This window comes from Aythya marila (genome assembly GCF_965140915.1).
Source record: "Aythya marila genome assembly, chromosome: 2".
Taxonomy (NCBI): Eukaryota; Metazoa; Chordata; class Aves; order Anseriformes; family Anatidae; genus Aythya; species Aythya marila.
In genome coordinates this window covers 135,435,501-135,553,156 of record NC_139043.1, presented here as the reverse complement: position 1 = coordinate 135,553,156, position 117,656 = coordinate 135,435,501, and the positions used below count along the sequence as shown (strand labels likewise).

Below are 117,656 nucleotides of genomic sequence, written 5' to 3'. Positions count from 1 at the left end.
TGGAGCAGTTCTTTTTGTGATACAATTTTAAAGGTAGATGAAACAAAGCCCTGTTCTTAGGAAACCAATTTTGTCATGCGGAGCTTGAAATAGAGTCTTCCTGATATTCAGTCAAAACACGGGACAGTTGGTTGGAAGATTTGGAAATAAAATCCCCATTCTGGCCACTTTATCACGCTCCCAGTCTCCGTCCCCTTTGCCAAGGCAGGGAGAAGGGAAGGCGAGGAGCGTGCCAAGCAGCTCCCCCAGAAGCGCCTGGAAAAGACAGAGACGTGCGGGAAAGGCTGCGAGGCACAACACGGGAGGCGGCGAGCTCGCAGGAGAACCTGCTCATGCTGTTTTCTCCGGTCCCGTCCCAGCCTAGCCCTGACCAGTGACTTGCCAAGAGCACAAGCACACTCCCAACTTCCTCCTGCTTTCCGAGAAGCGAGTACCTCAGCCTTCCTATGCTCTTCCCACACGCTGCCCTACCAAGAGATTTTTACGGCTCTACCCACATAAATACCCCTCCGTCCCCTGCTTTGGCTATTTCTGCATGAGCTGTTTTGAAGGATTCGCCCAGCAAGCGTGCGTGAGGCGAGCAGGAGCAGCTCGGAGCACTGCTGTGGCTTGTTTTCCAGCCGCTGCTCCACCGCTGAGATACAGGAACCCGCCACGTGACCGCCGCGCGAGGTTTTTCTGTTGGATCCCACATGGAAAAAGGAATAGGGTGGAGTGCTGGCTGCAATCTCCATAAATACGAGCGCCTGGAGCGAGTCCACGAGAGGGAATCTCCCTCTCCCAGCGGAGGTGCTCCTGCTCCGTGACACCGCCAGCTTGCGGTACAAAGCCTGAGGAGAAAACCTCCCCGGCCCCTCTGCTGTCACCGGCCATGGGCAGGGGACACATTGGGGCGCTTTCTCCATCTTCCACCGACAGCAGACCCCAAGCCTCAGCATCCTGCAGCCGCTGCCTCACTCAGGCCGGCGAGGCACCACCTCAGCGGCTTCTCGTGGGATGCCCCAGCCAGGAGCGGGGTTTTATTTCCGATCCTGCTCATCCCAAAGCCCAGAAGCAAGCTCAGGACGCAGCGTGCTGAGGCAGAGAACGAGGCAGCCAAGTGGATGCAGGCTGGAACATCTTATTTTATTTTATTTCATTTCACACACAAAAAGCGTTCCCAGTATTTTGCATTCCCACATGCCTCCCACTCCTTCCCAGCACCTCCTCAGGACCCTCAGACCCTTTCCCCAGGCACCCCACCCACGGGGGTCTCTCCCGGGACCCCCTCAGCACTCCCGGGGCTCCCTGTGAGGGAACCGGGGGTGATCGGGGAGCCCCCACAGCAGCTCCCCACGGGGGAGCCATTTTGTGCACCCCCCCCACCCCACCACCACCATGAGGGAGCAGAAATGAGGGGTGCTGTGCTTCTTGTGACAAATTTGTGTTGTTTTTTTTTTTTTACATAAGGGGGGGAAAACACAAAAGGGCGGCGGAGATCGGGAGGTGGGCGGAGGGGGGGGGGGGAACGGCCGCGCGCCCCCGCCGCCGGGGCCTCCGCCCTGGGAAGGGCGCGGGGCTCGTGCCCGCGCCTTGCCCGTTGCCATGGCGACGCTTGACGTCACGGGCCGGGCGGCGGGGCGGCGCGCTGATTGGCCGAGCCGCCCGTGCGCGGCTGCCGAGCTTGGGGAGGGGAGGGGAGGAGAGGCTGCAGCGCCGCGAGCCCCGCACAGTCCGCGCCGGCCGCCCGCCCCGACACACCGCCGCCGCCTCCTGCAGGTAACGGGGCCCCGCCGCGCCCGGCCCGGCGCCCACCGCCCTCCTCGCAGCCTGCCGAGCCCCCTCCGGGGCTGAGCGGGGTGGGGGGGAGCCCGGCGGGCCCTTAGGGGGCGGGTGGGGCCGGCCCCGGGGGTCCCCCCCCCCCCCTCCGCATCCGTTAACGGCCGCTCCCCGCCTCACGCTGAGGCAGAGGGGGGGGTGAGGGATGTGTGTGAGGGGGGGGCGCCCCCTCTGCTTCTTCCTCCTCCTCCTCCTCCTCCTCCTTCTTCTCCTCGGGGCTGGAGGCGCCCCGCAGTGGGCAGGGCTGCGGCGCCGAGCCGCCATGACAAAGGCGAGGCGAGGCGAGGCGCTCGGTGCCCCCGCGGCCATCCTGAGGGGCCGCCCCCGGCCGCCATCTCGCGGAGCCCCCCCCCCATCCTCCTCCTCCTCCTCCCCTTCTCCTCCTTGTGCCCCCCCCCCCCCCCCCCCCCCCCATATAACAGCCTGAGGAGGGCGGCACCGCCTCCCCCCACACCCCCCCCCCCAGGCCGGAGCCGCCTGTAAAATGGCTCCCGCAGCCGCCGCCGGGCTCCCCGCTAGGGGTTGTGCCCCCCCCCAGCCCTCTATTGCCTGGGCTGAGCCCCGCAGGGTTTTTTATTTTTGTTGTTGGCACCCTGGGGAAGCGAAATGGGTCGGATGGAGCCGGCTTTGAGCGGGGTGTGCGCCGCAGCAGGGTGGATAAAGGGGTTTTGTAGAGCCCAGCGGGCCGCCAGGGCTTCGGGAAGGAGCCAGCCGAGGTGTGTGAAAGGTTGGGGGTGAGGAAGGATGGTTCTGAACTGTGGAGCTAAAAAATAAAGGTAGTGGTTATCCCCGTGCAGCAGAGCTGGGTTGGAGGAGCCCTCCCGGGGTGCAGGTCGTGAAGCATCGCCACCACCTCCTGCCATCTGAAATACGGATGCTGAAGCGATACCTTACTAAACCCTAAAATTTCCTTTTGTCTCCAAAAAACCTCTCAGGCTGAGGGGTCAGAAGGTCTGGCATCCCACCTTTCAGGAGAGGAGGTTAGCGTGGCTGAAATCAGCGTGGCTGCTCAATATCTAGGTGCTTTAGGTTCTGACTTTGCAGCATCCAGTGTGGGATTGGATTTGCAGATCCATCTGCCAGTTCTTTCTGCATGTAACCATAAGATTTTTGTTAAGGCACAGTGCTGCGTGGTGCTGTTCATCTTAACCTTTATTTTGTCTGTTTTTTGTGGGGGAAAAAAGCACTGCTGGCTGCTTCCTTTGTCAGTTCTGTTGTATTCATGACTAGATGCAGTTGATGCTGCAGGTTGGATGCGCTCTTATGAGAGAGTGGCAAAGAACTGGGATCGTGTATTTGCATAAGATAGGAAGGATTTGCTTCCAGTTCACCTTTGGATGCTTTTGTTTGCATTTTTTGGAGTAATCACTTCTCCAAGTTAACAGCTTTTTAGGAGGAATCAATGACTGTGAGTTTTCAATCCCTGTGTCTGAGCACTTGCACGCCTCGCAGTCTAGATTTCAGCCATACCTTGTACAATTCCAGGCTAATTAGAGGATGGCGGCTCTGCATGTGAAGCTAAAACATCTCTTTTCATGAAATCGGTGTCTGAATAATGCCTCACTATTTTTCCTCTTTAGAAACATATCAGCATGGATAAAAATGAGCTGGTGCAGAAGGCCAAACTGGCTGAGCAGGCTGAAAGATATGATGACATGGCAAGTTGCATGAAGTCTGTGACTGAGCAAGGAGCTGAGTTGTCCAACGAAGAGAGGAACCTTCTCTCCGTTGCCTATAAAAATGTTGTAGGAGCCCGTAGGTCATCTTGGAGAGTCGTCTCAAGTATTGAACAAAAGACGGAAGGCGCTGAGAAAAAACAGCAGATGGCTCGAGAATACAGAGAGAAAATTGAGACTGAGCTAAGAGACATCTGCAATGATGTGCTGGTGAGAAATAATGAAACTGTTGATCCATTTTTACTTACCGTTTGCAGGGTGAATGGTGCTGGGTCTTGTAAGGCTGCTTCTGTCTGTTCTTTCATTAAAGCTGTGGCATTTCTGAAGGATGGGATTTAATATTTGTCTTGCTCTTCTTTCCCTCTAATATATTGATTATTTATGTACAAATTAACATAGTTATCAATGCTAATGTGTTTGGAGATGTGTTGAAACCTTTACGGTAGCTTTTCATACCTGTTACTTTATATCTAATATTTCTCTGAGGCTGAAGTAGATGCAGGCTTGGTTTGGAGCCCTCTCCTCCAGCCCGCCCCCCTGCAGTACTCGTGTCCTGGATGGCTTTGATTCCTGTAACTTTAAGGCGCTGCACTAGTTGTAAGAGGTAGTTCTTACTCGACGGAAATTGTGCCCCTCCCTGGGTAAGATGATGTAATGTTAGTTATGACTCAGCCATGCAGAAAACTCACTGCAGGAAGAGGCAGTGGGGACGCTGTGATACCTCCTCAAACTTCAGATTTTTACAAGCAAACTGCAAAGGGGTTCAAGTTCGGCATTTTCTGGGACTCGCAGTTGTGTCACAGTGGGCACGTACCTACCAGGGAATGTTACATTTGCCATTAGGAGGCTGGTTTAGAAAACCTGAACCTCCTCCAAATGCTTATTCCACGTTGTCTTTTTTTTTTTTTTTTTTTTTTTAACTGCATACGCTGGTAATGCTTCAGCGAGCACACGCGCAGTGGCCATCCTGTCCTGCCTCCACTCGGGGCAGATGTTGCTGTCAGCTGTAGAATTTAACCCTGGACCGTGGGCCCTGCTGGTGTGTCACCCCGTGTACATCAGGGGATCACATCCCTGGCGGTGACAGCATGCCACACGAGCGGTCTGTAGCGAAGCGTGTGCTCCCAGACCTGCTGTCAAACTAAAATTAATGCCACTGGGTAGCACAAACCTGGCTCGCCGTGTCGGAGGGCGAAATGGCATGGGCGGTGATGGCTGCTAGCAGACTGGTTCTCCAAGGGTGTGTAAAAGTCGGCATGGAGAGCTCGGAGCCTTGGCTCCCAGCTCAGGCTGGCTTCCACGGTTATTGTAACACACCCAGTTCCATGCGCTTTGTTGCTCTGTGCGGGGATGGCTCTTCAGCTTCCACTGTGAAAATGGAAAAGCCAAGGTTGTGATCGGAAAAAGCTGCCTTGCTGTTCCGTGCGTTAAGTGGCAGCTCATCAGTTTAAGCCAGGAAAATAAGGATCCGAATCTGACGTTCTAATTTTGTGATTTCTTTTTTATTATTATTATTAACTTATTTCATTAACGGGGAAAGTCCTCGGGGGTGGATGCTTTCAGTTCAGAGCGATCTGAAGTTCTTTTTGTAAACTGCATGTGGGTTTAAGGATTAATTTTAATTAAGCCGTTGGGCTTAGAAACCCCTTTTTAGTAGAAGTTAACAAAGTGTTTGCAATTAAGTTTCATTCTGATAATGGAAACCAGATTGAGGCAAAACTAGCCTGCTTTTATTGTGCATGCTAAATACAAGAACTAAAACAAAAAAAAAAGTTTTTGAGGCTGCTGCAGCAACTAATTATCAGGGAGGGGGAAACATGGGTGGGGAATCTTGTTAAATCTTTTGATTCTCAAAATAGGCTTGAACTTCTCTTTGCTGTGCTTAATGAGAGATACGTAAATTATTCAAAAAATTATTATCCTCTGACATGTTACTACTTCTAGGCAGCTAATGTCTCGCTCGTTTTCAGTGTTGCCAGTCTGGTTTTTGTTAATAGATTGAGGAAAAAGTATTGTCCAGATGGAACAATGCCTTAGACAGTGATTAACAGCAATAAAACTACTTTTGAGATTTGGGATTAAAAAGGAAAATAAAATCTTGTATTGAAGAGACGAGATTTAAAAATGCTTTCAAGTGGCACACACCGAATTTGACATTGATAATTACAGTGAAGGATTAGATTTATGTCTTAAATGTATTCTTGATTCTTTGTTCACATACATTCTTCCTCACCTAGTGACATGACTGATTCCATTGCTTTACTTGAAATCCACTTTGCTTTACCAGAGGAAAAAGGTCTAATAACATAATTTTCTTTTTTTATGAACAGGAGTCTGCACAATGCCACGTGCAAAGGTAGAACTAGGATTTTTTTCTTAGATCCTCTGTAATTTTTGCACAGCCTGGAACTGCTCACAGAAATGAAAAATAATGCTTACCAAACCTTGATTGGTATGAAAAATGCCTTTAACAGGGCCCAAAGTGTTAAATTTTCAGAGTTCTCAGGCATGAAGCTTATCCATTTTGGCTTAAAAAACAAAAAAGGCAACTTGTTTGTATCTTTTATCAAGACTGTGAATCCATTTGAGCCGTTGTCTTCAGTTGCCTACTGGGCTCTTAAGTAACATTTAATGCCCCAGAGTGTTACGTCACTTCCACGCTCAGCTGTGACCGGAGCCTTAACTTCTGTGTTGAAGGGAGGAAATTAAGGGAGTGTTGAAGCGAAATGTAGCCAAAGCCGGCTCCTCTGAAGCTTCTCGCTCTCTTCCCTCACTTGTTGGAATCAAATTAGTAGCGGCTGGAAGGAACAGCCAGTAGGTGTGGAGTGTGCCAAACTGCGAGTGGGGTCTGTTCCCAGCTCCCCTGCTAATTTACGGGCTGAATAAGAGCAATGCTGGGCTTTGCTTGCTTCCTAACTGCTGGCAATCGAGAGATAACAACATGAGCAGTGACATGGGGCAGATCCAGATGTTTTTCTTCTTTGCACTGACCTCGCTAGAGAGAAGCCAGCATCTACATCCTCCCCATCTCTTTATCTTCCCTTCCTTCACCTTTCCACCGAGTACTTGTACAGCTCTAAGCAGGTGAACTCATCCTTTTGCTTGCTGCAGCCTCGGCGTGCTGCTGCGTGGAGAGAGACCCAAAATCTCTTGTTCCAGCACCAGTTCTCTCAGATACGCCCAGATACATTCAGACATATTATCATCAACCCTGATTTTTGGTTCCTTTGGTAGCTACCAGTAAACTGCAAGTAATTGTGACACGTGATGCATACTACAAGCTATGTGCACTGTAACAGTGAAGACTGATTTTCCAAACCCTTCAAGAATAATATAATTTGGGGGGAAGACGTGGATGGATAGTGTGTTGCCATATTCAAGCATCCTAAATGTACGTATTATAGAAAATTTCCAGCCTCAGAAATTTCATATTGATACAGGAAATTACGCTTTTAAGTACTTTTCCTCATGTTAGCTAAGTGTGTGCTTCACATCCCGTTTCACTTTCTGGGGCAGAAGGAGGGTCTGTCTGAAATAGCAGTATAATAACCTTTTATTTGTCGTTTCCATAATAAAAATGGATGTTACTTGAACAGGTGTGGATTTTCTTCAGAAAACCTTTTTCAGTTAAAGGGAAACAGAACTGTAGCTGAAGTAGGTCCCATTAAACACGTAGTAAGATGAATTTTCCAGCTAATACGGGTTCTGAAATACAGAGAAGAATATGTGGAGTGGTCTTTGCACAGCTAGCATCTGATATTTCTTACTGCTCATGTGTTCCCTGGAGCTCTAAACTACTGCTAGCTTTCAGGCAGTCTGATAATTTAATAATTTGACTAATAATTGGAAGCATGACAAGCTTTCTGCAGCTTACTAGGCAGAGTTACTGTCTGCTCTCCATGCTGGCACATATGGAAGCACAGTCCCTTGCATTTTTTCTAAAACACCTTGTGATTTTCTTACATCTGCCCCATGCCCAGTCTTCTGGGTGACCTGCCCTCTCTCCCCCAGATTCTCCCACAGCCATACCTTAAAAGAATCTTCCCCTGCAGTGCACAAGCACTCTGCTTCCCTCCTTCTGTTCCCTTTGGGTTGTTCCTCTTGAGGTGTAGAGTGCTTCCTGAAGCCCTGGCTCCCATTCAGCCCTCGAGAGCTGCTGTTGCACAGAGGTGCTGCGCCGCGTTCCCCTCCCTGCCAGAAAAGGTTAAGGATAAAGGTGCTGTTCAAGAACAAGATGAATTGCTTGCTGGCTTTTCCAGGTTTTATTTCTTCCTGACTTCATGCTCAAAAGCATAAAATGGTGCTCTTTGTGTACCTAGCTGGATTTCTTTGCATTCTATAAAAAGTAAAACATCCATAACAGTGGCTATTGTGAACAGGGAAGGTTTGAAAGGTTTAGTAACCTGTTGTGGGGCTGCAGTTCACTGGGGGCTGAGTGTAATTCCCTTCAGAATGCATCTAAATGGCTTCTTAGAGAACATAGCACAGAATTAATGCCTCTTGCTGTCCTACTCACAAATTCCTCTGCGACTGTTTTCTGGATGCCTGCAAACACCTAATAGGTTACTATTTCAACATCTATAAAACCTGTTTGTGCGCTAGCTCCTAAGCGATAGGATCAGGAAACTTAACCTGCCCCCTGTAAGAAGCTGTGTGTACATGTGGGGTGTTTGTAAAGCTCAGTGTGTCAGGACACAGCTGACCTATAGAGTGGTATAATTGAGCAGACAAGTAGATTGTTTGAGCCACAGTGGCTGATCATCCTGTACAGCCTTCAGATATTTTCATAGTGTAGATGCTAACAAAAAAAAATAGCATATTCTGGCTGAAAACTTCCATGTTTAGTTCTGATTCCTTCAGACTTCATCTTTTATTTCTGACTCCACTTTTTTCTGCCTTTAAGACCTGTGCCCTTTATCAGTTGTTTTTAGGAAGGAAAAAAAAAAAAAGGAAGAGGTCGTAGAAACTTCTGTCTGCAGAAAGCAGCTCTTTGAAGGAGGATGGTTAACTTTGAAATCTAGGAGTTGCGTGCACCAAGTCTTTGTCTTGAAAAACTTGTTCCATGTCATTTTAAGCTGCTTTGGTTGAGTAATTATTGAGGTTTGAAGGCAGGCCTTTTAGTTCAGCTTCACTCAAAACAGGTGCTGCTTGATCACATCAGTCAGGGTCTTGTCCAGTCAAATTTTGAACATCTCCAAGGATAGAGATTGCGCAGCCTCTCTGGACAGCCTCTTGTAATACTTGTTACACTGAAAGTGTAACCATAAAATATATATATTTTTTTTCTCTTTCTATGCAGTTAGAACTTCTTATGCTCCAGCTCTTTTGCTGTGTCTCTTTCTTTCCCTGTAGTCCTTCTGGAATAGTCTGGCTCCATCTTCTCTAGTCAGCTGTAACAAGCAGTAAGATCCCTTGGTTATCTCCAGGCTGAGCAAGCCCAGCTCTCAGCCTTGCCTCACATTTCATGTGCTCCTGCCCCATAATTATGCTGGTGGCCTCCCCAGGCTCGTTTTAGGATGTCCATATGTTGGGCTGCGGAGCCCAAACCTGGACAAAAAAACTCTGGTTATCATCTCCTGTGTGCCGAAAGATGGTAACTGGTAACGTGCTAGTGGATGTGTATGAAATATGTCAGTTCAAAAGTCATTCATTTGAATAAATTTTTGTTTGTTGCAGAGGAGAAAACAGCCAGGGTTTATGCCTTCCCAGGATGGTTATAATTAAACCTTTTAATTACTCTCCAAGTCTAACTTTTTCAGTGAAGTTTCAGCTGGGATAGTTGTTCAAATACCTTGAAGGGAGGAGGCTGAGACTACTTATATCAACCTTGTGATTTCACTTTGCTAATCCTTTAATCACTTCCCTAGTTGTAGCTACACCCCTTCAGGTGTTTGTTTTTGTCCTTGTTTTCCTGCAGTGGCGAAAGCACTGCCTAAACTAGAGCAATTTCCTTTTTAAAGAAAAATAAAATAAAATAATAATAATGTGGTGAAAAGCTTTTGAATCACCAAATTAAAACATGGACAAGTTCAAATATTATTACTTTGATAATTTCAATTATTAGTTATCAGGTGTGCAAAATTAATCCTTTTTTCTACATTGTTCGTGTAATTCTTTGCAAATGCATGAAATTTCAGCTCATTTTTGAGAGGACTTTTCTGATTCCAGCATCTGTAAGTAATTTACTGATGGTTGGGCTGCAAGAGTAAAGGTGAGACAGCATTTACAGATGGAATTCTTGCTAATATTAACAATGTTGATGTTTTCGGAGCACCCATTTATCATAAAGTTGGTCATGGTGCTCTGCACAAATGCAAACAAGTATTTAAATATGCAGTTACCTGTTATACACACACGGCTGCATGTACATACATGCAGGTATCTGTGCCCTCTCAAATTTGTACAGCAGATCTTTACTATAACCAGTGGTCTGCTGTACTAATTTAAGGTCACATTAATGCTTAATAATTGACTTCGATTAAAAAATGAATTAAGAACTGTACATAGAATTTGTGCTGCTCAGGAGCATCCAGGTAACTTTCTTATTTGAGAGCAACCTTGAGTGTTTGCCTGCCTTATGTCCTTGGAAGTGATGCACAGTTTCAAGCAGCAAAATAAAAACAAGTTGTTCAATTTTAGGCACTTCTAACAAATGTTCTCCCCCTTATTCCTTGCTGTTGAAGAAGCAAGAACTTGACGCAAGCACTTGGAACTCTTTAGCTGCTAGGTGTGCTCATTTCACTGATACTCAGGAGGCTGCCAGCAGAAACACTGCTATGGGAAGGTGCCTGCTGCTGCTGGGCCTGAGGAAGATGTGAGTGGTAGAAATACAACATCTAAAACATGCGCAGAGTTGGTACATTATCTCTGCTCATCTGTAATAAGCAGATGCCAAAGCTATCTCTGGTTTTATCTGGAAACTTCTGCCTTGTTACCATGCGTCTGACAGAAATACTTTTTTGAAACCAGTTCTCAAACTCTTGTCTTTTTTTAGTTAGTTAGTTTTTTTTTTGTTTTTTTTTCCTGTAGGTAGACAAAGCAGCTCCTGGCTGTTAACCTGAATGTGATCATCTCGTCAGGCAGTAGCTGGCTACCATTATGAAATAGTTTGGGAGAAAGCTTTGTGCTGTTAAATATGATAGAAAAACATTAAGACAATTACCTCTTGAACTTGTTTTTTACTGAACGCCAGCTCTTGCATAGCTGCTTATTTTTTCTTGAAATCGGACTAGATGGGACTTAGATGGGGCTGGGCCCCATCTAATGAAGAGTAATAATAAGTCAGGCTGCTGCTGAGACAAAGATAAAAAGTATATTTTTTGATGAGTTTTAATCCAAATCAAATAATTGAGCAGGTTTTTTCTTCCTGGTTGTTACTACCCTTTGTGGTTATGCAGGTAACAAAATATTTAACAACAGGAATCTAAGCTACTCAGTCTGTAATCAATCAGCTCCTCCTAGTGCAGAGTGGGTTTACATCTCTAAAATGCCATTTTTGCTAATATTAGCATCCCGTGCTGTAATGAACTGCTAATAGACACGTTGTGTAACGTGGTGCACTTCACATTGCAGATCTGCTCAGAGATTGCTAAATTGCTAGGGATAACTTGGTCTTTTGTTTCTTCTCAAGGATAAGAAGTGTTACATCATGTTTCTGGGGGGGCTTAATAGTATCTCTTCAGAAAGGAAAACTGGAAAAGCTCAAGACAGCTAGAACTGTGCTGTGGTTTGGAGTGCAGCCAGGACAGCTTGTCATGTAGCCCTACCTGTCCAGCAGAAATTCTCATCCAACCCAATTGGTTTCAATTTTGTATTATTACAAGCTTCTCAGAAGGTATTCTGTTTTTTTTTTTTCTTTGTTTGTTTGTTTTAGGGAATAATGATCTCTTGGCACCGTGCTATTTTGTTGCGAGTCCACAACAGTCCAGAAATAAACTTGAGGTGATGCCAAAAAAGCAGGGAAATGTTGCGTATTGGCTTTGGTTCCCAGCAAAGGCTGTTTTTGTGTATTAATGCCTATAGCAATGCCTCAACAAAAGAAAAACGAGGAAAATAATTAGGATTAAAGTGGCTTATTAGCTGCTGCCTTTTGTATGAATTTTCTCCAAGAGTATATCCTGATATTTAGCGTACCTGTTCCCTGTGCCACCAACACTCGCTGGAGAGCAGAGAGGTGGAAGGAACAGGTCTGCAAGGAGAGCTACAGATCCGCCTGTGGAAGCGTGATATGGAAGATCTCGCTCCCCACTGCCTTGTCCCCCTGCTTTTCTTCTCATACTGGGGGCTTTGTGGCTGTAAGAGCCAGATCTTCCCTCTGAACCACCACCCCCTGAACTACCTGTTGCTTAGTGCCACATCCCAGCATATGTGTGAGCACGAGGGTGATTTTTTTCTGGGTGTCCTACTTAGTTCTCTCGTGTCTTCCTCTGATTGCCCACATGTGACACTGCTTTTGTTCTCTTTCCTACAGAAATATATTTAGACCATCTTTAACAGCATCTTTTGCATAAGCTAAAAGTTCTTGCCATTCCTCGCCTGCTCTACAGGATTCCCTTTTCTCCAGCAGTCTTCTAGCCCTGTCAGTTACCCTCTTATTACTCAGGACTGTCTCCTTCATTTTCCCCCTTCCAGATCTTCACCAGATCAGCAGCTGCTTTGCTGTAACCATGTACATTTTTCCTGTCCTTACCAGTCCTAGGTAAGCTCCAGGAGTCCTGCTCTTCCCAATGTCCCAACTCCTGCGTTCCTCCCCTGCTCAGGCTCATTATTCTCACCTTGTCTTCCCTCGCCTCGCGTTTTTCAACCTGCTGCTGCCTGTGTGGGCAGCCACTTTGATGGGAGGAGGGGATAACTGGTACTGAGGGCAGGCAGCAGGCTTCTCTCCTTCTTCGGCAGCTGTTTTAGCAGCCAGTGGTATTTGACAGATCTTCTTGTATGCCTGTTCTGCTGGGGAAATGAGTAGGTAGGAATCTCAAGCTGAGTTTAAACAAGAGACTTTGCTGTTGGCCAGAGAAGGCTGGCAGCAGAACCATCCTCTTGTGGCGGTTTGTTGGTTTTCTGTTTCCCAAGAGAGCAGGAGGTCACCAATGAGGCAGCAGTTGTAAATCCCCTTAAAAATCAAAATTTGCCATTTTCCTCCAGCAATTCAGATAGATGTCTGGAAATAAAACTTGTGCTGGCCACAGATGGCTCGGTTGAACCCTTTGTAGTGGGCACACAGATCTGTGCGGGGTGGCTGCTTGCAGGTAGCATTTCGTAGCCTGTGTGACTTGCCTAGCTGGGGTGCTGACACAGAACACACACGCACAGAAAACCAAACATGATACCTACTGGTCCTCCAAAAAGCTAGTGAACTTACCCAACACATGTGACTGACTTTAATTTTGGCATCAAAATAGAGGTAGGGAGTAGTTCAACCAGGATGTTCTGCAGTTACTGCTCCGGTTAGTTGGCTCTGCTTGGGACTAAGTGTGTGTAGTTCTTCCTGCCATGTGTGTACCTGATCAGAATTGATGTGATAAATGTTGGCCTGGCTGCACCTGATGCTTTACATCTGTAAAGTATTTCCACACCTGTAGAAATGAGGTTGTTACCCTGGGAGCTCTGGAACATGAGAGGAGCTGGGTATTCTCTGGTTTGCACTTGGTAAGTGTATTAGTACATCCCAAATACACCCCAAAAGCTAATTCAGGAGATTCAGGGGTCTTCAGTTGACTGCAGTTTCGTTGCTTGTTCAACCACAGGGCTTCAGCTTGCTGCTGCCTTCCTGACATCCTCCACATCTCTCCTTCTTCCACTCCTCACCTTCCTTCATAGACCACAAATAAAGAGCTGCCTGGATGGTGTCAAAGTGCAGCGTGAGCTTTTGATTCTAATTTAGAAATGGTAAACTCTTCAAATGATCTGAAGCTATCTGGTGGCCTTCTGAAAGAAAGGCAGACTTGAGCACCGATGCTTTTAAAAGCTTTTTTTAAATTTAAGCAGTTTAAGGCAAAAGTAACAATTCCTTGTAGTCACATATCTGCAACTTCCTTGACACACAGCACTGTGGCTCTTAAGGTAATGTTGATTTAAAGGGAGCTTGGACGAGTGTGTAGAACGTGGCCAAGCAGCCTGCTGAAGGTTACCACACTTAGAAACCACATCTGGCTCAGGAAGTCCCTAGGCATCGATGGAGGCCAACGGAAGCATGGTATTTTCTTGGCTTTTTGTATGTTTTTCTAACGGAAGCCTCTTTGGGGCATTGTTGTGGGTGGGTTGGACAGAACAGCCCTGTCTTCCAGGGCAGTCACCCCTGTGTTCTTGTAGAAAACACAGCGCTCGTGTTGTGCTCCTGAAGAAAGGTGATGGCACGCTGCCTACATCATGAAATTAGGCCGCTGTCCCTTAATAAGAAATAGCAAAGAAATAGGTTTTCAGGCTGAGCTTAAAGAAGACACGCTGTTTCTTTCATGCCTTCTGGGCAGATTTATAAAAAGAGAAAGCCCTTCCATATGTTCTTCAGCCCTATGCCATGTTCACTCATCATCAATTTGTGGTATTAAAATTCAGCAAATTCTCCTGTGTAAGTTCTCCCCAAAAGCAGCAGTAATGGCACAGCTGTGTCAGATGGCTTTGACACTGCTTGAAAACAAAAGGCCTGCCACGTTAGCTCTGAGCAGAACTGATAGCGTTTAAATTAGCTACTATTTTTCAGCGTGTTCCTCTCAGGTTTTGCCTCTCTTAAGCTCGGTCCTTTTGTGCAGGAGATTTTTCTCCCCCTTTGATATTTCAAAAGGTTTTTACTCAACTATTTATCTTACTAGTAGCTAATTGCTGGTATTTAAACATTTTTATATATTACCTGCTCATTTACAATTATATTGCTGTGGAATCAGGTGACTTTATTCTTATGACCTGTTTGTCAGGACAGGAATATCTTGAATAGAAAACAGAGCTGTTGCTGCAGTCCTCAAGCGCTTTAGGAATTATCTAAAGATTCCAGACCACACGTACTGAAACTGAGCCCATATTAAAAGGAAATGCATGCAGGGCTACAAGCAATGGAGCAAAACTGAGGCATGGATTTTAACGCTCTTATGGTGGATTTGGGAATGGTCTTCTGGCCTGCACAAGTCATTTGCCAAAGATGTAAGCAAGTACTTTCAAAAGAAAGGCATTTTGAGGCTTCTTGTGAAAGGAAAAGACTATTCAAGTCGTCTTGGGTTGGCTTCCTGTCTTCAACTGAAGTTCTCACCACAACGTGACAAATTTAAGCCTGTATGCTTGTAGAAGAAGGCAGGCTTCTTGTAGAGGATTTGTTTTTGTTGGTTTTTTGACTGAATTACTGCTGTGATGCTTCCTTCATGCTCCTCCTGAGTCTAGTGCTCACCTTTAAGACTATCTTGCAAAACCACAGGAACATGTCCTTGGGGCCTTTCATCCAAAACGCCTTGTGCCTGTGGTTAGCATTGCCATCTGTTGAATGTGTCCTGCTCTGGCTAAAGAACATAATTAAAAAGGAACAGAATAAATCTTTCTCATTTAGTTTTTATTTTAATGCAAGCCAGAACCAAAGCTCGCTGGTCGAATAATAAATTTGTGCTGATGCAGCCTGTTACATCCTTCGAGACAAAGACTTTCTTTGCTGCATACTTGCTGGGGGTGGGGGAATGTACCAAATTTGTGAGATTGCTTATCTGTGGTATGCGTCAGCATAGCTGGCATCTCTCAGGGCTGAATGCACTTTCTCTACCAGACCAGAGGACGGACGTGTTGTCTGGACTGCGATTGCTGCCAGCTGTGACGTGTTGAACCCGAGCTTTTCATTGCTAGTGTATTTGTAAGAGCTGATATTCAAACTTAATCCATGCATGTTTAAAAACGGACCCCAAAAAAGTGAGTTTCAGTTGAAAATCTCTTTGGAAAGGCTGCTTGTGACTCTGCTATGAGAAGTATTTGAAGCACTTGCACAAGCTGTTACAGGTTTCTGCTGTACAGCACTCTGAGATGCTGCTGCATCCCTGTCTGCTTGACTACAATGCCGTGGTTTGTTTCACAGCAGCTAAAGGCTCTTGCTGTCAAATTAAAAGCTCCGACAATTACAGCTGGGGGAGTAGAAGAGGGGTGGTTTGGGGAGATACGTTGTTTCTACAGGATTCTCATTCCAGCACTGTAATTAACTGCCCATGGAGGTGTAGTTAGTGCATACTTCAATATATATTATATATAATACTTAAAAAAAAAAAAAAATCAAAAATGGGCAGAAATTTACATGATAGCTAGGATATCTTGAATAAGCAGGACAACTTAGCAAGGGTACATAGCATCTGTATGATACATTGCTATTTGGGACATCCTTCCATTGTCAGGACACTGCATGCATTGCAGTGCTGTGGCTTACCTAACGAACTTCCTAATTAGGGGTTAGCATGTTGGTCCTGTCCTGGACTAGTTTCTAGCACTTCAGTGCCCCATGTGGTGATGAGCACTACGCTGATAACCACCCACTGCCATCTACCTACCTTCTTTCTCCTTTAGCAGTTGATATACTAGAACAGAGCAGTTGAAGCATCGGTAGGACTGTTGATAGATTTCTGGAGAGGGGAGAGAGCTCCTCCTTTCAGTAATCTTACAGACTGGCTCTCAGGTCTTGCTGTTACCATTTATGAAGTATTCAGCATAAATAAAATTCTCCCAGAGATGCGTGGTGGTTGGAGAGAAGACTTTCACCCCAACAGGAGCGAGCTACCCACGTGGTTGGAGACTCGTTGTATAGGTTATGCTGTAGGAATAGCTATTCAGTGGGATTTTCTTGGTTCCTCTGTCTTCCCAAGTCAGCTTGGGTTCAGAACCCTTTTCATTTCACTGTTTATCCACTGTCCAAGCTGCTGTTGCCCTGTTAGGTTCTACCCAATTATGAAGACTTCATTAATTGGTAGTCTTCCCTCCTCCGTGTCTGCTGGTGCAATCGACCCCTTCAGTTAGATGTTGGCCAACAACTTGACCTCCTTTGGGACCAAAGTGAAGTTCAGGTCTGGGGGTTTAGCTGCTGCTGTGGGAGTGAGCGGAGCTGTATTGTTCAGTCAGCTTCCTATAGAGGTGACGAATAACTTCTCGTTCTGGAATCGCTGCAAATATTTTGGTCTGGCCGCTTAATGGAGGGCACAGAAGGAGGGCAGCTCCCCGTGGTGCCAGAGGGTGGGTGCAGACTGACACGCCTGGCTTAATTGCAGCCCTGCAGAGACAGCCTAACGAGCCTCCTTCTCAGCAGCAAGGAGGAACCTTCACTTGTCATTGGAGTCAGAGCTGCTTGGCACTGATGAAGAACGCCAGAGCTGCGAATCCTGGAGCTGTGCGATGCTGAGAGCAGAATGTATGAGTAGTGACAGAGCCAAAGTGTGTGACCCACAGACCTGACCGCCTTCTGCTTCGTGCCAGCCGTGCCGGGGCAGCATGGTCTTGCTCTCTCCTGCTCTTTCTGTCAATGACAAAGTTCTCTGTTGCTTCTGTCCACTGGTTTACTGCCCACAGGTGCCTGTGTGGGGTTGCAGCACACTGGTTCCAGCTTACCGTAGTCCAGTTAAGCCTGTCCCAAGAGCTCATCGCGTAAGACACTCAGTAAACCTGCAGGTCTAGAGGAAAGCACTGTAAGGCAGCCGTGGCTCTGGAAAGATGAGCTAAAAACAGTGAAGCAAAACTGAAATGTCATTCTTCTAATTTCAAGTGAAAAGCGACGCCCAAAAATTCATACTGAGACCTCTTTTAAAAAAAATTGTTTGCTATGTAGCCATAGCAAAGTTTATGTAACAGCTTCTGATTGCATTTTCAGTATTCAAGAGCACTTCTGCACTTTTTTTTTTTTTCCTGGCTTTTAAATAACTGGCTTTTCTTTCAAAGTCTGATTTTGAGCACTCACTATCAAGAAGTTTGACAGGCTTGTACCTTAATTTGACTAAATGTGTTGGAGCTAGTGACTTTTTTTCTTTCTTTTCATCATAATAGAATTCTTACTAAATTACATGACTGCCTCAGCTGGGAACTTGCTATGTTAATTTAATAAGCAGCTAGAATAATCTAGAAAAACCTGGTCTTAACTGGCAGCCTACGGGGAGGATTTGGTGGGGTGACTTCAGAGAGCTCCCCTTTGCTTGGGAAGGGATGGGAAGACCTGTTAGGGCAGCACACAAATAGCTGATCCTCCTCGGTGCTGCTCAGCTGTTGAGAAATTCAAGGATCCAGGTTCACCTTGCAGTTTCTTTTGGTGATTCCGGTGTTGAGTTCTAGTTAATCATAACTTTAAAAAAGCCTCATTAGCCTGGCCTAGTTCCTGGTGCCCGTTTATGTAAGATATTTGGGTCTCTGATTTGGCAGCTGATGTTTTGAATCCTTTTATCACTTATCACCTGTGGATCCAGACTTTCTTCCATTGTGTATGCTGTGGCTGTGCCCAGACTCTCTGGATTACCTTATTTTTGTCAAGGCCTACAGAAACCCTTCCTGTGGTTCTTAAAGATTCATCTGCGAACCTAACACAGCCTCTTTTTCTGTTCTCCCCATGGAGCATTCCTTTTTAGTGCCTAGAATTGTGATCCAGGACACGTTCACCTTAACTGACAACGCTATGTAAGACGTGAAGAAAACAGGCAAAAAAATCAAACTCTCTTGACTGTGAGATAGATGGTGGTGTAACTGAGCTGTTGCTTCAACGAGCTGTACGAGCACACATGTTCACAACACTGTGTTCTTTGTTTCTGTTTCAGTCTCTGTTGGAAAAGTTCTTGATCCCTAATGCTTCGCAAGCAGAAAGCAAAGTTTTCTATTTGAAAATGAAAGGCGACTACTACCGTTACTTGGCCGAGGTTGCTGCTGGAGATGACAAGAAAGGTATTGTATGGCAGCTTGTCACCGCCTGTTGTCACGTTGGGTTGCTTTTGGTGAACACTGACACCACTGTAGTCGTGGAATACTTCTGTTTGGGCTGTAAATTTCTTTAGTAATAAGCCTCCTATTTCCTAAAGAAAAGTCATAGGTCGCTGGCTTTCAAATGAGTTATTAAAATTTGAGGCAGGGAACGGATGTTCAGTCACTAAGTCTGGAAATCAACTCCACTTCGTGCACATGGGCACCTTATCACTGAAATATGAGTTTGTGCATCTCTTTCCTGGCTGAGTATTGTTTTTGCATTTTCACAGGGAGTCAGTCAATCTAGCTTTTTGAAGTCCTTTTCATGCTAGTTCTGCATTCTTACAGCATATCTGCATAGGTTCAGTGATCAAAGACTGCAGTACACCTGGAGAAGAATGGGATTAATGAACTAAATTGTGCTGTTAGGTGAGCTTGTTCGATAGCCATGATAGTTTAATCTCCAAATGGTTTTTAATTTCCTAAACTTGCTTATATCTTCACTTAAGCAGCTTGTCCTAATTGCAGGTAAGTTGCCTTCACCTAAGTGTGGCTAGTAAAGTTAAAATAAGGTACTTAACTACAGCAGTTAAGCCACCTAATATATTGTAGCATTACAACAAGTTAACTCTGTGCAGCCACCTTCAATTCAAGAGGATACGTTACGTTAGGTGGAGCTTGCGAGCAGTCCTAAATCATTTCCTGGAGCCAGTTTAGGGCTGCGACCAGTGCTCAGAAGAACAGAGCCCAGTCTACAAGTTCTGCCAGCCCTGAGCTGTTTCCTTGCAGACTCAGTTTAATCTGTTACTCAGTCTGTGGAAGTATCGGGTATTTGGGAGCGTGCGGACAATCCAGATGCGTGGACTGCTGTTGCTTTGCCTCATATCTGTTTTATCCACGTTACTTGTGGTAGCCCAGTTTTCCCCAGTATGCTGGATAATGGGGAATTGAATAAAATTACTGAAACTTAAATAGGGCTTGATTTGACTTCTGATGCTTACCGCATGCAAACTGACCCATCCTTAGTGACTGCAGAACTGTAACCAGTGGTCTGTACTGTCACAGCCCTGAAGGAACAGTGTTCCATTTAGTAATCTCTCATTTACAGACCTGGAAGGTATGATGTTCTGCTCACGGTGAGGATTAAGTTGCAGGCTATAAAATCAGACTGTTAAAATCTCTGCTTAATGTGGTTTTAAAGTTCATTTTTAATCAACCCGATCTCCTGCCTGAGCAGTTTTTTAGTGGGTTTTGACTTACCAAATAAAGAAAACGAATTGAAAGCACCCTGGCTCCTAGTTGCTATGGCTCCTAAACTGAAGATCTTTTTTGTAGGTGTTTCATCTTGCAGGCTTTTCCTGCATGCTGTGATGGGTAACATTGAAGAAGAGCAGCTGATAAGTGGTTTTTAGGAAATAATGGCTGTTCAGATGAACAGGATTCTTTCAGCCTTTTGCAGAATAATGCAATATCAGGATAAAGCTCCCAATTCTAGAAACTGGATTTCTGTTTTCATAAGTTATTGTATTGACAGGGGTTTCTTTGAGCTGTTCAGTGGACAGGAGTGTCAAGCAGGTAACCTTACCCTGCTGTTTTAGCCTTGAACTTTGGGGTTGTGCAATGCTATTTGTCTGAGCAGAACAAGGCTGAAAATCTTGCAGCCTTTTTATGCTGGATGACTGATTTTAAAACAAATAGAATATATATCTAATTCTGCTTGCAGTTCCATGAATCCGTGCTCAAAAGATAACTCTTGTCAAATAAGGAAAAAAAAAAGTACTTTTTTGAAGTTATTTATCTTAAAGAAAAAATGTTTAAAATGAAGCACCTTCATGTCTTGAAGGTGTTTATTTTTCAAGGTACTTGTTCTGGCTTTCATAAACAGCACCATTTTCTAGCTCTTTTCCATTATGGAAGGAGTAAAACACATCCCACTAGTTCTAAATTTAACTTCTTGTAAAACCAGTTCTTCTCAATCATAATGAGCTAACTTCTGGTGATTTTCAAGGTGGTGTGGTGGTTGTCTGACTTCTGAAGCACTCCATTATTGGTAGGAAGTGAAGAGGGGACAGAGCCCTGAATAATTGTGCAGTGAGTGTCCTTCCTCTTCCACGCTGAAGAGGACAACGTAATGCTTTAATTTGGGGAAATTCATTCAAAGCTGAACCAACTCAGATTACATAGGCATCCTGGATATTGGTGTTGAGTTATTCTCAGATTTTGAGTGCTCTGACATGAATACTGATATTTTTGAGTCCTTAACCTTAAGATTGCTTTCTTCCTGTTTGGCTATGTGACTGGCACTCCTGCAGAGATCACGCTGGATACATTTCTGGCGTGATCTAGAAACGTTAGGATGTGAATCCTTTTGCATCTGAATTGAATTCCTTCCTGCACACCTTTTTTCTCAGCTGCTATTAACAATCTTTGAGAGTAGGGGGTAACAATGGTGACATTGTTCTCAGTGTCTTACACTTTACCTCCTGCAGTCATCAAGGGCATAGTCCAGCTTGTAAATGGTGTTGGACCATGACCTCTGACTCGTGCAGGCACGGGCTGCTCATAAGCTCAAGTGTGCTCAGTGAGAATGGTGTCTGGAACGGTTCCATCTTAGTAAACACTGTAGAGTTCCATTTATTTCCTACTTTTTTCCTGTAACTGAGTGGGAATTCACAGATGACTGTAACAGAAAAGATCCAGCAAGATAGACAAAGGTAATCAGGGCTTTTTGGGACTAAAATGTGGATCTCTGTGCAGTACTTACAGGAATTGTGGTATTACATCAAACCTGCGTGTAGTTGAACCTTCAACTTTGTACCTTTTTCATTTAGGCAGTGAGTTTTATATTTATCAAGCACTGTAAAAGTGCTGTAAGCATTTGATTGTATTTGCAGATAGTCACGATGTGACAGGGAGATGCTCTAACCTATGATTTAGTGGCAACTTCCTGTTTTTTTACCCATTTAAAAATATGATTTAGTAATATCTTTATAAAACAACTTAAGTGCTTATTCACGAGCATTGGCTCTTAACATACTTTGTTCATGCAACCATGAACACAGTCCTCATTGTATTTCTGAATACGCTATTTGAATTATTTACTTGTTGTGTTTTTGTGTGTGTGTTTTTTTTTCCCTAAAGGGATAGTGGAGCAATCACAACAGGCGTATCAAGAGGCTTTTGAAATCAGTAAAAAGGAGATGCAGCCAACACATCCCATCAGATTAGGTCTGGCTCTAAACTTCTCCGTGTTTTATTATGAGATTCTCAATTCCCCGGAGAAAGCCTGTTCCCTTGCAAAAACGGTAGGTCTGTGGGGGTGGAAAATCCCACTTCTATTATTTATGTAACCTTTTGTCACGTGTCTAATGAAGTTTGTTTTTGAACTGTAGGCTTTTGATGAAGCAATTGCTGAACTTGATACATTAAGTGAAGAGTCATACAAAGACAGCACACTAATAATGCAGTTACTGAGAGACAACTTGACAGTGAGTATCGTTAAATCTTACGTATTTATTGGTAGTGGGGTTGGTCTTTACAACAATTAGAGTTGCCCTCTTCATTCTGAACTTCTATTTATTGTTATTCTTAGCTGTTATTTACTTACAGGCAAGCTTATGTGATATTTCTGAGCTACATCTTTTTCTCCTGCCTAATCTCTTGTGTCTCAAGGCGAATTAACATAACACACTTTTCTAGCAAAAGACAGATTGACCATGTTTTTGTTTTGTTTTGTTAATCCAAGTAATTTAGCATGTTTAAGTGATGTGGTATGGGGACTGTGACCACTGACAGTGCTCTCTTTTTTTGTAACAGCCTTAGAGAATACAGTCACATTTGCCACCTCAAAACTTCCATCAAATCTCACATAGCTTGCTCTGTGTATTTGCATGTGGAAGGAGCAGACCCTATATGCAAACCCAAAGCCAGCACATCCATTTAAGGACCTGCGGGGGGGGTGAGGGAGGAGGGCGTTGGTTTTAATTTTGGTAAAGCTGAAATTGGAATCAGTGCTAGCCAGGGTATTTCTGGGGAAGTCATAAAACAGCCATATTAATTCCTTTTGACTTGGACTCTGCTGTAATCATGATCTTCATTGTGTGTGTGTGTGGTTTTTAACCTATTTTGAACTTTAAAACTGGCAAAGATAAAAATAGTAAGTGTAAGCAAGCATGCATTACTGTAATTAATGACACAGTTCACGGTCATCTTGTGAGGGAAAGGGAGAACTGGAAGCAAGAGCAGGAAAATAAGAAGCACCTCTCTTGTTGCCAGACGTAACCCCTTGTTCATATGTTCATCTGGAATTGGAGACAGCAAAATAGCTGGACTTCTTTTAACATAACTACAACTAAAGTCGTACAGTTGCATAAAGTTGGAGCTGCCACACCTTCTATTTCTGTTTCTAACACGTTATTTGCCTATTTCGTGGGACCTTTTCCATGAGAATAACAATTTAATACTACTGGAAAATTACATGTGATGATTCCAGCTGTTGCTTACAAAACAAACGGCAGAGATTTCCCAACTTGTGTAACGGAGACAGATACAGGATTGGCCTCGCTTTCAGTGCGTGTGCGCGCGTGCTGTCCCTTGGGTGAGATTGCTCAAGAGCTGTCCTCTGAATGAGAGATCTATCGAAACAGAAAATAGAAGCTGACTTTAATTGCTGGCTTTCCAGTGAAAATAATGTAAAGCTTGTCACAGCAGTTGGAAAGCAGCTTGCTTCATGCAAGAGCAAAAGTTGGACTGAGATACCCTGCTGCTTCTATTATGATAGAAGGGCCCTGATAGTTGATGTAAGGTTTCCATTATAAGGGAGAAAATTGTAGATAGCTGCAAGATTCCATGTCCCTGGATGGATGGATGTGTCTTGCCTTAAATATTTAGTGTGACCCGTGTGAGTATTGCTCTCACAATGATTCTGTGTTTTTTCCACAACTTCTTGAGGTGGGAAGTAACTTCTGATATATGTGTGACTGATAAAGACTGCAATTAAAATCATAAATGTGAAAAGTTCTGCTAGTTATGCAAGTCTCTCACACTCTTTTGGATGTAGGCTTTTAACAGGTTTAACAGGGATTCAGCATGCTGATCAATTTTATGCAGTAGCAGTTTCCTCAGCTGATGATTCTTTGTCTCGTCTGGCTGAAGAAGAGACTGTGTTCATTCTCAGGGGGGATTTGAAGGTAGAGAAGTGTTCAGAGGACTGTTTAATGTAATATAGCAGGTCAAAACTTGTTTTACTGGGCTGGGAGGTGGGGGGCGTGGAATTTTTCCCCATTTCCTTTCCCATAAAGGTCCCCCAACAGATTATTTAAACTCTGCTTTCAATTGGTAATCCTTTTTATATCATCCAGGCTCTGTTTTATTGAGTGAATAAAGGTATGTACATTACCCTAGATATTCTAGGGGTGAGGATTTAGGGTAGAAGCACCCAATAAAGTTCTGATTAAAAGCTCTTCTTACTGACTGTTCCTTATAAATGCATGGAGTAGCACTGAAATTGAGAATAATGGATTTGAATGTAGTGCAGGGGCTGGAAACAGACTGGTATGTTGTCGTCTCCGGTATATTAACTTGTTGCTTAATGTCTTCAGCAAGGAATGTTTAGTGCAGATGTGTCTTGAGAGTAAGGACATGGTTGAAGCCTGTTTTGTACTTCTGGAAAGGGTGAAATGTTCTGGTGTTGAATTTATTTATTTATTTATTTTAGCATCATGTAGGACCTACAATTATTGGTAGATCCCAAAGCAATGCTAAAATGTGGGTGGACAAAGAATTAAGTTGTTCTCAGGTTTTACCACCTAATGCCATAGAGCATGAAGGATTCAGTTAAGGCTGCTCTAAGTCCATGGTGAGAGATAACAAATCATATTGGGCTGGGAGTAGTTTGAAAGCAGTCAGTGTAGCGAAAGGCTGGGTTCACAAAATAACTTCTTTGCCCTGGGTGTTGCCCTGGAACTGGTGCTTAGTTGCTTTAGTGGTACTTAATCTTGATACATGGCTCCTTAATGTGATTTTATGGAGCTGAAAATAGGATTTGGTGCATACAGCACGCTTAGCCTGACTTTTCTTCCCTCCTTCCACTGCCCTCTAAGTTTAGAAGGTCTGTGCCTACCCTTAAGCAAATTTTGGATCCATTAACCGAATAGAGCCAAGGGATAACAATTTTAGTGAAATATCTTGGTTTTAAAAAAAAAAATCTTTAGATGCCTATTCTGAAGAAAAGGCAGCATTCGCTCTGCCACTGGCTGTGGAAAGACACCTTTACTGAAGCTTTTCCTTCAGAAAGATGCATAAAGCTCGCTTGAGGAGAAAGTACCAATCCACATGAAGCCAAGTGTTGTTAGTTCCTTGTTCTCAAGCATCTGTTCTGTAGGTGTGAGTCTGGCCTGCTTGTAGTCGTGTTCTGGTGAGCCTTGTGAATACGAGGTCTTGGTTTTGACTGTTCACGAACTTCCTCATTAAAAGCAGCGTAGGGTTGGGTCACCTAGCACTAGCTTTATATTTTGTTTTGGGTGGAAGCAATAGCCGTTTACTTCTGCTTTCCTGCAAAGAGAAATATATTAAACGTGCTTTTTATCCCCCCGTGGTGCTTAGTATGGCCTCCCACAATATTATTAGAAACTGGGCTTCTCAAATAATCATCGATTGTTGGTTGTAAATACGACTATCTTACCTGTTTTACTCCATTTTTCCCCAAACAGTTGTGGACATCGGATACCCAAGGAGATGAAGCTGAAGCAGGAGAAGGAGGGGAGAATTAACCAGCCTTCCAACTTCCGTCTGCCTCATTCTGAAATTTACACAGTAGACCATTTGTCATCCATGCTGTCCCACGAATAGTTTTTGTTTACGATTTGACAGGTTTATGTTACTTCTATTTGGATTTCTATATTTCCCATGTGGTTTTGTTTAATATTAGGGGAATAGAGCCAGTTAACATTTGGGGAATTTATCTGTTTTCATCTGAGGTGGCCAATATAGGGTTGTGAAATTTTTATACAAGTTTTACATGTTTGGCATAGTACTTTTGGTACATTGTGGCTTCCCACAAGGCCAGTGTTAAAACAGCTTTCTATGTCAAGCAAAGACGACTGCTTGCATATTGGTCTGTCGCGGTGGAAAAAAGGGATAATTGGTTGCAGCCACAGGTGTAGTTAGCATGCGTACTCGAGCTGGAGCACACATGGCTGTGAACAAAGCGATGCCCCACAGGTCTTGCGTGTCAAGCAAACGTGAAACCTGTGGAATATACCAATCAAGTGTACATCTCTGATTGCAGCTGAAGTGTTCCTTAAGGCAGTTTGAAAACCCAGTCAGCTTTCTCTAGAGAAGGACAGAGAAACGGTTCACATTCCATTATTTGTAAAGTTACCTGCTGTTGCTTTCATTATTTTTGCTACACATTTTATTTGTATTTAAATGGTTTAAGCAACCTAAGAACAAATGTACAAGTAAAGATGCAGTAAAAATGAATTGCTTGATATCCATAATGACACTGTATATCGAGCACAGCAGTAAAACAAAAACCCATGTATTTAACTTTTTTAGGTTTTTTGCTTTTGTGATTTTTTTTGATACTTGCCTAACATGCATGTGCTGTAAAAATAGTTAACAGGGAAATAACTTGAGATGATGGCTAGCTTTGTTTAATGTCTTATGAAATTTTCATGAACAATCCAAGCATAACTGTTCAGAACATGTGTATTAAGTTGATGTAAGTGGAATAAAAGTTTTATGAATGGACTTTTCAACTACCTTTGTAGATTTCATGTGATCTCTTTCCACACCTAGAATAACAGCAGTGTTAGACGTGAAGTCAATTTGGGAGCCTTTTTATTAAGGGGAGTCTTAATAATACACATTCAAGCATGTAGCTAATTTCATGGAAGCCAAGATTGGGTGCTTCATATCAGATTTTTAGATTGCGCTAATTAATTTACAACTTCTAGGTGGCTAGAGCTTTCTGACTTCTGCTGGTACTCTGGAGATGCTTTAATAAAACATATGGTCCCCAGATTTATGGCAAAATGCATAAGAAGCTCTTAAAGAGCCGACCCCTGCAACGAGTCTAGTCTCTGAAAGCCCACAGCTTCCTTTTCTGAGTTCTTCAAAGGAGAGCAGAGCAGGAGCCTCCATAGGATTCAGGCGTTTCAGATATTAAAACTCAGTTTAAAGAGACTCTGTGGAATAATGATGCTCTTCCTTTCTTTGTTCCTGCTGAGGTCTAAACTGACAGTATTTACAGAATAGCTCTGGCATTTGGGGATATTTAGTTAGAAACTGGGGAAAAAAAAAAAACAGGGAAGTAGAAACTACTTTTCAAGCCATGTCACATCTCTGCCAGGAGCTGAGATTATTGGAAAATAATTGACCTTTATATTGATTGCAGAAATATTTTACAACAGAAAAATTTAATAAAAAGGAGCGTGAGTGGTCTTTTTCTTGGTCAAGCTGCATGTGTAAGCACAGTTATGAGTATTTTCTAGTTTTAGATACCTTTTATTTGGGTGGAAAGTTATTTTAGTGTTGCCAGCTTAATCTTTTTACCTAGAATAAGATAAACCGAGTCACTGAAAGTGATCTCCATTGCCTTATCCTTTTGCATGTGTGGTTGGACTTGAGCGAGGTAACAGGTCTGACTTTTTAGAAATTCTGTACAGGCTTTTCCTTTTTCTTTTTTTTTTTTTTTTTTAGGGGGGGAGGATTTAAGACATGATTACATTCAGAATGTGATGCTCTGTTTCTAGAAACAGCTGAGCTTCGTCTCCCAGATCTTAAATATTTATATTGGTGGAAAAGGTGGGTAGGATAATTTCAAGCTTTAAAAAGGTAGTTGGGGGCACTAATAACCATTCCCACAATGGTAAATTAATAATCTGTCCGTTATAATAGGTAATAAAAATTAGAATCTCATGAAGAGCAGGAAGGAGGGAAGAATACAGGGGGTGAAGGTTAATGAGGTTTTATAGGGGTGAAATTAGTATATTCCTCAATTACCACTGAAAAAAAAGTAACAATGGCTTCTTTAATATGTGAAAGCACTTGTCAAAAGGAAAAAGCAGTAATCAAGTACACTGACAAAACAAAGGGCTGCATTCCAGTCTGGGAGCAAGGCAAGTTGGCAGACCACGACTAAAAAATTCACCACGACTCAAAATTCCTTTGGGGATGTTGGATCCACTTTTAGAAAGGAAGAACCGCAGCAAATGTGGGTTTTGTTTCTTGGGAAGTCTTTAGTGAAGATGTTGCTTGCTTCCCTTACTAAACCCATTTACCAAGTTTTATGGTAAACTAATTATACTCTAAACATTTAACTTTAAGGTATAAAATATTACTTGAGTTGAAGTTGCTGCTTTTTTTTTTTCTTTAAATCTTTTTCCTTAAATCTTTATCCAGCTCTGAGTTAATAGGGTTCTGTAATGTTATTCCATCTATCTGGGGAAATCAAGGTAATACTGAAAATTAAAACCCACACAGTTAGGGACCGATGGAATATAGCATAAAAAATGTTTCACTCTTGTGCCTTTAATCGCTAAATAAGATGTCTTCACATGGGAGGTCATTGGGGTTTTGTTTGGTTTTTAGAAAACCTTTTCTTATAGTATCTGAGCTGATCTTCGGTATCACAAAAGGTTCACCCCGAGCGTTCATTTTCTCCATCACCCCACTAGAGAGGGATCCACAGTCTTTGATCATGAAAATAATTTTGTGTGAACGAGCAGCCTCCTCTTAGGGCAAGTATATTCTCACATACTTTTAGTTTGGAAGCTGAAGACCTTCCTACCATGGGGCACTGCCTCAAACCCAGTGTGTATCTTGTTCTGAAATAGTCTTTGTTGAGCAGAAAAGGCTTAGAGCATGAATTCCTCAAGCCTTTAGTGCAGTGCTAGCGCTGCACACGTTTAAAACATTGCAAGCTCTTTATTCGGGAGCTGTATAGAGGTGCTTGCAAGCCAGTGCGGGTGGAAGAGGTAAAACAACACCGGAGGTTGGAGCTGTTCATACAGAACCGCCTGTTGCACAGAGGACAGCCACGCAGCCACCTGTAGCCTGTTTCTGAAGGGAAGGACTTCTAGGATGATAACACGGACACGCAGAAGCTTTACCTGAGGAGAAGAGGTGGAAGTTAAGATACCGCAGAAGCAATCTCTGATGGCCCAGGCAGCGCACCTAGCTGTTACTCATCGTGCCTCTTGCTCCTGGCCCTTTCGGATGGCAGGTAGCTAAATCAGCTGCGTCTTCTGCTGGTAAGAGCTCCGCGTGGCTGGCAGCGTGTGACCGGGTTTGCTTCCTTATTTCCAGTAATTTACACGCGAGCAAGATCCTGGCAGGCTGAAATTTCCAGATCCTGAACGGAGGAGGAGGCAAGGATGGCGCTGTGGTTAAGAAAATACTGGAAATCGAGATTTAGCTTCTATTCTCAACTCCTAAGATTATTTTTGCGGGTAAGTCACTTTACTTTCTTTAACGATGCAGTAAAAGTTGTTAGAAGATCCAAAGTCCCAGATTTCTGAAAACGTTTACTCGAGGTACCTTTTCAAAGAGAGAAACTAGAGTTTCTCTCTAAAAAAGTGACGTGATGTTGAAGTGCCTCAAAATTCACGTAAGGAGCCTGTTGAAAGCGAGAACTTTTTCCAAACAGCTGTAGCCTTTGAGCCCTATTCAAAGGCCGTGCATTAATCTCGTGCCTATAATTGAGCATAATTTCTGCCCACCCCACCCTGAGAGTAATTAGCATTACCTGTCAGCTGGAGGAGGAGGAGCTGCTGGTTGTGGTGAGTAATACCCTGTACAATTACTGTACAGTAAAGGTTTGATTCGTTTTTTATTCTGCTTTAATGGAACCAAGTTATTTGCCTTCAGGATTCTTTTCCTATCCTCTCATAGCCTAGCCTGAAATAACAAAACAAAACACACACAAAAAAAGAATAATTTTAAGCCTGCCAAGTGCTAATTGCTATGAAAGCTATCTGCTTTTTAAGAAATTGAGAAACATTCGTGACAAAAGACAACGACAATGGGAAGCCAGAAAATGAAGCTGGGTTCTGTGGCCTTTACACAGTGCCCCAGCATCCCCAAGCTCTGCTTTTGACAGGTGCACGACAGAGAAGTCACTCAGGAGTGGCTCCAGCAGCTACAGGGTAGAGTCAAGTCACTTGTATGGCTTTTTTTTTTTTTTTTAATATAAAAAAAAAAAAAAAAAAAAAAGAGAGAGAAAAGGGCAATTTCAGATTGTTCCACTCAGGTGGGTAGTTAAGCTCTCCTGGCAAATCCTCCAGATGTCGCCAGGTTGCAGAGATGGAAGGTGGCCTCCCAAGGAAGCTGAAACAAGGAAGCTGGGCCCCAAACCGAGCTCCTAGCTGTGGATCTGGCAGGCTGCATTGCAGACCCATTGCTTTGTCATTCCTGACCTGGAGGAAGAGGACCAAAAAATAATAGTTTCCAAGGACAGGACTTTAAATACCTCATGCCCTGGAGTACATGCCTGGGGCAAGAGGCTCTCCCGGGTGTGTCCTTAAAACAGCTTGGAAAACATTTTAAAAAAATGTGTATTTTTAACCAGAGTCTACATTTTTTCTTTCTTTGCCTTGTTTCTTTCTTACAGTAGGTGTTTTCTGTCTTCTTTCTTACAAGAGATGTGCTTCCCTGAAGCACCTTGGTAGGTGATCTGTGTTGACCAACCCTTTCTGGCCTGGCAGGGAACACTGGTTGTGGTGGGAGGCATTTTCTTGCCTTCCTGCCTGTTTCCTCCGTGATCTTCTGCTTGCTTCTAACCCTGCTCCCTGGCGTAAGCTGTGAGGTAGGGCTCTGAAACCTGGAGCAGCTCATCAGGAATCCGCATAGCTGCGGTGAGTAAAGCTGTGTATTGGAAGCATTTGTTTTCAGAGCAACTGTAGCTGTCGATTAGAGGGCCACCTACATGAAATTGAAGTTTCGTAGCCTTAACTCCCATCACAGAGCATTCCAGGCAGAGCGGCCAGCATGCTGCGACCCCAGGAGAGCTGTAACACTGTCAATGTGTGTAAAAGTGCACAGCCGAGTCCCAGGCTGCTGGGGACTGCAAGACGCTTAAAGAGGAAAGAATTATTCAAATATAAATTCTTATCGTGGTAAAATATCCTCATTCATGGATAAAAGTCAAACATAATTTCACTGAATTATTTCTTTGCATGCAGGGGTAACGTTTAGAAATGTTCTCATTCGGACTGAGGCTTTCTGCTGAGCCACACGCAGCAGGGAGGAGGGCTGATCCCCAGCCTAGTGCCACGGAATACTCTGCCTGCCCATTGCTCTGAGCGATTTTTAAGAGGCTCATTGTCATTTAACCTTCTGGGACAGGTTAGCTGAGCTGTTCTGCTGTTAGTGCTAAGCTATTTAGCATCAGCATGGTTAATTTCGACTCCCAGTGCCAAAAGGAGCTGGAGAACCCTTTGAGGTTAGTGCTTGTCGCTGAGATTTCGCCCAGACTAGAAGATTGAAAGCATTTCAGAGCAAATCCAGACCGTTTTCCTCCCATGTTCTCGTCCTCCCATGTGCCCATGAGCACATTTTTAAAGGACAGTGGTAGAAAGATTGATTTACTGTATTAAAAAACACTTTCAGGAAAAAGTACTGTGTTTCTCTAGCTCCCTATATTTCTGCAATATCAAGAATTGTTTTCCAAGGAATGCAAACTGATACATCAGCGAGGTGAGCACAGAAAATTCTAATAAGAAGGCTGCAAGAAAAGGAAGTAAGAAGAGGCGCTGAGGTAGGGAAGTGAGGCAGCAAGAAGCTGACCATGCAGAGGATTACACCACCCAGCTTCCCAGCCAGCCAGCCCAGCACTTTGGTGAGGACGATCAGAGTTGTGCATTTCCCATTCTGTAGGGCTGAGAAGTGTTCACAAACTGTCCACACGTGGACTTCAATGAGAATTTTTGGAAAGAATGCAGCCTAGGATAATGGGCTGGAGTTGTTCAAAAGGGCACCGTGTTCATTAAATGATTAAATGTGACCTTCAGAGGGAAGCAGCTAGACTTGTCTCTTTGGGGAAGGGGGGATAAATTAAGAATTGCTGCATAAAACATACATCAGGACTATGTTACCTACAAAACTGTGATGAGATTTTGGTTAAAATTTGGTTTTGGTTTTACTGCTAGCCCCATTGGAAACTCAGGCCCTAATAGAGGTCATAAGGGAACCTGTGAAAGGACATCATCATCTGAGTGAGGATACAGAAGGCTGCACAGACGAGGGTTTTAAAGGAAATGCCTAATTGATTTTGATTTTTCTTGACTAAAAAAACCTGCCTGTGCCTGATGAGCGCTGGGGCATGTCGGCATAGGTTCAGGAGTCCCTCCTTGTCCATTACTGCACAACTCAAACTGATAATCCTCAGGGGTCGGTCAGCAAAGGAGGGTTCTGCTTCAGTGCCTGCAACAAGGATGTAACACACAGAGGAAAGAACTCTTCCCTGCTCTCGAGTCTGCGACATAAACAAGGCCCGAGATTTTGAGCATGCTTGGAAAGTAAAATGGGAATCAGACTTGACGTTTCCAGTCGCAGTGCGTGTGAGCCCAGAGACAGACTGCCTACGGGGGTCCTCGGGGATCCCAGATGCACTGGGGAGAGAGGTGTGGGATGGCCAGGGGAGAGTGAAAGGATTGATGAATTCTCAAGGAGGGAAAAGAAACAGCTCTGATAGTCGGGATGCAGTGGGGAGTCATCTTGTGGAGGGATGAACGTAAGTAACGACAGAAAAAAATCTCCAAAGTGAAGTCCTTTGTTAATATGTTGGTGGTAATTCATGTTCCAAAGCCAAGGAAATGTAAAGGATGGATCCAAGATGCCTTGCAGTCAAAATGGGTTTAGATAGCAATACAAACTGAAATTAAAGTGAAAGGCTAAAATTTATGCCTGTGGGAGCATTTGTTGGTGGCAGAAAACACAAAATATATGCGTGGGGGGCTGGTGTTTCCTAATGATCATAGTTAGGAAGTCTATAACGTGTGTGCAGCCTCATCAGACTGCGCCTTGTACGTCAGAAGATCCCCAGTGAGTTTTGAGTCAGCTCCTTCTGTATCCCGGTAATACCTTGAGATTCAAAAACAAGAAGAATGAAAAAGAAGTTGCTGTGCTGGTTTCAGCCAAGACGTTTTCTAAAGAATAAACTTTATTCAGACAAATAATAATAATAATAATAATAATAATAATAATAATAAATCTGGGTTTTCTGTCTCAGGATGTCAAGATTTTTTTTTCCTTTTCCTTATCAAATGGATGGATCAGGATAGCCAATTCCCAAATTGTCTGTTCACTTTTTAGGGGGTAATACTGTACACAGGGTATTTTGTTGCAAAATAAAGAGGGATCTCCTTCCCCAGAGACGTCGAAGAGCTCAGTGTCTGTGCTGTACCTGATCTCCAAGCCATGCTGGGGCAATATGCACGCTGAGCAACTCTTGCTGAACACAGCCGTGCTCTAAGGGAAGCATCCCCACCTGCGATTCGCTTCCCTGAAACACTGAACAAACAGGGTCAAAGCCACGAGATCTCCTCCCAAAGCCCAGAAATCTCCTCCCAAAGCCCTGAGACCTCCTCCCTGCAGTCTGGTACACGGATGTCCCGTCATTTTCGCAGCTCAACACAGTCATTTCATTTTCTTGGAGCGATGATCAGGAAGCCCAAATGCTTCTTCATCCCCCAAAGCGTAAGAGATCTTTCAATTGAAATATTTGATTAAAACACTGTTCAAACAAGGAACTTCCAAATGTAATTTAGACCTTAGAGAAAATACTTTTGAGGTGATGCGAGCCAAATTGGAGCAGGCTTCATGGCACTTACAGCGTACTGAGCAAAAACTCCATCACGCTCCCTAACAAGGTTCCTGGGACAAATTAAAGAATCAATTAAATATCTTGCAAGAGGAAACAAGATATCCAGGAGGAATAAGCCAGATGACCTTTTCTTGATTAAAATGTCGGTTCCACTCTAATGATACATTTTTCTTTTAGCTGTTAACCCCACGGAACGGGCTGTAATATTGGCTTTTGTGATATTAAATCCTCGTTAATTATGCCCTTTCTTTCCTTTGGAATGTGCTGAGATTTCCAACTGTGTCAGACTCAAACTCCTTACGCTAAAACCGTACGCAGCTGAGGATACAACTTTGCAGCTGGCAGCTCCTGCAAAACCCTCCAGGTTTCTCTCACTTCTATGCTTGCCTTTTGGGTAGGTAAACCTGTACCCCGCTTTGTACAAGCTCCCCTGGCGGAGAACCAGCCCAAGCTAATTCCTTCAGATGCCACAGCCAGAAAACCGGTGCAGCCCCAAATCAAGCTGTGTCAAATCCCTGCTCACAGGGCCACACAAACACCAGTGCCAGCCCCAGGGACCAGCCTCGTGACCACCACGGGGCTTGGCCTCTCCATCGTGGGGTCAGCGGGGTGCTGCAGGGGACCTGAGCCCACCGAGCCATCACCGAGCCACTCCTGTGTGAAATTGAAGTGACACCGGGCTCAGGCCAGCCCTGGCTGCTCTGGTGCCAGATTGAAATAGTTACCGAGCCTAAAAACGCTCGTGAGTTTTTCAGCATCTGAAAAGAAGCTACGTGAAAGGTGCTTTCATTGAAGAATTTATCTCATCCTCGTGCTGTGTTGTTATTTGATGATAAACAACGTGCTGAGGGGGTCTCTTACCATGTGCCACACAGTTATGGGTTCAGCAGCATGTGAGCTGAAGAGACAAGCCAAGAGAGTTTCCTAGGGAGATGCCAGTAGGTTTTATCAGGCCACATTTAGATCATAAACACCGAGCACAGCACTTTTCAGTGTTCTTCACTCCAGCATCCTGCCACCTCGCTTCAAGGAGAGGGGATGGGGACAGGGAGAGCAGGGAGTTAAATCCCTTTCCATTGCCCTGAGGTGTTTTCTCTTAGGACACCCCAAACCCTGTGGCACTGCCAGCGGCTGCCGAGGTACACGTGCAGTAAGATTAAAAAAAAAAAAAAAAAAAAAAAAATTAACTCGTTTTGCATCTGAATAAGTCCTTCGGCGAAGAGCCTTGGTTTAGGCAAAGTATCGCCAGCAGGTGGAGGGAGGTGATCCTTCCCTCTGCTCAGCACTGCTGGGGACACACCTCGAGTCTTGTGTCTGTCCTGGGGAAACAAGAGGGACATGGGCATAGCAGAGAGAGTCCAGCAGAGGGCCATGAGGATGATGGAGGGCCTGGAGCACCCCTCCTGTGAGGAGAGGCTGAGAGCTGGGACTGCTCAGCCTGGAGAAGAGGAGGCCCAGGGGAGCCTTGTTATTTCAGAGAAGCTCTTTAGAAAGTTCTCAGCCAGTGTTTATCTGCGATAATTTACCGGGCCTTGGTGCCTTGGAGCAGTGGCAGAGCTGCAGCAAAGCAGACACGCACTGAACTCCCCCCATTTTCCTATGGGAAATTAAATCCAGAGTGCCTGTTGGGTGCTAGCGAGAACCTAAACCACTGAAAAAGAGATTGTGGGATCACCTGAATTTGTCTGGTAGTGTCTCAAAACCACATGGTTTGGGATGCGTTGAACACTTTTCACCAAGATTCAGGCGTGCATGGAGGTGGGGAAGGCCCCCCAAAACACAGTGCCGCTCTGCAGGAAGCACCCCAGACCCCATAAGGGGGCTCAGGACCAGCTCAGGGCTGCTCCCAGCCTCCTGCTGGGACCTTCTTGGTCTGTGCCAGGGGCCCCGTGCAGGCCGGGTACCCCGGGGCAGCCCGTGGGTGGCACCACGAGCCTGCTAATCACCGAGTAGTCTCACAAGGTAATGACGGGGTTATTTTTGCCCTCTGAAATCAAGCGCTACCTCGTAATTAAAAATAAAGTGACCAGCGTGTCCCCACATGTCCCAGGGTATGGGGACAGGGGGGCAGTGTCATGGGGAGGTGGCCAGAGCACGCTGTGGGGGAAGGAAGCGGTGGTTTCTGTCAGCGGCGGGGGAAATCCAGCGAGGCGGCTGCCTCAGGGCCTCAGCCCGCAGAGCCCACGTCACCCTGCCGAAACGGGAGCTCGTGTGCTGGGGAGGTTAACATTTGATCTGGTTGTTGTGCAAGGTGCTCTGCCACCCTCCTAAGGCTTTGAATCCTAAGCACCAGTTAGGCCACGCACCTCCTGCGAGAGCATACTGCCGTGGTAAAGCCCCTGGGACTGCAGGGAGTGTTAATTAGCTATAAAGCTCCTGGGCTAGCCTGTAAACGGCATCACACGGCTGGAATGAACGCTCTGGTCAGCTCTCCAGGAATGCTGCTGCCGAGAAAAGCCCCTGCTTGCCTTCAGTGGCAGGAGGCTGTATCTGCCACACAGAAGGGAAGGTGGGGCAAGGACGTAGAATTGGGCAGAAAATAAGGACAGCAGAAGGTCCCGTGGGTCAGCCTGTGCTGGGACACTCATGCCTGGAGATATCACCTGTGCTCAGTCTGAGCAGCTAAGCTAGGCCCTATAAAGATGGGGAGCGAGTTGCATTTATGCCAGACAATTAAAGCTGGTTTTGAAGGCGAGCAATGCGGCTGCAGCGGCGGTGTTTGCAGGGACAGAGGTTGTTGTTATCCTCCCTTTCACTCCCAGGAGGCTGAGTCCTCCCCGCTCAGCCAGGCTAACATCAGCACCCTCAGGCCTTGTGCTTCGCTAACATGATACGGGAGCTGGTTTTGGATCTCTGTGCTCACTGTTTACTGCAGATCCCTTGGGAATCTGCCAGTGTGCCACACTTCTCCCTATCCAAATGGAAGTGCGTGTCTCCAGAGACTCACACTCAACTCTTCCGGAGTACCTGAGCACCTGAACTTGGCATCATACAGAGCAGCCTCCTTTTGTCCCTGGGCTGTGCACCCTGCTGCTTATCTGGTGTCAGCTCCGGCTCTGTGAGCAGATTTAGGTCACTAAAACATCCAAATTTACTCATTGCAAAAACAAAACCAAAACCCTTAAAAGGGAAGCAGTCAGGACTGCATGGCCTGAAGAAGGGGAGAAAGCAGCAAAGAGGAATAGACAAGAGAAAGCAGGAAAGAGGAATAGTCCTTCTCTTGGTGGCAGCAAGCCACCTGGGTACATTCCAGTGCTGGTGGAACCACAAATGGTCACTCAGTGCCCTCTAAAGGATGGCCGGGCAGGGCCACTTGTCTCCAGAAACACCAGGTTTGGCCATGCTGCGTAACACAAATTGCACTGTAAGTTACAGACACCACAAAATGCACCTGAAGTTATACATAACAGCAGCAGCGGCCTACTTCCCACCTCCGACGGGGAAGAGCTTTATTTTAAGGCAGTTATTCATTGCCAGTGTGATCCCTCTGAACTGAGAGAAAAACTCTGCTGTGGTAACATTGATGTAGAAAGGGAACAGGGTCCAGCTTCCACCAGCTTCCCTCAGACTGAGAGACTTTTGATCCGGGAGACTTTGGGGACTATATGCTTGCCTCAGGGCACTCGCTGGATGCAGGCCTCCTACCTCAGACCTCGGCTCCTGTGCCCAAGTCCTGCTGTAAATGTGTGGGAGAGTGCCCTCTCCCCGGCTCAGTGTCACCCAGGTCTGAATCTGGATACAGTTTCATTTTTCCTTTTTTTTTTTTTTTTTTTTTTTTTTTTTTTTTTTTTTTTTTTCCTCTTTGTACTTCATCTTCAGGCCGGCCTTGCACTTCTCTTTGTCCCACCGACCGGGCTGAGACCGTTAGTTAGGGGCTGTGCTGGAGATCTGCAGGCGGACATTTCGGAGCCAGCAGGGTTTTGGCAGCGGGTTGGAAGGTGCCAGGCTGGTGATTCAAAGCTGCAGGACTACATTGATGAGCCTTGGACTGAGATCTGTGAGAAAAGTTTAGGGAAAAGCAGCCCCCATGGAATAAGAAATGGGATCCCCTCATCCACACGACGTGCACATGGCCAAGCTACTGCAGCTTGCTCTGGAATAGGGAGAGACAGACTGGCACATGCTGCCACAAAGTCACTACTGTGCTAATTCAGCAATGCCCATCTGAAAAACATTATCTGCCAACGCCAGAACTCGTTCCAGCCTGACCCACTTCCTGATCTAGCTCTGCAAGGCCAGCATGAACAACTTCCACCACGGGCCCTGCAAGGGAGACATGGCTTTGTCAGGGGAAAAGTAGTTGAAAGGCAAAAAAAAAAAACATGACTGCACTGCCACTGGGAATAGAGTGAGAAGGAACTGCAAGAATGGGAACTTAGGAAAATCATTTTCAAGTTAAGGAGAATAAAGCCCCTGAACTGTCTGCCTTGGATATCACTGAGGATATCTATGAGGATATCTATGAGGATATCTACGAAAATGCCTATGAAATCTTGGTCAGAGGTGACACAGTGTCCTTACTGGGGGAGCGAACGGACTAGGGCACTAACAGAACTTTCTTCCTATTTTTTTTTTCCTACAATTCCATACTTTTAACAATCTGTCAGAATCTAGGTGTTTGTTTCTAGGTGAAGAGATGCTGTAGCATCTGATGAAGGGAACGTGCCCAACAGTTAAGCAATTCTGATTTTAACTAGAAAAGGGCACAGAGACAGAGCACACTCCTAACGAGACACGAGGGGAAACACGCAGCACTATTCCTGACCATACCCAGCTCAGCACCTTCCCATGCTCTCAGCTGCACTTTGCACTGGAGAAAACAATCCCAGCACACAAACCTGCTGTTTTGTTTGCTTCAGGCACAATATAAAGTAATTAACTGTGGCCTTCCCCCCATCATGACTGCCTGAGAATGACACTTCTTTCCCTGCTGCTCATTGCGAAAATGACTTCCCCTACACCAGCTCAGTGAAGGAAATGGACACACAGTTCTTCATTTGTGAAGAGTGTTTATTAAATGGCCCCTAAAATAAAAACGCAAAACTGGTTTTGCTCACACCCAAGAAGCTCCAAAATGCCCAGCTGTGAGGTCTTGTATTATTTTTATTTTCTATTAAAGAAAATACTCAGAATTTGGGATTGGCTCTGCTCAGAAGGTTACCCAGCACCGAAAAGCATATCGGGTCTAAGTAGGCTCCCAAAAGCAAACAGCATTATCAGCGAGGCACTCAGTTTAAAGAAGCCGGCACTCCCCTTCAAAAGGTACATGTTCCTCCTTATCTCTTTGACACAGATCATCAAGGTTTTAGCTTTCACAATGCACTTTTAGTATATGGCACTGTACTGCAGCTAAGCTGAGAAGGAAAAAGCGGAGATGTGGAAGAGATCCTGCAGTTCCTGAACTCGGCAACACAGCACGCTTATTCTGGACAATAAAACTTTCTTTTCTAAATCAAGCATCAGCTGTGTTCATTTGGAAAAGTATCGATCTTCAATATTAGCAGTTTTCGGATACAATTTAAAAATGCTTCCCGTGGCTACCTACAAAACCTGATTTGCATGATTTCCAACAGTTTAGCCAATCCATCATATTTCAAAAAGTCATAATTCCTCGGCAACAGAGAGGAAATTTGTTGAAGTCTGAGCACATTTCAATAACTTCCCCACTTCCATGATAGCCTAGAATCAGAAATAATTGCATTCACAAATCATAGTACCGTTGACACAAAAATTAAAATCTTGTATCTGCCTAGAGCTTTAAGTTACAAAGGGTCTTTAGCAGCTTTGGTAGAACACTTTTGTTTAGAAAACACGTTTCCGGGTAATTTAAAATATTAATCAATTGCCCTTAGTGAAAAATACTGTGTAAACATTGCTCATTTTTCTATTTTCTAGTAATACTCCGCCAATAGGAGCCAACGTGCCCATCAAGTATTTTTATCTGGATTGTGAAATACTTCAAAGATGTATAATTAAATTATTACTCCTCATTCAATTCCTCTTTGGCTTAGATTCTCCGAAGCTGACAAAGGAAACGCTGAATTATGTCTTCCAGCTACATCCCAAGCCTGTGGTTTCCAAAAAAAAGAAGCTGTTTCTGACAAGGAGGCCAGCTCTAGGCTCAGCCATTCTTGTTTAACACCTGCGGTGGCAGGGTGTACGCTGGGGCTGGGCAGTAAGCCCAGCTGATGAGACAAACGTGCAGCAGCAACTGGCACCCGCCATCACACGGGACTTCAGAGAAGCAGAGCTAAAATGGGTCCTGGAGAGAGCCAGGTGAATACATCGGGTGGTGCCATCCAGGGATCTCCTGCCAGGGTCCCTTTCTGACCCCGGCTCTCACCTGGGGCTCTGGGCTGCAGTTGTGGGGGGCCATCAGCATTACGAGCTCCCAAGTTTTCCATGAGGTTGAATCCTAAGTGACTGGGAGGATTTGCCAGCAATTTCTGCCAACAGAATCTAAAGCTTAATTTGAATCTTGTGCCTGGGCCACAAAACCATCCTTTCTGCTTGCCTAAAAGCACTTAGGCCACATCTCGAAAAGTAAGTTTAATGTATTTGCTGGAGGTGGAGGACAGGAAAATTGTTTTGGGCACCACCAGCTAACTACACCTACCTCCTACAATGAATCTTTTTCCTCATCTAAAGAACAGCCAAACTGCCAGCTTAACACTTTATGACAGTATGGGGAAACAGAGGAAGCAGACAGCATTTTTTTTTATTAGTGGTTACATCCTTGCTCCAAGCAAAAGGAGCATAACCCACGAGGACAAGACCCAAGAAGCCCATTATTTTGCTGAAGGGATAAATGCTAGAAATGTTTAATGAGCAAGCTCCAGAGGTTTTAAGTTATAATTTGAACTTTGGTGGATATCCAGCTAAGGGTAAGAGCACATCTTTACTTCCCTGAGAGCATTGGTGACAGAAAACTCTGAAGCTGTATGTTGTTAGGAATCTAAGAGCCAGATCAGAGAACACCTTTGCTGATCAAAACTCATCCTGCTGTTGTTTGGTTTTTTTTTTGTTTATTTTTTGTTTGTTTGCTTGTTTTAAGTGGCGCCAGGGAGAAGCAGTGCCCGGCTGTGCTCTGGGCACTTTCTCGCTCTCACCCAGGAGCACCAAGGGCGCCAACTGACACGATGGGGCAAGAACACGGCTGGGGGAGAAGAAATGTGTAAGAAAACGCTCGAGTGATAATGACAGAGAAGTAAGAAAGAGCCAGGGACCCAAATCCACGCAGTTATAACTTTATTTCGGGTGCCCCCCCAGCCCCACCGCCCCCCCCACAGCGCCCTGAGGCGCCGCCCCTCCCCCCCCACCCTGAGGCGCCTCCGCGGCCGTTACCAAGCCCCGCCCCCACCTACGTCACACCACCCCTCCGCGCGAGGCGCCGGAACCAGCCCCCTCTGCGCATGCGGGCGGCCCTTCCCTTTTCCCGGCCGGCGCGCCGCCTCCAAGCCCCTCCCCTCCTTCACCGCGCATGCGCCCCTCCACCCCCCACCCCCCTCCCAGCCTCGCACATGTGCTCCCCTGCCCGGCGCATGCGCGCTGCGCGCCGCGCCGGCCCCCCTCCCACCGCCCCCCGCTGACGCCGCCCGGCGCACGCGCCCTCCCGCGCGGGCCGGCGGCGCAGGCGCAGTACCCGCCCCGCTCCCTCCGCCTCAGCGCGGCGGCGCATGCGCGGCGCGCGCCGTCGGTGCGTGGCGTGCGGCGTCGGCGGGGGGGGGCGGGGCGGGTATATATAGAGCGCGGCCGGGGCGGCGGCCTCCCCCTTGTCCCCCGGCCGCCGTCGGTGCTGCGTGCGCAGTGCGTGTGCTCCGGACACCGGGACACGCCGGCCCCGCCGCCGCACCCCCTTTATTACTAAAAAAAAAAAAAAAAAAAAAAAAAATTTAAAAATTTAAAAATCCTAAAAAAAATAAGATCCTTGAAAAAAAGATTTTAAAAAATCCTTTAAAAAAAATACTTTAAAAAAAATTTAGAAAAATCCTTAAAAAAAATCGCTAAAAAAAAAATACTTAAAAAAATAATAATAACCCGTCCTTCCTCCTTGCAACCGGCCGGTTTTTGATATATAAAAAAAAAAAATAAAGCCCGGTGAAGCGAAGCGAAGCTCAGCGCAGCTCCCCCCACAGCCACCGCCACCGCCTCAGCCCGGAGCCGCCGCCGCCGCCCCGAGGAGCCACGGAGCGAGCCTGCGCCCCGCAGCCGTTAAGCGCCGCCGCCGCCGCCTCGGCCCCGACCCCGACCCCCGCCGCCTCCTGAGGCAGCGCCGGGCCCGCCGCGGCCTCCTCGCGTCGCCAGCGCCTCCGCCTGCTGCCCCCCAGCCCTCCCCGCGCCGGGAGACGGCGGCAGGATGAACCCCAGCGCCCCCAGCTACCCCATGGCGTCCCTCTACGTGGGGGACCTGCACCCCGATGTGACCGAGGCCATGCTCTACGAGAAGTTCAGCCCCGCCGGGCCCATCCTCTCCATCCGCGTCTGCAGGGACATGATCACCCGCCGCTCGCTCGGCTACGCCTACGTCAACTTCCAGCAGCCGGCCGACGGTAAGCCCGGATTTCACAAATACATATATTTTTTAGCCATTTTTACACATCTTTCTTTTTTAGGGGGGGGGGGTGCGGGGGAGCCATTTTGCCCCCTCCCGCCGGCCCCGGCCGCCGCATCCATTTTCCGGCGGCGCGGGGTGGGGCCGGAGGCCGGTTGGAAGAGGTGGGGAGGGAAAAAAAAATAAAAAATTAAAATAAAAATGTTTTTTTTGGGGGGGGGGGGGACGCGCACCCACAGGGCTGACATGCGGCCTGCCTCGTGGCGGTTAAGAGGGGGGGGGGAGGCGCTTCCGCGAAGCGGGGTGGAGGGAAGGAATTGGTGGAAGAAAGCAAAAAAAAGGGTAAAAAGAGCCCTGGGGACGTTCCCCCGGCTCGGTGGCTCCTGGGGTGGAGGCGTGGGGGCAGCTGTGACTCGGGTTGCTGGGGCCAAAGGGGGGGGGAGGCTGGCTGGGAGGCAGCGCGGTGGTCATCAGCACCCTGTGAGAAGTGGTGAGGGGCTGGGTGTGTGTGTGTGAGCGTGATTCACAGGCACCAGGAGGAAATAGGACGGCCCGAGATCGTCGGGGACTCCACGCACCCACCGTCCGCTCCAGGCCGAAGCGCTGGGGCAGATTCATCACGTGTAGGGAAGGGGGGGGGGTTACACGGGCCTCCTCTGGCTGCTCTCTGCCATGTCCTGCTCTGGTTGTCTTCCCGCTACACCCTGACGGCTCGCTGACGAAGTTGCTTTTTTTCTCTGAAACTTGTTTTACGCGCAACGCTGCCATTTCTCCAAAGTTACATCAGCAGAGAAACTTCCTGTGTAGCGCTCACCAAGTCTCTGCGAAGCTCGGCCAGCCGGCTCGCTCCTCCGGAGGGGATTTCGGTAAAAGAACCGAATCCAACCGATTTTAAGTTCCGTGGAAACCAGTTAAAAGAAAAAAAAAATTGGCCAGCTAGATCATATTTGATTTCAAGTACAGTTAAGTAAACAGCTTTCCATTAGAATGGGTTTATTTTCGAGCATATGAAAGAGATTTGAATTACCAACTTTTCAGGCAATTAGATTAACTGGCTTTCAGAGTTGGCTTTCGCATGTAACCATTATCAGATCGGGCTTCTGGTGCCCCAGCGTTATCTGTGTGCAAGTAGTAAAAGTTACTGTCTCGTCTCTTTAATAAGACATTTCACTTGTTATCAGCCCTCTCGCTTCAGAGAGCTTTTAATTTATTCAGACAGCGTTGAGGAGGAGAGAGTTTAACTGCTTGCCTTAACATTCTTTCAGTTGATAAAAAAAACTGCCATACGGTTTACTCTTAAAAAGCAAAATAAGTGGTCAGCACAGTTCAGCACTGTGATATGAGAATGGCAAGGCAGAAGCTGAGGGTGATTCAAATGCTTTTCCTCCCTAGTAATGACAACTCCGAGAGGGTCGACCTCGCCTTTGTGGTTACCTAAACAGCCTCGTCAACCCTACACTTTGTGACTTAGTTTAGTAATTTGCCAAATGGGGGGGGATAAACAGAGCTGCTTCACCCCAGCAGCATTTGCATTCAGGGTTTGAGAATGTGCCTCTTAGGAAAATGCCATTACTCCAAACCTGTAAGTATTTTTCTGACGTGGGGGGTGGAGGTGTCCGTGTTTGACACCCAGTCTGGTTCGGCTACAAGCATTTCTCCTCTGTATCAGACAGGCACGGGCACCTCACTGGAAGCACAAAACACATCGATGTGACCATGTGACTGTACTTCTGCAAGAATTCGATGTTCTTGGCAAATACCTAGAAAGTGTTTGCTGATCTTTTTTGACAGATCGCACTTTCCTGAAGCCTCGAAGCATTTTCTGGAACCTTGCACTAGCAGCTCTGAGGATGAATGGTTATTCCTGTAGTCATGTTGGTTGCTTTTTAATTCCAAGCTGGCTGCCTTTCCTTGGTTTAGCCTAATTCTTACCTACATCTCAGACTACGCTCATTAAACAGCCGGTAACAACTAGCTGGGCTTTTGAAAAGGTCTTTGAAGGTGTGCTTGACATTACCAGCTGCCTGTAAACCAGGGATCTCAAAGCTCTTCCGAAAAGTAATTAGGCCGGGTGACACACTCGTGAGGTATGCTCACATTTCACAGCCGTGACTTCTCTGAATTTGAGTCACTGTCCGGAGTAAAGCCCCAGCAATCTTGTTTAATCACTGAACTGGGCTTATCCTTGAGTAATCGGAAACTGCACTTTTCCCATCAGTTGTTTTTTTTGTCAGTGGCTCTGTTTCCAGGGCTTTATTATCTCGTAGCTATCCCAGTGGAGGTTTAGCACCCGGTGTGCGTTCTGTGCGATTCTGAAGTTGCTGCGAAAGTTGAGCGGCCAGTTGCTCGTGACTAAAATGGGAACCGGTGACTCATTCAATAAAAGCTCCAGCAGAATCAGCAAAAGGGTAGCCTGGGTAGGTGTGTCCTCTGGGTAACAAGTTAACTACCGGATTGAATTGTCCCCCTGCAAACTAGTCCAAGGGTTCCTGTGGCAAGCTGTAGTGTGATAAAAGCCAATTTTACTGCTTCCAATTTTTTCTGAGTAGCAGCTTATGCCTAGTGAAGTATGTAAAGTATTCTAGTCATCTGTTAAAGTATATTGTGGTATGACTTTGGTGCATATGAAGCTGAAATCTTCCTATTTCTTGCACTTCCACTCCACAGAAAAGACAAGGAGGGTTTCCCTGCTGTCCTCGTCCTCATGGAGAAATTGTATCGGCCTACGATTTGTGCTCACTGCTAATTCAGTTTGCAAAGGCTGGTGTGGAATCAGCCACCAGCAATCGCTTCGGATCAGACGTTTGGGAAGCAAGGCCATGAGCACACATTCCTGAGGAGTTTCAGGATTATTCTAGAAGCAATTAGCACAAATTAGGAAAGCCTCTTTTCGAGTAAAAGCAGGCCCTGTTGCTACTGCTGGAAATCACAAAGTGTTTATTACTGGCACTTCTGCTGGCGCTGGCAGTAATAATTGTAATGACTTCCAGGGCAATCCCAAAGTGTTCGATGTTTCTACCACAGCAAGCCTGATATCCACAACTTGTTCTGTTTGGCCAGCAGGTTTTTTTTTTTTTTTAGTAATTTGCTGTTCTAGTACTCCTTGTGTCTAATTACCAGTAACCAAAGCTGGCTCCTTCTCTCCTGCTTGATTTATACCGAAGTTTGTGAGAGCTTTGTGAACTTTCACAAAAGATTGGCAGTGCTTGTATTTCTGTGGCTTCAGCTCTGAATCGGTTGTTGGCTGTTGTGTGACTGTAGCAGTAGTTTCTGTAGATGATTTTTCACAAGCAAATGACTTTTACCTGTCTGTCTAGTTAACCTCTACAGATGTCTGTCTTCAAATCCATTTGTGATCTAAAAACACGGCACTAAAGGAGATGCCGTGGTGTATTAGCTGAACGGAGGCCAACTGCACATTTTCTTTGGCCATAATATCCAGCAGCATAGCCAAATACATGAGCAGCACTAAAAGGAGAATAAAAAAAAAGGATTCTGGTTGAGTTTGGCAACGTGGTTGGCCTTCGGTCCTTCTCCTGAGAAAGACAAATAAACCAGGTGGTTACTGGTTTTAAACTAACACTGAATGATTTCAGTCATGTTCATGTCGCATTGGTACCGATGGCTGTGACCTCAGGTATTTATTGGGGCTATTTTCAGGGTTCTGCCAGACAGGCAGGAGCAAAACTGGAAAGGAGCTAGTGCAGGAGATGGTGTCTGCCATAATTTAGAGCTGTCTCTCTTTCTTGCTTAAATGTATTGTTGACTTAAAACATCATAGGCACATCTTGTTGCTTTGAAGAGACATGAAAACTGAGGACGTCTTGACACTTCCCTGTCTAAATACACTGAGGTCTTAAATTCAGGCTTTGAAAAGTCAGCTATGGAGCTCTACTGGAAAAACTGCTCCTCTGGAGTCACAAAACCTTGCATTAGTTCCTTTTGCTGTTTTAATACTTGCTCCTTTGACCTGTGTATTTCATCATGAGCTTTAAATATATATTATGGGAGATTTTTAAAGTAAAGCACTATTTTTACTTCTCTTTGAACTGTGCCCGGCCTAGAAGCCCATCACAGATCTTTCTTTTTGTCACTAAAGTGTTGCGTCGAGAAGCTGCTTGAACTGCACCTGGCTCAGTTGCAAGGCAGTTCTGTCAGTTTAGGGCTGCTGCTGTCTTAGGAGTTGGTATGTAAATATTTGCAGAAGGACTAGTGTGGGCACAAGTTGTACCCCCGAAGCATTTTTTGATACACTATGGCCAGCTGCTCTTTCTCCAAACGTTAAAACCTTTCCTCCTGGGGAATGGGGTCATAACTGCTGTCAGTTGATAGACTTTTTCCTGTCTGGGTGCCATTTTTTCATGGTGGGGTACAATCACTGGGACTACTGGGGTTTCTACTGCTTATTCATCTCACCCGTGCTCCTTCCTGTTTCTTCAGCACAGCTTTTGCTGAGGAGTTTTCGCTGGTTTTTACTTGCAGAGAAGAGGGGGGGGTTATTTGCATTGGAAGTTTGGATTTGCATCTTGGTGGTGATGATACTAGACTAAGCTAAAATTATTTGAAGAACTGTACTCAAAACGCTGGTTTTGCACTTCCTAAAGCAACTTTAGTGTTTCCTACTAACTCCGTGATGTTTTTTTCCAGCTGAACGAGCTTTGGATACCATGAACTTTGATGTCATTAAAGGCAAACCAGTGCGCATCATGTGGTCTCAGCGCGATCCATCTCTACGCAAAAGCGGTGTAGGAAACATCTTCATCAAAAACTTGGACAAATCAATTGATAACAAAGCGTTGTATGACACATTTTCTGCTTTTGGAAACATCCTTTCTTGTAAGGTTAGTGCAAAATTCTGGGTGCATTTAACGGTTTGGCATTTGGTGGGGGAGGAAATACATGCGGGAAACATTCCATGGCTGTTACAGCAAAGATTTTCTTTAATAGGTGGTATGTGACGAAAATGGATCCAAGGGTTATGGATTCGTACATTTTGAGACACAAGAAGCTGCAGAAAGAGCTATTGAAAAAATGAATGGTATGCTGCTTAATGACCGCAAAGTGTAAGTACATAAATACGGAGCTGTAGATCAACAGACTGAAACTCTCTTTAAAGTAGACGTGGGCTTTTAGAGCTTACCTAGAAGAGACAGGTTGTTCTAAACATTTCTCATCTAAAATGACTTAGAATTTTTGTGCTAGGAATACTACAAACTGTGTTACCTACCTACTCTAAAGGCAGAATATGTTCAGAAAACTCTGCTAATGCACTTCAGGAAAGAAAAAAGTTGTCTTAAAAGTCGGTGCTGTAATGAGAGTTTGGGAACTTCTCTTTTCTGGTTTTACTGGTCTGAGGTAAAGCACAACTCTTACTAAAGTTGTGTGATGGGTATGTTACCGTTTTTTGAGTGAATCTTAAGAGTGCTGAAGCTACTAAATCTTGAGTAGTGGTCTGATTATGCTGAATGTTCTTCATGTCTGTTAATAGACATACCTGGGGAGCAGGAGTAGAAAAGAAAACTTATGAACACAATGGATTAAAAAATACCTGTTCTCTACTATAGGAAAAAAAAATAATCTTTTGGCAATTGTATAGTGATACCTAGGCTGGGCTGGGAGGAGTGAGTGTGCCTACAGCTGTGCTTAAGGGATCATTATGGTGTTTGGTGTAGTTGCAGAAGAATAGCTCTGTAAATACTTCAGTGGCTTTGGAAAAAAAGGGTAACAAATTGGCATCAGCTTACCCTCTTGGATTATTTTTAATGGGTGGATCAAGCCATGTGCAGGGAGAACATATCTTTTGAAACTTTAGTTTTCCCTCTTGTTCTGTGCTTGGCTGGCACACTGTGTATGTTTTCACTCAGTTTGCTCTTTATATAACCTTTTTAAATCAGTAAAAATGCCAGCATACAGGCATAAACCACATTACTTACATAAACTGTGTTTAATAAAACGCATCATAAAAGCAAGTGAATTAAAATATTCTGCTCACTGTCAAAATCTGCTGAACAATATTGTTTTTATCTTTGGTTATTACGAACCTGGTGAAGTTGTCAGTATTGAAGAAACTGTTGAGCTACTGTATGCTGCATTATTGAATTGGTTAGGTTTGGAACTATGAAGTTCAGGTGATGATTAGAGAATAAAAGCCTGTAACCAGAAATCGGTGCCTCTTGTACTCTCATAACTTCTGTACTAGAGGAGTTCCTTGGATTGTAGGGTGTTCTGTTCAGCCTCTGTTCCTTCTCTGCCAGTGTGAGCTGACCTTTAGTGTTCCCAGCCAACTTGCAATGGTATTTGACTACAGAGCAAGCTGCACTATTTATTTCTCCATGCCTACTGAGAGAGGTGGGGGAAAAATAAGGGTTTGCTTTGATACAGGCTGGAAAGGTGTCTAAGGGCATGCAGAAAGTTGGTTAAATAGCTCTTGCTTAAAAGCTAGGGTGCAGAATGGCTGCCAAGTTTTTCGTATGACAGATTATGCTGGTAACTAGAATTTCAGTTTACTTAGTACTCTTTCCCATTGCCTGTGTGTCTCCTGATGTCAAGGGCTGCAGAAGAGCAAACAATATTGCCAGTAGTTTGGAATTGTTCTTATGCTTGTAGTTGTGATAAGCGCACTGATACAGAAAAGGATAGTAAAATTGTTTTTCTTACAGTTTTATTTTGAATATTTTACTTGAAGAATTTCATGCCTGTAATGAATAATGAGACTGATAAAGAATAAAGTATGCCAGATGATTAAAGCAAGCCTGTCAAGGTGCTACAATTTACTTTATTCTATTCTGTTCTCATGAAACTAGATTCGTTGGAAGGTTTAAATCCCGTAAGGAACGCGAGGCAGAGCTTGGAGCCAGAGCAAAGGAATTCACCAATGTTTACATCAAGAATTTTGGAGAAGACATGGATGATGAGAGACTTAAGGAACTCTTTGGCAAGTTTGGTAATGTCTTACGCTTTGAGTTTATATAAACACCAGTGAACTTCAGCTCTTACAGCTGTATGGTGCTTTATAATAGGAGGAATCAGATTGCTGGCTGAACTTTTTATTTTAAAAGTATGGAAAACTTAGTATTTGTATCAGTGTGAATTTGAAACTGTAATTATATCCACTAAAGAATTTAAAGTGGCCATAATAGAATATATAATCCTCCTATCAGAATTGTTTGATAATTTGGAAACAGTGTCTAGTCTTTTTGATGGGTTTTGCAAACTCTTTAAGCTGTAAATGGAAGTGTTTTCTATTCTAGTACAGATTGATGTTGCAAGTTCTGTACAGGAAGCATGACAAAAAAGTTTCCTGTAGCTTTTTCACCTTGCAGACTTAGCTTTATTCAAGGTATCTGTTTTCATTACTTGGTTACATTGCGGTGGCTTCCTTACTCTGAAATAATGAGGAACTTTGCCATTGGCAAGCTATTCGGTTCTGTCTTGACCCTCATTTATGCTCAGGGCAGAGTTATGGTAAGCATGTCTATATGTGATGTGTCACCAAGTTAGGAAGTGGCAAAGTTCCTTTATCCAGTTAGATCTTACACTGGTTTATAGGCTGTATCTGTTGTCCTCAGCCTCGTGGCTTTCTATATTATATTTTTTTTCCTATGCTTTGCTCTTCTCCAGTGGATATTGTGCAAACCAAGGCAGAGCCTTGTATGTAAGATACCCTATTGCAACAGTATAGCAGCATTCACAGGAAATTCCTTTCCACTATTGTGTTTGTGGATGAAATGGTAGCAAATTTAGCTCATGTCTCTGACAATTGAGTCTGAACCACAGCTTTTCAAAGGTTTGAAACAGCTGAGCTGGGATCCTTTCACCAGGACAAGAGGTGTGAAGCCCATAGCTAATAGAAGGCTCTCCTCTCCACCTTTCAATACCTGTTTCAAAGGACAAAAGCACCAACACTTCTTAAACATCATGGGTTTTCCCCATTAAAATTACTTCACTTTGAAGTTAAATTTGTACTCCATTTTGGCTGAAAATACAGTAGTTAAGAAATTCAGCGTGGCAGACATCAGCCATAAAAGCTGTAGTTCAGCCTAAGGGCAAATCAGCAATTTTATATTAATGGATGGTGTTTACTAGATACTATCATTGGTGCAAGAGTCTTTTGTAGTATAAATGAAGAAACTAAATATTAAAACTTCTAAACAGTGTTGAAGATGTGAAGAGAATATGCTCTGTATACACCACATAAAGTATTACATTCTCCTTTTAGGTCCTGCCTTAAGTGTGAAAGTTATGACTGATGAGAGTGGAAAATCCAAAGGCTTCGGCTTCGTTAGTTTTGAAAGACATGAAGATGCCCAAAAAGTAAGCTTTTGTACTTCGTGTTAGGAATTCTGTAACCTGAGACTCAAATAATAAGTTTCATTGAATGCTTTGGAATCTTGTGAGTTCATTAAGGGCTTTTAATTGGTCAAAAACACTGCAAAAGCAGGGATCTTCTTCCTAAGGGACTGAACATAGTTGATATCACTTAAAATGCTTTCCTTTGAGGAAATGTCAGTTGATTTGAAGAGCCTGTTAAATTAAGATACTGAGAAAAAGGCTCTGTTGTAGCTGGGCTTGAAGGTTTTGATGAGGTTTGGATTCCTTCATGCTGGGCAACATGCAAGCATAGTAAATTATTACATCCCTGCAAAACCCAGATGAATCATTGGATCCAATTTGGTTGCACAAAGCATTTGTGCAACTGCAAAGCAGAAGGGATGGAGGTTTTGAACTTCAGGACTGCTAAGTCAGCAGGAAGGCTATTAGTTTTATGGAGTACGTTTGGCATAGCTGTAAGAAAATAGCCTTGTGATTTTGCTTTTACCTTGAAAAGTAACTGTGGAACAAGGGTCCCATTAATTTGTGTGTATGTCTGTAACATGCCAGTGTGCTGTATAATTTAATTCGTTGGCAGCTGTTGCTTTGATGTGTCAGTTTGCTGTGGCAGGAAGGACATAGCATCAGGAGAAAAAAGCAGCACAGAGCAGATCAGGGGCAACAAATGAAGTTTGCTTTTCAAAAGGCATTTCTGTGATTTCTCAGTAATGCGAGCGCACGAGCAAAAAGCTGGAACAAATCCTGTCTTAAATGTACATTTTTCTCAGCCTTGCGTTCATTCATCAATGAGTTGTTTCTCTCACAGGAGTCAGGATCACACATGGTGTGTTTCAAGTAACTTAGAATACCAATACCTCAGTAAATGTGATTTTTATATTTGAATTACTTTTTCTTATGGCTGAAAAACACTGAAATATAAGCCACTACTAACATCTTGTTCGTTAATGAAGGCTGTAGATGAGATGAATGGGAAGGAGCTCAATGGGAAACAAATCTATGTTGGCCGGGCTCAGAAAAAAGTGGAAAGACAGACGGAGCTGAAGCGTAAATTTGAGCAAATGAAGCAGGACAGGATCACCAGATACCAGGTTTGCTTTTAATTCAAGAAGACTACTTTTATTTTTAGATTTAAGCAAGTCATTTGCTTTTTAAAATAACTTTACTTTTCTTTTAGGGTGTAAACCTTTACGTGAAAAATCTTGATGATGGCATTGATGATGAACGCCTTCGAAAAGAATTCTCCCCATTTGGTACAATCACTAGTGCAAAGGTAATGTTAAGTTTGTAGATTGCACTCCTCCTTTTGTTGGTGAATGATGATCACTAAGTAAGAGCAATTTGTTTCCTTGACTCACAGAAATGTGACCCAATTACCTATCAGTGCTACTGTTATATATACATGGACTTCTGCTTTCCTGATTTTTGTACATCTCAGATTAAATGCATCATGCTATTGTCCTTCCTTGACTTAAACTGTGTATTACTGCATGAGTTTGAGAAAAATAGCATCTTCTCATTGCAATGGTATGCTCAGTGTTACTTCACTGAGATTTTAATCTGTATTCACTAAAGAATTAACTCATTCAGCAGTGATACTCCTTTTTTTTTTTCATAAATGCATTCAGTAAAGCAAACCTGTGGTGTCACATGTATAGTAAGCTGAAAAAGGAGATTTGTGCAAGTTGAGTAGGGAAAGACATAAAATTCTCTTGTTTAAAAACTGTGCTTTGTACTTGGCAGGTCATGATGGAAGGTGGGCGCAGCAAAGGATTTGGGTTTGTTTGCTTTTCATCACCAGAAGAAGCCACCAAAGCTGTCACAGAGATGAATGGTAGAATTGTGGCTACTAAACCATTATATGTAGCTCTAGCGCAGCGTAAAGAAGAGCGCCAGGCTCACCTCACCAACCAGTATATGCAGAGAATGGCAAGTGTAAGAGCAGTACCTAATCCTGTAATCAACCCCTACCAGCCAGCACCTCCTTCAGGTTACTTCATGGCAGCTATCCCACAGGTATGTATAGAGATGAGTAACAATATTTTGTACCATGTAGCAAATTTGTTTAGATGGAAGAGTAAATAAAACAATTAGAATGTATCTATAACTTCAGCATAGCAGAAAAGGGGATTGACTGTTCAGTGTGCCCTCAGAGGATAACAAAAGTACATGTTTTTGCATTTGACAGACTCAGAACCGTGCTGCATACTATCCTGCTAATCAACTTGCTCAACTTGCTAGACCTAGTCCTCGCTGGACTGCTCAGGGTGCCAGACCTCATCGTAAGTCACTTCTTTCCTTCTCCAGTGATTGTGGTAAACTCGATAGCCTTTACCTTTGAAATTTTACAGACATTTTCATGGTATTACAGTCTTTGCCATGTTATCATATTCCTTCTACGCTCTCCTCACCATGCAGTGTTTCAGTGTGTAATGTGAGATACCTTTCCTAAAACAGCATTCCAAAACATGCCTGGTGCTATCCGCCCAGCAGCGCCCAGACCACCATTTAGTACCATGAGACCGGCTTCTTCACAAGTTCCACGAGTCATGTCAACGCAGCGTGTTGGTGAGTTTCACTTATAAAAACTTAACTTAAAATATAAAACCTCTTTTTTTTTAAAAAAAATTTTGCTGGTTCAGAATCTCTCAAGCATCGGATCAGTGTCACATGTGGTACTGCTTCTCTCCTTTTCTGGCTCTAAATTGGCAAGCCAATAATCACCTTTTACTAGCTTCTTAAAATATTGTCCCATCAAAGAATGAAAATCAGACTCCAGATGTAGTCCTGTCTCTAGCACTGAACAGTTCTTCTGTTATTGTCCGTTTTCATAGTGTTGTATGAGAGCTTCTACCATTTCTAAATATCAATGTGGCAATTTAATAAGTTGCATGGAAGAACACTGAGATGATCCAATTTAGCTTTTAACTATTTGTAATAGAATACTGTGAGCTGCTATTGTGCAGAATCTACACATCACTGAATGAACCAGAATTGATTGTATTGGAGTCTTAACTGAGAACATATTAGCTGGTGGTTTTTAGCTATCCACTTCAAGAGTATCTTTTTTTTAGATGAGTGTTGAGACAGTGTGTACACTCAGGAAATCATGGCCTTTGAGGTTGGGATGAAACTACATCAATACTCAACCAAAAGTGAATTGTTTTCTCATACATCTTTCTAAAACATGTTTGTTTTGTTTTGTTTTTTTAAAAAAAAAAAAAAAAGTAAGGTGACTGGAGAGTAACAACCAGTAGATTTCTAGATTTGAATGTTCAGATGGGACCAGTGATGTGATAATACGACTGAGATGAATCTGTAATGCAATACTTAAATTATGTATTTGGTTTTGGTTATTTCAACTTTTGTACAGTGTATGCTAAATTAAAAATGGGACTGTTCATAAGCAGAATTGTTGTCTTTTCAGCTAATACATCAACACAAACAATGGGTCCACGTCCTGCAGCAGCAGCTACTGCAGCTACTCCTGCTGTACGCACAGTACCACAATACAAATATGCTGCAGGTGTCCGCAATCCTCAGCAGCATCTTAACACACAGCCACAGGTTGCTATGCAGCAGGTACGTAATTTTAGGAACTGGTCATGCTTTTGCTGTTCCTTTTTTGAAGATGAAAGGCAGGGATGCTTATGATTAAGAGTTTCCTTTGTTATTGTAGAATTGAGGCTCTGCATTATGGCACCAGTTTTCAGCCTCGGGGCTTTAAGTGTATTTCAAGTTCACCTGGGATGGGATCCTGTGTTACTTCATATTTTCTTGATAGCTTGATGCCTTGCTTGATAGCTTAGCCTGAGTGTTCTGTGTTTGCTCCCCAGTGGAGTGCTTGATGCTAATCTCCAGCATCACTCAGCCCTAACCAACACTACTTGATTAAATTGACTTGAGAGTCATTTTTTTCAGGTTTCTGACAGTGTAGGCATTGCTTATGCTGAGTTGTGTAACAGATATTTGAAGCTGTGTGTAATTATAAAATAGAATTTAATTTTGAAATGGTGTAATATTAATTTTGCAGCCTGCTGTCCATGTGCAAGGTCAGGAACCATTGACTGCTTCCATGTTGGCTTCTGCCCCACCGCAAGAACAAAAGCAGATGTTAGGTATGTACATGGTCTCTCTCCTGATGCCTTGTGGTGGAGGAACACTCAGAGTACTCTGAAATGCAGAATAAATGGTTTTAGGAGTAGAACAAGAAGGAAGTTGTTGCCCTTTTCCCTTGAATCTTAAGCTGTGGTCATCAGATGAGATCTGTGACTCCTGATAACTTTTTTCTAGGTGAACGTCTATTTCCACTCATTCAAAGCATGCACCCTACTCTGGCGGGTAAGATCACTGGTATGCTGTTGGAGATTGACAACTCTGAACTCCTTCACATGCTCGAGTCTCCTGAATCTCTTCGTTCGAAGGTGGGTGAGCCTTTGCCTCCTGCTAATTTCGTAAGCAATTAAATCTACTCTGATTGAACGGGTGTTTGTGCTGGCATGGTGGAGTAGTGGCAATGCAACATTGGCCTGGGGTGACAAGTTAGAATATTCTGTTCTGGTGGGTGGCAGAGACTTACGTTAGCATGAGCTGGAACTAATGTTATCCATTTATTGTTAATGATACAGGTATTGCTTGCATGTATAATTTAAACCACTTCATAAACTTAAAAATAATTAAGCTTCCCTCTTAATTATTTTTTTTTTTTTTTACTTCCCAGGTTGATGAAGCTGTAGCCGTACTACAAGCCCACCAAGCTAAAGAGGCTGCTCAAAAGGCAGTTAATAACCCCACTGGGGTTCCAAGTGTTTAATAAGTAAGTTTTCTGAGGAATGCAGCTTTATAGGGTGAGTAGGGCAACAGTCCCTAGTCCATGGCCTTACAAGCAGTGTTTCCAGGCTCAGTATCATTTGGAGCCGCAGAAAGTAGGAGCTGTGGTCATGGTGGTAGGATATTTTTATACTTCATCGTGCATATTTAACTGGAATTAAAGCATTGTTTTGAACAGCATATTTAGCTGGTATTGCTTTTGGGCATGCCTGCAAAAGGGAGAAGTTCTGTCAAATGTTGCTGTTCATATTGCTCAAGAGGAACTTTTGCAAATTTGGGGGGAAGTAAGCTTAAATGATACTAAGCCCTACTGTTCCTTACATCTTCCTTAATGGCAGTTAAAATATTATCCTGATTACATTTTCTGAGTGGTTAATATCTTAATTTTGCATGACGGGAAGAGGCAAAAGGTACTACATTTACCATTTCAAAAGTGGAAAAATGTGGAGTTGGGGATAATGTAGGTGTCTATTCCCCATTCCTTTCAGTTGGGTTTTGCCTGTATGTGAACTTCTCACACTTATCAGCTGAAAAGGCCTGCTTTTAAATTTGATCACTTAAAATCTTCATCTTTCTTGGTCTCCTTGCAGGCAGGAAATGGTCTTTTGGAGGCAGAATGAGTCATGCTGCTTTTTTCCTTTCTTTTTTGCTCGTGACACTTTCACACTGGAGATTAAAAAGTGTTGAACGGTTGTCTAGCCTAAACTAAGCTGCCCAAACTTAGAGAACATTACGCCTTGTGTTCCATGATGCTTTAGTAATTGGAATTTGAAAATGCTCTAATTGTTTGAGCTGACCTTAGAGTAGAGGTCTCTGTTCTGCAATCAGGTTACAGTAACAAAGTCTCGTGCCCAGCCCTTGTCCAAGGCTGGGCTGTGCAGAGTTCTGTTTAGTTCCAGACTTCGTTCTACCTTGCAAATGATTGCAGCCTTGAGGAACTTAAATATCTCTAAAAAGTGGGTTATCTGCCTCTATGATACCCTGCTTGTAACGAACTCTAGCATGATCAATACTGTGAAAGTACAAAGTATTATCCAGCTTACAGCTGCAGAAAGCAAGGTGCTGCTTTGAGTTGAATACCTAACAGCATTGTTTTTGTTTACAGAAAGATCCGGGAACTACAATCTAGAACTTCGCTTCACCGAAGAAAAAAAAATCTAAACATGGAAAAACTATTAAATATTGAGAAAAACATTGCAAAATATAAAATAAATAAAAAAAGGAAAGGAAACTTCGAAGCTTATGTACAGAGCAATGCCGGGGCTAGTAAAACAAGTGCTAGTCCTAGATTACTTATTGATTTAAAATTAAAAAAAAATAGTAAAATAAAAAATACAAATTAATGTTTTATAAACCCGGGGGAAAAAGAATTTTCAGCACAGTAAAAAAAAAAAAAAAATTTAAAGCATTCCTTTCTTTAATTTTGTAATTCTTTACTGTGGAAAAGCTCAGAGTATCACCACTGTTTTAGTTGACAGTGAGAATTGATAGCTGAGCAAAGAAACGTAATTTGGATTATAAAATTCTTGGTTTAATAAAAATTCCTTAAACACTGATTTACTTGTCATAGTTTTTTGTACGGTGTCCTTCTGATAAGGTAGTGTTTCAGAATACCAAGTTAGAATCCACCTTGAGTATGTTTTAGCAGTTTGGCAGATTAGCCTCCATTTAGCCACCTGTTACTGGTAATAAAAACTTAGGCTTTAAACAAAAAGAGCAGCTAGATCCACATCTGGGTTTAAAATCCTTCATAGCATGATGTCTGGGCTATGTCAGTGTATAAACAGAAGTAGCCATTTAAAATACTGTACCTTGGTGGAAGGAAGACTCCTCATACAGGTTTCCTGCTGTTTCTTTGGAATTAACCCTGATCATGGCAATAACGTCACTGTGGCTGAGGTGGAGGCAGAGCAGTGTGGATACAGGTGAATGAACAAGGATTGCCTGCAACGGTGTTGTAAGATTACGTTCCTGTGAAGGTACAAACACAAGGCTTCCTAGAACAACAAGGTTCGAGTGGCAATGTATTAAGTGCATATTAACCAAAAGATAAACACCATAAAAGTCCTGTGGATAGAACTGCTTAATCCTGCCTTGAAATTGCTAATGTGTTCCTTAACACAAGCGAAAGGCTACTGGTTAATTTTAGCCTTGCTGCATTTTGTTTTGTTTTTTTTTTTTGAATATGGTGAACAAATCCTTCGCCAAAGGCAACTTCAACAGCTAGCAAAAGATCTTTTCATTAACTTTTGGTACAGTGAGCCTACACAAAATTTGAATCTGATGTTTCTTGTAAAAGGTTATCTTCTTGGCTCATCCTTATAATTTTAAACAGTGAATGGAAAGGGGGGCTTTATTTATATTGGTCTCAATCTGATCTGCTGTATAATAGCAAAGAAAGAAAGGGGTCTCCAGGTGGAGGCCAGTTGCTGATTGTATCCCCCAGGACTCAGCACTGGAGCCAGTTCTCTTCAATATCTGTACCATCACCTGGATGAGGGCATTGAGTGTGCCCTCAGCAAGTTTGCAGATGATACCAAATTGGGCAGGTGTTGATCTGCTTGAGGGTAGGAGGGCTCTGGATCAGTGGGCTGAGGCCAACTGTGTGAGGTCCAGCAAGGCTGAGAGCCAGATCCTGCACCTGGGGCACAGCGACCCCATGCAGTGCTATGGGGGGAGCAGCTGTTGGAAAGCTGCCTGCTGGAAAGGGAGCTGGGGGTCGATAACAGCCAAATATGAGCCAGCAGTGTGCTCAGGTGGCCACGAAGGCCAACAGCATCCTGGCTTGTATCAGAAATAGTGTGGCCAGCAGGGGTAGAGCAGTGATCGTCCCCCTGGGGTCAGCTCTGGTGAGACCACACCTCAAATACTGTGTTCAGTTTTGGGCCCCTCACTACAGGAAGGACATTGAGGTGCTCGAGCGTGTCCAGAGGTCACACAAGCTGGTGAAGGGTCTAGAAAGCGAGTACAATGAGGAGCTGTTGAGGGAGCCAGGGTCGTTTAGCTTGGAGAAAAGGAGGCTCAGGTGAGACCTTATCGCACTCTACAATTACCTTAAAGGAGGCTGTAGTGAGGTGGGGGCTGGTCTCTTCTCCCAAGCACCAGGTGATAAGAGGAAATGGCCTCGAGTTGCGCCAGGGGAGGTTTGGGGTGGATGTCAGGAGAAAATTCTTAACTGAAAGGGTTGTGAAGTATTGGAACAGGCTGCCCAGGGAAGTGCTTGTCACCATCCCTGGAGGTCTTCAGAAAACTTCTAGGGCTTTGTCACATGTTTTAATGGTGGACTTGCAGTGCTAGGTTAAAGGTTAGACCAGATCTTAGAGACCTTTCCCAACCTGATTCCAAACCCAAATGATTCGGTTATTCTATGATCATTTGGCCTGATGGGACCTACAGTTCAGCCTGTGTGTTGTGCACCAAAAATGTTCAAGTAAGTAACCAAATATGGCAAAACTGAAGAAAAATACTAGTTTGAGCTGCCTTTAACCTGATATAGGACCTTACTGAGGTCAAGAGTTTTGCAAGAAGTTGATTCTGTGATCAGCCACCTAGGGAGGGACTAACAAAAGCTTTTGCTAAACTTTTCACTGTGTAAGTTAACTGGTAGTTGAAGCTGTCTGTCTGCAGATGGGTTACCCTGCAGCTGCTGCCCGCTTTCTTTCCCCTACCTTTAAGGCTGTAGTTTCTGTGAACTTGCAGAATGAGAGGCGTTTTCTACCCAGTTGTGTCCTTTATCAGTTCTGCAGAAGCGATAAAGCAGGGAGAGAAAGGAAGTAGCAAAGTTGGCATCTTTGTTTTAAAAAGATCTACTCGGGGAGAAGCATGGTCCTTAAACACTGCAGCCCACGGGGTTCCAGTGATTGTGTTCCCAGGATATGATTTCTGCAGAGTCACAGGAGGGGTTATAGTGAGTTCATTGCAGAATGCTATCTGAAGGCTGTGCTTTATGGGGGAGGAGGAGGGAGGCAGGTGTTTTCTGGACCTATTGCTGTAATCTCAAAGCCCTACAGCATGCTTTCTGATGTCATTGTGTGCATCCAGTCCCCACACCCTGAAAAAAATAAATCGAAAAGTTAGACTTTATTTTTCCACTAGTTCAGAGAACTTCAGAATGGATTTTTTTTTTTCTGTTAAGCGAATCTGAGAAATAAACATAGCACAGAGAGGTGGTCTGGCATAAATGGATCCTTTACCTCCCACTTCACTAAAGGAGTGTTAAGGTAAGCTTGTACAATTCTGATGTTCACTCCTGTCCTGATGGAGGCAGATGGGGTAACCCTTTAGTTTCCAGTCTTGCTGCAGTGTGGGACTGCAATTCAGAATTTTTGAAATTGGATGGGAAATCCCACAAAGAGAAGCAGTTCAAACAAGGTACGTATATGATAAGAGGTTGAATGCACAACTTTATGTGATACCAACTATAAAAACCATTAAAGTTTTGGAGATAGTTTGAAAAATCAAAAATCCTTAACACCATAATAGAAGTGTTGAAAAATTGCGTGATGTTAAAGGTGGACCTGGAGACCAAACTATTTGCAGTTTAAGGGCCCTAGCAGGAAAGCTAAGAGCCCACCTCAGTTCGTTTCCCCAGATAAGAGGTAATGTGATTTCAGTGAGTCTGCAGGAGTAAAACCAAACTATTTCTTGTATTTTGTAAGAAAGTGCAAGTTATTTAACCTTGTGCATGTGGGGAAATGGAAAAAGGAGGAAAAGAGGAGTTCCTTCAGTTTTGCGTCAGTCTTCTGTGGGTGTGTCAAGCACCAGCATCTGTACCAGCCTGAAATACGAGGTAGTTTCTGTAACAGAAGGAAATAGTGAGGCAATTCTGCTGAGGTTATGAAGACTTAAGGAAATGAAACCCTGTGTCTGTTAGGTTTTTCATCCCACTCTACATGGCAACTCCTCACTGTATATCACAGACATTTAATCGATGTCTTCTATTTGATCTACATTTTTTTTGGTCTTAGAGATAGTGAGCTATGTTTTGTTAGCGTCCCTATCACTGTTTCATTGGAGTACTGCTGTTAAATTTAAACAATTCACCCCACAGACAAGTCAATTTACTCGGCAGAGGTAGAACATTGTTGTTCCCTTGGGTTAAAGGCAGTCTAATAGGCAGTCACGTCCTTCTGCCACACATTCCCTCCTAGCATGTCTCAGAGGCTTATGCTGATCCTCCGCAGCCCTGCAACTGCTCAGCCCTAAGCTGATTTTGCTGAACCCTCTGGTATTTCATTCCTTCGCTCCTTCTCCCTCTTCCATTCTCTGCCCACAGCAAACACTTCAGAATTTAGCAGCGGCCAAAAGCCTGCTCTTGAAATGAATGGTGATTTGAGTGAATGAATGCTGTATTCACCCTCAGCCCTCCCAAGCAGGCTGTGTCTTTGTGTGCAGCTAAATCCAAGGTTTGGTACAGAGGCGATTTGGATTGCACACATCGTCTTTGCTGCTCTGGAGAAGGCCAGGAAATTTGGATTTCATTGGGTGCCGGGGTACGTGTCCTCCTAAGAGGACAAAGTGGTGGAAATCAAGATGTTCCTGTGTCAGGCAGTGTTAGAGCTGCCTGATTGCATTGGTTATGGGCTTACTCTTGAAAAACTAAACAAGTGAGATCTTCAGTCCTTCTACTTCTATGCACATCCTTCTCAGCAGCATTGTTAATCATTGCTGTGGGCAACATAACATGGAAAGATGGTCACTTAGTGTTTTGGACTAGGATTCCTATCAAAAGGGCTTTCTGAATTCTTCATCTAATAGACATGTTTCTGCTTTGAGTAACTTGGATAATTTGTGGGGTGAGGAGGGTGGTGTATTGCAGAGTCATTGTCCAAACTGATGCGTTAAAGGGAGCCTGCAGAGAATTCTGTCCTTAGGGCCACGATTCACTGAGCTGTTGAAGGCCTGGGGCAAGGCTCTCCATCACCAGCAGTTCCAACCGTGCTACTTGGGATTAAGCAGGAAGCTCCATTTCTGTGAGCGATCTTTCCACCGGAGTTGCTGAAATTGCTTCAGGTCTTTGCTGGAGTCTCAAAGTTCATGCTGACTTAAAAAGAAGATAGCAAAGGGAGTTGGTCTAGATACAGGACCTCTCCATTTTCACATCAAGACTGAGGAAATCCTTCTACATGTTACTCTCACTGGCTGGCAATTTTCTGGGATCCTGTCTCTTCTGAGCCCTGTTTCTCACTGCCTCCCTTCCTCACAGTTTTTAGTTTTTTCCTCATTTGATATGACAAGGAGGAACACATTAAAAAAAAAAATCACGAAAAAAACATACAATTCCTCAACAAGGCAGGCAGAGGCTTCAGCACACCAGCAGCATGACCACCATCACTTGGGAATGAGTCCGTGTGCTACAACTACATGAAGGAAAGCTTTTAGTCCATCTTACCTTCTGTAGGATGTGGCTGATAATGACAGATGTGAGTTGTACCCAAATGAAAATGCAGCTGGCAGGGCTACAAGTCCTTAGGATGCAGCAGTGAATACAATTTTGAAACAAATGTTCTTGGCTACACTAAGAACACAAGGTACATGTACAGTCAAAGCACCCTTTCAAGGAGCTAGGCAACAACAAAGGAAAGAATATTTTCCAAAAATAAAATAATTTGAAACATTTCTTAGATTTGTCACTTATTGAATTGGGATTGAATGTAATTATTAAGGAAAAAAAAGGAAGTGATAAGCTTGGCCAGCCTAATGGGCCTGTTGCACATTATGTACTAAGAGCAGTGTATCTGTGCCAAATAGTCTCCTGCTCCCCAGGTAACCTGCGAAAGAAACATCCCTAATCAAGTCACAGTCCAGCTGGCTCTAGCTGCCCAGGGATACACACTTTTTGATAGCTCTGAGCATAGTTTAAAGTGCTCCATGTCATGCCTGAACACTCAGAAAACAAAAGAGATGTCCTGGGCAGGTTAGCTGGTGGTGTCACGTTGCATTGATAAGGATTACACACAGTCTAGGTTAAATCTGAAGTCAATATCAAAAGTGGGCCTGAACACATTGTGTTGTCACACCTGTAAGGAGAAGCTTGCTTCATCCTGGCTCTTGCCTCTGTTAGAGAGATTTGCCACCGTAGTTGGTTTCCTCTCCTGTTGTTTTCCAGAGAGGGACCAAACTCATGCAGATGGGAAGAGATCACTGACCTAGCATTCTAAGAAGCAGAAGGGGAAAACACCAGCCTATGGCCTGGTGCATAAATCTTTCCTCTGTCTGCCTACACCTTACATCCTCCCATCCAACTCCTTACACAGCTACCTTACCTCCTAGGTAGAGCTATGGATTTCCAGAGTGATTTGGGATGTGAATGAGGATGCATGCAGGGAGGGGAAGGAAAACTCTGCCTGAAATCCTCAGGGTGCAGGTGCCTCACCTCCAGGTCCAACGGGGCGGCTGTGACACTGGGATCCACGAGGCTGGCTCTGTCAGAGGGCGTTGTGTGGGTGCTCCCGAAGCTGTCAGACTGGTTAGATTTGGCTGCACAGGTGAAGGAGAAAAACAAATTGAGTTATCAAACATGTTACACAATGCTGTTTGCCTTACTCTTCTCCATTTTTCCTACAATTTCCACAGTGCGTTCTACTTCATGAAAAACATGTACAAAAACTTGTTCCACTGGGAAGGGGTTTTCCTCGGGTCATCAGATGAATCATAGCCTTTCCAAAACATATTTTTTTCCCTCTTGCAGAGAGCTTTTTGGTGAAACCAAAGCACTGTGTGCCAATTAGCAGGAGCAGGGTTTCAGCTGCGTTACCACCGTGTTGATTAACTCGTTCTGTGTCTCCAGGAGCACTGCTTGCGTAAGGCAATGAGCACTTCCACTCACACACAAAGTCCTGGCTGTGACGGTGCCTTTTCCCCAGTAGTACCAGAAATTCACAGAAGAGGAGTTAGGAAATAGGGCAAGCGAAGCTTGCCTTTATCCCTAATATAATTAGCGATAGACAAAACGTCCCAGGGCAGAGCTGAGCCTGCTTCTCACCCTGTGACGCCTTTGGCCTCAGGTTTCCAGGCCCCGTGACGGGCGTGGGCGCAGCTCTCCCCGTGAGCACTGCCCCACGCTCGTTACCCACGCTCGTTAACCTTTAATTTCACCCCAGCTTCACCCCTGGCTCTCCCAAGGCCCTGCTGGGCGGCACCAGCCCTGCTCCTCAGCTCATGCTCCCTCCTGAAGCCGAGCCAGGGCCTGCCTCGGCCATGAAGCTGCACTTCAGCATCCCCGCTGCTGAGGAGCTGCAGGAGGGGCATGGGGGCCGCTATGTGGTGGGCTTGGGGTCAGGGTGGGTGCGTGGATGGGTAGTGGGGGGCTCGGTCATGGCTCTGACAGCTCTGTGCTTGCAGCTCTACTCCCTGTTCCTGGAGGGCTTCCTGCTCGGCAAGGCTCGGTACCGCCAGCTGCGCCGCTGGGACGAGCAGGTGAGGGCTGGGATTCAGCCTTTTCCCCTCAGCCTCCTTCCCCGGACACCGCTCCCACTGAGAAAAATGGCTGGGGAAATCCCAAAGGTGGGATCTTTCCACCCAAAGTGCTCCCACACACCCCTTGGAGGTGGCCCTGTCCTGTGTAAGGGCAGCCCCAGGAGCAGCAGGGGATGCTGCACGATCCCATGGGTTATTTCCAGGGGAGTCCACGTGATGATGTCTGTGCTGGTGTTTTGTTTCTTCTCCCTTTGGCCTCAGTCCCTTTCCCCTCCATTTTCCCTCTGGCATTGTTAGGAGGAGCAAAGAGCACATGACATCGAGCACATCCCCGTGCTAACCCGATCCCTCTAGCCTTTGCCAGCCCTTGGCAAAATCCTCCAAGTGCGATGCCTCCCGCTCCAGCTTTTTGCTTTTTTTATTTTTTTTTTTCTTTAAGGTTTACCATTTCTTGCTCAAGGTTTGAGCTTCATTAATGCTTTCAACAAAATCTTCCCCTTCTCTGTGTCCCCTGTAACTGACCGTTTACCTTCATGAAGGACTTTACAACTCATTAGCAAGCTTTTATTTTTAATTTGTTCAAGCCTGCTGTTGGTAGCTGCCACGCTTGGTCTTGGGGCTTGGCAGTGCACTTCTGTCCCTTAATTGTCCTCCCTGTAGTTATGTCAGGTTGCTTGTTTATAGTTCTTATGTCCTTCTCTCCTTATTTTAATTGAAATACTCTGCTAAGGTAGAACAATACACGCATACAGGACTTCTTAAGCTCCAGGACAGGGTAATTCAGCTGTCTGACCAGATCACACATAGTGGACACAAAGCCTCAATTCTGTGATGGATGCAGGACACAAATCAGCTTTTCTTGTGGACAGATTTCTTTATGATTATACCTGATAATATTTCTTGAACGCTTCTCTGAAGGGTTTGTCTCTGGCCTCTGTTGGATGTACAAAATCAGAAACCTATATATTTCTTTTTTCCTGATGCTGTGCCTTACCTGTCCCTTTTCTCTTTCTGTGCCTTTGCCTCCCTTCTATCCCTTTATATATTTTGGGTGTGTATTTGGCATTACCAAACCCCATTCCTTGCTGCCTCCCAGGGCAGTTCTCTTTACAAAAGGACTGCCTGAAGGGAACAACTGTTGAGGAATCGGTAGTAGGTGGCACAGCATTACAGGGCATGTGAGGCCCTGGCTGCACTGCTCAACGGGGAGGTGCAGCTATGCAGAGTCTGGGCCACATTTCCTTCCCCCAAGGTGAGGTGCCTTATTACCAGAGGGGATTTGCAGCCCTAAGCACAGTGCCTGAGGTGAGTGGCATACAGGGAGGTGTGAACAACAGGAACTATATCCTAAAAGCTCAGGCATTTGGGTATGGGAAACCCAGGGTTGTTCCCTATTCCGTCTGAACTCTTAGGTGTTATATGCTAGCAGTAGGAAGGAAAACAGGAGGGCCAGGCTCCCTGTGCCAGGACAAATGCCATACCTGTTAGGCAGCCTTCCCTCCTGTTTGCTTTTGCTAAGCCAGGACCTGTGCAGCTGCTCTCTGCCAGTGACTTCAGCAGGAGTGGCAGCATCGGGCACACCTGACACTAAGTCCCTTTGAGAGCTTGACAGCTTCTAAATATCTTCATGTATACCTTTGGTTGAGACATGTTTTAAGCATTTTTAATCTTAGAACAGTGTGTATTTTTTTATTTTTTATATTTAATCAGATAATTGAGAAGGCAATGCCCAGAGCCCTGCTCGCTCTGTACATAATCCATCTGTGACAGCTTTACAGTCAGTGTTGCTGTTTTCCTGGGTTAGCAGTTTTGTTTCTGGAGCTCTGTCTGGCTTGGGCATCAGCACACAGATGATGGAGCGTGGTCCTGGGTGAAAGGACTCGTCTGTACACCATGGGCAGAACCTGTCCCAAAAGCAAGCTGATGGGATTAGACCAAGTAAGAGGTGATTAATTCAATTACACTTTAAAACTGATGATGCCTCCTGCTGAGGAGGGAATAATTTATTGCAGAAAGATGAAAAAGAAACAGCACCAACTATAGCACATCTTTAAAAGATAATCTTTCCAAAAAGGGGAGTAAAGATGTCGTACTTAGGGAAGCTACTCTCTCTGGTTCTTTGATGTGGAAGTTGTGAAGGAAGAACAAATACCTCCTCTACAAGGCTGGAGCATCCTACCTGGGCTCCCAGCACAGCAAAAATCAAGCTGCTTGTTGTGGTCCTGTGGGCTTTCCTGGCCCTGGCTCTTACCCTGTGGTGGGGAGCTGGCATGGGGCTGAAACGCGTGTCTTGTGTTGGGTGGTTTTAGGTTGGAGAAATAAACCCAGAGCCTTAAGGAAGAATGGTGGGAAGCAGATTTGGGGGAGGAGGATCTGACTCTGGCAGGACAGCAATGTGCAGGCTGTTGGTGCCTGGAACCACCAGGTGTGATGTTCTCTGCCCCAAGTTGTGCCAGGGGAGGTTTAGGTTGGAAATGAGGAGACATTTCTGTCAGAAAGAGCAGCCAGGCACTGGGACAGGTTGCCCAGGGAGGTGGTGGAGTCACCGTCCCTGGGGGTGCTCAAGGAGAGGTTGGACGTGGTGCTTGGGGACACGGCTCAGTGGTGACACTGGTGGTAGGGTGATGGTTGGGCCAGGTGATCTTGGAGGTCTCTTCCAACCTTAATGATCCTGTGATTCTATGTTGGTGATGGCTTGCATGTGAAATGTAGCCTGGGCTGTTGGGTCTGTGCAAACTTTAGAATTCAGGGGCATGTTTCTGTAGCTCCTTGCCATATGAAAAGGTCTAATTGGCAGGGAGAAGCTTCTCTTCTCTGTAGCCCTGATCCTGAGGACACACAACTCACAACTGTATTTCAACAAATTTGCCAGGCAGCCAGCACTGAGATGAATTTTATTATTTTTTTTTTATTTAAAAAAAAAAAAAAAAAAAAAAAAGTAGGTCAGAGTCTTGGCTTGTGCAGACGGGTGATAACAGACAGTGCAGCTTTGCAGGTGAGGCATGGCCTGCACGCAGAGGGAGGAGAGGGGACCTCCTGGTAGTGATTGTGGCTCCAGCTTCTGGCAAATTTCTTGCTCTGTCTCCTCACTTTGCCTGCCTGTAGAACAGAGATAATATTTTTCCCTCCTGGGTGAAGATCGCATATATGAAGGACTCTGAAGATGAAAAGCACCCTATAGCAGCTATTACTGTTAGCTTCCCATAAAGCCAAAGCATGTAGTGCTATCTAATTCTTTTGTGCTGTGTAACTTGGAGCAATTCAGGCCTATCTAGTAATCAAGAACTCAAACAGCAACGTGTTGCCAGTGTAGGGAAAGTGGCGCTGTGAGGGTATGCCTGACTCCTCTTTCTATCTGCCAAGTGGGAGAAGGTATTGCTAATTTTTCACGAGCAAACATTTTTTTCTTTTCCAAGCTTCAGCTACTGGAGTCATGTGAAAGACTTGGGCAGCTGGGCCTGGAGGAAGAAGCCAGCTCGCAGGATTTAGTGACACTGACTGCTGAGCTGAATACTGGTGCTGAAAACTTAATTAGTAGTAATGTCTCCGCATGCTATAGGAGTGTCAGCTTACTGATTGGATGCCAGATGGTTTTGATTTAGGCGAAGGAAGGTTTCCAGACAGGCTAACTGATTCTTGTTGTGTTTAGTAATGTGCATATTGGGAAAGTAAGCAGAGCATCTTTGTGTCTTGAGGTAATTTGCCTAAACAAAATATTAGAGGTTTGATGGTACTATCAGAGTGAAACTCAACATCCAGCAGTTTAGCATCATTTAGCTTGAAAATACAATAAATAAATAAATAAAAGCATGCTTGATGTGAACTTGCTGCCAATTGCAATACTGTAATTGTGGTTTTGCAGTCCTTTCAGGTCTGCTTATAAATGAGGTAGGTTTGTACAGATATTATACTCTTATTAGCCAGCTAATATAGCTGGAGGAAAAATTGATCTTTCAAATAGTTTGTGTTTCTGAAAGACTACCTGTTTCATTGACAATATTATGTGATCTGGTGAAAGATACTGCTCACTAGCAAAATAATAAAAGCCTCTGAGGTAGCAAAAGTCACCAACTTTCTTTTTTTTTTTTTTTTTTTTTTTAAATGGAGTTTTTAACCTGTAGTTCTGTGATAGATTAAAGAGATCCCATATGGACATATTGAAAAGAGAAGACCTGCAACCTTATTGTGTTTGCCAATGAGGTGTAGCAGACCTAGCTGATAAGGTTCATACAATGCCACTTTTCTGACTTCAAGCAGGAGCTCCGAAGGAAGTGGTAAGGCTAAAAACGAGACACCCATCAAAAGAGGCTGTTCTCTTGGGCTTGTCTCCTGTTGGCTGCTCAGATGAAGGTTCCTGTTTTGCCCTTGCCATGGGCCCTGAGGGCCACCGGGGAGGTGCTGAGCAGGTACCTGCACTAGCTTGGCATCAACCCCTGTCAAAACAACAGAGCATCAAAAGCTTCTTGGAAGCTACAAACACTTCTTCACTGATGGAGAGTTTTCCTTTGGCTGTTTTGCAGCTGAGGCAGGTTTTTGGGAGCACTGTGCCTGCTTTCCCTCCAAAGTTTTACCTGGCAATGACCCAGTCGATGGCAGATGAGAGACGGTCTCAGCTGGAGCAGTACCTTCAGAACGGTAAGCCTGCATGTAACAACCTGATCAGCTGCCACACACGGGGCTTAGACCTCTGAGGATGTGTCCACAAATGTGTCCACAGGGTGCTTTACCTCCTACACTGAGCTGAGCAGGGACATGCCTAAAAGACAGGGGCTGAGTGTTGCAGCCTGGTCCTGTCTGTTGGTTCACCAGCTCCAAAACAGCAGCATATTATGTTTTTCCTCTTAATTTCTTCTTCAGCTTTCACAAAATACAAAGGTGCAGCTTCACAAACAGCTGGCACAGGGTCAGGTGTGAGAACTTGTGCCTGGGAGGAAAAAGGGAAAGGCAAAAGAGAAGAGAGGCCCTTGGACTGGTGGGAGTGTAACGTGGAACTGGGCTCTGAGTAAACCTCTTCCCTTCAAGGGCTGCCAAGCAGACATGATAATTACAACAAGATAGAGTTTGTAGATAGCTCCCTACACCTGAGATTGAGTTTGAGTTATAAACCAGGCCTGCAGGATCACTGGAATTATCTCCTGAGTTTCACAGAGGCCAAGAGATTTAAAAAAAAAATAAAAATAAATAAAAATAAAAAATATATGTATACATTTTGACTACTCCCCCCAAAAAGGGTGTGTGGCGGGGGATGAGTTTAAAGTGGTTTTACAGCCTTTGGCATCAAATACTCTATGTCAAGACTTTCAAAGCAAACTCAGTATTAGTCTTTAAACCCTTACTCAGTGAAGAAGTGATTCTCTCTCTCAATCTCCCTCTGTTTTGTATTCAATGGTGCCTTTTAGAGTTACTGACCATAAATGACAATGGAGTTGTGGCCAAGGACTTGACTGCTGTTCTCTCTCTTCGGGAGAACAGCACCATGCATCTCTTGCACTGTTCATGGCTGCACAGGGATTTAACAACAGGCTAGCAAAGACAGCTGTGCAGAAACCAAAGGATGGATAAAGTTTAATCAGCAGTCGTGTCATATACATCTAATTTTTTTCAGACAATGGCCATGTTGATTCTCTTTTGGCTAAGTTTGTCCTCTTTTTCTCCTCTAACTCTTGTTTTCCAGTTACTTTGGATGCAAACATTACCAAGAGTGAAGTCTTCATAAACTTTTTCCGGAAGCTACAGCTGGTAAGTTTTGAGCTTTTCAGCCAGATAATTTCTTACATGAAAGAGTTGAAACGTTATCCTACCTCCTGAGTTCAAGGCTTCCTTTGCTATCTTCCTTTCCATGTGTTCTTAGCATATCGGTCCTGTAAAGCCACGAGTTCTGGTGACAGTGCTCTCTCTGAAGCCTAGGTGGCAATAATAGTAGCATTGCTATTGTTTTGTCCATGTACAAACTTGCTTCTCACATGGAAAGAGCTGTTTGCTTTGTTATGTCCTGTGGCGTATCTGATGGATCTTTTTTTGCCTCTAAACAGTTCCCAGAAGAGCCTTTGTGAGAGCTCAATAGAGGGATTACATCCTCTCTTGGATTTTGCAACTGTAAATGCTTTTTGGTTGTGTCAGTACTTTGTACTGATAAGTATATTGATGACTGCTGTGGAAATGTCAGGTTCTCTTATCTTGTGACTGTAGTGATGGGCACAGTCTGGCGTGTATTCGGGTTGCTGCAGCCTGGATGGCTTTTGAAATCTGCTTTAATTTGGCCCCTGACATGTATGATTCTCTGGCAGGGATGGAGAGCTGGAGGACAAGCGTAGGAGGAGGGGAGAAGAGAGAATAACCATCAAATTTTACGAGCATATGTACTCTCTGCTGTAATGCTCGCTCTTGTAAATGTGAAATCAGAAGTCAGTCATGATTGCTTAAGGACTTTTAGGTGTGTTCACCTGGCTCTGCAAATGTGAAGAAGCATTCTTAACAAATTCTAGAAAGATTTTCCCTATATACTTTGTAAATAAAAAGAAGCAGTTTGTTTACAGTCTCTTAAATTCAGATGCACCAAAGTTCTCAGGACAGTGGATGAAAAGCCCCTTTCCCATTAAGAATTTCTTTCATGAGAAGCACTCCCTTCAGTTCTGATCCAGTGCCTGTTACAGCCCGAAAGATAACTCCAAGCCATTACCGTTGAGTCTTATTTAGTCTTGATTAGCCCGATAACAGGCCTGCTACAGAAAGTTAGATCCGTCAGGAATGCCTGCAATTTTCCCTCAAACAATGCCAATTGACTTCTTCCTAACAAAGTTCTGGCAAGAAGTAAGTTTTGGAAGTGCACATTTGCAGCGTCTAAAGAAGGATTTTTTGTCATGGCTTTTTTTGTTGTGGATTTCTGTTAACATACCTGCACAAATGATGCTCTACGTCCAGGTTTCTTTCTCTACTGCAGGCACTTCTGGTGAGGGGAGGTGACTCTCCATCAGGCCGTGTGCAGGACTTACTTGACGTACAGTTATGTGCATGCTTATTAAGGCAAGTGGTGGTTGTGCTGCCAAAAGCAGTCGGTTATTTTAGCAGATTTCAAGGTAGGCGCTGAATTATACCTTAAAAGTTAGTGCCAGGTCAGTACATTCTCGAGACGTAAAATTAACCCAAATTTCTGTTGCACAGTACAATGGATTTTCGTACACAACGTCTGAGCTTCCTGCTTGGCAAGGACAGTGGTTCTCCAGCTTTGTCAGTTTACAATTTCACCTTATAATTGTCGTGCTTACACAAATTACCGCTTCATAATACAAATAGCAGCAGCGCTTTGTGTTCTTTCATTACGGCAAAGAACAAACTGCTAAGAGAGATCAAAGGATCCAATAACTTTGCGAAAGACGTGAGCGCATCCACTGTCATTAGCTGCGCGCAGTGCCTTTAATTGGTGCAGCAGACGTTTGAATAAGTGTTCATTTTGGCTATTAAGGAATCTCATTCAACAGGCTGGCTTCGTTGTGCGTGTTCCCGTAGCTACCGGTCTATTAAGGGACTTGTGAAACGTTTTATGGCAGAGTGACAAAGTTTCTGTAACAGTTTTGAAAGACACGGAGTGAAGTTTGTCTTGAAAGCACCTCTGTGCTGTGCTTTCTCTGCTGTTGAAGATGTGTAGGCAGCGCTTAGTGCCCTACGCATTCCTCAGGAGTGAACACAGTGAGAGTTTGTGCTGCTGCTACCGAGTGCTAAAACCAGGCAGTCCCCTCAAACCCGCTCTGTTTGTTATGCTGCAAGAGGGATGATTAATCAATGATTCAATAAAACATCAGGAATGTGATGAAACAGCAGGCTGCCTTTCCATCAGTGACGTGGGCTGGCTCTGGCTCTACCTGGAGCAAGTTAATGCAATTAATTCAGACTTTTACGAGCAGCCTGCCAGCTGATGTGGGAGAAGTGGCAGAGAGACCCCGCTGCAGGTGATGAGGAGTGGGACTCGGTCCGTGACTTCTCTGTCCCCGCAGCTATTTATTGAGCAAGGAAAAACACTGCTGCTCTTATAATGCAAGGCTTCGGTTTAAATAGAATAAGAAGATTGATTTTTCGGCAAGATCTAGTCTAGCATACTGCTGACTTTTTTTCACCTTCACTTCTCTATTTCATTAGAGCTGTCCTCTCAGTCTGTTAGTGCTTGCAGAAGCTTCATTTTCTTGGCTCGTCTTAGCAGTGTTTCAGCCTCTAGCTGAAGCTGTTTGTTGTACGTATGTTTAGTCACTGATTAAAATAGAAGATGCAAAGAGAAAAAAGAAAAATCAAGCTGAACTTGAGGCCTTTTTGGTTTTTGCCCTGTGTTTTACTTCAGAATGGGGTTGTGAAGGGTGTGCCAAGACCAGCACTCTGCAGGGTGGGAGTGCTGCATGGGGACTGCGTGCCAACCTGCTGCATTCCCCTGGCCATGTCTAGCAGGGCAAACTTTTCTAGCAGAGACAAGCCCATGCAGTTTAACCCTGCCTTCTAGGCCCTTGTTTTTGCTCAGCACTTGTTGCATAGGTTGTCACAGCATGCTCCTGGTAGCAGGCATGTTCTGGCTGTCTTGCCAGCAGCCTCATCTCCCAGGGGGAACCCTCAGGGCACCATGGGGCTCCTGGTGCTCATGAAAGCAGCTTTGCATAAATGGATGTTTTGCTTAAAGCAAGCATCACCGAAAGATTAACCATCACCACTGTGTAGTCCAGTTGAATAACCAGACTCATAATGTGCCACCCTTCACCTCTCCTCGTCCTGGCTCTGCAAACTTGGACAATGACCAAGCCAGAGAGACGGATTCAGCACACACCCCGCTGCCTCCAGCCCTAATGACAAAAGGCACAGTTCTTGCAAGAAGTCATTGACGTTAACAAGGTGAGACCCTTGTGGCTGTGCTGCTTCCTTCTCTTTTTTCATCAGGAGAAAGTATGAGCAGGTGTGTACATCCCTGTCAGTTTTAGTGCAGGCCATCTATATCCCTGAATGTCATCCGAGAGCACGATCTATCTCTGTGTTGGCCATCTGTGGATTAATGCGATATATTCGGGATGTGGCTGGGAGTGCAGCCAGTCATTGTGCATCTGAAAAACGTTGAGACCTCTTCCCTTGGTTTGGAGCTGGTGATCACCTCTTCCAGCCTGTGCTGCTGGTAAGCAGCAGCCTTCAGCATGAACAAAAGTATTCAGGTGCTGCCAAAAACACAGGTGGAAAGTTTCTGAGTACTTGAGCAAATACAGCCTGATAACAGGCAAAGCAGTGTTCCTACGTGGTCCTTTATCAAAGGACGTAAGGCAGCTCTCCTTCCTGGGAGCAAGCACGAGGCCAGGGATTAAATACTTGAGGGAGATGTGGTGTGCGTGCTGTTGGGAATGTAGGTAAAATGTAACCCAGAAATCTGCAGTTACCAGGAGTCAAACCTGTTCTGATCACAGACTGAGTTTTCTTAGGCAGAGCCCCTGCCTCTGACCAGGCAGCTGCTGTTTCCTTGAGCAATTGCAACACTCACTGTTTGTGCAGGCAGGGGAGAAATACGTGTAACATATTCCTCTGTACTCACCCTCAGTAGTTCACAAATATATTTGGATTTATATGCGTACAAATAGAAGTCAGGCTGAGTACCTCCAATCTCAGTACTGCTCTAAAAATGTTATTTCTTATCAAATCAGGCTGGGCTTCTTATTTATAAACTTCCATTTCAAAAGTGCAGCTGGCCCCAAATCTGAATTTCATGTGGGAAGTCCCTGTACTTTCCAGCTTTTGCTGCATGCTGTGGTGGGAAGTCTCTAGCATAGAAAGTTCTGAAGAACTTCAGTTCAAAGATGTCCAATTTATTTTTGCTTCAATGTTAAGATTCAATTCAGTCCCCTATCCTGCTGTTCTTTACAATTTACAAAGATGTTGTGCTTAAGAGCCTTCATTCATGCCCTTTCTCCTTCTATGGACCACGCTTCTTAGCTGAGAGCAAAGCCCTTGAGACCTTGAAGAGGGTTCGGCTTAGTGCTGACTTCTGTTAAAAGAGAATCATTTAACTTTATTTTCTGGGGAGTAAACTAGGAGGAAAGTTTTTTTTTTTTTTTTTTGTTTTGTTTCCTGTGGGGAAACTATATAATAGGCTTTTTTTTTTTTTTTTTTTCCAAAACTCTTCTTTCCATCAAAACCAAACCCCAGAGAAAATCCCAAATCCCTGAGCAGCCCTGCATGATCTCATGTTACATTAATGATGGAGCTGTGCTTCAGCCTCCTGGGGTAGGCAAGTGGGGAGCAGGTAGCAGTTCAGGTGTCTCAGGAGATTTTATCACAGGTAATAGTGACAGCAGTAGGGGAAGATTCAAATAAGCAGTATTTAGGAATGCAAGTGTGCAATTCTCATTACGTGGCAAGTTTCCTGAATTTCAGGACCAAAAGTGTAGGAAATGTGGAGAATACTACTGGACGTGTACAGCTGCCAAAATACAATAATTTTTCTTAGATGTTGGAGCCTGATGTAAGCAGATGGAAGCGACAGCTGATGCTTCTTCTAAAACTAAAACAGCATTTGGGGAGAAGACCTGAACCTTTCTGATTCACTGCTGCAAACTTCTTTCAAGAGTATTTTTTGGACCATTTTGGAAGTGGTTGTAACTGCCACGTGCACTCCCTAAATGGATCGCCACGAACGCTGATAAGCACTCTTCCCTTCACATGTGTTTTAAACTTATTCTGGATTCTTTTATGTTGTTCTAGGGACATGTCTGTATTTGTCTTTCTTGATTTCATACCGTCTTCTGCCTTACAAACTGCACTGTTTCCTCCTTTTGTTTTTATGTAAGTAATTTTTCAGTCTTAACAATACTTTACTGATAAGGGGCTAAGCACAAATATTTAGAACACCGAACAATGCGTAGCGCTTCTGGCATGGGCAATTTTGCCTTCTGGGGTAAAAGCATGTGCTTAAAGGGGGAAAAATCCCCAAACCCAACAGTTAAAGATAATTCTTACTTCTGATTTTCTGTGCCATAGACATGGTAACAGAATGTTATCAAAAGTCAGAGATAAGGAAGTGGGGGGATTTGTTCCCTAGACCATGAAATGAAGCTGTGCCTGTAGTTCGGTGTGCAGTCGAATATGAGAAATTAAAGCAGTTTTAAACGAAGACTGTGGAAACCACTTGCCTAAGTATTAAGCAGAAATCCCTAATGAGACCATTCTGGATGGAATTGAGATTTTCTTTTCTCTAATAAGTCATTTATTATAGAACCTCAAATTAATCTGCTTACCAATATGCTGCATAGTGTCCTTAAAGAACTCAAACTGTTTGGAAGCAACAGAAAGTTTGGATCATGCTTTTCTCCTGTCCTGTATCACCATGGAGTAGTGAGGTGGCAAACAGGGTGGTGCAAGGTGTGACTCCCTTTCTGAGTGGCAGACTATTATATCTCCACAAAGACTATTATATCTCCACAAAAGCCAAGTACTGCTTCTTTTAATTAAGAGGAATGACCAGACCTGTTTCCTGGATAAGAAGGAAATTAGTTTGGGAATAAAGAGTAAATCTGAGTGGATTTACTCAGAAAGACTTCCGATAGGGCATTGGCTAATGCCCTCAGAAGTTCTCTTGTTTTTTAATGCATGCATACAAACAGCTGGGTATGCAGCTGGGCGAGATGCTGGGTGTCAGAAAAATCTGTGGAAAGTCTGTTTAAATAAGAATGATCTGTATTTTTGCAAGACTTTTTTTCCTTCCCCTTGACATATATCTTTTTACAAACTTTTGCTCACATATTCTTAATAGATGTTCTGGAAGACAATACGTTTTATTTGCATTTGATCTTATTTAAGAGTTATTTCAAGGTAACTTTTGTTTGCATTTGGCTTACTTAAGAGTTATTTCAAGGTAACTGAAGAACATGGTATTTCTGACCCAAAAATAGTGATGAATCTGTGAAGTGAGTTGACTGCACATTCTCCAGGGTACCCAAAGGGGAGTGGATAATGGAGTACACAGCATAAATGTCAGTCCTGCCACTAGCTCCTGCTGATATGTCGGGGTCAGGAGAGGCTCCTATGTACAGGCACTATGAAGCCTGCAGCAAGATACCAAGGGTATTTGACACCTAATAGCTCCCAGGGAGTTTTCGGTATCCTCCATCAGCTAGCGGAGGTGGATATGAGAAAATAAAATTTAATGTTGCATGCAGTATGTGCAATTACAGTATTTTCCTCCACTTTGAATCTCAAGGGAAGTATTTCTCCCTACTTAATAAAAATGCTCGAAGGGCCATTGTTGTCCTCTGATCCAGCGCAGTCAACAGGAAAAGGAGCTGCAGCAATGAGTTTCTGCCACCTCATCCAGATGCATCCCCAAGGGAATTCTCAAACTAGTGTCTCTCCTCTTGCAACAAGTAAGTCTGAGCTCTCATGCACAGCATGGCATGGGGTTTTCTGAGTTTGAGCTGTGGAAAGCCATCTAGAGAGTGGAGAACACATCATTCCCATGTGCTACCTCACCGTTAGAAATACGTGCCTTACTTCCAGTCCAACTGTCTACCATCTGCTGACAGCCAATGAATCTGGCTTCTGTGTGTTGGTTTTCCAGATTCGAGATCACACTTCTTACGTTTAGACATAAGACCTCTGAGGTCACTTATTTAGGTCATGAGAAAACAGGTCTCATAGTGCTTTTAGGTTTCTTCTTTGCATCCCCTCCCCATTTGCGGTGTTCTTGAACCCTGGGCTCTGGTACTGCACAGTTTTCCAGTGGCAGTAGTTCTGTTGTATTAGGATACCATAGGAAAATCTCAAGTGAGATTAATGAGGCTATCTGTAGGTATAGGGCTGCATTTTTCCTTTTGGCAAGATTGTGGCTTTGAATATTCACATGCAGCTGTTTATCCACCTCCCCTTCTTAGTCTTTCTTCTTCCTAGTATAACGACTATATTGTTCCTACAGACACTGGCATGAAGTAACCCATGCTCAGCTTAACACCAAAATGACCCTCCCTGGATTCTGCTATATCTTCCCACTGGCTATTCTTCATGATTGTTTGTTTGTCATCTGCAAGCTCTAGCAGTAATTCCAGTAACTTATTGTTTAGTAAACACTGACTTTAATTGCTAATTTTGCTGGAGTAAATAGATAAATGGAGCTTCAGAGTCTTCAGAAGGACTCTACCGATATGGGAAGCAATAAAACAATGTTCTGTTTCTACCTAACAGGCCACATTTAAGATCCAAACCCAGAGAGCCTTTCTGGACATTTACCTTGCTGATGGCAGTAATGTTACTCTTGATATCCAGACATCGGACACTGCAGAAAGAATATTACAGGTAATGGGTTTCTAGAATCGTGTGAAATTTTCCATTTGTGAGAAGTGGGCGAAAATGGAGATCATTTCTGTCAAGAAAGAGTAAAACTCCCTATCTGAGAACATATAATAATATATTCTGTGGGTTTTGAGGGTTCTGTTGTGCCGGGGGTGTTCCTGATTTTGCAGATGAGCATTGGTTCTTAAGCTTGTTCATAAATATATCTCCCTAATGTTATGTTCCCTCTCCTCCTGTGGCATTTGGCTGTCGTGTTCAAGCTTCCTTCACTGATGATAGAATCAGCAAATAATTTTTATTTTTCCTTTGGGGGGACACGGGGTGTTCAAGGAAAGGTTGGACCTGGTGCTCTGGGATGTGGTTTAGTGGGTGATATTGGTAGTAGGGCGATGGTTGGACTAGATGATCTTGGAGGTCTCTTCCAACCTTAATGATTCTATGATGGTTCAAAATAGTAGTGTGTTAGCCAGCCCCAGAAAAGGGGCCCTCAGTCCCCCTAGCCCTCCTCCTCCTTCCACGTGAGAGCATCTTCCAGGCTACTCCCAACACAGCTGCCTTTGGCCACGCATGGGCCACTCCATCACAGAGCCTTGCTGAGGCCACCACTGCATTGGTGGTAGGGTGATGGTTGGACCAGGTGATCTTGAAGGTCTTTTCCAACCTTAATGATTCTCTGATGTTGGCAGAGTTCAGGTGAGAGAGCTTGAACTCTAGTAAAAAGTGATGTCCTAGTCTTGGCTGAAGTCTTAAGTAGCATGCTGTTGTGAAAGGTTACCATAAACCAGAAAGTCTTGGCTGTTCTGCATGCTTCTCCTTTACTTGTTCTGCATCCCCTGACGTTTACTTGTGAAACTGTGCGACTTCCTCTGCACTATTGGCATGCTTCTAGCAGTGTGGCTCTGGGATGTCAGTAACAGCTGTTGTGACCCATATAGTAAACAATTGCTAGTCAAATTGTGAAGCAACTGAATATTGTTGACACAACTGGCTGGTTTGTGCTTAAAAATTTCTGCTGGGGTTCCTTCCCCATGCATGGAGAGGAGGAGCAGTGGCTCTCCACGTTGTAAATATGTGTGTGTGTGCATGGGCAAGGTTGAAGCCTCATCCTCAGTTCCTCCCATTCCCTAATGGTAACAGCAATAATCGCTGCCCTCCGCCAAGCTGCAATGTATCAGCCTGTCACCCATGCACGGTTCTGGTGAGCTGGATAACGCAGGGTAATCCATAGCTGTGTGAAGGCAGCCGGATTCCTCCTGCCATGGGGTTTGCATCTCCCGGGGCAATGCTGGGACCGGTTCTTCCAGGGGATGGGAAGTGTCAGAGCCAGCCTTAGACCCTGCAAGAGGAGACTTGCGGAGGCTGAGGTGGGAGATGCTGAAGGCAAAATGTGTCGGAGGCAGTAAGGAGATCGGAATTTTGATTTGGGGAAGAGGGAAGTTGGTGCTAATAGGGTGGAAGAAGTAAGGAGATATTTCAGGTAGGAAATTTGCATAAGGACCTTGAGTAAGGAAAGGATTTGCCAATATGCTTTAAAAACGCTAATGATTTAGGGTTGATTACCTCCTTAGTTTTGCAGTGGATCAAGGTAACTGCAAAGCCAGACAGTGACACTGTACATTGCGTTGTGTACTGCATTCATAGAGGCTTAATATTTGTGTAGAATTTTACAGAAATGATGACATTTGATTTACTGCAGACACCATTTCTTCTCTGGTGGTCTTAAAGACAAGACGGGACTTTTAGGAATTATTTAGGTTTCCTCACTGTAGATTCTGCATTCATTGTCCTTTTTACAGCTGTTGCTCCCCAGCATCCTTGTGTTCAGACCAACAAATATCAGACTCTGCCTCGATCCAAGAAATGAAGTAATTAATAATCCCACTGAATCTGGTCTGCCTGACGTTCCTGGGAAATGCCATCCGGTTCAGTTAGAATTATGCAACTCAGGGGTCATATGTTGAAGCTTTGTGGCCAATTTCAAGTAATTTTGGGGGACTTCTTAGCACAGAGGCAGACAGAATGAAAGATGGTGCTGCTGATTGTTCACTTCTTCGTACTTGTGTTTGAACTTCTGAAAGTTTTTTCCCATTCTGGTGATGAGTGTGAGGCAAACATGTTGTTCTACGCTCTGCTGCCCTCTCCGGTAACAGCCCCAATATTAACAAGGATAAGGAAAACCTCAAATATGTGTTTCTTAATTTTAACTTGGAACAATTCTTCTATATTTAGTTTGTCTGTCTTTTCCATGGACAAAAACATGTCTACTTTCCAAACCAGCTGCTACACCTGGGGGAAAACCCCTTCTGAACTGCAGAGATAAGTGAATTTACAATGCTTTCAGTGTGATACGGAGCTGGCAATGTTTCAGGATTGGCACCTTCTGGAAGAAGTCTGAAAACCAGTACCTCCACCTCCTGTTCAGACAAAAGGAAGTCCAGCTTCTCCGAACAATGTCTGACTCCCCTATCGAGTTGCACAATCTGCCAGATGAGCTAGGAGAGGAATGTTCTCCGGGGTGGAGAGTTTTCTTGCTGTTCTCACACCACTTTCCTGAGTGAGCTCAGAAGATTATGGATACTGCAGAACTTGGGAACGCTGTAATAGCACTCTACTCTTTGAGGTTATGGCTGCTTTAACTAATGCTTTGATGCTTTTTCAGGACCTAAAGCAAAACAAGACGACTGCCCCAGTCTGATCCAGCTTTTACTGTGCTCACCTCTGCCTGACTTTTCTGTCCCTGTTATCCCATTGTGCAGCTGGTTCTGCAGATCACTTCTGGTTTTCTTCATTGGTGTCACTTCTGTCCTTTTTCAAAAAAGATGTGGAGGGGCCACATCAAGTTATATAGCTATTACATGTCCAAATGTCAGGCTGGGTAAGATTTTTCCTTCTTATGCACTGCCGATAATGAAAGGTCAGCAGAGCTCAAGTCTACTCTTGACAGAAGCCTTTGCACAGAAGTGTAGAAACCTACAAGCATGCCTGTTGCTTTCAGTGAAGGGGGCAAGGCTCATAGATATTTCCTAGAAGTGCAATACTACAACTGTAGTGCAACTCCACAGCTTGGAAAATACACAAATTGTTTAGAAATATTTATCTGTGATATTCTCTGAGCCAATAACATTATTCAAGAACACAGTGATTACTGTACAAGAAGATTTGAGGATTTGATAGTAAAGATCTGGGAGTAACATGGCAGATGTCTTGCATTGGAGTACACTTAAATGTATGTCAGAGTGTAAAACATTTTCAGTTTTACTGCATTTTTACATTACTTTGAAACTCATGAAACTCCTCACATATGTGAATATTGCAATGTGGGAAGGGTTCTTTCCCACGTGGAACATAAGGAAAAAGTTTAAAAATTAAGTTACGTTGATAGGGATTGAACATCTCTTTGTTATTCATGCCAGTGGATTGCTAATGTTCTGTCTTTTTTGTTTTTAAAGGTTACATCATGCAAGATGGGGATAGCAAGAGAATTAATAAAATACTTCAGCTTCTTTTTCATTCAAGATCGTGATGATGGAGCCATGTCTGGTAAGCTGCTGAGAGTGTTCAACTGAGCCCTTCGATTTTTTTGTTGGCTGCAGTGACTGATCCTGGAGCCTCTGAATAGCCTGCATGAGCCTCTTTACGCAGAAAGTCCCATCCTGTCTGACAAACCCCCTCGGGCTCATTCCCTGGATGGCTCAGCTGCTGCTTTCTGGGAAGGAGCAGTAGTGGGGAACAAAGCATGGCAGCAGAGAGGTGTGGTGCAGGGGACTTTCACATGTGACTATCATGCCCCTTGCTGTTTACCAGACATGTAGCAACTTTACCACATGGAAACTACTAGGTGTATCTTCTGGGTAGGCATTGAATCAGATGCTATACCTACATAAACCACTTGTAATTCACAGATCACATGCTGAGTTTAACAATAGGACAGGAAACTCTTTTGTTATATTTATAAACAATGCCTGTGGCTTGCTTTCCTTTATACCTTGACGTGCTTCATTTCTTAACTAAGCTTAAATGTGATAGTACTGAGCAAGCTGTAAATCTGAGCTGTGAGTCTCTTTATAGTCATAAAATGTGAAGGGTCTTTTATGTTCTCATTGGTCTGCTGATGTCCTTTTCCCCACGTGGATGGGGCTGGGTTCAGGCCTGGGATTCGGAAAGGCTGGGGCCAAACCAGGGATGTGAACCCTGTCTCTGCTGTTGACTGGAGTGAAGCTGGGCATTGCAGCCCCTCTGAGTGACCTTGACAAGTCTCAGATTTTTCAATCTTCTCATTGGCATAAATATGTTGATGCTTTTGTAAACCTTTTCAAGGCAAAGGTCCAGTAGTAAACTCAGGCTTACTCAGTGGGGTAGGCAGCTTATTGTCTATCTTATTTATCACCCCCGTGTCCCCCTGTTCTCTCAGCCTGTGAAACGACTTGCTGAGTGCACAGAATCCCTGACTGTCAGTCTCAAATGTGTCTAGATATAACACATTTTACATGCTGTTCTAGTGCAGCCACAGATGGATTTCTTTTTTCCTTGTATTGTGATATAATTAGATACCCAGGAGAACAGAAAAGATTTTTAATTGATTACATTTTTATGCGTTTTCACAATCGCATTAAGTCCAAAAGTAACCCACAGTCCACTGCCAAGAAATACCGAAGCTCACACGCTAAAAATCACGTTGAGATGTTCTGCTTCTCAAAATTGTGGCATTTACAGGAAAGCAGTGACCCCTGAAAAGCTGCATGCTTTTCTTCCTTTACATTAGCTAAAGCGCTGTTCTCTGGTCTTCCATTAAAGAAAGATACCAGTCTTGGAAGCTTGCATCTACACATTTTAAATGCAGAAGCATCTATCCTGCTTAGCTTTGTTCAGAGAGAAGGATATTCTGTAAGAGTATAATCTGAGGGAGCATAGATACTCTGCAAGTAACAAAGCTACATGAGTTTAGATTTGGATAACTAACCTCTCACTTTATTTTAACCCAGAATTTGTGCTTGTGAGGTGCTTCTCCAAAAGCACTGCTAATCAGCACTAACTGAAATGTGAGAATAGCTGGGGTATTTCACTAGATTTCACCAAATATTTTTCTCTTCTTTTTGTTTTTCATTTTTTTTTCCCAGTGGTGAAGAAAGTGGCAGAATTTGAACTTCCTTATGTGAGTCTTCAGAGCATGAAGGAGTTGGACTGTAAGCTTGGGATCAGGAAGTGGTGAGCAAGAAGCTTAAGAGAAACTAGCAAGATATGTGGCAACTGCTATAAACAGCATCAAAGGAAGAAATCCTTTGAATGACTTATTTACAAAGTCTTTAAGTCTCAGCAACGTGTTGTATTCTGAGGCTGGTTTGTAATTGGGATTGACTGCTTCCTGTATCTCTGCATATTTTTAATTTTATCACTGCAGTATTCCTGAACCATCTTTTGCTGCAGCAAGATCTTTACTCTCTCACTTTCGGAATATAGATGAGAGGTGTTTTGTGGCTGCTCCACTCCTAATTCTTCTACCTGCATAATGCAGTGACCACAAATGGATATACACAAAAAAACAATATAAAAGAGAGCTCTGAGTTCAGAGTTGCAAGCCACAACTCAGTTTGGGCAGAGATAGATTGCTTGTTATCTAACATGCTCACTTCTACATGGTAATACACAAAATATGTGGAGCAATAGCTTCAGTATTCATTTTGGTAAGTGGCCTGTGAGCAGCAGAGCACTCTTCCCCCTTCATTTGCTCACAACTTAGCTCAGTTGTGCTGATAGAATCGTGTGGGCAGACAACTGGGGAACTAACTGAGGCTAAGAACAAGTTGCTGGACACTTTTGTTTTTGTTTTTCTTGTTTGTTTGTTTGTTTGTTTTTGCTGGCTTATATTTCAGCCTGGGTCAGACCTACAGCGTCGCTTGCTGTGCAGCAAACAGCTGTGCTGGCTTGTGGGTGAGGATAAACCCTGGGGACAGGGAGACTGGTGCCAAAGTCCTGCTTGTCAAACAGTGCCCTGAAGGTGCAGCAAAGCAATTTAGCTGAACCAGTCTAATGGCTCATTGGGGTGCTTGTGGTCTGGTCTACTTCTCCACGCAGTGAAAAAGAAAAATGCTAATAGCAGGGTTAGTGAATTGAATTGTCTGCAGCAGGTGAATGCTTAGAGCAAGGAGTGTGGTTGGGAGCAGGGGTGGAAGAAAACCATGTCTTTTGGTGGCAGTGAGCAAGGTTGCTTGGCTTGAAGCTATGCAGAAATCTGGTTTTTGATGCTTATAACTTGTCTGGTTTAAATCTACTAGGCTAGAGCTTGGCATCTACAAAGCTTTCTCTGTTTCCCTATATGTGCACTTATAAATTGCACATATTTAAACTACCAGTGGTGGTAGATGCTATGGGAACCTTACCAACTTTTATGTAGGTAAGGCATGGGCTGTGTGAGCAAAGGGAGAAAAGGAGGAGGAAAGTTTTAGTTTTAAGTTGTAATTGTTAGGTTTGGTACCACTAAAATCAAAGTGGAAAGGTTGGATATCCAAACTAAACGTCATTTCCATTTTATGACAACGTATAAAGAATGAATGAAGTAACGCTTCAAAACCAGGACTTTTTTTTTTTATTTTATAATCTGGTGGATAATGGTAGCTTGCTGGGTTGTGATCCCATTATTATTTTTAGCTGAAAAATCAAAGGTTTATATTAAGAAACTTAACTTCATATTTTATTTCACTTTTTTCCCCCCCTTGGCATGGAAAAGGTATATGGATCCTTCTCTTGATACGCTGCTGACAGATTGTAAAGCTTCAATGAATTTGCTATATATGCAGGTAAAACTGAAAGCTCTTCTGAATTTTAAAAGCTAACTTCTTCAAATTATTTTCTTCCTTTATACAAGTTCCTGAAATGTCTAGTATAATTACATTAATATCAGGTATGTTTTTAAATGGTTTCTGGTCTACATTACCTTGCTACGCTTTTCTAAGTGATGGGTATAGCTATTTATCTTTGTTATCAGACTCATGTACTTGAGGCACTATCTCATCTCTGTTTTTTTTGCATGGGAAAAGTATTGCACGGAAAGACACGTAGGGATCTGTCCACTTTATTTTTGAGTCTCTGTGTATAGGCAGTCTTCCATTATATGACTTGAATTCTCAGCTGTAGGTGTGTTCGGTTGTACTAGCTTTGGGAACTATCAGAATTATAAAACAGCATAGTGTAAACTTGATGCTTTTTTTTTTTTTTTTTTTTTAGGGGGAGGAAGGTGGTTTTGGTGTGTCTTGTCTTGTGTGTATGAAAGGAAATACATTTTTGAATACATTTTTGCTGACTATTTTTGCTATTTAAAAAAAAAATGTTTTAAGGCAATCCAGGAAGTTAAGAGGAATTGGATTAAACCAACAGAAGGACAGATGCAAGAGCTTGAATTTCTACAAAAATGTAGAAACAAAGCAAAGGTAAAATGATATTTTTAAAAGGTAATAAGGTATTTTATAAACAATATAAACAGATCTAAGGAATGGATTTCAAAGGAGTGATGTCAGAGGCTACGACTCTGAAAATACAGCATGGTTTTATGGACTGGTTTGAGCTAGAGACCCAGGTCTCCTGGCCAGATATTGAGTTATCAAATAGAAAAGCAGGTTCCTATCTCTGGAAGCATTTTAAAATATCCCAAAAGAATGACTTGGATTCCAAGGGCTAGTAGGAATCTTGACCATGAATCCTAGTCTTCCTGATGAGATACTAAAGTTCGGCATAATTTTAGGAAATGAAATGGAAATTAAGATTACTGGGATAGCTGTTCACAGTATTTCCTGCTGGTTAGTTTTACTTCTTCCCCTCAGCATGGCTGAGAAGCATTCCAAAGGCACAGCTACTCATACTCGGTGGAGTGGGGGGAGTTGCTAAGTCAGAACTATGAATTCTACTCTCTGAGTCCAGCATGGAAATGTTATGGTAAATCTGTGTCCACCCAGGAGAAAGAAGATTAGGAATCTGAATGATATGCTTCATAGCCCACTTCTTTTCAAATCACTAGATTTCACGTGCCTCTACAGCAAATAATTTTAGTTCTGTCTTTCTGGTGCAGTTCCTGGAGAAGATTCGAGAAGTGCAGTTCTATGGATACGTACGGCTTGATCCTTGCATTTGTGACTATCCAGAAGTAGGCTGCTCGGCTGAAATCTATGCTGGAAATAACGAGATAAATTGTTGCATAAAATTACCCACTAACCAAACCAAAGAGGTCAGCTTTAAAATCAACAGGTTGAGAAGTTGGCAGGTCACTTTCCTTGTAAGTACTTAAGCTGAGTTTGTATCTAAATTTACTTTTTCTGTGTGAAAACTAAGGCTATCAGGCAATGGCGAGTCTGGGGAGGGGGATTCTGTTTTAAATCACTCCTATCTGTCCATATTCCTCTCCAAACCTATCCTAGAACAAACTCCCTTGGCAATCTTCGCAGCAGTAAATATACTTATATATAAATAATAATTGAAAACCATCTAGCCTTACTCTGTCTTCCTTCCCTGGCATTCTGTTCGTGCTTTTCCTACCCTTCTCCATTCTCATTGAAGGGGGAGCTGGCAGAGCATTTTGTGTGGGAGCAGAAGAACTGTTCTAACCAACTTTACACTTGCAAAGGCTTCCCCTTCCTCCCTCCCTCCCACTTGCTTCCCCCCACCAGAAGAATTGTTCTGGTACGGATCTTCAGCCATTTTATTTATATACTGAATAAAATGAACCTGATTGACTAGTTCTGATGTAAGGCTGAACACCTTCATGCTGTTTCTCCTGTTCGATGTTTTTTCAGGGTGAAGAAGACACTCTGGAGTTCAGATTTGAGTACAATGATTCGGGCACATGGGAGTGGATAATCTTGTACACAAAGCAGGTGAGTTCTCTTTCCTTTTAGGAAAGGATCAGAGTAAAATCTAATCTTAAAGCCATGAGGATCTTCAGGAGTGATTAGTCCATTTCTACACAAGTGCAGCAGCTATGTTTTTAAGCAGGGTTAGCCTTGGTACAGAGTTATCTGAGGCAAAGCATTTGATTTTCTATTATATGGGGAAGAGATTTTATATAAATATTTTCCATGGTGAGAGAAATGTTGTCTAGCACTCAGCAGCAAGGCTTGGATGGAGCACAGAGGTGCTATTTACCTACTGAACTCAGTAAGTATCCAAAAGTCATTAGTTAGTCAGACCCACCTAAAGCCAAAAGCTCTAATCTTCCGCAATAAATCCTGTTGTTCAAATATGCCATAATAACACAGGTTAATAGAGGGTGTGAATATGTGACATCATAGTGGTTTCTTTACATATAAATAATCCATAATTAGGATTTTATAGAGTGCCATTCCTCCCTGATGTTATGTGGGATGAGCATGTAGGGCTCAGGTCATATTAGCTGCGCAAGATGCGACTCTATGATCTAGTCTACAAACCATTGGTAAAGCCATCTGGTATAACCACCAAAGCTTTAATTTTTAAATAGGGCAGAGTGCCTGTAAACTCCAGCTTGCTTCATTTGTTGAAGTGTTCTTGATGCTGATGCTCCACATTTGATTAAACTTGCTTAGGATTTGGTGCGATCTGGCAGCCTTTAAGGTAGCAACCATGGGCAGCTAGAGAAAACAACCTGCTTCACAGAACCAGTCACAGAAACTCTTATTCTGCTCTCTGAACAGTGCCTTGAAAGTTATGCTGAGGCTGGACTTTAACCAACTGCAGCTCGTATGGTGCACTGAAAGGATGTTGAGTGCAGAGTAAAACTAACAGGATTAGGAAAGTAACCATTCTCCAGTTAGGGATGATAATTTCCTGGTGGAAGAGGAATGTAAGTCAAGTACATCTTTTAACAGAAGAAACTGAAATGTTCTCCTGTTTATCCTCTTCAGGCCTTTCTGCTCAGCAGCTGCTTGAAGAAAATGATATCGGAGCAGATGATAAAAGAAACCAACAAAGTCCCAGAAATGGTGAGCGTGTGTGTGTGGGGGTGCCTGAATTTGTATTTAAATTAAACAAAACTGCTACTGCTATCATTCTTTTAAATGTGCTAAGTCCCATTGATGAAAAGGGTCTTACATGTTCCAGCATTTCAGTACAGAATTACTTGACTCTACATCTCTGCACTGTTTTACTGAAAATAATATTTGCTCTGAATGTTAAAGGTGGTTTGTCACTGCAGTTTTAATAGTCTGCTTTGCATTCTTTGACTTTCATTCTTACTGCATACAATAAAATACATTTATGGTATTTTTTTAATGTTCTGCTCTACCCTGTTCTATCCATATCTGGGTTTCACTTCTTCACCACTTCATTTGCTTGCTCCATCTGTTGCAATGTTAGACCAATTTGAGATCTGACATTCACACGCTTTATTTTAAACCAAAAAAGTATCTCTGTTAATAAAATAGAAGCACGATTTCTAGCTAAAATACCTCTTCTGTCTTTTGTGTAGGCCTTAAGCGTGAAAACATATTTAGATATTTTATTAAATCTTTAGCGTTAATAATGCCTTTTTTTAACCTTGTGACACCTAAAGACTTTTAATGTTTGCTTTCTGAAAACTTATGAGAAAACAAAGGAAAGAAAACTGATCTTCTAGAACCATGCTGATTAGTGAGCAGTGAGGTAATGAACATGTTTTTTCATAGCTTTTAACCACAAATGAAGTTGAAGAAAACACCAATCAATTTTGGAAAAAAAATGATTTATTGCATTCTAAGATTATTTGTACTGGAGGTTCAGTAAATAATGAATGTTCGTCTTCATAATTAAAATCTTCAGCTGCTGATTATACTTGGGTAGCCTTGATTATGAACAGAATTATGAGAAAAGGGTAAATATGCCAGATCACTTCCTACACTGTTTCCACTGGGTTAAACTGAATGCTGATTTACTCAACGTATTTTGGGTGCTTGGGGAGCATTTAAACTTATCCTAAAAGTGGAACTTCTTAATCTATTTAGGAGACTGAAATGCTTGAATCCATGAAAAACAGTAAGAAATCCAGCATTCAACAGAAACAGGTTAGTGAGAAATTGTTTCCAAAGTGTAAATGCAGTGTGTCTTGCTAACTAATGGTATTTAGCCTGATTTTTTTTATATATATATATTTTTTATGGACTTGTAATTAATTTAATGGTAAAGTCTTTGGGTGGGAAAAGGAGCTAAATCTGAATTTTGGAGGAAACATCTGAATAAAAAAAAACTATCTTAGTTTGATGGATTTAGTGACAATTTGGTTCATTTTATTTATTTATTTATTTTTGCAAATGCCTCATTCAGAAACATTTGCAGTTTGCAGAAAGACATAATGTATGGACAGATCAGGTGTGTATACCCACGTGCAGCTGTTGCAGTTTACAGCCCTGTGGCCCTGTGCTTGGATTCAGCACTGGAATTGCCTATGCATTCATTTTTTCCATTAATTTGGGAGGGTTTTTTTTGGTTTTGTTTTGTTTTTTTGCAAAATTTGTTATGTTACATATCTATGCGTGTGCGTTCCTGTCACATGAAAGATGTAATTCCAAGTTGCATTGGCTGTAATCAATATTCGTAGCTAATAGTTTCTGAATAGCTAAATGGCTTTAAAAAAAAAGTTGATTTTTTTTCTAAGTCATTTGTTGAGTATTAAACAATAATAAATGGAAAGGGAATAATGTAAAGTAAATGGAAAATAAATGTCTCTTCTAGTGTATAATTAGCCAAGGAGGAATTAATTCTAGCAGAAAAACAAAACAAAACATAATAATCTGCATTCAGGAAAAACAATCATTTAAAAAAAAAAAAGTTGATATATATTTAGAAAAAGTACATTAACTTCACAAAGCTGATCACCAACAACTCTTTGATAAACAAATCAACTAACTTGTGTGGTGGGTTTTCTTGCCCTTTTCTCTAAAGTGCTCTGTACTCACTGCTGGAGACTAGATTCTAGGTTAGGTGTGGCCCTCTATTCATAAATAAGCTGCAAATGATAATAAGGGAGACAACGTCTGCTGAGCAGACTTGCTGTACCTCTGAGAAAGACTGAAGGGTGTGCTTCAGTGGCCTCACTGGTACAATTTCAGATGCTGCAGGTGAAGCAGCGACTAAATTGCACAGCTCTCTGGGTTTGAGGCAGTTGTTCTGACTTGGGCATATTTTAAAATAGCTCCTTGATTGCTAGCTTTTGGAGCAAGGTGGCTGTGAATGCTCCAGCTGAATTTTTTTGTGAGGAGAGTAGTCTTGGAAAGGGCAAAGTAAAGCCACTGAGCTAATTGGCCCTCTTGCCTGTGTAGTGTCTAGCTATTGACATGAAACTTGGCAAATTAAGAAAATTACAGCTGATAATGAGAATGAATTGTTTGTTAAAGTCGAGGTATGGTGAGGCATAGCATGCCATGCTATCCCTGTTTAACGCAGTGTGTTATACAGTAAGTTTAAACCAGTTAAGTCTAAACAAACTAAGTTGTGCTACTAGACAATTAATATAAAATCTTAAACCATACTTAGTTAACTTCTCCATGATCACAATATTAAGGTTCTTAGGGCTTCCCTTTCCTATTCATCTCTGTCTGTACAGTGTTCTTGGAAAATGTATTAAAATTGTATCTATGTACATTCTCATTTGGAAAAAAAATAACAACATTTGAGTTGTGTCTCTATAATTTTCCCATTAGTATTCCCAAGAGTCTTACAAATCTTTCCTCAGAGGTGACTGAAAGTTTAACTGAATGCTCTCCAAAGACTGAAAACATGCCAAATATTTTCTGCTGACTCATGGGAAGAAAAAATTAACTTTGGTTTTCTTTGCGATCCCATAGCAGTATGCTGTTGCTACTAGATCAGTGTGAGAGTCTGTAAATTCTTGTTCAAATAGATAATCTAGTGCAGCTGTAAGATTTAACAGGAAAATTAAGAACAATCCATTGAATCGAGATCAAAATGATTCAACTAGCATGAAACAGGCAGACTTCACAGATAGTGAGGATGTGCTATGGAATGTGCCTATATCTAGGCAACTTTACTGTTATGTCTTCGGAAAGTCTTGAAAAAGAGAGGTATGAAGTAATCAACTTTAAAGCATTTGGAAACCAAACCCATATTTTCATAGATTCTCTGGACTCATTACAACATAGTTGCCATAGCTTTGTGATAGACACTCTCAGCAGGGTGCTTCAGGGACATTTATTTTACACATATATCAAGGTACCTTGTTGCAAGAGGCAGAAGAGAAAAATCTGTGCCAGAAATTCTCCTAGTACAACAGTAAACTGCAGTTACCTGCAGTGTAAGGATATAGATAGCCTGTTTGCACCTTATAAAAGCAGGGTGGTGTGGTGGTAGGAAGCTTGAGATGGTTCACGGTAGGAAATGTAGGGAATTCTTAATTGAAAATTTAGTTCAGTGACAGCTTTGAGGAGGATGGAACATGATGCATCTATTCAGATTGCCTGTCTAAACTTTTAATTTGTGTAGGTGTCACTTATGCAGGTGTTATGGTTAAAGTTAAGAATGTGTGATAACAGTAGTCTCCCTAATTCACAGGGCCCAACAGTGAAAGTACCTGCACAAATGTACTAGTGGACACTGTAATGCCAAATAACACTGATATTAGAACATTTGGACCTGCCATTCAACCTGCATCACATTGTAATAAACCTTAAGAGCTGTTCTTGTGCCTTAATCCAGCAGAAAAATTCTGTTCACTCCAAAATACCAACATAGAGATCGTTCATTGTACCTAGATATGATAACATCAGCTTTTCTAGCTTATGTTCATAGTTATCTCTAATTATTGAAACGCATACATTCTTTTAACTGTTTATTTGTTTTGCTGCAGGTCGTCCATTCGAGTTTTATATCAAGGAAAAGATTTTTGGTTAGGCCGAACGAAGAGGACTGTGTATTTGAGAAAATAAGAGAAGAGGACCTGTGACAACTTATTCTAAATACTCTTTCAAATGAAATATCTGGGTATAATAAACCCATTGCTGAGAGCTTGAATAATACGGAAAAAGTCTTCAGTGTCATTCTTTGTCTTTTCTATAGAATTTTTAACTCTAGTGAAATATTCTTTACAGTTAGATGGGTGTTGTCACTCTGGAAACATCTTGCATACATGCTTTTTTTTTTTTTTTTGTGATATATCTTTTTTTTCCAGACTGAAATTGTGGGGAAGAAAGGGAAGGAGATGTTAAATAGAAAATGATTAGAAAACGTTAAGATAGTAGAGGAGGAAAAAGTATTAACTGTATTGGTTTGTTTCTGTGAGCAGTGGTACTGTGTTCAGTTTTGGGCCCCTCGCTACAAGAAGGACATGGAGGTGCTCAAGAGAGTCCAGAGAAGGGCGACGAAGCTGGTGAGGGGCCTGGAGAACAAGTCCTACGAGGAGCGGCTGAGGGAGCTGGGCTTGTTCAGCCTGGAGAAGAGGAGGCTCAGGGGCGACCTTATCGCTCTTTATAACTACATTAAAGGAGGCTGTAGCGAGGTGGGGTTGCTCTGTTCTCCCCCGCGCCTGGTGACAGGCGTGAGTGGCCCTGAGGCAGCGCGATGAAGGCAGTCATGGTGCCTCCCCCCGGCCGCCCCGTCACGGCCGCCATTTCTCGCCGCAGCCCCGGCGGCGGCCTCCGGCCGGCAGGGGCCGCCCGCGCCCCCTCCGCCGCCCCCGCTGCGTGCCCAGGAGCGGCCGGCGGCCGGCAGGGCAGGTAGCGAGGGGGCTGCGGTGGGGCCTGGGGGGGGAAAGGGGCCGTGTCCGTCGGTCAGGGGGATGGAGGGGGACCGGCGGTGTCCGTCGGTCTGTCCGGGGAGGGATCCGCCCGGGTGGGCGCCGGGCGGTGGGGAGGGGACGCTGGGGTGGCAGGGGAATGGAGGGGCGGTGTGAGGGAGCCGGGGATGTGAGGGGAGAGCTCGCTGCTCCCTGCAGGTACCTGAAGGGAAGGGGTGGGGAGCTGGGGTCGGGCTCTTCTCACAGGTAACCAGTGACAGGACTAGAGGGAATGGCCTCAGGTTGTGCCAGGGGAGGTTCAGGTTGGAAATGAGGAGACATTTCTGTCAGAAGGAGCAGCCAGGCACTGGGATGGGTTGCCCAGGGAGGTGGTGGAGTCACCGTCCCTGGGGGTGCTCAAGGAGAGGTTGGACGTGGTGCTTGGGGACATGGTTCAGTGGTGACACTGGTGGTAGGGGGTGGTTGGACCAGGAGATCTTGAAGGTCTCTTCCAACCCCAATGATCCTATGATAAATTAAATCAAAAGGTAACATACTTCTGCCAGAAGTTTTTTTTGTTAGCCAGCCTCAGATTGCCTTCGATGAAGTAATTACTGTTTTTAAGGGAAATTAAGTAGTTGTCTTTGTTTGTTTGTTTGTTTTCTAGACAGCAGTAAAGTTTTTGATCAGCTGCTACACAGGAAATTGTGCTGAAAAGATAGGGATAACTCCAGAATTAAAGAGAGGATGAGGAACTAACTAGAGACAACTCGTGGTGAGTAACATTGAGAAGAAAACCATCGAGTCTGGGTATAAAAGGAGATTATAAAATTAGTTATTTGAAGATCCATCTTGAGATTAGTCTTGTTAAATACTTAATAAAGACGTTGATGTAACAATTAAAACCTAAATTTGGTAGTGATGAACAAGCTGGGAGGCACTGGCAATATAGAAGAGGGTAACTGCTATACAGGAAAAAATGGATGATCTTAGGGACTAGAGGATGAAATAAGCATAATAATAACTTAAATAAAATGCAGTAATTTAAAGGACAAGGTTTTGCAGTTGCAAACACAATATACAGAGAAATTCTTATTTTAAAGCAACACAAATCCAAAATATGTATTGGGTAGTGTCAAAATATGTGATTGTGGAAAAAAGCGAATGCAGACCTGTGGTGAAGGGGAAAAAGAAGTTACTGTTATCTGTGAACAAAATGCTAGAATGTTTCATACACTGCTAAATGTTTTCACGTGAACAGGTGAAGTGGAACAGGTAAAGATAAGCCTAAGACAGGCAGGAAAATGAAGAGTCTATATTGAAAGAAATATTTGGCCTCTTTATCTTTGCAGAACAGAGGCCTTTTTTGCTTTCTGTTGAAACATCAAGGTAAACGTGGTAAAGGGAATAAATTGAGCTTAAGAATGGTGTTGATACGTGAATAATTTAACATAGATTGTACGATGAATAATATGTGAGTATTTCTAGCTATCGGAGCACTGATGTTCAGGAGCATCCTTCCCAAAGATCAAGGAGGAGCAAGAACCCAACAAGTATTTTAGCTGGAAAGTGACTGGTTTGTAAAAGTAATTGGTTTTGCTTGCTGCAGGAGGGGGCTAAGCTTAGTGTTATCTGTAGGCATTAGGTCTGTTTTTCATCTTTGTTTTGTTTATAAAATATTTTATTAACAAGGACTTGTTAAATGTGATTTTTAGAAGAAATATTTCTACTAATGTTTGCATTCTGTCTAGTAGAATTGACAGTCAGAAAATGAGATGGGCTGATTGCCCTCTTTGAGTTCTGAAGATGGTATCGAAGAGTAAGCTGGGATGAGTCAAAACCTGAAGCATGGTGTCTGCATCTGCTGTCTTCCTTCCCGAGGAGCAATAGGTTTTCTCTCAGCAGGTTTTGGTATCCTACATGTTAGAGTTGCCTCATCAGCAAGAGAGAGGGATTCCAAGTGATGCCTTAAGCTGGCTGCTGCATTCCAGCTGTTGGTTGTCTCCCCCATGGTCTCGCTTGTGCTCTGCTGCCAGATGTGTCGGTTCATGTGGACATAAAGTATTTCAGAGGGCGTTTCTCTATACACTTCTTATGAAATACAGGATCCCAGATGCAGTCAGCTTTGTGTGAGACCATTCATAGTGTGCCATCAGTGTAGGTGACCAGCTGACAAGCGTGCCTTGAGTGCAACCAAACTGCAGTTGTTGGTAATTATTTGTCATTTACTGACATTCTGCTGCCATTTATGTCAAATACCACAAATGCTGAAATGCTCAAGTTTGCTTTACTGTTTAACGATGATGCTCACTAAGCGTTTCAGGTTGGTTTTCATTTGTTTTACCATTTAAAGGTAATGTTTTCTAAGTAGGTGGGGAACAAGTTTTACTCTGATCTCATGCAGTACCTCATAGAAGCCATATGTGTACTGTAGGGCTTAGTCATTTGAAATATTATCAGCAGAGTAAAAGACAGAAATGCCACTTGGAAAAGTAGCGTAGCTGTATAATTAAAACCAGAATCTTAAGTGGAACAGAGCTGTGGAAACACCAGCTCGACACATTTCTCCCATCCAGTTAACACAGCTACATCACTAGAATTTTACAACATAAAGGAATAAATGTTTTAATGTGCGTTGATGGTATCATATTCCCCAGCGTGCTCAAGACCTCGTACAGCATCAGATCAGCATAATGCGTGGGGATAAAGGGCAGCCACAGGCTTCAGGAAAGGCTTCTGGTTTCTTGTTTTCCCATGGGTGGTCTAGAATGCTTGCTTTACTTCTTCACCAGAGAAGTGCAGAGAGAGATGTATGCCCATCCTTGCTGTGCCCTCATTTGTTAGGGGATGGTTTTGCCTGAGAGCAGACACATTTTTAGAGGTTTGATCTGTTTAAGGCTAGTTAGCTTCTGCTGTGGAGTACTGAGTGGCGTTGGAGATGCAGGTGATGGGCTTTGTATGTTACTGGGGTTTTCAGGAAGCATTAAAAAAAATATCAGAAACTTTTAAGGATAGTAGTCACTTAGAGCACAAAAAAAAAGTCTCTTTATGTGCAGAAATGGTTGGGTTGAAAAGTTAAAGAGGAAAAAATAAATCCCCAAAGCAAGGAGGGGGGCAAAAGGGGGACACATGAGCTTCAGTGTGCATAAAGGTAAGGTGATGGCTTGAGTAGAATAATCTGAACTGTGTTTACGTGTTGCTGAACTCAAGACCAAAGTGGCAGCTGCCACTCAAGAAAAAGCTTCTTGGAGAAGTCTCTTCCCAAGAGGCTTCTCTGGTTGCCGCTGTTGAAATCAGAGTGCTGAGTGGGCATTTTTATGAACTTAGGATCAGTCTTTTCAGTGGAAGGGGTTTAGTTCTGCGGGGTTCTGTTCTGGGTTCTAAACTTGGCGTAGAAAAGGCAGTGAGCAACAAGGTGATAGTGTTTGCTGATGACAGGAGCAGTAAAGATAAGGTCAGCTGTAAAAAACTGCAGATTGACCTTGTAAAACTCAGTAAGCAGACAATATCAGAGCACAGGAAATCCAGTGCAGGTATGCAGAGCGATTCAAATAGGTAGGGTAAAAAGATTCCTGAGCCCTCTGTGAAATCGTGGGCTTTCAGTAACGAGCAATGTTTTGTAATTATGGCAAATGGTTCCATTAAAATGTACCCATAGATAATGCAGACAGAAAGGTAAATCAAACAGTAACTGTTATTGGGAAAAATGTAAAAACAAAAACAAAAATCTTTTTGTGTGGTTGTGTTAATCTGTGATTCAGATAAACCTCAAAGACTGTGTGCAGTTCCACAGCCTCCGTCCCTCATCTCAGAAAGTACATAGTAAAAAGTCATACTGCATTGATGGAGATGTAGAATATGTGGAACAAATAAATATATCAGTTAACAATTTAGCTTTTGATAAACTGTTTTTTTGATTTACTGTGTGAATATGAAAATTCGAAGCAGAAATATCTGTATCCAGAGACATAGCAAGAGTTACGTATCTGACAGCAACTTGGCTTGTCACTGGTATTAGTTGTTGATACAAAAGCGTAAACTGTAGTGAACAAGGAGCACAACAGAGTATTTTAGAAGGAGATTCCAATAATCTGTTATATATAAATGATGTACAAAGTTAGGAGACTTCTGCTCTTTAACGTGACCTGCTTCTGTTCACTAGCCATTCAGATGGATTTGATGATGCATGTGTTACAAAGGTCATGTCCTCGAAGGTTACATATTGCTAATACACACAGGATAAATAAAATAATTTTATTTTATAAGAAATAAAATAAGAGAATATAGACAATATAGTAATAAGTGGTTTAGTGGCAGCTTCTCGATTGTCAATTTGCTTTGTTGCTGGAATAAAGCTGATGAAGCTGTGGCTTCTGGCAATTCCTGCTGGAGGCGGGAGGTTTCCCATTTTAGTGAACTTGTCAAACCTGCCATTGTCAGAGTTATCGTGTGTCTTTGTAAGGACTTTTTTCTTCTTCACGGAACAGGCATAAATGCAGGAAAAAAAAAATTATCTTCAGAAATCAAGATTTATACTGAAGTCCTCATTTCGGTAATATAAGATCAGTGCTAAACAAAGATTTGCTGTGTGACACAGGAACAACAGTTTGGATTTCAGAATTAATTTTTATCAAGTTTTCAGGCCTTCCATCATTTCTCTTCAATCTCTCTCTCTTCAGAAGCCACCTGGACTTGGTCCTGGGCAAGCAGCTCTGGGTGTCCCTGCTTGCGCAGAGGGACTGACCAGGTGGCCTCCAGAGGTCCCTGCCAGCCTCAACTTCTCTGTGATTCTGTTTTTCCTTCTCAGGTGATCAGAAAACGCCATAAAATCTAGAAAAACTAGTCTGCGTGGGTCTAGAGTTATCATCTCGTTTACTTCAGTCGAAGAGGAATCTGTCGGTCCACATGGTGGCAGTATTCTTCTAGATAAAAGTGGTGCTCGCACATCTGCAGCTTGCAGCTAGTCCACTTGTTAACGGTGTCTTGGTGCTCACTCAGAGCTGCTTTCTGTTCCAGAAGACTCTTTCAAGATCTGCAACAAATATAAACTTTGGTGTGAGTGGAACAAATTCTCTCTAGTTTGTTTAAAAAAATTAAGAAAAAACTGCGATGAATTTTAAGATTTTCTTGATTGACCTACATTAGCACCCCACGTTCCCAGCAGAACCAAAGAAGGGATTTGGATAAAGGTTTTTGGAGAAGTTGATAATTATGACCAATGTGAGGGATTCAGTGACTTCCTATAAAAGCAGGTGTATCCACACCGACCACGAGGATCAAGGAAATACTGAAGTTGCTTTATTGATTCACCTGAGGTGGTTGTGGGGTGTTAGAGTTATAGCATATCTCTTTCTAACTACTATGAATTTCCTTTCCACCCAAATAGTTCTTCCACAGAAGATAAAAAGAAAAAAATGAGCAAGGTTCAGAAATACTTAACTGTGCATTTGATAGGAGTGCACTGAGACGTGTAATGCAATTGAACTGCCAGTTGAGTCCAGAAAGGAAAAGACATCTGTGAATCTGCTTGTCGATAAAGGTATTTGGAAAGAACGAGCTCTTCCCTATCGCTCCCTTATTCCGTGTGCATCGATACACAATGACTGTTCTGTGTTATCGGGGGAGGCGTTTTACAGCCCTGAATTGGCAATTGAGCTCCTGTTTATTTTTTATCTCTTAATGTTGACGTACTGTACAATGACGAGCAAAGTTCTCGGGTTTTAATGCCATTATCTACTGATCTGTACAAAAGTGATAATTCTGTTATTTTTTCCATTCTTCTCTTGCATCTCCACGTGCCCTGGCTAGAAAGAGAAAAAGGAGAGGTAGGTCTTAAGAGCCTGCTGTGATACCTGAAGTGTAGGAACTACTGAAAAAATAACCAAAGAAGGGAAAATGTCACATCATGCTGTACTGTTCTGCTCTGCTGCTTTTTGCAGCAGATCCCTGTTAGTGGAGAAATAAAACTCTAACCCACTTGGACTGAACAGCTGAAGATTTTTAGGAGAAGATACAGAGCTGTTGGTGGAGCTCTGTGTAGATAGTGGTGGCCTTTCCTAAAAAATGATGGTGATTGATCAGATGATTTTTTTTACTATTTTACTTTTTATGTTTTTTTACATTTATTCAGTTAAGTGACTTGTGTCTTAGCCTCCATGTAAAACAGGTGTGCACGAAAGCTTAGCAAGGATTTTCTCCCCCAGCCTACCCAGAAAAGGAGTCAGAACAATATTGTTGAGCTTACAGTTCACCAGGATACATGAGCAGTTCAGAGGAGCAAGGTAGTCAGTTTTGTTGTTGTTACAATTAAATAATATATTTTAAAAAATGTTACCATGTATCCCCAAGAACAGTTTGTGTAATTTTTAAGGTTACTGTTCTATTTGAGGGGAAACTGCCCTCAGAGAGTGGGGGCTGACAGTTGAAGCAAAGCACTCGAGCATTCGTGGTGAATGGAGCCAAGTCCAGTTGGAGGCCAGTCACTAGTGGCGTCCCCCAGGGCTCGGTGCTGAGGCCGGTCCTCTTTAATATCTTCATCGATGATCTGGACGAGGGCATCGAGTGCACCCTCAGTAAGTTCGCAGATGACACCAAGTTAGGTGCGTGTGTCGATCTGCTTGAGGGTAGGAAAGCTCTGCAGGAGGATCTGGATAGGCTGCACCGATGGGCTGAGGTCAACTGCATGAAGTTCAACAAGGCCAAGTGCCGGGTCCTGCACCTGGGGCGCAATAACCCCAAGCAGAGCTACAGGCTGGGAGAGGAATGGTTGGAGAGCTGCCAGGCAGAGAAGGACCTGGGAGTGATGGTGGACAGTCGGCTGAATATGAGCCAGCAGTGTGCTCAGGTGGCCAAGAAGGCCAACGGCATCCTGGCTTGTATCAGGAACAGCGTGACCAGCAGGGCTAGGGAGGTGATCGTCCCCCTGTACTCAGCTCTGGTGAGGCCGCACCTCGAGTACTGTGTTCAGTTTTGGGCCCCTCGCTACAAGAAGGACATGGAGGTGCTTGAGCGGGTGCAGAGAAGGGCGACGAAGCTGGTGAGGGGCCTGGAGAACAAGTCCTACGAGGAGCGGCTGAGGGAGCTGGGCTTGTTCAGCCTGGAGAAGAGGAGGCTCAGGGGCGACCTTATCGCTCTTTATAGGTACCTCAAGGGAGGCTGTAGCGAGGTGGGGGTTGGCCTGTTCTCCCACGTGCCTGGTGACAGGACGAGGGGGAATGGGCTTAAGTTGAGCCAGGGGAGTTTTAGGCTAGATGTTAGGAAGAACTTCTTCACTGAAAGGGTTGTGAGGCACTGGAACAGGCTGCCCAGGGAAGTGGTGGAGTCACCATCCTTGGAAGTCTTCAAAAGACATTTAGATGTAGAGCTTAGGGATATGGTTTAGTGGAGGGCTGTTAGCGTTAGGTTGGAGGTTGGACTCGATGACCTTGAGGTCTCATCCAACCTAGAAAAAAAAATTCTGAGCTGGGCCCTTTCTCGTTCATATAAAAACGAGAGGAAGAGCTCAGCGAGCCACTGCCACTTTGTAATGTATTACAAAAAGAGGAAGCTGCCTGCCATCAGGGAGCTGGCAATGCAGGTTGCGTGCTGTGTTTTGCTGGGGGAGGTGGGTTTGGTCCCTGATTTTGTTTTAGGTTTCCATTTATTGTTGGTGGCAGTTCCTCTGGAGGAAATCTGGCTGATGTTTGGGTTCTAGATGTCAACGTGTCTCCCAATATGGGGAAGTCTCAGCTGTTGTGTGATCTGATGGTGTGCCATCGATCCGAGGCGTTCATTAAGAACAGCGAGCCTCGTGTCAGTTTTTCTGAACGTTCTTGGAAATTCTGTCGTTTTGCAGAGCTGGTAAATCATGGAGCAGTGCCTGTGTGAGGAACTGCAGCTCACCAAGCCCACCAATATTTCTGTGGTGGAGAGACTCCAGTACCATTAGTGAATCTGTCTCATAAGCAATCTGGCTCCTTTTCCTGGAGCTCTTTGGCGACTGTTGAACTCGGTGAGAAGGCAGAGGCAAAACCACGCATTCAGTGTAAAATAAAACCATGCACGGTTAGTGCAAATTGAGGGGTAGCTTAAGCAGTAACAAAACTCACATCTCGCTCTAGGTTTTGAATTCTTCAAGATGACTCCTGGCTTTGGCTTCCACAGGTTTGAGCACGTTAGACAATGTGTGTACCACAGCTCTAGGAGGTAGACAGCTGACTTCTAATAGATAAAAGTGGATTATTATCACTTAATACAAGCATTCCTGTTGAAAACAGAACAGTTTGGTTTTCTCAGGCTGTACCAAACAGCATGTATCACTGAAGAACTGGCTTACTGCAAAATGTCTAAAATCATTAATAAAATTATACGGTGCTTGGGCAACATCCATTTTGGGTAAATTAAGGGAAAATGTATTCTTATATTACACTTTCCTAGCAGAAATTCCTCTTGCTTGGGAGAACATACTTGATTTTTTTCTCCAAGCTAATTTGCTGTCACAGTGACAAGTTATTAACAGTGAAACTTTTTTTTTTTTTTTTCCTAAGAGTGCAATGTAAAAGATCAGTTTTTCTGAAACTTTTCTGAAGGTAGCACTGTGTTTTTAGGAGCAGTCCTTTACTGAGCCAAATTAATTGAACTCCAGCAGCAGTAATTTGTAGGGCTATTTGGGCCGCTCCTTTTGCAATGCTTTAGTGTCTCCTTACCGAGTAACGTGAGGCCCTTTGTGACATTAGTGCCTGATGGGAGGTGCACCAGCTCCTGGAAGGATGCAGGCTTCTTTCTGCCTCACCTTCAGAAGCAATGTGAAGAGAACGGATGGGATGCTTTGGATTTTTTTTTTTTTTTAAATACACTTAATTAGGTATTCATTGCAATAAGAACGTTTTTATACATACTGGGGATTTAAATGTAATCAGTTTGCTCATTCAGAAATTTCTAATTAAGTCGACTGTTGTAAATTTTTTTCTGAGCCTTGTTAGGAAATTTTGCAAAATCAGATTACATTTGAGGCAGGACTACATTTATTTGGGGACTGGCATTTTAAAGACGGTGCAGTTCATCTTCGTGTGCAGCTCCTATCTGGCATGTATTAGGCAGCCATGTGTAAAACAGAATCATGTGTGTGCAAAAACCTTTTTTAATCACAAAGCTGAATCGACCCAGATGGAACCGATTCCTTGTGAATGCGTTTGTTTAGTCCACAGCCTTCAAGCATTGGGAAGGAGGATTTGTTGTTGTTTTATAATTCTTTACTAAGGTTTTGTTTTAGTCTTGTGCACTTCAGTGATGAATTCTAGAACATTTCAGTGATGATAAATTCCGAATTGGAAATATTTTCAGTTAAACCTCATGATACCTGTTAATCTTCCTGCTTCCTCTCCCGAGAAGACAAGGTGGTGGAGGTTTTGTTCTGCTGCCGTTAGCTGCTGTTTCGTCACCCTTGTATGAGAAGTGACAGGAAATTCTGCAGGGCTTTACCAGGCCCACACATCTGGTACGAAAACATAAACCGAAGTTTACATTTACCAGAGCATCCCATCAAGTTTCTCAAATAGCATGCTTTGCTTCCAGGCTAATATTCTGCTGTTGATTTATGCTAGGCCTTTTTTTTTTTTTTTTTTTTTTATTAAGCAGGATTAAGCACTCAAATACCACTTCATAAGCAAGCCGTGGTCTTTTTTATCAAGTACAAGGAGGGCTTTATGCTGTTACTATGCTCGAGCGTCGGAGGTTTTGAAGTTATTTATGGTTTTGCTGCTTTAGGGGAGATTAACTGCAGAACGTAAAGGTGTCAGTCACATCATACAAAAATTGGGCCTGATTTTTTCCTCAGCAAGGACTGGACTATCGGAGTTGAAGAAGCACTCTCATGTCATTTATGATTTGGGTAGAAAGTGGGCGAGAAAATTGAACTTGCTGCCAAGTGGGAAGCCTAGCTTTGCAACAGCCAAGGTTTTGTAACATACTCGTTGAAGATACAGGTATGTTGGCCCTTCTTTCTCTGTAGGATTGTAAGAAATCTGTGTGTGTCTGAAATAACACTCTTCTTGCATGAAATGTTTTATGCTGTGCTGGTGAGCTTTTGCTATTGGAGATGGTTGTGGGAAAGGGTGCTTGGGCCAGCGATACACCACCGCATGCTCAAAAACACCCTTAGAGCCTAGGGGAATGTGCTCTGTCTAAAATCATTCCTTATACAGATACCAGGACGTAGAAGTTAATTCCCATCTCTTCTGTGTCCAAGACAGGAAAAAAAAAGTTGTGCATTCCTGCACAGGGAAACTGGGCAGTGCTGATACATGGAGCAGAGTTTGTCCAGATAGGAAATACAAGCTATTAAAGTTTAAATATAAATTATTAACCCCTGCCAGCCCCAAAGCTGTTAATCAGGCCAGTTGTATAAACATGAAATGACTCCTGTAGGTGCTCTGATCTTGAGTTTGATCTAACACGTGGGGGAAGAGCTGTAAAATCCAGGCTTTATAAACTGTAAAAGAAAATAAAAGAGAGGTTTTAAATCGAATTCTCTGGCTGCTGGCCATGTTTCCGTTCTCGTAGCTGAATGAGTGCGCTGGTGTAGAAGGAGACCTTATATAGATGAGAAAATGTAAATCTGCATATAGCGGCCTTGTAAGAGGCTCGTACTGCTAGCCAGAACACAGCTGCACCCTTCACCCAAAATGCCAGCCTTGGTCAAGTGGGAAATCGTTTTTCATGCGAAATTTCATCTTCTGCTCAAAGGTTATCTAGTAAAATTGCTCTTCCTTCCTGTCACTTGAACTGTGTGGTGGCTTTATGGAGATTCCTTTGAAGGGTTTTCACTAGCTTATATGTGTTTGTTTTTTTTTTTTTTTCTTAGAGGCAACGTGAAGCTTTGCTGCCCAGCCTCCTAGATGTTTTCATTTTTTCTTACTGTTGCCTCGTGCACGATGTTCCCATCCTCTTGCATAGTCATTCCTTTTTGTTTTCCTTACTGTTTTCAAGTCATCTTTTCTGTGTCCCATAAATCCACAGCGTTGTCATACCCTCGTTATTTGAATCATCCTTAAAATAGTGTTCTGCAAAACCTAAGTCATGTTTCATAAAATGTCAATAAATCCATTCTGAAACGACATCCATCTTCCTGATATAGAAAAGGAATTAATCTTTTATGTAATATTAATCCAGAGAAACTGCATTTGTGCTTCTCTGTGGTGGGGTTTTTGAAAGCTGGTTCGTCTCCCTTCTTTCAGTTCAGATCTCCAGTGTTTTATACTTTTAATATCAATTCTACCACCTGCCATCTCTTCCTAGGTGAAAGTTACTCACCTGGCTTGCATTTGTGGTAGTGATCTTATCACTTCTCTGTAATAAGTCTGTGCTACTGTTTCCAGAGGTGGGAGGATGAGTAAAAAGAGCTCTTCCCATATTACCAGACAGGAGTGCAGCACGTGAAATTAATAGGTAGGACAGGAAGATTTCAGTCAGTTCAAAAGCGAGTTTGTGTTCTTGTTCAGAAACCTGAGAAATCTTCTAAATGAATTTTTAAAGTTTAAAACGTATTTGTTTGCCTGGCTTCCCCGACACTTTCCCCGCTTGTTCTTGCAGGTTTGTCATCTGCTCCAGAGAGAATCAGAACCATGTCCTACGTTTTCGTCAACGACTCATCCCAGACAAACGTGCCGCTGCTGCAGGCTTGCATCGATGGAGATTTTAACTATTCCAAACGCCTGCTGGAGAGTGGGTTTGACCCAAATATTCGTGACAGCCGGGGCCGGACTGGCCTTCACCTTGCTGCAGCCAGAGGAAACGTAGACATCTGTCAACTCCTGCACAAATTCGGGGCTGACCTGCTAGCCACCGATTATCAGGGTAACACAGCCCTGCACCTGTGTGGGCACGTGGACACCATCCAGTTCCTGGTTTCTAATGGACTTAAAATTGATATTTGGTAAGTCGCTTTTCTCTTCTTTTTTTTTTAAACAGCATATATTTTATAATATGTGTTCTGTTCCCAAAGCACTGTGTACAAAACTGCTGTGGCTGCGATGCTCTATGCAGTGCAATTCAATTTTTTTTTGGAAGATATCACTTAATGAAGACACAAAATAAAAAGGCAGGCAAACAATGAGAGGCCATTCCTGCTGGCCAAGCGAAGCAAATAAAAATAGCAGCTGCTGGTGTGGGCTGCTGTGTCTAATTCTGACTCAGTGATGACATTGCTATCCTGGTTTGGCCAGACAGCCAGGTGTGGGTGGTTGGCACCAAAGAAGAAAATCGCATCGACTGCTTGAAAAGAATTTTCTCCGCCGCAGTTCTATTGTTTCAACTGTTGCACTGTATACGACAAAGAAAATACAGTGGATGTGTACCAGTTCATTCCCATACCCCTTGGTGACAATGCTTCCTTTCAGTGGTTTCAAACCCTCAAAATGTGTGACTCAACCCTCCTTTTAAATATTGTTCTTTTTAAATATTGTATTTTCTTGCCTTCTGGCTTCCAGCAGCTGGCGGATGCCGGTGCTCAGATGCAAGCTCTCCAGCTACAAAACAGCGAGCTGTTTTGCTGCACTAACTGAATTATTTTGTTTGTGGAACTTTCTGCATATTTACAGGGCATGCAAAAAAGTTTGTGAAACTTCAGAACCTTTGAGTTTTTTTTTTTTTATCTGTTCCCTTTTCACTTGTCCCTCATTAGTGCTTTCAGCTAGTTATTGGCAGACCAGATTCTTCATGGGTTGTGTTTTGTTTGTTTTTTTTTCTTGCTTCGAGCAACTCTGGTGAAAATCCCTAGTCTGAATGCAGCTCTGGTCCTAGTCAGTATTTAAAAGAAGCAGAGGGACCATCTGTATTTTATTTCATTTTTGCTTCATGTCCTCATACCCACATGGAAAAAGGAGCTATGAAGAAACAGATTGCACAATTCCTTCTTGAAATCAAGCTTAATCTCCAGCATTGCCATAAATCCATGCTTTTTGTTACAATACCCAGGGTTTGCAATTAAATTAGAGTACTAGGAATTTTGATTTTATTTGGAGGAAAAGGAGTTGTGCTATTTCAAACCTAAATATACCAATACTCTTCTATAGTCAATTATGGTATCACTTTTATAGATGGAAATGACAGAAAATAGTTCTGGGTAGTGAATTTTACACTTTGTGTTATGTGATCTTGCTACAAAATTCATGTTTTAAGATTTTCTTTTCTTCTCGTGCCCATTCGTGGCATTACTTTAGCAATCACCAAGGTGCAACACCGCTTGTCCTTGCAAAACGAAGGGGTGTAAATAAAGATGTAATTAGACTGCTGGAATCTTTAGAGGAGCAAGAGGTGAAGGGATTCAACAGAGGAGCTCACTCGAAGCTGGAAACGATGCAGACTGCTGAAAGTGAAAGGTATTTACAAAACAGAGAATTATTGGAAATGATGTATGTGTATAATATATCTTTACTAATGTGCTTATTGCTCTGAGATTTTTATGATTCAGCTTGCTTGCTTGTTCCTCAGAGCAGGTAATACCAAATTTGTCCTGGTATTATCAAATCAAATCTTAGAATTTAGCAAAATCTCTTTAGATAGGTCAAATGTAAGGGGAAATAAAGGACTTTTTCTAATCGAAATTCTCATTTTATGGTGGATTTTTTTTTTAAATAACTCTGTTACAGACAAAAAAAACATATATTCTGCCATTTATCGTGAAGTCAAGGGGAAAATGGGGTGAAATGTGAAATGTCAGTATCACACACTGGCCTAACATGCTTTCAGTAAGATGGTCTGGTGCGAGGTGTCCCTGCCCATGGCAGGGGGGTGGAACCAGGTGGGTTTTAAGGTCCCTTCCCACCTAACCCATTCTGTGATTTGGATGTGACAGAGTGCCTTGCTAGTTTCAGAGGAGACTGATTCTCTCACAGAAACCCTTGAATTGCCAGTGAACACGACAGAACATTGAGCTTAAACATGCAGCAGTACTCTCCAGTACTGCTTTTTTCATATATCTGAAAGAAGATAGCAATGTTGTTTTGAATACTTGCTCTCATGCTGAATTTATTTAAATTTATGGTTTTTAATACTGTCTAGTAATGGTGATGAATTACAACCACTGGGGTTTTATATCAGAAAAAACACGGAGTTCTGTCTCATTGGGTTTGTTCCATTTGCGTCAAAACGTGCGTAGCCTTCACTGCAGGGGAAAATAAAGCTATCTGAACGGGGTTGTTATCTAAGTGGAGCAAACAGAAGAGTTGAAACCAACAAATTTACAGAAATCATGCAAAATACTCCCTGAGAGCAGAGTGGAAGATCTTTCCCACTCATCAGGTCACCCCGCTCGTCAGAGAGACTGCTTTGAGCCCTGAAACACAAAACTTAATAGTGTGCAAAGTCCGTTTATGTGAAGTATTGGATGTTCTGCAGATTCTTTCTAACTTCCTAAATTTTGCTGAAAGCTGTTTGTGACACAGGCTGCCACCCCAATACACACGGACTGAAGCTCAGCCCCATGAAAATGACCCTTTTTGATAGTGTCCCTTTAATGAAGGGAGCTTCCTTTCTGTTATTTGACCTTCGTAAATGTTACATTGTTTAGCTTGGCAAGGAAGTCAGCAATGCTCCTTGGGGAGAGGCACACAGACATATAAACAGTGCGCTACCCAGCTTGTTTGTGAACATGTTTAAAATGTCTGAAATATATTATATTTAGCATAACAAACAACAGATGCCTACAGCAGCACAAGCAAGTGAGCTTGTGGCTGTTTGCTCTGTAAATAAATAATGCCTTTGGAGCAGTTGTCTTTTCAGACCTCCACAGTTTCACTCCTCCCCCTTTGTATTTTTTTTTTTCTTCCACGTTTTAGCTAAATTTCGTTAAGATGAATGACTTCTGACCTCTCTCCCCAATCTTTGCATTGTATATGACCCCATGGAAAATAAATACTCTTCCTGAAAACCGTCAGCTTCCCTTTTGAAGAGCGGTGTCTGATTTAAGGTTTCTGCTTCTTATCTCACACGGTTGCTGCAGATCTGGAAGCAGAGGCCCAAAGTAGGTTCCCAAATGGGATTTATTTTCTCTGCCAGGAGGCAGAGCTCTCCCCCTGTGGCCCAGCAGAGGTGACCTGTCCCTCTGCACAGCCCAGCGTGCCCACAAGTGCAGCCAAAGGTGAATTTCCACGTTGTGTTGGGAACAGGAGCAGCCACCTGCCCTACGTGGCACAAGCTCTTCTGTAGGACGCATCCCTGCAGCACCATTTCTCAAGGAGATGTAATTTGTCATAAGGAAAATATCTTGAATATCATTGCTTTTAATTGGGCTGCTATACAAAATACCAAAGCGTTTTCTCTCTACCCTTTTCTATTTAATGAGCAAGCATGTGACCTTTTCACTTAAATCACGTTGCACCTTTATTTAACCTTACTGTGGTTACGTATTAACTAGTTAGTGCTTAATGAGTGAGTAGTGCTGTTTTCACCAGTGGCTGTCTTCTGTTGAACCCTTTGTTTTGCTTGGGAAATCAGAATGTGCAAGGAAGATGACTAAGTCCTGCAGCTATGGACAAGCTAAAATAGCTTTAGAGCAAAGTAAATATTTTAAAAGCAAAAAAGGCAAGCTGTTTAACAGGCAATTTCTGAAATTTTCTGCCCATGATGCTGCAATACTTCAGTAAGCTAGGGGAGTTCAGGCTAATTACTCATCTATGCCCATGCTTCTTAAGAAGAGAAAAGATGTGGCATGACATTTTTCTGTGGTGCAAGCTTAGAAGAGAGATTCATAACTGAGACCTTTTTCTGCTAACTCATTTGTCAATTGTCACCAAAACCAATAGCATTTATGCAATTAGTTTTGATTTGCAAATTGGTTTTCCCTGCAATGTTTTCTTCTCATATTGCTGGAGGAGATGCCTAGGAATCTGGTAACTGAAAGCAATTAGAAGGGGGGGAAAAATGTTTTTCTTTTCTGCTTACCTTCTGCTTTGACATCACCGGGTGTGCAGGCAACATCACCGGGTGTGCAGGCAGTTTCACCATTTCCTCTCCGTGCTTGTCAGAGCATGATCCTGTAAACACTGGTGTGTGCAGTCTCACTCAAGCGAGAAGTAGTGGGGCTGTGCAGATGGCTAAAAATCTGCATAACTGAAATCAAGTGATGAGAATGCTTTCCTGTTCTTACTGAGGTCTCTCATACACCAACAGAGGGATAGTTTCCTACTATAAACCCCTCGTGAAACCAGCGAGATAGAGAGGAGGATAGAAGGAGCCACGCAGTGTTTGAGGCAACTTGCATTTTTTTTTTCTAACGGTGCTTCATGGTCAATCTATCATTCTAATTTTTCTCACTTGAAAGTGAGAGTTTCACTCCCTAATTTATATAAAATTTAATATAAAAAAAAATGTCTGACAATTTAAGGGGCCTGAAGGATTGAGAGTGGCATGCTAAGGCAGCAGAGCAGCTGCTGAGTGCCACGTGGCAAAAAAACTACAGCGATGCTGATTTAGCTCAACAATCAGAAAGTTTGATTTTTTTTTTTTAATGTAAATGGATTGTTTTCTCTATTTTTAAGCTAGAGAAGAGGCCTCTAACAAAGAAATGCAGGAGAGCAATAAAGATCTCCACGTAGTTCAGGATCTAAATTATACCGGTCGTAGTTTCCATTTTGTTCGGCAGAGTTTACTTTTAAATTGCAATTTGTTTTTATTAACGAGAGCTGTGCCCCTTGAGGTTTTAGCTCACGCTCCATTAAATTTTACAAAGCCGTGCTGAGCAGGAGTTCCACTGACTGACTTCTGAAGGCTCCTAGGTGGCAAGGCTGCAAGCTCAGAGCAGTTGTACAGATACAAGTAGCACTCTCCTTACACCAGTTAATAAACCATCCTTTCAATTAACTTCAGTTTAGAGTTAGGAGCCTTTTCCTGATCTGCTTTTGTCTTGATTTAGCCGAGGCAATGCGGTAAATCTGCAGGTGGGTTTAGTTTTTAATTTAGAGTGTTTCAGTTGCTCAGAGTAGGATTACTGTCATACTTAAAGGTGAATTCTTTTGCTCTGATGTATTTTTAACTTTAATCCTTTGTAGTGCGATGGAAAGCCATTCCCTCCTTAATCCAAACCTACAGCAAGGGGAAGGAGTTCTTTCCAGTTTCCGCACGACATGGCAAGAGTTCGTGGAAGACCTGGGCTTCTGGAGGGTGCTGCTCCTGATCATTGTCATTGCCCTGCTGTCTCTTGGAATAGCATACTACGTTAGCGGGGTGCTTCCTTTTGTAGAAAATCAGCCTGAACTGGTGCACTGAAGCAAATGAAAAGGAGCGCACTGCTCTTTTCCCTGTTGTCGTCTCATTTTGAACATCTCGGAGTTTTTCTCTCGGTGCAGGCAGTGGCAGCTGTGCATACGGTTTTCCTTTTATACTTAGCATTAACCCCTTTGGAAGAGGAATTAATTCATTTCAAGTAAAACACTAAATTCGAAAGCATTCCTAACCTACCTCTGACTTAACTTGCAAGCAAGATGTAGAGGTAATCCTCTCTGTTGATAAAATACTACGATTAGAAAGGGTCTTTCATAATGCATATTAAATTCCGGAGCATGAAAAATGTAACCTAACACAGAACCAAGTTTGATTTGTAATCCATATGAAGAGAGGTAAATCTCTTCTTGCGTAATCTTGCGTGTGCTGGAGTTGAAAGAAAAATGCTCTTAAAGGTCCCCTAGAAATCGGAATAAAATAATAATGCATTCTGATATATAGACAGTAATAAGCTCTGTGTTTGTAGTTCTTTCAGTGCTTCCCCCTTGTTCCATATCTGCTCGTTTATAAGAAAAAGAATGAGAAATAGTTCAAACCTTATTACATCTTTAATGTATAGCTCACTCCTTTATTTATTAGGTTAGCATAGTGTTTCTTCCCCAGATTAAATTGATGTTGTTAATATCTGTCTGAAGTAATTTTAGTAGAACAAAGCTGGTTGTAGTGCTTTGGAAGTAAAATTGTTTCAGCCTCTAGGGTGAAAATTTTGCCTTTTTGCTGGAATATTACTAAGCAAACCTTTATTTGTAAGGGTGGATACAAAGTGATGTTGGTGTTCTGCTCTGTATATGCTAATTCTGTAAGACCACTGTATTTGTGAAATGTGTCATGAAGGATAACCCTTTTTCCTCCACAAGGACCACATTGCACCATAAAATTGAATCATTTTCACATTTGTGGAAAGGACCTGATTGACTGGAATTCCTTTCTAGAATTACTTTCTATTTCAGTTGTTTTCAGACATCACTTACACGTTTATAAAGTACTTTGAGTATGCAGAAGAAAAATATTTAAAACGTTTATATTTAGGAATATTGTATGAAATGAGATCCTATCCCATTCTGTACTTAAGCTGTGAAATCCTGTGTTTATAAGTAACCTAGGGACATGAAACACTCTTTCATGAAGGCTAGGATGGATGGTAATACACAGTAGTTGCAGGTTTTTCAAAGAAAGCAGATTCTCTCCTTCCAGGCTGATTAGCTATCTAACTCCCTTGGTTGCCATTGCATTGAAAATCCCCCTGGATTTGAATTCTGCAAAACTAATGATTTTTTTTTTAACCTAACCACTCCAAAATTGTTGCTAAATAGCATCAAACATTTATAAAGTTATAACTGCAATAAGTTTTGCTAGAATTAATTACATCTCTCTGTTCTGCTACCATGTACGTTTTTCTTTCTTGTGCATGGGTTTGAGTGAAGAGGATTGTTGTCTGCTTTGCTGTGTAACAGGGGCTTCACTAACGTGGGCCCCATTCTAAATTGCATCTGAATAATTCTTGATCTCATTTCTTTAGCGAGACATTAATGAAACAATACTTCCCTAGCAGCTGGGAAGCCTCTTAAAATAAACAACAACAAAACAGAGCGTACTCTTCTTCTGAATATTTCAATTATTGTACATATGTTTGTGAACAGAAATAAAAACTCATATCTAAAATGCAGTTACTTTTCTGGATAAGTACACTTCTGTTCTGATACTCTGTATCCTGAATAATTGCTGTCTTTCAATATGTATTCTTTGTGTAATTTGTAATTGTATTCTCAGTATGGGTGAATGCCAGAAATAAATACATGTAGTAAATATGTTTTGGTTTATCATTACATTACGTTGTAATCCTATTTTACTGAGGATTTTTTGATGGTTTGCACTGATAATAAGCATTTCAGAAGCAGGGAGGTTCTGCCCCAGAGAAATGGAAGCACACTATTGGCCTGAATGAGGTTTTAGAGCACGGTTTCTTCAGATTTGCCTGCCTTATTTTCAGTGTTGTTTTTGCACCACTCTATCTCTCATCTAAGATTTCAAGTATCGAACATATCATCTAAAGGCCCCTTGAGATTTAAGACTACCTATGAGGGAGGGTGCGAAATAAAACCAAGAAAAGCAATCTTGATGGTAATGACTGCTGCTCTGAAATACCGATATGATAAACATCTGGCTAAAAGAGAATTTTGTTCTGTATATACCTCTGTTACTGAAAAAAAAGGACAGCCATACCTTTTAATATGTCTATAACAGCTTCCTTTTCACAGGTTGATAGTAAAGAATGAATCCTGTACACTAGGTTTCAAGGAATGCAATCTGTCTTTCTCATAGGACCAGAAAGAGGACCTTAACTTACTTCCTCCTGAAGTTGTCATAGGGAGTTTCACAGTTTCTGCATAACGAGAGGAATCAGTTTAGATTGTCTGCAGGTCAGTAAGATTTCCTTTATTGTTTATTATTATATCCAGATACCTCCAACAAGGAAGCCCATTTTGGTGGGCACTTTCCAGATCCAAGACAGTTTCTTCGCTCAGGGTGTTCTCACACTAAAACAGCAGAAGGAAGTAAGAAAAAAAAAATCAATCATGGAGTGATTAAGTGATTTTTTTACAGTGTTGCAAGACAAGTTGGTGAGCAAGATAAAGTCAACTGGAGTGCAAAGTGGAGGCAGTATGACTACTGCACAGTATTTCATACTAGACGTGCTCTGGCACTGTGAGGTGTATCAGCACAAAAAGCTCAGAGGAGGAACGTGGTTTCATTTTGAAGTATCGAAACAGAAGACCTACGAAGTTCCTGGGTCTGCAGCTGATCTGGAGATTGAGTTTTGCGTTGGTCAGCTAATCTCTCAGCCTGGTTTTCATTTCTTGAGTAAGGAGAAACGATCAACTCACCAGTGTATTGTAGAGGGGCTCGTTAGCTAGGTAGCTCTTTTTCTAACCAGAATATTTCTGGTCATAAGATGTCAGAGAAATGCAAATTAAGTAATTTGCTCAGAAATTCAGTAACACCGTTGTGTAATACTGTCTCTTATATTCAGAATTTCCAAGTCTAGCAGATACTTAAAATTAACATGCACTTTAACCTTAACCTGGAAATAAAGCATCTTAAAGGCTGTGATTGGATCTGCTTAGATGCAATTGCCTCATGATACCCAAAGTTGCCTTTTAACAGAACTGATTTCTTCCTCAGCTGACACACAAGGTAATTTCTGAAGCCAGTGGTTTCTGACATTGTTCCTGTTTCTGAAGCCAGCTCTTTGTTAAATTGTCACTTGATTCGCATTTGAATTGGTGATTAAAATAAGTCTTAAATTATCTGAGAATTCTTACGTTAGAAAGCTTTTCCGCCGTTCTGTTTTCTTCCATTTCAACATTAATCTTTGTTAATTGGTTACTTGGGAAACACTTCGTGAAATTCAGTAAGCAATCCATAATCTTGCAGAAATCATTGCCAGTTGTTACTGCATTTCTCATTCCTTACGTTGGGACTGTCTAGAAGAATTCAAGCACTGCACGTTATAATAACCCCGAGTTCTCTGTAAACATGGTAAGTGCCAAAATACTCTTGAATCATCATAAATCTCAAAACTCTTAATATTATAAAAATTGTTTATGGTGACAGGAGAGATAATTCTGTACAAACACTTGCAGGTGGTATGATACATGTATTGTCTTAAAAGTATTCGACTGTTTCAGCTGAATTAGTGCTTCCTGGCATCTTTTGTGCAGAGATTAAAAATACTTCAAAGACGGACACTTAAAATATACATTAGTGGGAAACAAATGCAATTTATTGGTAGTTCTTTACTGTTTGTTGCTGAGCGAAGTGTTCCCAGGGTCATGCTGCCAGTGAAATCCGAGATGAAAACTCAAAGTCTCAGATTGACAGTGAGATTACCTGGTGCAGTCTGTGCTCTTACGCAAAGCAGAGCTGGTGCTCTGATGTTGCAGCTGAGGCAGTTTGTGTGCAGAACCCTGAAAAATCTCTACTGTAGGTATTCAGAGTTTGTAAACCACTAAGCTAAGCATTAAACAACCATTATTACCTAATGGCTGTGATGAGACAATTATTGTTCTTCATTAGTGCCAAGGGTATCGGAAATCTATTGGAAATTGCCAGAACTGAAAAGGAAAAATCAGAATTTCTGCTGAAATCAAAGTGTGAGCACGTCACTCCTGTGTCTGCCAGTGCCGTGTTCTTTCAGTTTGCGATTTTAAGCTACCTGCTGGGTAAAAATGAGGAGACGTTTGGAGCAGAATTTGTTGTGTGGCATGGTTTGCAGAACATAGGAGGGAAATGCAATGAGCCAGGACAGCAGCAGGGGAGGCAGAGCAGGGTGATGCCGTTATGAATCACGGCTTAGGAGCCAATCCCAGTGCCTGTAAGAAGTGCGAGGAGGGAGCAGCAATAGCCTCTTAGCAGGGAGAAGGATTTCACCGGCTTGTGATTGCCCCGTTTCATAGTCCTGCAACCCGAGCTGGCCCTTCTTGACTTTCAGTGTCTGCAGCGCTGCTATTTCAGACAACTGCATGTTTGAATGTGTGCCTGCATTAACAGCTGCTCGCGGGGAAGCCGTGCTGGTTCCTCTTATAGAAGAATCCTTCTGCACATAGGTTATCAGCCGTTTAACCAACTGTGGGCAGAAGCTCCTTGTAAAACACTATTTCTGCTCTGTTAAATTATGATTATCTAAATATCAGAAGGCAGGCATGCTGATGAAGGATCAAGTACATGCAAAAATATCTCATTTTCCATTGCAAAGAAAAAAAAAAAAACAAGAATAGATAACATTCTCTTAATGCAAAGCAAGAAGAAAATCGTAGTAAATTTGTTATGACCTGCAGAAGGTGAAATTCTCATTAAGCCACCTTCCCTAGTAAGAGGACTTTTTCAGGTAACATTATAACCTCTGGCAGGTAAGTTTTCTCGTTGAAAGTGGCGCGGTGTGAAGGCAGTAATGCCTAAAGGTTGCTAAAAATGCTTAAACAGGCATGAAGGCAGCTGTAGCGGCTTAATGAAGCATACGCATTGAAACAGAACTAAATAATAAAGATAGCTGACTTCTGGGAGGCCGTGTGAAGTGCTGTGTGCTCTTCCCCGTATCGTTGTCTCCTTGCAGGCTGAGTGCTGGCCTTGCCTGTTTGGTAGAGACACTGAGGTCTGGAGACACCCATAGGTCTAAGCCGTCAAGAACAGCTTCTGTAGGGAGCACAAATAAAAATGAAATATGTTACTAAAAATCACGTCAGCCTGCGTGGGGACTACTCCGTCCTGCCAGACGTTTTGTTACAGAACTGGAGTTTTTCCCATTTATGGTGCTGGTTCGAGGCCTTGTGGCAGCTGATGAACACCAGTGGCTAACGTGGGGCTTGAACTGAAGGCTGTTTCCAAAAATTTTTAATTACAGTAGAAGTCCGGGCTTTTTTCTTTGTTTCAAAGTTCAAGGAACTTTTATTTAATCTAATGTTTGCTAGAATTATAGCCTGCAAATGTACTCAGATAATGAGCATGTGTGTGTCCATGCTCTGTGCGCTCCTGTGCCAAAATGAGGTTTCAGATCAGCGAGCGAGGCCTCCAGTGAGATCAGCTTGGAATAAGTCTAATTTAAGGAATTCTGGTTTTTGTCATCTCTCATCAGATTGCTGTTTAATCAAACATCAGCTTGCTTTTTATTCATTGCACTGACTTCCTAACCTATTTTCTTGGTCCCCACGTACAGTTTTGGGAAGTGTAGATCCTGTTACCTGCCTCACAAAGCGGTGCTTCACTGACCAAGCTCCATTAGTTTGACAGTAAGTGAATCCTTCAGTTTCACAACACGAGTCAGTTCTCCTTGTTTTTTTTTTTTTAGAGTTATACTATCTGATTTACAAAGTGATCAACTCTTGCTGGTATGGTACAATTTGTTTAGCTAAGGACTCGGTTTGCTTGTCCAGATTTTACGTGAAATGCAAGAATGGTTGGGGATCTGTTGGTGTTGGGTTTAACTGGTCCTCCAGAATACCTCTGCGGGTGGAGCAGACAGCCTGAAGTTTAAAAGGAGATCTGGCAATAATGCTGGAGGGGTGTCTATTCCTTACGTTTTCAGGCTTTCCAGGATCCTGGGAATAGTGTTTGGAGTCACTCTGCCGGAAGGACAGTATCTTTGTAGAAGATCTTGGCCTTTATGTATGTTCTGAAATTCAAAGGTAAAAAGTTTAGAAAGCTCTTTTCTTCCTCCAGGCAGCAAGCTGTGCTTCAAGAGAACAGTTAGGAATAAGTTACCCCCATCCTTTACATGTATTTTTAAGCCAGAAAAGCAATCTAACAACTAGTCAGATTTAAGGCTTAGCTCAAGTCAAGGTACGAGGCCACAGACTTTGTTTCTCGCCTACACCCAGCCACCTCCAGCTTTGTTCCTGGTGTGCTCTCCTGCCCCTGCACTAGTGCTAGCACGCATCTGACCCCAGGGTCCTGGCTCAGGAGCTGTGCCAGCCAGCCCTACCAGAAAGTTACTCCCACTCCCCCAGCATTCTTCCCAATTCTGCTCCTCCCCGTTGTTTCATCTCCTGCCCTCCACTCCATGCTTCTGTGGTGTTTCACCGAGGCTGGAGATCACCCCATTTCTTTTTTTTGCCAGGAATTCTGTTCGTAAAACACATTTCCTCCCCAAAACGTCTCGCCGTGCCCATTGCTTATGGTACTCTCTTCCATCCTACTGGAACCACGGTACTCTACCAGGTGTCCCCATTTGTCTGTGCTGTGGCGGGGAAGATTTCCCATTTTGAAGAGTGGGTTATCAGTCAGCTCCAGGTCACCAGTTCACAGCTGGCACTAGCACTCATGTTTTTCACTTACACTTTCCTGTAATAACGCCGCAAGAAGCTAACCTTGCTGTATGAGCCTCGGTTTCAGTTTTACTTCCTTTCTCTGGTGATATATTTGATTCTTTTGGTACCTTCACTAAACCAAACTAAGTCGTGTGGGCACTGGAACAAGCTCCCCGGGGTAGTGGTCACAGCACCAAGCCCATGAGAGTTAGAAGCATTGGACAGTGCTCTTAGATATTTACTTTAATTTTTAGGTCATCTTGTGTGGAGCCGGGAGTTGTACTCAGTGATCCTTGTTCCTTTCAACTCGAGATGTTCTGTTCTATTTAAGAAGCATTCTCCAAAAGTTTACTAACTCAGGATCTGAGGTTCGATGCAGCTTTGTGGCACATGAAGGCAGACTGCTGAAAGTAATGGATCAAAAAAAGTAAGGGGAAAGAATCGGAGAGAGAGATTAGCAACTTCCTTAGAAACTGCAGATATTTCTGAGGAAAACTGGGCAGACGTGGACATACTCCAGGCAAGAAGAACAGTTTCGGGGAAAATGTTTTCGTTTTCATTCTTCCAGACACAGATATCTAAGTGTCATTTTACCAGAGCTCTTGAAATGAGAAAAACATTCCCAGTTTTGTAACAAGAAGCATATGCAGAGCTGGAGCTTTTCCTCTTGACTAAAACTGATAAGATTTTTATTGGGAACATTATTTGTAACATCATTTAAGATGTTTATTTGTACTGGGGCTTGGAAGTCTGCATTTCTGCAATGCTGCTGTGTAGCACAAGCAGTGTCTGGTTCTGACTTGACGCACGGAGTAAGTTTAGAATGTCAGGTTCTAAATTAAGCATCAGAATATGCGATTTCTGCATCTATTTTTTATATTTGGGTATTGGATCGGGCGCTTTTTCAGCTGCTTGACTTTACCCAAAGCCAAGTTCAAGTAAGGCCGTTCAATTCTTTATTCCCTGCTTTCTGTTTTTTTGCTTGCTGATACTTTTTTGTCACTTGAATCTCAGCCTCTCCCGATGCACAAGAAGGATTGTTGTCAGTACTTAAATTAGAATCTGCCAGCAATCCCAGGTCGGGATTTATTCCATGACTTCAGTTATGCAAGCGTGAATTGGATACAGCCAGGGGAGGGGATGTGGAGCAGGCTGTTCGCAGCTTAATCTCTGTGTGTTAGGGCCTCTGCAATCCCATTCTGGTTGTGCAGAGCATTGTGTCAGGTGGGACAGCTCTCTTCTCTTCACCTAGAAAAGGAAACGGACTTTTTATGGCTGGAAACCCCTTACAGAATGGAAATGAACTCTATTCCCACTACAAAGCCGGATGCCAGGCAGTCTGGTTATAGTATTGTCACGTACTCAGCACTTTATTTCACGCTCATCTTGGTTACTGTCTGACTCGAAAGGTGTTTGAAACCCGGGGGTCAGTTGTTCCATTTACTTTTCTCAGGTTTCTGAAAATATGTCACCTTTAGGAGAAGTTAACATTTAAATTGATGATTTGTACATACAAATTGCTGCAAAACTGAGGAGCAGCCATATGTAACATAGCAGAGTAGCGTAGAAATAGTCTCCCAGAAGGTGGGATAGCAGCATCACTTCTGATTTCTTACAGTCTTGTGGTTGCCAGGATCTCTATGGAAGAGAACAGTCCTGGATTCTATGAATATTAAAGCTATCTTGCGATAAATCTCAATAAACTTCCTTTGAAATCGCAGATATATTCCATTTTCTTTCTTCTGGCAATCTCACGGCATAAAACTGTTATGTCTGACTTGCAGTTTTGCTAGAAGCACTGTCAGCAAAATCTCCCTTGTGTTATTCTTGCACTCCTGACTAACTCCTAGCTAACCTGCTGGTGAGTGTGACAACTTAAACGGATGATGGCTCGAGGTTTTTGAATGGCAGAAAACATTTGTTTCTTTATCTGTACCTTTTGTTCCTTAGATTCCTCTTGTCCCTGAAGAGTTTGCTGGAAATACGCATTCCGCAGTAAGTCAGCATGGCCTGCTGGATGGAGCAGGAGGCAGATTGGGGAGTTATAAAGCCAAGCAATTGCTTGCTGTGTGGCCTTAGAAAACCTGCTTAACCTCTGCTTCCCCACCAATAAAATCAGCATAACTTATAAATCTTTGAGTGATGTTGTCATTAATACGTGTAAAGCTCCGAAACTGGTCGCTTGCAGGCTTTTTTACGTGAATTGTGTTAATTGCACCCAATATGTGCTATGCGTAATCTAATGACAAAGGAATGTATATTCCTTGATATGTCATTTATTAACCTAATTGGTGCTTCCTGTTATTTC

The 117,656-nt window shown here is 43.2% G+C and overlaps 4 protein-coding genes and 1 long non-coding RNA gene across 12 annotated transcripts; all 5 read left to right on the top strand.

Annotated features, from left to right (window-relative positions):
* Positions 1-1,670: 1,670 nt before the first annotated feature.
* YWHAZ (tyrosine 3-monooxygenase/tryptophan 5-monooxygenase activation protein zeta) lies at positions 1,671-26,129 on the top strand. The gene is made up of 6 exons (XM_082754305.1): positions 1,671-1,758; positions 3,399-3,704; positions 18,236-18,359; positions 21,519-21,682; positions 21,770-21,865; positions 25,088-26,129. Exons 2-6 carry the CDS (start codon positions 3,411-3,413, stop codon positions 25,145-25,147), a joined length of 738 nt encoding a protein of 245 aa, XP_082610431.1. The 5' UTR covers positions 1,671-1,758; positions 3,399-3,410; the 3' UTR covers positions 25,148-26,129.
* Positions 26,130-40,977: 14,848 nt separating this feature from the next.
* Positions 40,978-56,469, top strand: PABPC1 (poly(A) binding protein cytoplasmic 1). Of its 2 annotated transcripts, none has more exons than XM_082754299.1 (15): positions 40,978-41,753; positions 46,403-46,596; positions 46,703-46,818; positions 48,559-48,689; positions 49,974-50,068; positions 51,037-51,174; positions 51,261-51,356; positions 51,827-52,099; positions 52,272-52,365; positions 52,541-52,651; positions 53,511-53,665; positions 54,117-54,201; positions 54,377-54,507; positions 54,804-54,899; positions 56,019-56,469. In XM_082754299.1, exons 1-14 carry the CDS (start codon positions 41,561-41,563, stop codon positions 54,894-54,896), a joined length of 1,905 nt encoding a protein of 634 aa, XP_082610425.1. In that variant the 5' UTR covers positions 40,978-41,560; the 3' UTR covers positions 54,897-54,899; positions 56,019-56,469. The 2 variants fall into 2 exon arrangements, with proteins under 2 accessions (XP_082610425.1, XP_082610424.1); XM_082754298.1 differs by having other exon boundaries at positions 40,979-41,753; positions 48,559-48,698.
* A 133-nt stretch (positions 56,470-56,602) lies between these two features.
* SNX31 (sorting nexin 31) lies at positions 56,603-90,664 on the top strand. 5 transcript variants are annotated; one of them, XM_082754300.1, is made up of 15 exons: positions 56,603-56,838; positions 67,589-67,737; positions 67,852-67,966; positions 69,006-69,070; positions 76,520-76,630; positions 80,077-80,167; positions 81,745-81,832; positions 83,352-83,421; positions 83,959-84,051; positions 84,687-84,890; positions 85,172-85,294; positions 85,408-85,488; positions 86,494-86,571; positions 87,568-87,627; positions 90,426-90,664. In XM_082754300.1, the coding sequence occupies exons 1-15, from the start codon at positions 56,787-56,789 to the stop codon at positions 90,519-90,521; spliced, it is 1,476 nt and encodes a 491-aa protein (XP_082610426.1). In that variant the 5' UTR covers positions 56,603-56,786; the 3' UTR covers positions 90,522-90,664. The 5 variants fall into 5 exon arrangements, with proteins under 5 accessions (XP_082610426.1, XP_082610428.1, XP_082610430.1 ...); XM_082754301.1 differs by lacking the exons at positions 56,603-56,838; positions 67,589-67,737 and adding exons at positions 63,055-63,178; positions 63,257-63,331; XM_082754302.1 differs by lacking the exon at positions 85,172-85,294.
* Positions 90,665-91,244: 580 nt separating this feature from the next.
* Positions 91,245-110,347, top strand: ANKRD46 (ankyrin repeat domain 46). Of its 2 annotated transcripts, XM_082754307.1 has the most exons (6): positions 91,248-91,290; positions 91,957-92,064; positions 101,104-101,251; positions 102,858-103,200; positions 104,486-104,644; positions 108,314-110,347. In XM_082754307.1, the coding sequence occupies exons 4-6, from the start codon at positions 102,890-102,892 to the stop codon at positions 108,528-108,530; spliced, it is 687 nt and encodes a 228-aa protein (XP_082610433.1). In that variant the 5' UTR covers positions 91,248-91,290; positions 91,957-92,064; positions 101,104-101,251; positions 102,858-102,889; the 3' UTR covers positions 108,531-110,347. The 2 variants fall into 2 exon arrangements, with proteins under 2 accessions (XP_082610432.1, XP_082610433.1); XM_082754306.1 differs by lacking the exon at positions 101,104-101,251 and having other exon boundaries at positions 91,245-91,290.
* Positions 110,348-110,587: 240 nt separating this feature from the next.
* On the top strand, positions 110,588-117,363 carry LOC309875164. Of its 2 annotated transcripts, XR_014316998.1 has the most exons (5): positions 110,588-110,965; positions 111,981-112,085; positions 114,259-114,331; positions 114,628-114,707; positions 117,299-117,363. It is a non-coding gene; the product is annotated as an uncharacterized lncRNA (long non-coding RNA). The 2 variants fall into 2 exon arrangements; XR_014316999.1 differs by having other exon boundaries at positions 110,948-112,085.
* Positions 117,364-117,656: the final 293 nt, after the last annotated feature.

Bases quoted from the DNA above. Each gene is read 5' to 3' on its own strand.
- YWHAZ (XM_082754305.1), top strand. From the start codon at position 3,411: ATGGATAAAAATGAGCTGGTGCAGAAGGCCAAACTGGCTGAGCAGGCT. The intron at 18,360-21,518 runs GTATTGTATGGC...TTTTCCCTAAAG, and splicing joins TGCTGGAGATGACAAGAAAG to GGATAGTGGAGCAATCACAA. The intron at 21,683-21,769 runs GTAGGTCTGTGG...TTTGAACTGTAG, and splicing joins CCTGTTCCCTTGCAAAAACG to GCTTTTGATGAAGCAATTGC.
- PABPC1 (XM_082754298.1), top strand. From the start codon at position 41,561: ATGAACCCCAGCGCCCCCAGCTACCCCATGGCGTCCCTCTACGTGGGG. The intron at 46,597-46,702 runs GTTAGTGCAAAA...TTTCTTTAATAG, and splicing joins GAAACATCCTTTCTTGTAAG to GTGGTATGTGACGAAAATGG. The intron at 54,508-54,803 runs GTGGGTGAGCCT...TTTACTTCCCAG, and splicing joins CTGAATCTCTTCGTTCGAAG to GTTGATGAAGCTGTAGCCGT.
- SNX31 (XM_082754300.1), top strand. From the start codon at position 56,787: ATGGCAATAACGTCACTGTGGCTGAGGTGGAGGCAGAGCAGTGTGGAT. The intron at 67,738-67,851 runs GTACCTGCACTA...GCTGTTTTGCAG, and splicing joins ACCGGGGAGGTGCTGAGCAG to CTGAGGCAGGTTTTTGGGAG. The intron at 81,833-83,351 runs GTGAGCAAGAAG...GGCATGGAAAAG, and splicing joins AAGCTTGGGATCAGGAAGTG to GTATATGGATCCTTCTCTTG.
- ANKRD46 (XM_082754306.1), top strand. From the start codon at position 102,890: ATGTCCTACGTTTTCGTCAACGACTCATCCCAGACAAACGTGCCGCTG. The intron at 103,201-104,485 runs GTAAGTCGCTTT...GCATTACTTTAG, and splicing joins GGACTTAAAATTGATATTTG to CAATCACCAAGGTGCAACAC. The intron at 104,645-108,313 runs GTATTTACAAAA...AATCCTTTGTAG, and splicing joins CAGACTGCTGAAAGTGAAAG to TGCGATGGAAAGCCATTCCC.